This window comes from Adiantum capillus-veneris, chromosome 25 (assembly GCF_014529385.1).
Source record: "Adiantum capillus-veneris isolate H3 chromosome 25, ASM1452938v2, whole genome shotgun sequence".
Classification (NCBI taxonomy): domain Eukaryota; kingdom Viridiplantae; phylum Streptophyta; class Polypodiopsida; order Polypodiales; family Pteridaceae; genus Adiantum; species Adiantum capillus-veneris.
The window spans coordinates 75,683,954-75,828,132 of record NC_140955.1 but is presented as its reverse complement, the minus strand read 5'-3'; positions in this window follow the sequence as shown (position 1 = coordinate 75,828,132).

Here is a 144,179-nt window from a genome sequence, read left to right as displayed (position 1 = left end):
CTCTCTCTCTTTCTCTTTTCCACTCTCTGATACCAATTGAAGACTGCGTCTACATGGATGCATGCATGCATGTTGCAGATGTGGTGTGGTGTGTGCATGTGAGAAGGGGAGAGTAGACCATGTGTGGGTGGAGTAGGTCTCTAATGAGCCACTCCTTATTCTTGGTATATGTACAAAAATAAGGTGGTCATTGGGCGGGCGCCCATAGCCTGGGTGGTCGAGCAAGGCACAAATTTCTATATGGCAACAAGCAGGAGTCTCCAACTCCAACAAATAAATGTAATTCTTTGGTATAAAAAGCTCTTAAACTAGATCTGGAAGCTAAGAAAGAAAAGAGTCATAAGAAGAGATAGTCCAGTGATAGCGAGTCTACAACTGAAGAGAGTTCTAACTCAAGTTCATCTGAAAGTGAGATAGATGACAAGGTTAAAAGGAAAAAGAAATGATCTTGCAGATACTTGACTCTTGCTAAGGGAATACCTTTAGTTAAGAAAATGGAAATTTGTGCTCCAAGTGTAGGTCCAAAGGTCATAGGTCCGATGAGTGTTCACAATGTACTTATTGCAATGCCTATGGTCATGTGTGGAATAATTGTGGAATCAAAATCCATCACTTTAAGAAAGGTAAGTTCTTGTGGATGATTGTAGTTACCAATCCAAAAGAAAACAAAGTACATGGAGTCGGTAGGGCCAGTGGATCCAAAGAGAATGGAACCAATATATCTATTGGTAATGGCCAAGGCAAATACCAAGGGGGTATTGGCCAAGGTAGAGGAAGAGGAGATTTTCTAGAAAAGTAGTCTGAATTGCTACACTAGCAAAAATTATGGTCACTTTGCAACATAATGTCTAGATGCAGCAAAACCTATAGTACATGACCAAAAGGCACCAGAACCACTACCAATGAGAGTAGTGACTAGCAGTAAGGGTTTTGTCATTGAGGAGCTTCTAGATGAAAATGAGGGAAAGCAGATTGTTGAATCCAAAAAGTGCAATAGAGAGAAGTCTACAAGGATAAGGGCAAGGAGAATGTAGTGGACGAATGACCCAATAGAGGAAGCTGGCATCAAAGATTACTAAAAAACTAGCCAAGAAGCTACCAAAACAGCCAAAATGTTTTGAAGCTCACACAATTCAGAAGCTACTGCCCCTGTCTTTAGAAGTACATGTTGGAATTAGGGTTGCATAGAAACACACACAGCTTGGAGAAGATGACGGAAGCTCAAGTCACTCAATAGAGAGTGTGTTACTTAGTGTGAAATGGAAAGATAGATAGCCCTAGAGTGATGGGCGTATATACAATGCACGGGGGAAAAAACCTCCGAAAGAGGGAAAAAATGCCCCAGTGGTCCTAATGTGTTCACACACATCACTACCACATGTATATGGTAACAAATCCCCCTTGGAGTGATGCGGTGAACGAGAGCTGGCACATGAGTAAAGGGAAGTGCCATGCCCTGAGGACATGATCAGTCCAGAAAGGGGAGTAAGCCCAAAGCTTTGAGGAAAGCTTCAAGCTTCTCACGAGACAATGCCTTTGTGAAAATATCTACAAGGTCCTGTGTTGGCACATAAGACAAGCTGATCTCTCCTGGTGAGAGCCTCTCCCTGACATAGTGGTAACGCACCTCAATGTACTTTGTGTGAGCATGAAAAACTTCGTTCCTCGCAACTGCCAATGCCCTCTGACTGTCAGTGTAGATAGTGTTGGCAGTGTCTTTCCAACACCCAAATCAGCCATAAGGCGTCTGAGCCATACACACTCAACCGTAGTTGTGAAGAAAGCCCTGTACTCAGCCTCACAACTCGAAGTGGCCACAGTAGTTACATGAACTGCCAAGCATGAAACAAAAACCACTTGTGGCCACTCGCGTGTCTAAACAACCAGTCCAATCTGATTCCGAAAAAGCATGTAAGCTGGGCGGCAATGATCCCTCCTTGGGATAAAACAAGCCAAGAGGTAAAGTGCCACTAAGGTAGCGGAAAATGCTCTTGGCAACCTGCCAATGCTTAGACCCTGGGCTATGCATAAATCTGCTAACCTGTGAGACTGCAAACTGAATATTTGGCCTCCTGTTTCATACATAAATGAGGCAGCCAACAGCAGCTTGGTAAAGAGTGACATCAACAGGATCGCCAGCATCATATAGAGTCAACTTCAAACCTGTTTCCATGGGAGTGGCAATAGGTTTGCAATCCTGAAGTCCAAACTTACATAGCAATGTTCTATGTAACTTTTCTGACACAAAGCAATACCACCATCACACTGCTTAAATTGTATACCGAAGTAATGATGCAACATCCCCAAATATTTCATCTTGAAAGTAGCATTCAGATCAAACTTAAATTCAGGAATATGTTTCTCATTTGATACAGTGATCAACAAATCATCGACATAAAGAACCACAATGAGAAGTACATCATCCTCACGCTTTACATACAATGTGCTTTCTGTTGGACTGTTACGAAAGCCTCGTTTCACCAAATGAGTGTCAGCTTTCTCATACCAAGCAAGAGGAGATTGCTTCAACCCATACAAAGCCTTCTTACATCTGCACACTTTTTCCTCTTGTCCTTTTATGAGAAAACCGCGAGGCTGCGTTACATAAACTTCCTCAAATATGTCACCATTCAAGAAAGCAGTAACAATGTCTGATTGATGTACATACCAACCAAAATGAGCTGCCAATGCACATAGAAAACGCACAGTAGTCATATGACAAGTGGGAGAAAAAAACTCTTCATAATCAATGCCTTTTTGTTGTTCATAACCCTTTGCAGCAAGTTGAGCCTTATGGCGATCAATCTCACCATCCGGCTTGCATTTTAACTTGTAAACCCACTTCGTACGAATGGCCTTTTTTCTCGGAGGCAAATCAAATAAAGTCCATGTGTCATTTTCTATAAGTGCATCATATTCTGATTGCATGGTAGCCATCCAATTTTCTGAGTTCTGTGCTTCATCAAAAGACTGAGGCTCCTCAACATCATGTAAGCTAGACACAGCCAAATCATAACAATCTGATGCATATGATGCATGGCGAGAGCCTGAACGAGTACCACTAGACAAAGGTGCATCCAATTTACTGTCACGCAAAGTGTGCAACAGCCATTTTGGCATACCTCTAGCCTGCTCATTTTCAGCCCTTTCCTCATCGAGTACATCATGTGCATCTGCATCAGTAATAGGCTAATCCAAAACTTTTTCAGAAACCCCCATAGGCTGTACATTCGCCTCATTGGAACTTACATTCGTATTTCCACCACTGAAAAGAGGCAACAAAGTGTCATAAATGTCCTGTGAGCTTACATTACTGTCTCTAGTAAATGGCAGCAAGGGCTGAACAGAATCTTCCACAAACACTACATCCCGAGAAACCAGAATACGTTTTGTTTGCGGATGATACAACGTATAACCTTTGCTTTCAGCACTATAACCAACGAAAATACATTGAAAAAATGTAAAGTCCAAAGATTTTGCACCAAGGGATTATGTGCTTGTCTATACTCTTAAGCAAAAAACAAAAACAATTGAAAAAGCATGAAATGGGACCCTTTGTGATTCACTCCATATCACCAAGTGGGGCCATTATAGTTGCCACTTTGGATGCACAGGAAATGCCAAATTGGATAAGTGGATACAGACATAAAAAATATCACTTGCTGCTAACACAAGAGATGTTCAAAGGGTGCATGCATCTAAAAATAGGAAGAAGAAGCAAGAGCTCATGATTCAGGAAGCACAATAGGAAGCAAGGGAGTGAGCAGCAAAGAGGAAGCACAAAATTTATCAGATTACAAGCATGGAGGCGGATAAACAAAATGTGAATCCACACAATTTTGTAAAGCTAGGAGCTTGGATGTTAGCTATTAATGCATTGATCAACTTCGGTGTTGAATTGAATACAATTAGTTCGAATCTTTACTAGCAAATATCAAAATTGGTCTAACATCCCTTGCAAAGAATAGCTACATGATTCAATGGAACTATCGATAGTGCTACAGGTTTTGTGGATCTCACACTACACTTCAATGGATATGAGTGTCCCCATAACTTTTTTGTACCTCCACCAGATGCTTCAACTAATCAACTAATATTGGGTACACAATGGAAATGCAAATACAATGTGTTTATCCAATGGTTCGACAACCAAGTGATGTATGTTAATTCAATGATTCAATGGAACTATTCAAGTAATGTATGTTGATTTTTCTTCCAGGGAAGATACCACGCATCTTTTTAAAAAATTCACCAACAAGAACAAGAATGAATCCAACGAGGTAACCACAAACAAGATACAACAATTGATACAGGCCACTACAACTATTAGATCTATGGATAGCATTGAAGCTGTAGCTGCTAGTGATCTGTTCCCTTCAAAAAAAATGGAGAAGATGCAACCACCTTTCATCAAGAGCACCTCAAAAATTGCCTACTCATTGCAACAAAAAATCAAAGCAAATGTGGATACCTAAACCGCCAGCTACACAAGTAAATCCAAATCCAAACAAAACACTGACTTTATAGAAGATTTGGATTCCTAAAGGAACCCCATAAGTTCAAGAAAATTTTGTTGGGATTCCCAAAGTTTAACTACATTTCCAAAACATTGACAACAATCTACTTCTGTAACCATGACAAATCAACATGTCAAAAGGGCTAGTTCTCTTCCACATCCACTAATATTTCAAGACATGACCAAGTGGAAACCAAAGCCCACATTTGTGCTACAATTGCCAAAATAGAAGTGGATTCCAAGGAAACAAAGGCTGCCAACAAAAACATCCAGCCCGATGGTGTCACAACCACTAAAACATTCTTCCAAAGTCATGACCAAGGTATGGCAGCTGATACTTCAATCATACTCTCAAAACTTAAACCAACACATCCCTTTGAAAATCAGTCAATGAGCTATTGAGCTACAACAAGCACTACATGATAAGCGCTCATTGACAACTACATAGGTGAACCTCTCCATTCAATGTCCTTAACCACTTTGCTTAAGATCTGTAATGAATCAGGTCAAACCCTTTAAAACAAAGGTAAAACACATCATTTAGAACATTTTCTCTCTTCGGTGTCATGTGAAAATCCCGCATGAGCTAAGAGTTATGGTCCAAAAACAGCTTGTTGTCCACTACACTTAATCAAAATTTTGGACCCCATGCTCCTTGGAGAACCACTATATAGATTCATCGGATGACAAAACCCACTTAGTCAAATAAATCTTGATAAACCTGATGATAAATGTATTTATGTTTTTGATATCACTAATGTACATAAAATGCCAAAACCTTGGCAAACAAGGTCACTCCTGAACGAGCAGCTCTATGGACTTGTACCTGTCCAAAAACATTGTAAACGTGTGAACCTGCTACTTGAAAACTATACCTAGCTGAAGTTGTATCCGCAAATGCATACATAGCATGAAATTGCACAAAATCGTGCTAAATTTTTGTCAAGAATCCCCTACACAATCATACATGGTCTATACTGCAAGAAAGTACAAACTACGAGTAAAATCACCTAGAAACTAGCACAATATGTCATCAATCGGTAAGTGCATTGATACAAAACCAAGCACAAAGCACAGGCAACCAACTATGTGTGGTCAAAATCACCATTTAGAGTTGCGCTCATGGAAAAAACTATTTCGAAATGGTTTGTCAAAGCCGCTATGTGCCTATGTGTGCCGTCAAAGCTAGAAACTGGAAAATCAATGAAGCCAAAATGCTAGATCAAGGTCGGGATGCTGGGGAATGTCTGTCAGAGTAACTCCGCTCTAGATGCGTGTGGGAGGGAGTTTGCTATTGAAGCTATGCCGGAGGAGATCCCAATTGCTCTCTCTCACTCTCGCTATGTCAAAGCCAAGAAAACAAGGTTGATGCTGCATTTTTCCACTGGACGAAAGCGCTCGCCAAGGTCGTCACTACCGCTGCCGATTCGCCAATACCAGGAAGAACGCCAAAGTCGTCGCCGACAAAATTGGTGTCAAAATTGATCTCGAGCCGCCAGTGTGAATTCGTAGAGGAGAATGCCAAAACTCGATCCCCAAAGCTGATGCCAAGCTGTCAATGTCAGGCTCACTGGATAGAAATTGCTTGCCGAAGATGGATCCAAGCCGAGAGTCGATCCACTCTCTCTCTCTCTCTCTCTCTCTCTATATATATATATATATATATATATATATATATATATATATATATATATATATATATATATATATATATATATATATATATATATATATATATATATATATATATATATATGTCAAGGTCAAAAACTTAGGGAGAAACAGTCCACCAGGTAACCTGGGCTTGTCAAAAAACTCACATGGCGCTTGTGTGTGTATACATGTGCATGCCAAGTGCACGCACTCTCTTCTCTCCCCGCAACCAAGAGAGTTAAAACTCTCTGTCTTTCACTTCCTTTCCACCTTGATTGTCAACTTCCTCTCTCTCTTTCTCTTTTCCTCTCTCTGATACCAATTGAAGACTGCGTCTACATGGATGCATGCATGCATGTTGCAGATGTGGTGTGGTGTGTGCATGTGAGAAGGGGAGAGTAGACCATGTGTGGGTGGAGTATGTTTCTAATGAGCCACTCCTTATTCTTGGTATATGTACAAGAAAAAGGTGGTCATTGGGCGGGCTCCCATAGCCTGGGTCGTCGGGTAAGGCACAAATTTCTATACGGCAACAAGCAGGAGGCTCCAACTCCAACAAATAAATTTAATTATTTGGTATAAAAAGCTCTTGAACTAGATCTGGAAGCTAAGAAAGAAAAGAGTCATAAGAAGAGATAGTCCAGTGATAGCGAGTCTACCACTGAAGAGAGTTCCAACTCAAGTTCATTTGAAAGTGAGATAGATGACAAGGTTAAAGGGAAAAAGAAATTATCTTGCAGATAGCTGACTCTTGCTAAGGGAATACCTTTAGTTAATAAAATGGAAATTGGTGCTCCAAGTGTAGGTCCAAAGATCATAGGTCCGATGAGTGTTCACGATGTACTTATTGCAATGCTTATGGTCATGTGTGGAATAATTGTGGAATCAAAATCCATCACTTTAAGAAAGCTAAGTTCTTGTGGATGATTGTGGATGAGTACATGGAGTCGGTAGGGCTAGTGGATCCAAAGAGAATGGAACCAATATATCTATTGGTAATGGCCAAGGCAAATACCAAGGGGGTATTGGCCAAGGTAGAGGAAGAGGAGATTTTCTAGAAAAGTAGTTTGAATTGCTACACTAGCAAAAATTATGGTCACTTTGCAACATAATGTCTAGATGCAGCAAAACCTATAGTACACGACCAAAAGGCACCAGAACCAGTACCAATGAGAGTATTGACTAGCAGCAAGGGTTTTGTCATTGAGGAGCTTCTAGATGAAAATGAGGGAAAGCAGATTGTTGAATCCAAAAAGTGCAATAGAGAGAAGTCTACAAGGATAAGGGCAAGGAGAATGTAGTGGACGAATGACCCAATAGAGGAAGCTGGCATCAAAGATTACTAAAAAACTAGCCAAGAAGCTACCAAAACAACCAAAATGTTTTGAAGCTCACACAATTCAGAAGCTACTGCCCCTGTCTTTAGAAGTACATGTTCGAATTAGGGTTGCATAGAAACACACACATCTTGGAGAAGATGAAGGAAGCTCAAGTCACGCAATAGAGAGTGTGTTACTTAGTGTGAAATGGAAAGATAGATAGCCCTAGAGTGATGGGCGTATATACGATGCACGGGGGAAAAAACCTCCTAAAGAGGGAAAAAATGCCCCGGCGGTCCTAATGTGTTCACACACATCACTACCACATGTATATGGTAACAAATCCCCCTTGGAGTGATGCGGTGAACGAGAGCTAGCACATGAGTAAAGGGAAGTGCCATGCCCTGAGGACATGATCAGTCCAGAAAGGGGAGTAAGCCCAAAGCTTTGAGGAAATCTTCAAGCTTCTCACGAGACAATGCCTTTGTGAAAATATCTACAAGGTCCTGTGTTGGCACATAAGACAAGCTGATCTCTCCTGCTGAGAGCCTCTCCCTGACATAGTGGTAACGCACCTCAATGTACTTTGTGTGAGCATGAAAAACTTGGTTCCTCGCAACTGCCAATGCCCTCTAACTGTCAATGTAGATAGTGTTGGCAGTGTCTTTCCAACACCCAAATCAGCCATAAGGCGTCTGAGCCATACACACTCAACCGTAGTTGTGAAGAAAGCCCTATACTCAGCCTCACAACTGGAAGTGGCCACAGTAGTTACATGAACTGCCAAGCATGAAACAAAAACCACTTGTGGACACTCGCGTGTCAAAACAACCAGCCCAATCCGAGTCCGAAAAAGCATGTAAGTCTGGCGGCAATGATCGCCCCTTGGGATAAAACAAGCCAACATGTAAAGTGCCACTAAGGTAGAGAAAAATGCTCTTGGCAACCTGCCAATGCTTAGACCCTGGGCTATGCATAAATCTGCTGACTTGTGAGACTGCAAACTGAATATCTGGCCTCGTGTTGCATACATAAATGAGGCAGCCAACAGCAGTTTGGTAAAGAGTGACATCAACAGGATCACCAGCATCATGTACGTAGACTCAACTTCAAACCTCTTTCCATGGGAGTGGCAATAGGTTTGCAATCCTCAAGTCCAAACTTACATAGCAATGTCTCTATGTAACTTTTCTGACACAAGGCAATACCACCATCACACTGCTTAAACTGTATGCCCAAATAATGATGCAACAGCCCCAAATCTTTCATCCTGAAAGTAGCATTCAAATCAGCCTTAAATTCAGCAATATGTCTCTCATTTGGTCCAGTGATCAGCAAATCATCGACATAAAGAACCACAATGAGAAGTACATCATCCTCACGCTTTACATACAATGTGCTTTTTGTTGGACAGTTACGAAAGCCTCGTTTCACCAAATGAGTGTCAGCTTTCTCATACCAAGCAAGAGGAGATTGCTTCAACCCATACAAAGCCTTCTTACATCTGCACACTTTGTCCTCTTGTCCTTTTATGAGAAAACCGCGAGGCTGCGTTACATAAACTTCCTCAAATATGTCACCATTCAAGAAAGCAATAACAATGTCTGATTGATGTACATCCCATTCAAAATGAGCTTCCAATGCACATAGAAAATGCACAGTAGTCATACGACAAGTGGGAGAAAAAATATCTTCATAATCAATGCCTTTTTGCTGTGCATAACCCTTTGCAACAAGTCGAGCCTTATGACGATCGATCTCACCACTTCGTACCAATGGCCTTTTTTCTAGGAGGCAAATCACATAAAGTCCATGTGTCATTTTCTATAAGTGTGTCATATTCTGATTGCATGGCAGCCATCCAATTTTCTGAGTTCTGTGCTTCATCAAAAGACTAAGGCTCCTCAACATTATGTAAGCTAGACACAACCAAATCATAACAATCTGATGCATAAGATGCATGGCCAGAGCCTGAACGAGTACGACTAGACAAAGGTGCATCCAATTTACTATCACGCAAAGTGTGCACCAACCATTTTGGCATACCTCTAGCCTGCTCATTTTCAGCCCTTTCCTCATCAAGTACATCATGTGCATCTGCATCAGTAATAGGCTGATCCAAAACATTTTCAGAAACCCCCATAGGCTGTACATTTGCCTTATTGGAGCTTACATTCGTATTTCCCCCAGTGAAAAGAGGCAACAAAGTGTCATAAATGTCCTGTGACCTTACATTGCTGTCTTTAGTACATGACAGTGAGGCGGTCCGGGGCGGGCAACAAGAAGAGCGGCCTCTAAACACCCTTCGAGGCTCCCATGCTGCTCAATTGGGGCTGGGGCAAGAACAATCAAAGACAACAAAAACCCACAGCCAGAAACCAAACAACAAAAGGGGCACCACCTAGTTGTAGATGCGAACTAGGACGCACGTGAAATCTCCTTGTACTCAAATGCACAAAGAGAGGAGAATGCAAGATAGCCACATCCACCAAACACAAACATTCACCACGCTAGAGAGAGGTAAAGAGCACAAATCAACTTGAGCATCTCAGTCTTAGCCTTAAAGACTAGATGCACACAAAGCTCGATGAGAAATAGAGAGACAACACAAAACATGACCTTGTTGCCAATACAAAAATTGTCTTAGGTTCACGGGAGCCCTCTCACTGAGCACCCTCTTACAATTGACCTTTTAGGCAAACAATTCAACAAGCCCTCAAACCACCAAGCATGAAATGGCACAACAAACTTCAAGGACAATATACCTTCAACCACCTGATGATCCAACTTATCAAATCAATTTGGAGAGAAGAGTAGGCTACAAGTGTGATTGCAGAGTATAGTATCACTCCACTCCTCTAGATGGCATAACTAACTTCAAGCTTCTCCATGCACCTATGTGTAGTGATGGAATAGAGCACTCACAATGCACACACTCTACACAACTAGGCTTGAAGAGTGGTGTGTTATGTGTTGAGAATGGTGTGGTGTAGTGTGATCATGGGATGATTTACAAGGGAGAGAAGGGCTCTATTTATAGGTTTTAGAAGCCCCGATTAGGATTAGGCCTAATCAAGTTTCTTTGAAGGAATAAAAGATTATGCATATTTTTATTTTTTTTTCATGAGGGTGGGTCTCTCTTGTCCTTTGAGTCACATGGATGTGGGCTCATGGGAAGAGAATTATTGAGGATGAAAGGAGAGAGGATTGAGTGAATAATTTGGGAGTGCCTACTCTAGTAGAGGGTGCATTTTACAATAAGGTTAGTGGTTAGTAGATAGTATTTATCACTACAAAATATTTACAAAATCATTCACCAAATGGTGAGATATATGATGAAAAGTTAGAGAAGGGATGAGCTTGTAAAGAGAGGTTGAATCTTTGGAGAAGTTGACATTCACCTCTTTACAACACCGGAAGAAGAAGCGGTCAGCATGGCGAAGTAGCGCGTGTCGATGAAGCTATGTTATCTTCAAACCTTGGAAAATTCATGATAAAGCCTTCATTTGCAGAGGTTAACCTTGGATTTTTGCTGATTTTTTTGAAGTTCTTTACAAAGATGAAGAGAGTGGTAATATGGACATATATGTAGAGAGAAAGGGGGACACATAGGGTGTAGAAATGGAGGATGAAGGCTATGGAGGTGTGAGAGATGTGGCAATGGTGAAGAGGGTGAATTAGGACATGGGAGTTGCAGGTTTGAGAGTGGGAAGGAGAGGGAGGAGTGTGTGTGAAAGAGGAAAATGATAAAGTGAAAGAGGGAGTGTGGCTACATAGCATGGGAAAACTGGGGTCCACCAATAAAATCATAGCTCACAGCTCGTAGCTCAAAAAAATATGAAAAACTTTGAGGTGAAAGTTCAGCTCGTGAGATACAACTTTTGTTTGTATCACCTTTCCAAATTCAGGGAGCATGTGATCTTTAAAAATTCAGTAAAACCGACTGTTTTTTCCACTGCACAAGGTCTTTCTGAGGTCCTTCTTTGGATGATTCTTTTGAATACCTCCAAGAGTGAGCTCCCCATGGTGCATGCATGCATGCCACATACCCTTGACCTTATTTGGTAGGTCTATAATTGAAGATATTGTTGAGATCATGATATAAGTGAATAGTACAACTAAGAAAATCAAATATTGAGGGGTCTAAAAAAATATGTACATGTCAAATATAAATAATATAGGTGGAAAAAATATAAAGGGGTCACAATAAATCTCTCTCATTATAAGTCTACCATAAAAAGATGAATATTTTTGGTGGTCCAATTTATGAGAGTAATAGAGAATAGATGTAGGAAGGAAAAAATGACAATAGTGAAAAAATATACACATAAATAAAACTAGTTTTTTTGGATTTTTGTTGGGATGGAGTTACACCAAAAATAAGAGAAGCTTGCATGAAATTATTTTTATATGGAATAAAGAGTATGCAAAATAGTAAGAAAAAATATGTTAATGGTGAGTCAATGTACATAGCAAAATAACACACCATAGGTAGAAATATTTAAATAAATACCAAAATAATTATGAAAAATCCTTTTATTTAGGCCCTTTATACAATGAAATATTTACACACAAATGGGCCATATTATACTTTTATTTTTATTTTTTGGGCTCAACTAGCCCAGTGACTATCTAATTAAGGGTTTTTAAGAAGATATGGGAAAAGTCCCCTAACTCACACACACCTATATATAGTGAAATGGTAGGGATAGCCACAGTGTTTGGATGATTTTGGTAGGGTGGGTTAACTCACTATGGCAATTAGAGAGAGCCAAAAAACGGCTATCATTAGCCCCCCCCCTTAGATAATGGTACATTCATGTACCATTTATCCGACCATACAACATGTAAATTGTGTAACGTCTGTCTTTGTCTGCTCTTATCTTTGAAGAACCTTTAATGTATGATTAAAAAACCTTGTGTGATATGAAAGGTTATGAGAGCCAATAGCAGGATGTAATGAAGTGACTGAGTAAACCTCCTCCATTGAGAAAGTTTCCATAAGCACCCCCCAGGATCAAAGATCTTGAAATATCTTTCCCAAAGAGAGATGTATGGTATGGAATCACTTACTGATTTTGGTTGAAGAAAATTGTAGATTTTATTGTTGTTCATCATTTCATCTATCACTATGAATGTGATATAAAAGATTGGTTGCTCTTCCTCCTGTGTAAAGTTGATGTATCTGCTACGATCTTCAAGAGCTTGTATGAGAAAATTCCTGAACTGTAGCTCATAAAATTCATTCAACCTGGGTAGGCTCATCAAGTCAAAAATTCTATGACCTTCATGATTTAGGATAGCTTCATCCATGCTTCCAACTGCTATTGGAAGATATTGCAAATAGTTTACCACATAAGTAGATAATAGACGAAGGTTTCTATTGCTTCCAACACATTGGAAGAGAATAGATTTTGGTACTGATTGATGAAATATCCACATGTAGCAATCAACAAGTTTTTCCTCTGTGATGAATACCAGAAGCATCACAATGTGCGACCTCCATACACCAAAGAACCAAATGAAGAAGGTTTGGAAACATCCGTTCGTCACCAAGTATTCATGTCCTCTTCCACTTAAGAAGGTATGGTGCCCCGGATGAAAGGTATATGTGAAGAGAGGAGAAGTTGACTTTGAAGAGGTGAAACCCAATGTGAAGATGATTTGGGCTTCAAAAGCTTGGACTTTCTTGCTAAGAGATTGTTCCATGAATGAAGAACCACCCACTAAAACATCATTGGAGAGAATGATACCCCTCTGACAGTTTTCTTTTATTATTTTTCTTTTTTCTACTCTCCCATGTTCTTCATCTCCTTCTAAGCCCCCCCTTTGGCAAGGTTGTAACTCCTCACATTGTACCACCTCAAAGGTTGATGGATTACTGTTTGATATTGTGAAAACTTTGGCTTAACATACATGGGTCATACCAATGCTTTTCAACATCCTCAAACACTTCTTGAAGATTATCCTCACATGTATTCAACTCACACTCTTCTGCTTTGTTTTGGAGTTGGCATTCCATGTACACAATCATCACTTTATGATCAATGTGTTCCATGATCTCCCCACCTATGATTTCATCTTCTTCTTCACTCTCTTCTTTTAGACAAGATACACTCTCAGAACATTCCATAAGATCAAGGTTACCTTCAAGGTCTTCATTCTCCATAGAGTCATGTTGCACAAAAGCTTCGTCTGCTCAGACTAGAAATTGATCCTCCGCCAAAAGGTTGGATGTATCCATTATTGAATCATCAATGCCATTTGAGATATCTTGTGTCGATTTTTGCATGCTTGGGATAAATGTAGAAGAAAGAGATTCCACATTTGAATCTTGGCCACACACTTTAGCACTTGAATAATCAGTTGGCATGTAAGTAACTTCTTCAATATTTGTCGGAGTAGAAGGAGACAAGTATGGCAAAGGAGATGACTCCTTGATAGAAACACTTTCATGATGGTTGGTTCTTCCAGCATGATGGAAACCATTTTTGATGTAGAAGTACTTGTGAAACTTCCTTCGGGCAATAGTGACCGCTTCTTCAAAGGTAGAGGGTCCACTACAAGTAACCTTAGTCTTTAGGAAAGGAGACAAAACCGAAATAAATTGCTCCATTTTTACATAATCTGAAAATGTAGAACTAAACCCATATCCTCCCCATTGACGAGAAAAAATATCCTCATAAGCATAGTAGTCTTCACCATGTTGTTGAAGTCTCCCTAATGAATCCCATGCTTTCTCCGTTGTTGGAAATTTAGAGAATCTAGTCTTCAAAGCTTTGGAAATTTGGGCATACCCATCTTCAATCTGAGAAGACATACTCCAAAACCATTGCTCAGTGTTGCCTCTAAGGAATAGCAATAGAAAATCCCCTTTTTCAATGTCATCCCTTTTACCAAGGATACGACAAACCATTTTAAAATCAGCAAGAAAATCATCAACATTTTCTTCTAGATTTTCGAAGAAGATTGGGATATCATCAAAGGTATAGCGTGTCATAGTATCTCAATGCTAAAACCACACAAAGATTAGTTCCAAACAATCATTTTCTCTCATGACATCAACTAACTACACAAAGTTTTGAAAGGTCTTTCAACATGAATTCTAGATTCTTATGTGAAAATGTTTTTTTCCTCTCTTATGTTATGCTAATCCAAACCATATTGTAGATCAATTTTTGTCGCCTTGAAATTAAACTCGGTCATACAAGTTTTCATGATTCATATAATCTACTTGATTATACTAAAATTCAAGCATTCATGCAATACAACAACAATAAGCACAAAGTCATTCCTCCGTGGGGGCACCAATTTGAGGCGGTCCGGGGCGGGCAACAAGAAGAGCGGCCTCTAAACACCCTTCGAGGCTCCCATGCTGCTCAATTGGGGCTGGGGCAAGCACAATCAGAGACAACAACAACCCACAGCCAGAAACCAAACAAGAAAAGGGGCACCACCTAGTTGTAGATGCGAACTAGGACGCACGTGAAATCTCCTTGTACTCAAATGCACAAAGAGAGGGGAATGCAAGATAGCCACACCCACCAAACACAAACATTCACCACGCCAGAGAGAGGTAAAGAGCACAAATCAACTTGAGCAAATCACTCTTAGTCTTAAAGACTAGATGCACACAAAGCTCAATGAGAAATAGAGAGACAACACAAAACTTGACCTTGTTGCCAATACACAAATTGTCTTTGTTATAAAAAACCTCTTAAAGAGGCAAAAAATGCCCCGGTCGTCCTAGTGTGTTCACACACATCACTACCACATGTATATGGTAACAATTCCCCCTTGGAGTGATGCGGTGAACGAGAGCTGGCACATGAGTAAAGGGAAGTGCCATGCCCTGAGGACATGAACAGTCCAAAAAGGGGAGTAAGCCCAAAGCTTTGCGGAAAGCTTCAATATTCTCACGAGACAATGCTATTGTGAAAATATCTGCAAGGTTGTCCTGTGTTGGCACATAAGCCAAGCTGATCTCTCCTGCTGAGAGGCTCTCCCTGACATAGTGGTAATGCACCTCAATGTTCTTTGTGCGAGCATGAAAAACTGGGTTCCTCGCAACTGCCAATGCGCTCTGACTGTCAATGTACATAGTGTTGGCAGTGTCCCGTCCAACACCCAAATCAGCCATAAGGCGTCTGATCCATACAGACTCAACCATAGCGGTGAAGACTGCCCTGTACTCAGCCTCACAACTCGAAGTGGTAGGTTGCTTCTTGCTCAACCATGATATACATGAACTGCCAAGCATAAAACAAAAACCACTTGTGGACACTCGCGTGTCAAAACAACCAGCCCAATCCGAGTCCGAAAAAGCATGTAAGTCTGGCGGCAATGATCGCCCCTTGGGATAAAACAAGCCAACATGTAAAGTGCCACTAAGGTAGAGAAAAATTCTCTTGAGAGCCTGCCAATGCTTAGACCCTGGGCTATGCATAAATCTGCTGACTTGTGAGACTGCAAACTGAATATCTGGCCTCGTGTTGCATACATAAATGAGGCAGCCAACAGCAGTTTGGTAAAGAGTGACATCAACAGGATCACCAGCATCATGTACGTAGACTCAACTTCAAACCTCTTTCCATGGGAGTGGCAATAGGTTTGCAATCCTCAAGTCCAAACTTACATAGCAATGTCTCTATGTAACTTTTCTGACACAAGGCAATACCACCATCACACTGCTTAAACTGTATGCCCAAATAATGATGCAACAGCCCCAAATCTTTCATCCTGAAAGTAGCATTCAAATCAGCCTTAAATTCAGCAATATGTCTCTCATTTGGTCCAGTGATCAGCAAATCATCGACATAAAGAACCACAATGAGAAGTACATCATCCTCACGCTTTACATACAATGTGCTTTTTGTTGGACAGTTACGAAAGCCTCGTTTCACCAAATGAGTGTCAGCTTTCTCATACCAAGCAAGAGGAGATTGCTTCAACCCATACAAAGCCTTCTTACATCTGCACACTTTGTCCTCTTGTCCTTTTATGAGAAAACCGCGAGGTTGCGTTACATAAACTTCCTCAAATATGTCACCATTCAAGAAAGCAGCAACAATGTCTGATTGATGTACATCCCAACCAAAATGAGCTACCAATGCACATAGAAAACGCACAGTAGTCATACGAAAAGTGGGAGCAAAAGTCTCTTCATAATCAATGCCTTTTTGTTGTGCATAACCCTTTGCAACAAGTTGAACCTTATGGCGATCAATCTCACCATCCGGCTTGCGTTTCAACTTGTAAACCCACTTCGTATCAATGGCCTTTTTGCCAGGAGGAAAATCACATAAAGTCCATGTGCCATTTTCTATAAGTGCATCATATTCTGATTGCATGGCAGCCATCCAATTTTCGGAATTCTGTGCTTCATCAAAAGACAGAGGCTCCTCAACATCATGTAAAGTAGACACAGCCAAAGCAAAAAAATCTGATGCATAAGATGCATGGCGAGAGCCTGAACAAGTACGACTAGACAAAGGTGCATCCAATTTACTGTCACACAAAGTGTGCACCAGCCATTTTGGCATACCTCTAGCCTCCTCATTTTCAGCCCTTTCCTTATCAAGTACATCATGTACATCTGCATCAGTAATAGGCTGATCTAAAACATTTTCAGAAACCCCCATAGGCTGTACATTTGCCTCATTGGAACTTACATTCATATTTCCACCACTAAAAAGAGGCAACAAAGTGTCATAAATGTCTTGTAAGCTTACATTACTGTCTCTAGTACATGACAGCAAGGGCTGAACAGAATCTTCCAAAAACACTACATCCCGAGAAACCAGAATACGTTTTGTTTGCGGATGATACGACCTGTAACCTTTTCTTTCAGCACTATAACCAACAAAAATACATTTGAGAGCCTTATCATCCAATTTTCTGCGCTGCACTTGTGGCACCAAAGCATATGCCAAACAGCCAAAAACACGCATGTGCTCAATAGAAGGTTTTCTATCATGCCATGCTTCATATGGAGTAATAGACTGCAAAGATTTCGTAGGACACCTGTTAAGTACATAAGTGGCACACATAATGGCCTCAAGCCAAAAAGAATGCAGCAAAGCTTGACTATTGACCATACATCGTGCCATCTCCGTCAGTGACCTGTTTTTTCTCTCAGCAACACCATTTTGCTGAGGTGTATAAGGCACTGTACATTGGTGTTTTATCCCACTACTAGCCAGAAATGCATTAAATTCATGAGACATGTACTCCCCCCCTCGATCGAATGCAGGGTGCCCATAGTACATTTCAAGACATTTTCAGCCATAGCCAGAAATTGTTTGAAGCACATAAAAACTTCGGACTTCTCTTTAAGCGGAAATACCCATGCATGCCTGGAGTAACCATCAATGAAAGTCACGAAGTACGGGTAATTGCCCAAGGACGGAGTTTGCATGGGCCCACAAACATCACTATGCACAAGCTGCAACCTACATGTGGCCCGAACTGAACCATCCTTTGGAAATTTAGAACGCTGCAATTTACCCAAAATACATCCTTTACAAACATGTTTGACAGGTACTTCAAGAGGTGGCAAAGAAGCAACCATATCAGATTTTTGCAAACGCAGCAAACTAGCAAAATTCAGATGACCAAAACGTGCATGCCAAAGTTTTGCATCTGAAATAGCCCTTGAATCTGCAACAGCATTTGCAAAGTTTTTTCCACACTTGTCATACAAAGTGAGCTTATACATCCCACAACACAAAAGCCCAGATGCAACAATTTCATCACCAAAACTGAGATCATGAACTGTACATCTGTCATCCACAAATTTGACTACAAGTCCAAGTCTAGCAAGTGCGGATATAGACAAGAGATTCTTCTTGATCTCAGGTACATAAAGTGCATCAACAAGTGTGAAGGAACTTCCATTAGCAGCAGTGAGCACAATCTTTCCAACACCCTGAACTGGATAAGAGGCGTTGTTGGCACAAGTGACTGAATTCCCATGAGGGACAGACTCAAGAGAGGTAAACAATTCACGATGTGAGGTAATGTGCTTTGTAGCACCACTGTCGAAATACCACACATGTGAATCTGCAGCAACGACTGACAAGCATGCATCATGGCCAGCAGGATTGTAAGTGCACTCTGCGCTAAAAGCCCATTCTGCATCAACATCAGCAACACAGTCTCCTTTCACAGAAGACTCAACAATGGCTGCATTTGTAGTGGAACCAGCATTTGCAGTGGAACCACCCTCTTTCTTCTTAGCCTCTTTGGCCTTCAACTTAGGACACGACTTGATCAAGTGATCATTGGCTTTACAATAATGAAAACGCATCTTCTTTTTACCCTTATCACCAGAATTGCCAGACGAAGTACTGCCAGCAGAAGCATTAGGAACATAATTGTCGCCACTCGCAGCAGAACCATAAGAAGTGGCTGCATTGTTGTTACCACCCTTTCTTTGAGACACAATAAAAGCCTGTTCAGCTGCACGCTGCCTAGTCTTGTTTTTTCTGGAAAGTGACTCTTGCAACAGCAATGTGCATAATGCATCAAACTTGAAAACTTTAGGATTTCCTTGGGTCATCAGTCTCCAAGTAGTGGCAAAAGTCTGGTAGGAATCTGGTAAGGCATCAAGAACAATCTACACAAGGGAACTGTCTGAAATGACTTCACCTGCAGAAATAAGCTGCTCATTGATATCCTTGACACTAGCAAGGAAAGTGTCCATATCATCTTCCTCATACATAAACTTTGACTCCAGCTCTTTATGCAGCAGAGCAATTTTAGCCTCATTGCGGCTTGCATAAAGACCTGCTAAAATATCCCAAGCGTGTTTTGTAGATTTTGCTGAACGGATGTGAGGAACAATGGTGCACTTCATAGACAACGCAATCAATGCATGATCCTGCGCATCCTTAACATCCCAACGAGATTGTTCTGCCGTAGGCAAAATAAATCTAACAGCAGCAACCCTTGCAGCAAGACCTGCAACATCCTCAACATCGCCTACATCCTTAGAACCAGGACATACATCAATGCCCTGCACAATGTTCCAGACACCCTTTGACACAAGAACATGTTGCATCATATAAGCCCACATAGGGTAGTTGTCCCCATCCACCCTATCCTCAGCAGCAAACATCTTGAACACATCTGTCTTGTTGTTGTCAGCCATGGTAAATGCTGCACCTGATGTGAAAACTGCCTGAAAATAGGAGAAACGGAGCGGGAAAAACCTGTGCTATATAGCACAAACCGTAGAATACTATAAGGCACCTGTTATGCAGAAAACGACACTGACAAAAATTCTGCACAAAATGATGAAATAGCCTGTGCAGTATGCCTGTAGTGGAAACGGAGGCCGAAATGAGCCCAAATCAAAATTCTGACCAAACCATGCTCTTCGAGCTTTCCCAAAATATTTGTCGACCTACGAACGCTCGCCAAAGCTCACTGAAATCAGAGAAAGTGAGCAGGCGTGTGCTGGAGCAGCTGGCGACTAAGCCCGGGAGGACGTGACCTGCTATGATACCAATTGTTGGAATTAGGGTTGCAGAGAAACACACAAAGCTTGGAGAAGACGAAGGAAGCTCAAGGCACACAAATGAGAGTGCGTTACTTAGTGTGCAACGGAAAAATAGATAGCCCTAGAGTGATGGGCGTATATACAATGCTCGGGGGAAAAAACCTCCTAAAGAGGGAAAAAATGGCCCGGCGGTCCTAGTGTGTTCACACACATCACTACCACATGTATATGGTAACAATCTTAGGGTCACGAGAGCCCTCTCACCGAGCAGCCTCTTACAATTGACCTTTTAGGCAAACAATTCAACAAGCCCTCAAACCACCAAGCATGAAATGGCACAACAAACTTCAAGGACAATATACCTTCAACCACCTGATGATCCAACTTATCAAATCAATTTGGAGAGAAGAGTCGTAGTTGGAGCATACAATTTCACCCAAAACTATGAATCTTATTTATGGACAAGAGTAGGCTACAAGTGTGATTGCAGAGTATAGTATCACTCCACTCCTCTAGATGGCATAACTAACTTCAAGCTTCTCCATGCACCTATGTGTAGTGATGGAATAGAGCACTCACAATGCACACACTCTACACAATTAGGCTTGAAGAGTGGTGTGTTATGTGTTGAGAATGGTGTGGTGTAGTGTGATCATGGGATGATTTACAAGGGAGAGAAGGGCTCTATTTATAGGTTTTAGAAGCCCCGATTAGGATTAGACCTAATCAAGTTTATTTGAAGGAATAAAAGATTATGCATATTTTATTTTTTTTCATGAGGGTGGGTCTCTCTTGTCCTTTGAGTCACATGGATGTGGGCTCAAGGGAAGAGAATTATTGAGGATGAAAGGAGAGAGGATTGAGTGAATAATTTGGGAGTGCCTACTCTAGTAGAGGGTGTATTTTGCAATAAGGTTAGTGGTCAGTAGTTAGTAATTATCACTAAAAAATATTTACAAAATTATTCACCAAATGGTGAGATATATGATGAGAAAAGTTAGAGAAGGGATGAGCTTGTAAAGAGACGTTGAAGCTTTGGAGAAGTTGACATTCACCTCTTTACAACACCGGAAAAAGAAGCGGTCAGCATGGCGAACTAGCGCGTGTCGATGAAGCTATGTTATCTTCAAACCTTGGAAAATTCATGATAAATCCTTCATTTGCAGAGGTTAACCTTGGATTTTTGCTGATTTTTTTGAAGTTCTTTACAAAGCTGAAGAGAGTATGGTAATATGGACATATATGTAGAGAGAAAGGGGGACACATAGGGTGTAGAAATGGAGGATGAAGGCTATGCAGGTGTGAGAGATGTGGCAATGGTGAAGAGGGTGAATTAGGACATGGGAGTTTCAGGTTTTTGGAGTGGGAAGGTGAGGGAGGAGTGTGTGTGAAAGAGGAAAATGATAAAGTGGAAGAGGGAGTGTGGCTGCATAGCATGGGAAAACTGAGGTCCACCAATAAAATCATAGCTCACAGCTCGTAGCTCAAAAAAATATGAAAAAATTTGAGGTTAACGTCCATCTCATGAGCTACAACTTTTGTTTGTATCACCTTTCCAAATTCAGGGAGCATGTGATCTTTAAAAATTCCGCAAAACCGACTGTTTTTCCCACTACACAAGGTCCTTGTGAGGTCCTTCTTTGGATGATTCTTTTGAATACCTCCAAGAGTGAGCTCCCCATGGTGCATGCATGCATGCCACATACCCTTGACCTTATTTGGTAGGTCTATAATTGAAGATATTGTTGAGATCATGATATGTGAATAGTACAACTAAGAAAATCAAATATTGAGGGGTCTAAAAAAATATGTACATGTCAAATATAAATAATATAGGTGGAAAAAATATAAAGGGGTCACAATAAATCTCTCTCATTATAAGTCTACCATAAAAAGATGAATATTTTTTGCGGTCTAATTTATGAGAGTAATAGAGAATAGATGTAGGAAGGAAAAAATGACAATAGTGAAAAAATATACACATAAATAAAACTAGTTTTTTGGATTTTTGTTGGGATGGAGTTACACCAAAAATAAGAGAAGCTTGCTTGAAATTATTTCTATATGGAATAAAGAGTAAGCAAAATAGCAAGAAAAAATATGTTAATGGTGAGTTAATGTACATAGCATAAATAACACACCATAGGTAGAAATATTTAAATAAATACCAAAATAATTATGAAAAATCCTTTTATTTAGGCCCTATATACAATGAAATATTTACACACAAATGGTCCATAATATACTTATATTTTTTATTTTTTGGCTCAACTAGCCCAGTGACTAGCTAATTAAGGGTTTTTAAGAAGATATGGGAAAAGTCACCTAACTCACACACACCTATATACAGTGAAATGGTAGGGATAGCCATAGTGTTTGGATGATTTTGGTAGGGTGGGTTAACTCACTATGGCAATTACGGAGAGCCAAAAAACGGCTATCAACAGCAAGGGCTGAACAGAATCTTCCACAAACACTACATCCCGAGAAACCAGAATACGTTTTGTTTGCGGATGATACAACCTATAACCTTTGCTTTCAGCACTATAACCAACAAAAATAAATTTGACAGCCTTATCATCCAATTTCTGCGTTGCACTTGTGGCACCAAAGCATATGCCGAACAGCCAAAAACACGCATGTGCTCAATAGAAGGCTTTCTATCATGCCATGCTTCATATGGAGTAATAGATTGCAAAGCTTTCGTAGGACACCTGTTTAGTACATAAGTGGCACACATGATGGCCTCAAGCCAAAAAGAATGCGGTAAAGCTTGACTTTTGACCATACATCATCCATTTCCGTCAGTGACCTGTTTTTCCTCTCAGAAACACCATTTTGATAAGGTATAAGACATTGTACATTGGTGTTTTATCCCACGACTAGCCAGAAATGCATTAAATTCATGAGACATATACTCCCCCCCTCGATCGGAACGGAGGGTTCCCATAGTACATTTCGAGACATTTTCAGCCATAGCCAGAAATTGTTTGAAGCACATAAAAAATTTAGACTTCGCTTTAAGCGGAAATACCCATGCATGCATGGAGTAATCATCAATGAAAGTCACGAAGTACAGGTAATTTCCCAAGGACGGAGTTTGCATGGGCCCACAAACATCACTATGCACAAGCTGCAACCTGCATGTGGCCCGAACTGAACCATCCTTTGGAAATTTAGAATGCTGCATCTTACCCAAAATACAGCCTTCACAAACATGTTTGACAAGTGCTTCAAGAGGCGGCAAAGAAGAAACCATATCAGATTTCTGCAAACGCAGTAAACTGGAAAAATTCAGATGACCAAAACGTGCATGTCAAAGTTTTGCATCTGAAATAGCCCTTGAATTTGTAACAGCATTTATAAAATTTTGTCCACACTTCTCATACAAAGTGAGCTTATACAGCCACGGCACAAAAGCCCAGATGCAACAATTTCATCACCAAAACTGAGATCATGAACTGTACATCTGTCATCCACAAATTTGACTACAAGTCCAAGTCTAGCAAGTGCGGATACAAACAAGAGATTCTTCTTGATCCCACGTACATAAAGTGCATCAACAAGTGTGAAGGAACTGCCATTAGCAGCAGTGAGCACAATCTTTCCAACTCCCTGAACTGGATAAGAGGCGTTGTTGGCACAAGTGACTGAATTCCCATGAGGGACAGACTCAAGAGAGGTAAACAATTCAGGATGTGAGGTAATGTCACTACAAGAGGCTATTCATATTAGTGACGCTCACACAGCGACACTCAAAAAAAAATTCCCGGCGTCGCTATGAGTGTCTGCGACGCTCATAGCGACGCCGGCTGGGCTAAAAAAAATAACAGAGAGTGCCCAAAAACTCAGATCTCAGATCTGAGTTTTTCGGCGCCCTCAAGCAAGGAGCAGGTAACGCTCTCCCTCCCTCTCTCTCTCTCTCTCTCTCTCTCTCTCTCTTTCTTCTCCACACACACACACACACACACGAGGAGAGGAAGGAGAGCCAGGTATGCTCCTTCCCTCTCCTCACTCTCATGTTCCCTTCCCCTCTTTCTCTCTCCCTCTCTCTCTCTCTCTCACATACACACACACACATAGTATTTTTGAGAGAGAGAGAGAGAGAGAGAGAGAGAGAGAGAGAGAGAGAGAGAGAGAGAGAGAAAGAGTACAAACATAAACAAAAACGCACACACACATACATAAACAAAGAATGCACACACACATTGAGAGAGGAAAAGAGAGAGAGAACATGCATAAACAGAAAATGCACACATTGAGAGAGGAAAAGAGAGAGAGAACATGCATAAACAAAAAACGCACACATTGAGAGAGGAAAAGAGAGAGAAAACATGCATAAACAAAAAAATGCACACACATTGAGAGAGAAAGAGAGAGAAACTAATTTAACGTCGTAGGAAACTAATTAAAATTAAAAGACCTAAAGATCTAGCCGACGAGGAGTTGAACTCAAGACCTATTATTCAAGAGGAAAAGGGCATAACCAATCTATCATACTTGGCATGGGTGATAGAAAGGTTATACCATTTATCTCTTTTTATTGGCACACACATCCACACACGCACACACACACAAGAAGAAGAGAGTTATAACGTCATAGGAAACTATCTTAAAAGACGTTAAAGATTAGGTTAGATGTAGACTTACGTTAAATTAGATTTAGGTTTATTTAAGTTAAATTAAATTAGATTTAGGTTTATTTTTAGTTAGATTTACGTTTATTTACGCTAGATTTAGATTTACATTATATTAGATTAGATTTAGGTCTCCATAGACTGCGATGCCTGCATGAAGCGGGTGAAGAAAGCCCTCAATGGAATATAGGGTATTGCTGCCTTCACTCATGGTGGGCTCCGTCGATCCAAAAGTACTGGTGAAATGTCTTCAGAAGATAGGGAAGAAGGTGGATCTTCTGGGCGGCAAGAGTCACTACATCCCCGACAATGACCATCTAGACAACCTGTAGTCATTCAACAGCAACTTCAAAGTTAGTAACAAGAGCAAGAACGGTCCAAAGGGCCAATTGCTGTCGTCAGATGTGGATGGAGATGAGGCAGCGTCACCGCCGAAAGTTAACTCTCACATCTTTAGTGATGAGAATGACAACTCTTGCCGAGTTATGTGTTAAATCAGTTTTAAGGTTCTTATAATCCCTGTTAGTTTAGTTCTTTGTTTTTAATATAACATAATTTACGTTAGATTTAGATTTATGTTATATTAGATTAGACTTAGGTTTATTTAGGTTTACCCACATACACACACACACACACACACACACAAGAAGAATAGAGTGTTAACGTCGTAGGAAACTATCCCAAAAGACGTTAAAGATTAGGTTAGATGTAGACTTACGTTAAATTAGATTTAGGTTTATTTTTAGTTAGATTTACGTTTATTTAGATTTACGCTTATTTATGTTAAATCGAGTCCACGCAAGAATTACTTACGGTTTAGGGTTTAGAGTTAGACGAACAGTGAAAAGATGTTAAGATGCGAATCGAGTGGAGACGGGGAAGACGACCACCGATGCACTATCCGACGGGTCTGGAGAGCCTACCAACATTCATGAGCTTAAGATGGTTGCACAACCAATTGAAAAGCGCACAACAATGCGGTGACGAAGTGACTGAGGAAGAGTAGGAGTACTCTCGGGGTTGCGCGACCAAGGTAAGTTTGCAATGTACGACTAGCTAGTGACTTTATTTCTAAACGTTTGAACGGCCACTCATAATCTTTGTTCGTTGTAGTATAAGTCATACACAGCAGCATGGTGTAAAGGTCGACATTTTAGGGTGGAACGGATCGTCAAAAAGCGTTTTACTCAAGATTGTGGAATCATGGCAAAATTTGAACAGTCTAGTCGACGACGTTCCTCTGATGCAGATCCTGTGGTAGCGGAACTCACTTACTTCGGCACGCTACAAGAGATTTTGAGGATCGATTACAGAGGATTTTTTGTCGACTTGTTCAACGTGCAATGGTTCAAGATAATCATGGAGGGTCGCAACGCTACTGTGCGTAGAGGAGAGTCTGGTTTTCTTGAGGTGGATTCTACTAAGAAATGGACTGACCTAAGAGACACTTTCGTACTACCCGAGCATTGTGAACAAGTAAGTATGTAAATAGTTAACATCCCCCTTTTACAAGTTATGTGCTTGAAAGCTCTCATGTAAGTTATGTGGCTCTGGCAGGTAATATTTCATCCTACAAAGTCTACATCAAACTGGTGGTACGTCATAGAGGTAGCCCCTCGTAGTGCAAGGACGTATGAAGGCTACCATGTGCCAATCACAACGGCATCAATGGAGGAGATCAGAGAAGATGCTCAATCAGAAGCCGCTGCGGTGGTGCCAGAAGAGCATCAAGATGCTACTACTCTATATGGGGTGCATGCAGAGGATCTACAAAATGAAACAGAGGATATGTGTTTAAACGGAGAGCTCTATATAGATATAGGAAGTTATGCTGAGTTATGCGAGGATGAGAGAGAGATCTCTTAAAGCCACAAATATTGTATTTGAACAATTTTGCTCCGTGTTGTAAAAGCTCTGGCTCTCTAAGTACCTTCCATGGTGTATAACGCTCTTTTCTACTCGCGCTCACATCTTTTGATTGAAAATTCTGAGTTTTCGACTTGCCTCTTCTATCACTCAATTCATTGCGTCTTTGTATTTATATGCGTCATTAGCTCATTGTATTTAATGGTCTTTGCGTCATTGTCTACTCTATTCATTCAATATTAAGTTTAAATATTCGTGTGTTTAATGCAGGTATGGATGATGAGGAGTTTCTTTCTTCTTTGTCATCGCAGCAGAGACAGTAGTACGTGGAGCGTCATCGCTCTAGCGCATCATCGCGCGTTCCTACTCCATCCGCATCTCCCTCTCTTTCGGAGCATTCGGCGCGCTCCGAAGCTTCGGTGTCGACGAGACAATCTTCACACTCGTCTAGACACCGGCGCTCTAGTGGTGGTGGTGGCGGTTGTTGTGGGGATTCCGCCGCCGATGCCTCCACACTGCCTCGTGTTCGATGAGGCTCTTTACCATCCCCTTCTTTGCCCACCCCCACACCAGCCACAACATTGCCATCTACGCCAGGTTTTGCGCAGCTGACTGTTCCTAGTAGCTACACACCTCTACCTACTCCGCCAGGAGCCACCCCACTCGACACTCCTCGCTTCGGGGCCCAGACGCCGGTGGAGACACCTGACGTCTGTACCCCCATCGACACACCGCTAGAGACCCCTGCCGGGACACCCAGGTTCATGCGTCACCGGCGAGAGGGCTTGCCTTACTCCGTCGACTTCAGCGGCGGCATCATCATGGATGATGACGGCAAGAAGGTGATCTCGCGCATGCGTGGTCTTTGCTCTCAGCTATTTAGACACTACATACTAAACAAATGGAGTGAAGTACCAAGTGATTTAAAAGACAGAGTCATCAGCATACTTCATGATGAGTTTCCCGTTCCAACACGGGATCAGCGCTTCAATGAAGACCTGATGAAGATTCAAATGCGCGAATACTGCAAACACAAGCGTTCCGAAGTGCAAAAAGCAATCAAGCATGGGTGGAGCAGGCCAGATTGGCTGGCCAAAGAATATTGGAAGAATGCGAAGAAAGAAGCGCGCGAGAATCCCGACAAGTGGAAGCAACAAAAGGATGCAGCCAGAGCGCGAGTAGAGGCAGGGAGCTCGCACCACTTGGGGAGCGGTGGATGGGCATCATTTGAGGCCGATTTTGTAAGTGTTTTTGCATTGCTCTTTATGTTCGATAGTTTAGGGTTTATGAGTTTTTTAATTCTAACATAATGAAATCTTTGTATGTTTTGACAGTGGTCGATGACAGGCCGTGATCCCACATCGTACGAGCGCGAGTACGCAGGCAGGAAGGGCTTAAACGCCCTGATGGACATTCTCAGTTCTCGCGGCGGCATGGTTAGTATTAGGGTTTACTCTTTTCTATTTTTTGTATTTTTTTATAAATGTCGTTATATGTTTATCCTTACTGAAAGCTGTCTTATTGTCTTTTTTTGTAGAATTCGACAGATACGCCGCTTGGACGCGATGAGACGTCTGACTAGACGACGTCAGTTTAGCCGTAGCTAGATAGCATTAGTTTAGGGTTTCTCATAGCTTATGTATCATGAGACGGATTTTATACGTCTTTTTGAACCATGTATATTATTACATTTGTCACCGCAGTTCCTTTTGCCAATCAATTCTTTATGCCTATGATGTTGTACAATTGTCATTATTACATTTGCCAATCAATTCATTTTGCCTATGATGTGTACAATTGTCAATTTTACGCTTGTCAATTTTGCAAAATGCGTCTTGTGGGTGACTATTTTGGGTCTATTATCTACCCTTGCACTTTTTTTAAAAAGTGAATCAAGTACAATATGGTTGATGGGTGGCAGGGCATTTAATGCCCTGTCACCAAAAAAAAATTCTCTCGGGCGTCGCTTTAACCGTCGCTATTTATGGCTCTGTAGCGTCGCTATAAGCGTCGCTATAGACGTCTATGTAAACGGCGCAATAACCGTCGCTATGACCGTCGCTATGACCATCGCTATGACCGTCACTATGAGCGTCTCTATATAGCGACGCCTATAGCGACGCATATAGCGACGCTATTAGCGACGCCAGGGGTTATAAAAACCCAGTGTATTTCCGTCGCTAACAGCGTCACAAGAGCACACAACCTCTTGTAGTGTGTGCTTTGTAGCACCACTATCGAATTACCACACATGTGAATCTACAGCAACTGACAAGCATGCATCATGGACACCAGGATTGTAAGTGCACTCTGCGCTAAAAGCCCATTCTGCATCAACATCAGCAACACAGTCTCCTTTCACAGAAGACTCAACAATGGCAGCATTTGTAGTGGAACCACCCTCTTTCTTCTTAGCCTCTTTGGCCTTCAACTTAGGGCACGAGTTGATCAAGTGATCATTGGCTTTACAATAATGGCAACGCATCTTCTTTTTTCCCTTATCACCAAAATTTCCAGATGAATTGCTGCCAGCAGAAGCATTAGGAACAGAATTTTTGCCACTCGCAGCAGAACCATAAGAAGTGGCTGCATTGTTGTTACCACCCTTTCTTTGAGAAGCAATAAAAACCTGTTCAACTGCACGCTGTCTAGTCCTATTTTTTTTGGAAAGTGACTCTTGCAACAGCAATGTGCATACTGCATCAAACTTGATAGCTTCTAGATTTCCTTGGTTCATAAGTATCCAAGTACTAGCAAAAGTCTAGTAAGAATCTGGTAAGGCATCAAGAACAATCTGCACAAGGGAACTGTCTGAAATAACTTCACCTGCAGAAATAAGTTGCTCATTGATATTCTTGACACTAGCAAGAAAGGGGCCATAACATCTTCCTCATGCATAATCTTCAACTCCAGCTCTTTATGCAACAAAGCAATTTTAGCCTCATTGCGGCTTGCATAAAGACCTGCTAGAATATCCCAAGCCTGTTTTGTTGATTTTGTTGAACGGATGTGAGGAACAATGGTGCGCTTCACAGACAACGCAATCAATGCATGAGCCTGCGCATCCTTAACATCCCAACGAGCTTGTTCTGCCGTAGGCAAAACAACTCTAACAACTGCAAGCCTTGCAGCAAGACCTGCAACATCCTCAACATCGCCTACATCCTCAGAACCAGGACGTACATCAATGCCCTGCACAATGTTCCAGACACCCTTTGACACAAGAACATGTTGCATCATATAAGCCCACATAGGGTAGTTGTCCCCATCCAACCTGTCCTCAGCAGCAAACATCTTGAACACATCTGTGTTGTTGTTTTCAGCCATGGTAAATGCAGCACCTGATGTGAAAACTGCCTAGGAGAAACGGAGCGGGAAAACCTATGCTATATAGCACAAACTATAGAATACTATAAGGCACCTGTTATGCAAAAAACGGCACTGACAGAAATTATGCACAAAATGACAAAATAGCCTGTGCAGTATTGCCTGTAGTGGAAACGGAGGCCGAAATGAGCCCAAATCAAAATTTTGAGCAGACCAAGCTCAACAAGCTTGCCCAAAATATTTGTCGACCTGCGAACGCTCGCCAAAGCTCACTTAAATCGGAGAAAGTGAGCAGGCTTGTGTTGGAGCAGCTGGCGACTAAGCCCGGGAGGACGTGACCTGCTCTGATACCAATTGTTGAAATTAGGGCTGCAGACAAACACACATAGCTTGGAGAAGACAAAGGAAGATCAAGGCACACAATAGAGAGCGTGTTACCTAGTGTGCAATGGAAAGATAGATAGCCCTAGAGTGATGGGCGTATATACAATGCACGGGGAAAAAACCTCCTAAAGAGGGAAAAAATGCCTCGGTGGTCCTAATGTGTTCACACACATCACTACCACATGTATATGGTAAGAGTACAAGACCACCAGAATGAGAAGACAACATTTGGACTGAGAACAAATCCATGATCATTGCAGTGTGGATGGACATCTAGTACTAGCTCTACTAGGATCTCCTCTAACGACCTAGCATAATACAACTTGATCTTAGCCTCACTGTATACTCTTGATAAAAACAATCCCAAAAAGTCTCTAAGCCTAGCTAGTAGCATTTTGAGTTGTAAACCTAGTGACTTTAAGTTGTTGGTGGCCAAATTCTTCATAATTGGGTTTATGGCCACGTCACCAATGGTCACACACCATTTTGAAACTCTCTCCAGTACCTATATGCAGCTTAGATGTGGAGGTAGTAAGCATACTAACTGACTATGATAACGCATGGCTTTCTAGTCCAATACCATCTGCCGAGCCCCCACATATATCATCTGAAATCTCACCAAATCCAAGTAAATTGTCTCATCATCTAGATACTTATGATTTGGAGATAATGTTTCTTTCTTTGTGCTTTGTTAAACGTCATCAATTCAACACATGCGCCATGACTGCACCACTCCTTTACTGTCTCGAGATTATGTGCACCGTTTGTGACATGTCATTCATGTAGTGGCCCATTTTGATTGTTATTACTAACACGATTCTCTTTTTATGATTGTGGCATTCATTTCCCTTTGATGACCATTATGTGATGTTGGTGTTACTAGATTTTTTTACTAACTCTTAACTGGCCTATCTGATTTGGCATCTGTCTGAATCTGGACTAAGTGGGGCCTGTTACTACTAAAGGGCTAAGATTGTACTGGTCCTACCAAGTACTGAGTCTAAACTGGTTATGACCATTGCTCTCTCTCCATCGATCTGATATGGAATAAATCCAAGGATCCATCTTCTGATTTAGGATGGACATCTGGTACAGGTATTATTGGGATTTCCTCTAACCTAGCATCCGAACTCGTTCTAGCCATTGCTCTCTCTCCACTAGCCTGATATTGAATGTATCCAAGGGTTCATCTTTTGATTCATGATGGACATCTAGTACTTGTTCTACTGGGATTTCCTCTAACCTAGCATAGTATAACTTGATCTTAGACCCATTGTATACTCTTGGTAACAACAATCCCGACAAGTCTCTGAGCCTTATTTTACCATCAGAGAACACCCAATCCACCTCATAAGGTTCATACCAAGCTATCTTCAAATTTGGTTTCTTTGGTCCCAATTTTGACTGGCATAACATCACTAACTCACCCTTCTTAAACTCCTCGACCTTAATCTTACTATCATGCCAGTGCCTCCTCCTTTGTGAGACCACTTCTTGTTCAAACATTTCTCTTTGTCTAATCTCATCTACTTACAACAACTCATCCAACCTTTGCTTCAGATTATGGTTAAAGTCTATGCCATGTTCAAGTACCGGCCTCAAACTAGGAATGGCAAATTCCATTGGAACTACTGCCTCTATTCCATACAATATTTTGAAAGGTGTCATGCCAATAGTAACCTTGTAGGTAGTCCAATAAACCCAAAGCATCATCTGGAGTTTAGTATCCCAGTGGTGTGATTCCTTCTTGACTATCTTTGTGAGAATGGTCTTGATAGTTTATTACTAGTGTTTACTTGACCATTGTATCTGGGATAGTAGGGTGTAGAATTTTTGTGTTTAACTGAACTCAATAAATTCTAAAGTGAATACTTGATAAAATGTGCTCCTTGATCTGAGATAATATCAATTGGACACCCATATATGCATATGATGTTTTCATACAAGAATGTAGCAGTGTTGCCCGGTAAGGCCTTGGCTTCAATCCATTTGCTAACATAACATGTGGCCATGATCATGCACTTATTATTCCTTAGTGTAATCTTTTGAAATGGCCCCTTCAAATCTAGACCCCATTTCATGAATATTCCTAGTGGATGTACTAGAGTCACTGTCATGAGTCAGTTGTTGTTGGCCTTCCCATCCTCTAGAAAATATCACAGGTTGTATAGAAATCTCTAACGTCGGCCATCATAGTCTGCCACCATAATCCGTCCTAGAGAATCTTCTTATTAGTATTATTAGCTGAAAACTGTCCTCTTGCATCTCCATTGTGAGCTTCAATGATCACTTTCATTCGCACACACCTTAAAAGTACACCATCAATGCTAGCCTGTAAAGTGCTCCAACAATGATGGTAAAATTCAAACTTGTTATAATCAGTGCCTTCTTCTTATTTTGGGACTAGTCATCTGGAAAACTACCCAGCTAAAGGAAATCATAACATTTTTCCATTCTAGATCTGGTTTCTCTTTAGCTATATTCTAAAATAATTGAGCATCTACTCGCTCATCTCCTAGTGATGTTTTTAAACCACCTTCTATGCTTCTAGAAAGGAAATCTTCCCCACATTGTGTTTTCCCTAGCTTATGGAAAATCTTGAATTCAAACTCCATTAGAAACATTATCCATCCAATTAGTCTTTCTTGTATAATAACTTTGTTGATAAAAAACAATAGAGCTTGTTTATCAACATAGACATGCAATAATTTTACCAGTAGATAATGTCTAAACTTGATAGTGATGAATACCATTCCCAATGATTCTCTCTCAGTGGTAGAGTATCCTTGTTCATCTCTACTAAAACTATATTTGGCAAAGTAGACTAGGTGGTCCATCTTCCCATTAGGCTGGGCTAGTATAGCTCCCATCGCCATTCCAGAATAATTCATATGCACATGGAAAATGACATCTCAATTTGGTTGACATAGGAATGGATTCCTATTGATCGCATCCTTTAAGCATTGAAAGTTCAAGTCACATTCTTCATTCCATATATCCTTTCCAACAACTTAGCAGACGACTATATTATAGGGGTTTGGATGGCATCTTGTGATTGTGCATAGAAGCCTCTGACATTCCTTTATACCTAAAGGAAGCACATGTCACAACGGACTTCAACCATCATGGGAAAATCAAAACATAACAAAATTTGATGAGAATGGGAGTTATTTGGCCTAGTATGAAATATGATGCACACATGTGTGTTCAAAATTGCACATCATGTGCAAGAAGTACCCCTAAGGAGTACACTACATTGTTCCAAGTGAATATAGCATCACATTGGAGTCAGTATATGGTGGACTATTTGAACCAGATTCCTTTCCTACAAACATGTATAAAACAAGAATGAAGGCAATTAAAATTGAATCACGATCATACAAATTGATTGGCAACTAGTTGTATAAACGTTGCAAATATAATCGACTATGACTTTGTGCATTGAAAAGTGAGTACATACGGATCTTGTAAGAAGAACATTCATGACAAGCCAGATGTCATTTTTTATAAAATGGCTAAGGCTATAATGTTTGTCGCAATTTGTGGCCTACACTCTTTATGAATGCTGAAGAATTTGTGAAGTGGTGTGATGAGCGTCAAAGAACAAAAGTTCCAATAAAAGAGGATGAAATGCCGATGAGAACCATGATAGGAGCACGTGTGTTTTCCAAGTGAGTTCTAGATTTCATGGGGCCCATAGCACCGCCACCTTACAAAACTCATGAGGAATATATTATAGTATCCACAAACTATTTGGCCAAGTGGGTAGAAGCTAAAGCCACACAAAAAAATGATGCTCACAGGATGGCACATTCCTTGTCTGAAAATGTCTTTACATGGCACGGTTTTTCTATATAATTTGTGAGTAATTGAGTGATCCATTTTGACAACAAAGTCATTTTGATGAATTTATGGTCATACATAGAAAATCAGTTACGTATCACCCACAAGCCAATGGTCAAGCTAAGAGAACCAACAAAGTCTTATGCACAAATCCACTAAATTTGTGAACGACAGTAGATCAAATTGGGATCAAAAGTTGCACTCTGTTGTTTGGGCTTATAGAGTTCCATACAAATTGGTTTTAGGGACTAAAGCTTATTACATGGTGTTTGGACTTAATGTCATTTTACTAATAGAATTTTTTATTCCAACATTGCAGATAGCCAATAACCTCAAATGGACTGGACATGAATGGTCTGATCATCTGGGTAGCCTACTACAAAATTGGGATGAAATTAGACTAAAGGTTGTAGTCACAATGTATGCCCAAAACATACAGATGAAAGAGTTTCATGGAAAAATGTAAAGTCCAAAGATTTTGCACCAAGGGATTATGTGCTTGTCTATACTCTTAAGCAAAAAACAAAAATAATTGAAAAAGCATGAAATGGGACCCTTTGTGATTCACTCCATATCACCAAGTGGGGCCATTAAGGTTGCTACTTTGGATGGACAGGAAATGCCAAATTGGATAAGTGGATACAGACTTAAAAAATATCACTTGCTGCTAACACAAGAGATGTTCAAAGGGTGCATGCATCTAAAAATAGGAAGAAGAAGCAAGAGCTCATGATTCAGGAAGCACAATAGGAAGCAAGGGAGTGAGTAGTAAAGAGGAAGCACAAAATTTATCAGATAACAAGAATGGAGGCGGATAAAGAAAATGTGAATTCACACAATTTTGTAAAGCTAGGAGCTGGGATGTTAGCTATTAATGCATTGATCAACTTCGGTGTTGAATTGAATACAATTAGTTGGAATCTTTACTAGCAAATATTAAAATTGGTCTAACATCCCTTGCAAAGAATAGCTACATGATTCAATGGAACTATCAATAGTGCTACAGGTTTTGTGGATCTCACACTACACTTCAATGGATATGAGTGTCCCCATAACTTCTTTGTACCTCCACCACATGCTTCGACTAATCAACTAATATTGGGTACACAATGGAAATGCAAATACAATGTGTTTATCCAATGGTTTGACAACCAAGTGATGTATGTTGATTAAACCGACATATCCCTTTGACAATTAGTCAATGAGCTATTGAGCTACAACGGGCACTACATGATAAGCGCTCATTGACAACTACATAGGTGAACCTCTCCATTCAATGTCCTTAACCACTTTGCTTAAGATCTGTAATGAATCAGGTCAAACCCTTTAAAACAGAGGTAAAACACATCATTTAGAACATTTTCTCTCTTGGGTGTCATGTGAAAATCCCGCATGAGCTGAGAGTTATGGTCCAAAAACAGCTTGTTTTCCACTACACTTAATCAAAATTTTGGACCCCATGCTCCTTGGAGAACCACTATATAGATTCATCGGATGACATAACCCACTTAGTCAAATAAATCTTGATAAATCTGATGATAAATGTATTTATGTTTTTGATATCACTTAATGTACATAAAATGCCAAAACCTTGGCAAACAAGGTCACTCCTGAACGAGCAGCTCTATGGACTTGTACCTGTCCAAAAACATTGTAAACGTGTGAACCTGCTACTTGCAAACTATACCTAGCTGAAGTTGTATCCACAAATGCATACATAGCATGAAATTGCACAAAATCGTGCTATATTTTTGTCAAGAATCGCCTACACAATCATACATAGTCTACACTGCAAGAAAGTACAAACTGCGAGTAAAATCACGTGGAAACTAGCACACTATGTCATCGATCGGTAAGTGCATTGATACAAAACCAAGCACAAAACACAAGAAACCAACTATGTGTGGTCAAAATCACCATTTAGAGTTGCGCTCATGGAAAAAACTATTTCAGAATGTTTTGTCAAAGCCGATATGTGCCTATGTGTGCCGTCAAAGCTAGAAACTGGAAAATCAATGAAGCCAAAATGCTAGATCAAGGTCGGGAGGCTGGGGAATGTCTGCCAGAGTAACTCCGCTCTAGATGCGTGTGGGAGGGAGTTTGCTATTGAAGCTATGGCGGAGGAGATCCCAATTGCTCTCTCTCACTCTCGCTATGTCAAAGCCAAGAAAACAAGGTTGATGCTGCATTTTTCCACTAGACGAAAGTGCTTGCCAAGGTCGTCACTACCGCTTCCGATTCGCCAATCCCAGGAAGAACGCCAAAGTCGTTGCCGACAAAATCGGTGTCAAAATTGATGTGGAGCCGCCAATGTGAATTCGTAGAGGAGAATGCCAAAAGTAGATCCCCAAAGCAGATGCCAAGCTGTCAATGTCAGGCTCGCTGGATAGAAATTACTTGCCGAAGATGGATCCAAGCCGAGAGTCGATCCACTCTCTCTCTCTCTCTCTCTCTCTCTCTATCTCTATATATATATATATATATATATATCTATATATATATATATGTCAAGGTCAAAAACTTAGGGAGAAATAGTCCACCAGGTAACCTGGGCTTACTTGTCAAAAAACTCACATGGCGCTTGTGTGTGTATACATGTGCATGCCAAGTGCACGCACTCTCTTCTCTCCGCGCAACCAAGAGAGTTAAAACTCTTTGTCTTTCACTTCCTTTCCACCTTGATTGTCAACTTCCTCTCTCGCTTTCTCTTTTCCTCTCTCTAATACCAATTGAAGACTGCGTCTACATGGATGCATGCATGCATGTTGCAGATGTGGTGTGGTGTGTGCATGTGAGAAGGGGAGTGTAGACCATGTGTGGGTGGAGTAGGTCTCTAATGAGCCACTCGTTATTCTTGGTATATGTACAAGAATAAGGTGGTCATTGGGCGGGCGCCCATAACCAGGGTGGTCGGGCAAGGCACAGATTTCTATACGGCAACAAGTAGGAGGCTCCAACTCCAACAAATAAATTTAATTATTTGGTATAAAAAGCTCTTAAACTAGATCTGCAAGCTAAGAAAGAAAAGAGTCATAAGAAGAGATAGTCCAGTGATAGCGAGTCTACCACTGAAGAGAGTTCCAACTCAAGTTCATCTGAAAGTGAGATAGATGACAAGGTTAAAGGGAAAAAGAAATAGCTGACTCTTGCTAAGGGAATACCTTTAGTTAAGAAAATGGAAATTGGTGCTCCAAGTGTAGGTCCAAAGATCATAGGTCCGATGAGTGTTCACAATGTACTTATTGCAATGCTTATGGTCATGTGTGGAATAATTGTGGACTCAAAATCCATCACTTTAAGAAAGGTAAGTTATTGTGGATGATTGCAGTTACCAATCCAAAAGAAAACAAAGTACATGGAGTCAGTAGGGCCAGTGGATCCAAAGAGAATGGAACCAATATATGTATTGGTAATGGCCAAGGAAAATACCAAGGGGGTATGTGCCAAGGTAGAGGAAGAGGAGATTTTCTAGAAAAGTAGTCTGAATTGCTACAATAGCAAAAATTATGGTCACTTTGCAACATAATGTCTAGAGGCAGCAAAACCTAAAGTACACGACCAAAAGGCACCAGAACCAGTACCAATGATAGTAGTGACTAGCAGCAAGGGTTTTGTCATTGAGAAGCTTCTAGATGAAAATGAGGGAAAGTAGATTGTTGAATCCAAAAAGTGCAACAGAGAGAAGTCTACAAGGATAAGGGCAAGGAGAATGTAGTGGACGAATGACCCGAATAGAGGAAGCTAGCAGCAAAGATTACTAAAAATCTAGCCAAGAAGCTACCAAAACATCCAGAATGATTTGAAGCTCACACAATTCAGCAGCTACTACCCCTGTCTTTAGAAGTACATGTTGGAATTAGTGTTGCAGGAAACACACACATCTTGGAGAAGACGAAGGAAGCTCAAGTCACACAATAGAGAGTGTGTTACTTGGTGTGCAATGGAAAGATAGATAGCCCTAGAGTGATGGGCGTATATACAATGCACGGGGGAAAAAACCTCCTAAAGAGGGAAAAAATGCCCCGGCGGTCCTAATGTGTTCGCACACATCACTACCACATGTATATGGTAACGAATCCCCCCTGGAGTGATGCGGTGAACGAGAGCTGGCACATGAGTAAAGGGAAGTGCCATGCCTTGAGGACATGATCAGTCCACAAACGGGAGTAAGCCCAAAGCTTTGAGGAAAGCTTCAAGCTTCCCACGAGACACTGCCTTTGTGAAAAGATCTGCAAGGTCCTGTGTTGGCACATAAGCCAAGTTGATCTCTCCTGTTGAGAGCCTCTCCCTGACATAGTGGTAATGCACCTCAATGTTCTTTGTGTGAGCATGAAAAACTGGGTTCCTCACAACTGCCAATGTGCTCTGACTGTCAGTGTAGATAGTGTTGGCAGTGTCTGTCCAACACCCAAATCATCCATAAGGCGTCTGAGCCATACACACTCAACTGTAGTTGTGAAGACTACCCTATACTCAGCCTCACAACTCGAAGTGGCCACAGTAGGTTGTTTCTTGATCAACCATGATATAAATGAAGTGCCAAGCATGAAACAAAAACCACTTGTGGACACTCGCGTGTCAAAACAACCAGCCCAATCTGAGTCCAAAAAAGCATGTAAGCCTGGCGGCAATGATCCCCCCTTGGGATAAAACAATCCAAGATGTAAAGTGCCACTAAGGTAGCAAGACCATATTAGGTAAAGTGGGAAAATCCCAATTGCCAAGTTGGACAACTTTCAATATATCATGTACAAAATATAGAGATTTTGTCAAAAATTTGAGTTTTCTTAAGGTCTCATTCCACTTTATGCACATACAATACACAATGAAAACAACTAAAGTACCATGGTTTCAATCAATTGGATTATTAGGAGACGAGTATATTGCATCCGTTATCATTTTCTATGTCCTACTGTCCTACCTACAACTTATCTCAACATGGAGAGCTTGGTTTCTAGGTCCACCACTTGTCCAAGTTAATGTAAAAGTGACTCAAGGTTCACAACTTGGGAAAGCAAGGATCCATTGAGGAATACAATCCACTTGGCTATTTTTCCTTAATTTATTGCATGTGACATTCAAGCAAGGTCCACTTCTAATCTATAACTTCTTAATTTGAGGCATGGGGCATACATAAAATATGTAGCATATGCTCTATTGCCTCATAGGAAGGTTGGTTTCAAGGTGCACTTATCCATGCTAGCCTATCTTGGAGAAATGATGGAGCTTGCTTCTCTCCTTGTTTCAATGGAGACTAGCTTGGACAAGTGGTGGACCTTTGCTTCTCTCTATGTTTCAATAGAGTTAGCTTGGACAAGTGGTGATCTTGGAACAAAACCCCCATGTAAAACATATCATGGGTATTCCAAGTGATTAGAAAGATTACCATTTAAGATATAACCTTATAGGTTGGACAAATGGAGCTTGGCTTGGAGAAATGGTGGACCTTTGATTCTCTCCATGTTTCAATGGAGCCTATCTTGGATAAATGGTGGAGCTTGCTTCTGTCCATGTTTCGATGGAGCCTAGCTTGAACAGTTGGTGGACCTTTGCTTCTCTCTATGTTTCAATAGAGTTAGCTTAGACACGTGGTGGATCTTCAAACTAAGCCAACTACTATCAATGTTTCCTAGCTTGGACAAGTGGTGGAGTGTTTCTCTACTCCATGTTTCAATGGATCTTAGCTTGGACAAGTGTTGGACCTTAAAACAAAAACCCCATGTACAACATAGAATGGATTTTCTAGATTTCAATGGAGTCTAGATTTAACAAATGGTGGAGCTTGTCTTCATCCATGTTTCAATGAAACTAGCTTGGACAAGTGGTGGACCTTGTAACAAACCCCCCCATGTACAACATATCATTGGTTTTCTAAGTGATGGGAAGGAATACCATTCAAGATATAAACTTATAGCTTGGATAAGTAGTTGACTTTAAAACCAAATTCATCATAATACAATGAAATACAGGTTAGCCAATTCCTAAATCTTGAGACCAAACCTCCCATGCTATTAGAGATAATATATTGGATAAGTGGTGGACCTTCTATTATTTTCCCATGCCTAGTTTAGACTACCGGTACACTTTGCAGCTATAAAGGTTGGACGAGTTGTGGAGCCTTGTTTCTATCCATGTTTTAATGGATCCTAGCTTGGACAAGTGGTGGACCTTGGAAAAAAGCTTCCATGTACAACATATATGAGGTTTTCCATGTTTTAATGGAACCTATCTTGGACAAATGGTGAATCTTGCTTCTCTCCATGTTGATTTTGGAACTACCTTAGACAAGTGGTGGAGCTTTGCTTTTCTACTCTTCATAATACAATGAAGTATACGTTGGTTACATGGTGAATCTTAAGGCCAAACCTCCCATTTTACTAGAGATGATAGGTTGGACAAGTGGATCAACCTTCTATCATTTCTCCATGACTATATTGGACAATTAGTAGACCTATCATCTCTCTATGTTGTCTAGAGATAAGCTTGGACAAGTGATGGACCCTGCTTCTCTCTTCCCTTGGTTTACTAGTTTGAAGACTCAGTATATATACTTTCTTAGATCTAGCTTGAACAAGTGGTGGACCTTGTATCCACAATCTTAATTCATTACAAAAAAGTATATGAAAAAATAACATAGGAATCTTGGTTTGAAGGTCAAGCAATTAGGTTCCAAATGCACATAATAATATATTTTCCACCCATAATAAAAGAACGTTAAATATGTTATTACCAAATTGACAAAGGTAACGTCCAAGAATTCTAGCTTTGCATCTTGTCAGATCTAAATCTTCATCAAGGCGACTGTTAAGGCGGTTACGCCGCTAGCGGAAGCTAAATAGCGAGAACTCAACCAACAACAGAATTTGTCAGACGAGGACGAAGCTTGACCCGCAGGCGCATGGAAACAACTAGGTGGGTGTCAAATCACCTACTCGACCTTCTAATGACAATCACTACTAAGGAAATCAAATCTAAGTTCTAAAATACGCAAGTGACTGAAATCCGTACTACGAACGAATGCTATACGAAACAGGATCTAGAATCATTGAATCGATCTCAAACTCAAGGGGAAGTCTATGCACTAGGTAAGAACAACACCCTAAAGACTTGAACAGCAAAATCAACCTATAACCACTCCGTGCGGTAAACGCGTATGAAGACAGGCCGAAAAATACAGGTGATCAAAACTTGACCCCGACGGTACGAATGCGTAGCTCTACTCGTTGTGGTTCTATAGATATGCTGCACGCTCTATTCCGACACACGAGTTGGAAGAAAACTCACACCGAAGCTCGTAGGAACTTACCACACATAGAAGCCGATAGCGCGCACTCTTGGTATCAGTGTGTAGCTCTCGCCGTTGCTAACACAATGGCGGTGTGGCTTCTCAAATGGCGGCTCCGTAGCTCGCGTAGCAAGTAGATAAGACTCTCTCTCTCTCTCTCTCTCTCTCTCAGACACAGTCACGGCGCTCAAAAACTCACTTTGATTAAAAACTGAATCCCCTAGGTTACAAAAACTTTGGCTTATATACCTCAGCCTTGGAGGTGAGAACATCTCTAACTAATTACATCAGCAAGTGAAATTACTTCGGGATTACAAGCTGGAAACTCAATTGAGTCCTGTTACTTAATGATTGGCTCAATTCAAAATCAATGTCGGAAAGACATTTATTACAATCAATGGTTACAAAAATGATGAGTGTGAGCAAAAATGTGGGTGTGATCCTCTGCTGGCTCAACACTCCCCCCCTCCGCGTTCATGTCGTCCCTGACATGACCTTTATGCTTGGTCAATAAAGTCCTGCCGTCTTGAGCATCTGCAAATGTGATTCGTATCGCAGGTTGCCGATGGTCAAGGTTGGGCCGAATATTTTGCTTTCGTGGGTGAAAAAGCCGGTGTAGAAAGCTTCTTCCAATGTTTGCATGTGGAAGCTAGGCAAAAACATAATCCTCTGGTATAGGAGGTGCAACACTTTTGGAGAAGGCTGCAATGAAAGGTCATACATCATATCAGTCACTGTGTCGGCCGTCGATAGTAGACTCGAGGTCGTGGCTTTATCTGGCGTGAACACTTCAATGCAAGCTAAGAGAGTTCTACAAATTTTCTTGAGCATCTGACACGAAAGGTCAGGAGAGCCACTAAAGAGCTTGATGGTGCCCGTTAGGGTTTTCACGATGTAGGCTTTACCTATTCTCTCTCCTGCCTTTGGTCCTGACATCCTGGGGTAATTAAGCCAATTTGGCTTCTTTTCTGCAATCCTGCCATGCTCTTTCCAGCTTCTGACTCTTGGCACCAGGCAGAAGGTTGCATCCTCCCGAATCTCCTTTGGTGCCTCTACCAAGTAGATGATGTAGGCTGGGTATTTGTTCAGCCAACCTTTCCTCCATCCAGGCTGCGAATCTACAATCTTCTTTGATTGTTCCTCTTTTGTGATGTCTCCTTCGTAAAGAGCGACATACTGCTCCTCCTCTATTCTCTTTTTCGTTTTTATTACTTCAAACTTCATCAAAGGGAAAGGCAGGCTGGGTTGCATCCACTCTTCATGGAGCACTTTTGTGTCTAATCCCTGAAGTCTAATGGAGATTAGGAGTCTCCTCTCCCATTCCATTTTCGTCTTGGCACTCTCCTCTGTTGACTTTTCTATTTGGTCATGGAGCCTTTGTTCTTCTTCTTCAGAGATTCCTGAAGTTGAGGCCACCTCTTGAAATGGGGCTGGATCTTCAATTGTGGTTGCCTCTCCAGTTTCTGGTAGCTCTATGGCTGCTCCACCTGATCCGTCTTGTGGTGTCTCTGTCTCTCTTCTTTGTTGCTCTTGTAGATTTTGGAGCTGTTTGCGGAGGGTCTCATTCTCTGTTCTTAGTGTTTGATTTTCTAAAGTGAGCCTCTCCTCTGCTGCCAATGATCCCTCCGCAATGTGCAACCTTTGCACTTGCTCTAATCTTAGCTCTCTTTGTAAGCTTCGGACCTGGTCTTCCAGAGCTGGTACAAGAGCTCCCTCTTGTTCGGTTCCTGCTCTGCTAGCTCTAGGGGTAGTCCTGAGTCTAGTGATTGTTCTTTCTTGGAGCTCGACTCTTTCCCTTAGCTCAATGAGCTCATCTTTAGCTGCCTCCAAGTCGTCTTCCATCCGCTCCCTTGCTTCCTGTGCACTTGTTACTTCTCTTGAAGCCTCGGCTAGCTGGAGTATCAAGCCATCTCTCTCGTTTTCCGCATCGTAGAGTGATGCTTTATGACTTTCAGATTCAGTCATAGCATCCTCTAATTTCCTCTGCAACTCGGCTTCCCTTTGTTTGGCTGTCTTAATCTCCACTTCCTTTGCCTTGGATATTTATTTGATCTTGTTGAGTAGTTCATGCACCATGTGCATGTCTTTTTCATCTTCATCTGTCAACTCTAAAGCTTTTTTGGCCACCACCTCGACTGGCTTCGGCTCTTCTAGTACGTTCTGTTCGTCCAGTTTCTCTTCACTTTCTTTTGTACTCCTTATTTTTTCCTCCGTCCCTCTCCGATCATCTCGTTTTTGTAGGGTGATCCCATAAACCGCCTCAAGGGCCTCTTCTTCAGTGTACCCTATCGCTACCAGATCCTCATAATCGTTTTTCTTTTGTTGAATTGGATCTATCTCCTTTTCCTTGGTCCCGGCCTCCGGCTTTTCCATACCAGCCGTGTCCATCTCTACTGTGGTCTCTTCCACAATGAGTTCCGTCTTCTTCGGGCTTGGTACATCAGTAAAGGAGGGCTGATTGTCCTCAGTCATCTTGGCTTTCCCTTTGTTTGCTTGCCCGTCTTTCTCTTGAGGTTCAGTAGACTCATCTACTTTCTTCTTCCCCTTGTCGTCCTTTTTCAGCTCAGCTTTTCAAAGCTGTACTTCCTCTTCAGTGTATGGCTCGACAGGTTGCTGCTCCAGTATAGCCTTTGACTCCTCATAAGCTCTAATATATTGATCAACATGTGGCCTGGCTGAGCTAGTTCCGACTTTAGTGGGGTCTGGCACCCACTTTTCTTCAAAGTCCCCCTTTAGAGCTCTTTCCACTCTAAACTGCTCCACCAGTCTTTCCATTCTTTCCGCTTTCTGACTTTTGGTTTGCTTGGGAGTAACCTTCTTCTTTGCTTTCTTCATAAGCAGCTCATCCACATTCTCTTCAGCATCTAAAACTATTTCTAGTTTCCTGCGTGCTCTTGTGGACGCCCTCTTGGATACTTCAGGCTGTTCTTCCTCCTCATCGGCTTCTCTAAGCCACTCATTCTGGGAGGGAACCTTTGGCCATTGATCTCTAGCTCCAATAGCTTCATAAGCTATTCTTGTCAGAACTTCAGCTCCTCCTATATACTTTGGCTTCTCGTTGTGCATGGCAATTACTTGCTCGTGGATGTGTTGAGCGTAATTCACCTCTTTTGGCATATTGCTCTTCAATGCCCATGTGATGGTAGTTGCAATGGCATGGGGCGGTGTCGTATACTTTTGCGGTCTTTTACTGCAAATATGGAGAAATTGGTTGTACAATCGGCAAAGGGTTGCCGCTCTTTGGTCTGCCATATCTCCATAAGTTGCATTCTGTTTCTTGGACCCATAAACCTCTATAGCCTCCCTTCTTTCCCTGACAGAGCTCCCTTTGTTGTTCAGCTTCAATGCATCTGCAATGAGCTGTGGAGTGATCTGTACCTCTACTTTCTCTCCATCTATTGCTGTCAATGTGGCTTTCCCATCCTTCTGAATGGAGGTTTCCAACTCATACACTCTTCTTGTATCTACACCTGATGGTCTCGAGGTGAAGAATCTGTGCAAGTCTGCCCTTTCCAGGTACCTGCTGATGTTCTTTGACCTGCTATAATCCACCAATTCTTGTGGGATCATCGGTATATCCACCGCTTGCCCTTGAGGATCTCTGAAAGTCCCCTGGTAGATCTTTATTCCCTCTTGTTCCAGTACTGCTTCCTCCACCCAAGTTTTGGTTGGCTTGAGGGTTTCTACTGGAATGTCAAAGGGTTCCGCTTCTGCAAGAGCATCTTTGATTGTCGGTCTTTTTCTCTTCGTTGCCGATAACTTGGCGAAATCCATGGATCCTGTAACTCCAATTTCAGAAGTTAGCGTCTTTTTAGTACTGAAAGCCGAAATGAAGCTTTTAACTATTCAAATGACTTGAAAATTGAAACATGAGCTATTCAGGGCCTAAGGATGCAGGGTAGGTGAAAAAATATGCAAACTGGGCTCAAAATCATGCTGGAGACATCATACGCGTATGATGTCTTTTGTGTCAAAATGACTTCATATTGATTGTGCTTGTAGCTGATAGTGTATACATGAGTATCATATGCTTGGATTTGAGTTTGGATCCCATTTGGTCAAGTTTTGGCCAGTTTAGTCCAGATCAGGCTCTTGGCAAAATTTTGAAAGGGAATTGGATTTTATGATCCAAATTGGATAAAACTTGGTGGTTCACTTTCAAATGGCATGTAGATCACTTTTGTCTGGTGGTTGAAGCCCTGAGGTGCCAAAATCACATAGTGAGACATCATACACGTATGATGTCTTTTAGTGTATTTTTCGACCAAATTTCTCTATAAGCTTGGATTAGGCTTTAGATAGGCTTATTCAATGGATTTATGAAGTTTGGATAGATTTTGGGCTAAAAATGGCTCTAGAGACATCATACGCGTATGATGTCTTTTTCATCAATTTTTCATGGGATTGGTTCTGTGGACTCCCTATGTACTAGTAAAGGACTGTCCCTACTCAAATCTTGGACTGTCCCTACTCAAATCTTGGTTTGGACTTGAGTATGTTGGATTTGGGCTAAAATAGGCTTTGGATGAAGGATTTTTCCTTAATTGGGCTAATGGGGTGATCCACTTGACCAAATGGTTCCAAACTTCATTTATAGCATGTATTAGATATATATAATGGATATATAATAACAAATGAGCAATTTTGGCTCTGTAAGTGCAAATAGACATCATACGCGTATGATGTCTTTTGTGTCAAAATGGTGCTTTTTGGTTCCAGATAGCTTGTAGATGTGTTAATCAACAATCCTACAAAGTTTCATTGAGTTTGGAGTTATTTTGACAAAATTAGGACCAAAAATCAATTTTATGGCCTACTTTGCGTCTTTTTGGTTTTCCTTGGGTTTTCTAACTCCAATTCTCATGATACTTGGTTCATAGGATGTGATTAACATGTGGAATGAGGCTATGCACTCAAATGTTGAAATGGATGTGAAAATCATGCTGTGAGACATCATACGCATATGATGTCTTTTCTTGAAATGTTGGTCTTTTTGTGCAAAGAATGCTTTGTGCTAGTGCCCTAAGCCCTGCTAACTAGTTTTCAACTTAAAAAGTCATCAGTTTAGCTAAAAAGCCCCCTGATAGGCATTTCAGTCTCCGAAGTCGTCTTTTTGCCTTGGAGTTGAATTTCTTCAACTTTTCTTCTCAAGAGTTGCATTTCCAGCTCATTGGATATGTTGTGAAGCCACCTATTTGGTTGAACTTGACTTTGGCTCGCCATTCTCCATCTTTCTCCATTTGGTTGCCCGAAAGCGTATTTTTCACCATCGGTAAGTGAATCAGCTTTCTTTTGGGTTTTGCTTGCAAACATAAGTCATCCATGTATATTTGAAGCTGCTTGTGAAGTTTCATGTCATTTGGTCGTCAATTTTAGCCGTTATGCCAAAATGACACTTTGTGTGTCCGCAGCCGAATCGGTTGTTCCGACCTACTTTTGGTGATCCAAACCCGGAGATACTCCATGGTTGCATTGCCCTCGATGTTGTTAAGCTTCCTGAGAAGTTTTGTGTCATTTCAACAACTTTTTTCTGTTTGCCTCTTGCAGGCTCTGTTGACCTAGGGTTTTTCAAGTCGTTCTTTCTCGAGCTTTGAGTGTTAGAAACCCATCTTCTATGTTAGGGTAACCCACCTCTAAGTTTTTGCAAGGTTTGGTTAGGCGGTTGTGCCCCTACCTAGCGTTCCTCCCCATTCCCCGTTTGCTCTTGTTTCTTGGTTTTGGTCAGATTTCGCGACAAAAGTTAACGATAAGAATCAAAAGCTTATGGAAACGAGTCTACCTCTCATGTCTGGTGTCCTCTAAGCTCTAGTAGCAGTCGTAGAAGGCGGTAGAAGGTCGGATGCTCCTGTGTGCTCTTTGCTCTCTCCAAGAAGGTAATAGTGGAAATGAGCTTGAAAGTGATGTGAAAAATACTTAACTTCGGACTTCTCGGATCACTTGTTACCAAATTTGACATGTGCTCCTATCTCGTCGTGAAATGCACTTTAGGATTTAAAATTTCTCAATTTGGACTCCGTTTGACCTGTTTCTGAGAAATCTGTCCACTTTGCCAAAATTCTGTCATTTCAGGCTTTCCGCAACTTTTTCAGAATTGTACCCAATTTTTACCATGGGTTGCCCTTGTCATTAGGACCATCACCGTCTATTCTTCTCTTTTTTTCGATCTCATTTCACCTGCTTTTTTATTTTTCTTTTACTTTTATCAAGAAAATCATAAAAAATAAAGGAAAATAGCAAATTGAAGCCAAAAAATTCCAAACATACACGATAAATAGCTGGTAACCCTGTGTATATGAATATACACTTATTTGTGATTTCTGGACTTGGATTACCACCTTTTTTCACTTTTTAGCTCCAAAAACACTCTTATTTAGTGATATTTACACGTCTAGAGACCCAAATTCATCATTTGATCTCTTCTTGTTGCAAAACAAGGTATATAAGGGCATAAATATTATCAATATCCGCAATCAAACATTAAAATTGCAAAATCATGTAAGACACTGCCCTTGTAGCTGTAGCTGCTTGTAGCTCCTGTATACCTGTAGCTCCTGTATATCTTTGTTTTTGGCGCTTGTAGCTGCTTTGTAACTCCTGTATACCTGTATACCTCCCCCCCTCCTAGTCTGAGTCCTCCCGGACGACTATGAAGTGTCTGTGGGAGAAGCATTGTAGTTGTTTTGGTTATAAGTTCCCAATGCAATTGCAGAGCGATGATACAACAGTTTTTCCAATAAAGCTGCTCTTTGTTTGATTGAAGGATTGGTGGTCGGGTTTTGGGTTGGTGATACTTCGGTACTAGAATCAGTAGATGGATTCATCTTTACCTTTTTGTTCTTTTGCACAATCCAAATCTGCTTCCGCTTCGCTTGTGCTTGCCACAAACTCTTTGCGACCCAAACCTGCTTTGTCCTTTGTGGTGATTTCCTCGCCTTGAAATACCTAGGAGTTTCCGTTGATTGTACCGAAGGGAGTTCCTATTTACAAATCTTTGGGATCCAAATTTGCTTGCTATAGCTTTGTGCCGTCATGAACTTCTTTGGAATCCAGTTCTGTTTCACTGTCCTTGATTGTCTGGAATCACTCTGTTGTGTGGTATTGAAGACTCTGTTTTCCACCTTTGTGTTCTCTGGCACAACCTTTTTTGGTCTCCATAGCAACTTTGACTCCGTTTTTTCCCAAGGTTGAGCTGTTATATTATTGCTTGTCTTCCTTATCCACTGTTGAGAATTCCTCGTCGAAGAGTAATCCGGTTGTATAGAAACTTTTGGTTGCCATTGCTTCTTCTTTTTCTCTGGTTGTTGTTTACCTTTGTCTTTGGATTTGTCCTTTGGCGTTGGCTCTTCTCCTTTGGTGAACTTAACTGATTGACTTTCACCTTCGTATTTGATAAGCACTGATTTAGAACTCCAGTCAATCATTGCATTGTATTGCTTCTGCCATGGTTGTCCTAGCAATAATGGTTGTTGTGTAGCTTGGTCTTCAACCACGTAAAACATATGAGGATACACATACTGGTTAATCTGTATATGTAAAACTGTGTATCCGACAGTTTTGATTGAATTCTCCGAGTAACTCTTTAACTCTTGCTTGGCAGTTTGTAGTTTAGTGTCATTTGTCAATTGTCTATACAAACTGAGTGAAAGTAGGTTAGCTTGAGCTCCTGAATCCAATAGTGCTCTGGCTTTGATTTGGTTGGTTCCTACTTTGCATTCAATGATGGGTTCTTCTTTGTCATTATCCATTTCTGTTGTACTAACTGCGTTTATTCGTATTGCTCCTTCATTGCGCTGTTTCTGACGTAGTAGTCTTCTTTTCTCCATTCTTTCCTTCGCCTCGGCTTGCGCTTCCTCCACAATCATTTTCTTTTTCTGGACACGCAACTTTTCTTGATGTATTTTGAGAAGCATGTCTTGGGTGAGCGGCAAAAGATACTTTTTCACTCTGCATCCACTAATCCAATTGGGCATTTCTTCTCCGTCTAATGTAGCAAGCTTGACCGCTCCACTTGGTGATAGATCTTTAATCACCAGAGGTCCCATTCCTCGCTTTTTAAGCTTCTTAGCATGCTGTTTCAGAGTGTAAACGAGGACATAGTCCCCAACCTTAAACTCTTTAGTCCGCACATGCTTATCAAAAAATTCCTTTTGTCGCCTTTTTTGAGCGTAGATAGAAGCTACTGCTTTTAGGCGAAGCTCATCTAGCTTTTCCAGGTCATCTATTCTATCAGAAAGCTCGTGCCCTGTCCACTCTATATCCTTAGCCACCCTTAATGTTGAAATCAAGAATTCTATTGGTAAGATAGCATTTAGCCCAAAAACCATGTTATATGGGGTCGTTCCTATTGATGTTTTATATGCTACCCTATATGCCCATAATGTTGAATGCAACTTCTGGTCCCAGTCAGTTCTCGACTCAGATACAATCTTCGCAAGGACCGTGCATATGGTTTTGTTTGTTGCCTCAGCTTGTCCGTTTGCTTGTGGATGATACGGGGCTGATATTTTATGTATTACCATGAATTCATCTAGAAGGATCTCTATCACTTCATTTATAAAATGTGTGCCTCGATCACTCACAATTTCTATTGGCAATCCATATCGTACAAAGATGTATTCATATAGAAATTGTGCCGTGGTCCTGGCATCTGCTTTTTGAGTTGCCTTTGCTTCGACCCACTTTGTTAGATAGTCTGTAGCCACAATGATGTATTGTGCATGACTCTTATATGCAGGAGGTGAAATGGGTCCGACATAATCAATCCCCCATTTTGCAAAAGCTCTTGCCCCCATCATTGGTCTAAGCGGCATATCATCTCTTTTAAGTGGTACTTTGGTCCGCTGACAGTCATCGCACCGTTTAACGTATTCCTCAGCATCCATATGTAATGTTGGCCACCATATTCCTGCGGCTAAGACAAGTTTTGTTGTCTTATCACCTGAGAAATGGCCTCCCTCTACTCCTCCATGAGCTTGCTCTAGGATTATCACATACTCAGACTCTGATGCGCAAATCCTAAGCTGGTTGTCTTTACATCTCTTATAGAGTTGATCTCCTATTAAAGCATAATCTCTAGCTTCTGTCTCTACAGATTTCTGACGAGCTTTTGACGTTCCTTCTGGGAAAGTTCTATTTGTGAGATATTCAACAATATACTGACTCCATTTTGGAGCGATCATTATTTGATATAATGTCGAATACTCTGCTGGCGGTTTTGATGAACATACAATACATACAGTGACATATTCATGTACGCTTTCTTTCATTCCTGGCCAATAGACTTCCAATTGTAACAAATTCCTATATGTGTTCCTTCTTGAACAATGAAATGCACATTCCTGAACATGTGCTTCGTGTAGATATATATTATATTCCTCATGATTGATGCATAGTCGTAAAACATGATCATTTCCCAATTGATAAAACCTTCCTGCAACCAATTGAAGATTCTTGGATTGTTGAATAGCAATATGTTTCTGGTTGTATTCTCTTCTATCAAACTCTCCTCCATAGGTTAATAGGTTAACGACATTTTGAGACCACTTCGGTATCATTTCTATGTTGAACAAGTACGCGTCTGGCATGTCGTCATCTACTCCTATAGGGTCTTCTCCATTCGTCAATCGCGAAAGATGATCAGCTCTAAGATGTGTTTTTCCTTTCTTTACTACTACCGTGAAGTCGAATTCCAGTAAGATAATGAAACATCTCACTATTCTCCCGGTATTGCATGGTTTATTCACTAGGTAGAGCAAGGCTTGGTGATCCGTACAAAACACAAACTTGTTGGCTAGAAGATAATGCCGAAATTTTTTCACAGCATATATCATTCCTAATCCCTCTCGCTCTGTTGTGGTGTAATTCTTCTCTGCATTGTTGAGCTGTCGACTGGCGTAACAGATAGGAAAATCCATGTTTCCTTGTTCTGGCTGATCCAGAATGCATCCTATTGCATATGCCGAAGCATCTATATACACATGGAATATCTTCTCCCAATCTGGTGATTTCAAGACTGGAGCAGTAATGAGTGCCTCTTTCAATTTCTTGAACGATTCCTCACACTCCTCTGTCCATTCAAAGTTCACTATCAGCCTGTAAAGTGGTTGGCCTATTATAGCGTATATGTAAATGAATCGTCTATAATATCCGCAATGTCCCATAAAGCTCTGTACTTGTTTCGCATTGGTTGGTCTAGGCATATCCACTATAACTTTTATCTTCTCTAAATCCGTGGATATTCCGTTTTGTGAGACAATATGTCCCAGAATTCTGCCCTGTCGGACCATAAACACACATTTCTCAGGATTGAGACAAATGCGATATGTCCTACATTTCTCAAATACTTTTCTTAGGTGTTCTAGATGCTCATCTCTCAGAAGAAAATGTACACATAAGTCATCCATGTATATTTCTAGAAACAACCTTAAGTATTCTTTGAAAGCATGCGTCATCAGTCTCTGGAAGGTTGCGGGAGCATTGGTTAGACAAAAAGGCATAACCCTATAATAATAGATTCCCCACTCAGTTGCAAAAGCTGTTTTATGTTGATCTTCCAGTGCTATGGCTAGCTGGTTATATCCTGAAAAACCATCAAGAAAGGAGTAGGCTGTTTTCCCTGATACACGCTCTAGAACATGATCAGTTATCGACAGGGGATAATTGTCCCTGATTGTTGCAGCATTCACTTTCTTTAAGTTGACACACACTCAGAGTTTTCCGTTCTTCTTGGGTACTACCACAATTGGAGATACCCAATCGGTGTGTTCAATCTCGTATATGAATTCAGCTTCCATTAGCTTATCTATCTCTTCTTTGATTCGCTTAGCAAACGTATCATTATATGTGTATGGTCTCTGTCTGCTAGGCTTTGCGTCTTGTTTCAGTGGGATTGTGTGTTGGCATATCGATGGGTCAAATCCCTTTAAGTCTTTATAAGACCATGCAAACACATCCCTATACTCTCTGAGAAGACTCAAAAGTCTCTCTTCCTCGCCTGGAGACAAATCTGTGGCTATGTACACCGGTCTAGGTGTCTCACCTGGAGCTGCTAAATCAACTTTTTTTGCATCCTCCGGTCCGTCATAAGATTCTTTCTCCCTTCTCTCTCGAATAGGCTGGGTTAATACCACCTTCCTATCCTCTATTGTGAATTTCCTATAGTGAGAGGGAACATCCATGTTTTCCTTGATTTTGGCGTTTTCGTCCTCTCCACTCTCAATTTCTGTCGTCCAGACTTCTTTCAGAGTTTTCTTGAGCTCTCTGTACTTGTTTCTACGTTCTAGCTTGGACTCCGTGTGTTCTCTGTTGCGCTTGTTCCTTTCTGATTTTTCAGTTTCAGTTTTCGTTCCATTCCTTTGAACTCGATTTCTTGAGCCTCTTTTGTCTTTTCGTAAGCTCTTTTGATCATTGCCTCTCATTCTTCCAGAAATCTTGTTCTTAACACAATCTTCCGCCTTCACTAGCATTAGGAATTGATTTTTTCCTCTTATTCTAAGCATCGGATTGGTTCTAACCCCCTTTGTTTTTTTCTTTGCTCTATAGCGTTTCTCGCGTTGTTTAGTTTGGTTCGGAAAATCATAAAATCGGAATTGGAGTTTCAACCTAGTCTTCCTTATTGCTGGTTTTCCCCATTTTTTCCAGATTTCTTTTGTAGCAATGGCTACCCCAGCTCCGCTGTCTAGTATTGCCATCGTGTTCACTCCTTGGAATTCAACTGGTAAGGTTGTATTCCCCTCTTCACCTTCTCAATACTCTCCGACCTTGTTTAAGGGTACAGGCTTAGCGTTCTTTTGTGGTTTACTCAGCTCTTGTATAGCCTCAAAAGCTCAGCTAGAGTGATAGTGCATGTCACTGGTGTTGACAAGATCTCTATCAATCCTTGCGAGTCCATGACTTTTTCTGATGAGATTCTTCGTGAGGGAAGTGCTCTAATCTCGGATTTTGCTTCATACTCTCCTAAGTATGAAGGTAAGGTTTTCAGTGAGTGAGGTTTTCTCTCCATTGTTCTAACAGAGCCCCCATCTCCCCAGTAAGATTGCAGATCCAAGTCCACTTGAGATCCTGCCTCAAATTCCACTATGGGAGGATTCCTGATGTTCTTTTCCCAATTTTTCTGATTAGCTTGGCAACTTAGCTCGTTTGCAAAGTTTGCCTCTCTCACTTGTTTCCAAAATTCATTATAATCCTCATCTCTTCCGTAAGACCTCTGTATGATTGGATGAAAACTCTCTATCTCCTGATCGGTTGTGTTCAATACTATGCGGTCATCCTTGTGTGTATTTTCAGGCTTTTGTGCACTGGGAGTCTTTTCAGCTACCCATGAAACAATAGTCTCTTGCTGAATTGGGTTTTTCGTTCCACAATTCATTGTTTCTTTTGGTGGTTCTAATAAGGCTTGTGCAGTCTCGATCATTCTCTGGCACATTTCAAGTCTCTGCTTTTCCAAATCCGCGTTTGGGTATGTCATCCACCTCTGTTCTTGTGTTTGGTTGTTCTTTAACCTAGCTTCGTAAGCTCTCATCAGTGCGTCCAATGGTTCGTGTACTTTGTCGACTAGCACTGATCCCCCTGAGCTTAAGCTCGTTGTTTCTTTTATACTCTTTTGTTTCGTTCTTTCCGGGCTCATCTCTCGTTTCCCGTTTTGACTCTCAAGTTTTTCTAATCTATCTTTAGTTCTCTTTAGTTCCTCAGCTAGAATAGCGTCTTCACGTTCTTTTCTCAACTTCATGCGTGCTTTTCTAGATTTCCATGTGTTTTTCTGACTCCGCGGTCCTGGACTAACCATTTTAGTCGCTAACTTTCCATTCTCAGGTTCTCTAGTGGTTTTCTTAGCTTGAGCTCTAGTAACAACTTGCGTTGGTATCAGAGTTTCATTTTCAGACCCATTGCTGGTAGGAATAGTTTCTAGCATATTCAATGTCGTCTTTTGCACTTTGTTTGGATTCTTTGAACAATCCTCAATGAATTGAGTAACCCCACACTCAGTGCAATAAGCGTTAATTCTAATGATTTCCGTATGTGGACAAACATTCATTAGATGGTCACCTCCACACTTGTAACAGGGTCCTAGTGCTGGTCTTGGTCCCACTTGATTCGTTCTTTGTGGATAGGATGGTCTTTGTCCTGTTAACCCTCCATGAGCTATGAACATCAATGTTCTTGCATCCAAATTGTATCTCTCTTCATCAGTAGCACTTGTAACTGTTGGGGTTCCAACATTCCCAATCATGCCCCATGGTTCTGGTTGTTTGGGTTCTTCTGGTGGGTAATACACAATTGGAGACATGTGTGCACCAGATTCTTCATAATAGGCTTGAACAGGCACTAGGGCTTGTTCTTCCTGATTCTCTAATGTTGGTGCATATCTAATGCCCGCTGGTCTTGCTCCTGGTAAAGGTGGTTGTTGTCCCAATACCGGTTGCGGTCTTTCTATCCCCATAGGTCCTGGTACATTTCCCGTTGGGTATCGAGGTACTGGATGTACTTGAGGTGGTGCTAATTGAGCAGGAGGTGCATACTGACGCTCCCTTACATACCCTTTGTTGTAATAGCACTCCTCTGTTGGATGGTTTGTCCATTTTTGTTCAATAGCACACCATTTCAGTGTTTTTGGCAATGGTTTTTGGTATGGTGCCATCCTTTTTAGAGCATCTTCTATCATTTGCTCTACATTTGGCATGGTTGTTGTTTGAACATTCTTTTTAGTGGTAGTCTCGCTCGCTACGGAGGAGGAGCTACTGGATGCAAAATCTGTATCCGCTGACACCTCTCCATAAACCGTACAGTTATCCACTAAGTACAATGCCTCTCTCGTTACTTGCTCGAAACTTGTACAAGCTTTCAAGTGCAAGTCCTTCTTGAGAGTGTCGTTTCTCACTCCCTCAATAAAGAGAACAGATAGTCTGTCATCTTGTGGTCGTTCACGTACTGGACATCTCTCAATGTATTGTTTGAAGCGAAGTGAAACTTCCTTCACTTTTTCGTGTTCTCTCTGTTTAAAAGCATATATTTGTGAGACCGTATTGTGCTTAATCCCTCGTTTTGAGAATTCCTCAGCAAACTCTCTTAGCAAATGGTCAATGTCATGGAATCCCCCTATGTTCAGTGGTTGAAACCATGTCAATGCCGTACCTTCTAGAGTAAGACCAAATCCCTCGTATTGTGTATGGAAATCTGTTATCTGCTCAACTCTTAAGACTTGCTTAAAGAGTAACACATGTGCATACGGATCTCCCGAACCACCATACTTCTTTGGCATACACTTCGCTACTTGAGATGGTCTCATACGTCTATGGTCTGCTACCAATCTCATTGCTCCTGTGTCCCGGCTAAAGCTTTCTCTAGCATCATGGACTCCATGGGTTACCCTTGTCGGTTCCCCTGCCCTGAATCTACTACTAGGAGGTAAATGTGATGGTTTTGCTTCGAACCTTGGACCTGGAGTGGTATATGTGGGGATTGGAACTGCCCTACCTCGATTCGTATCCATTGACTCTCTGGAATGTAATGATCCCATTGGTCCGGGCTTCGAGTACTGAGGTTGACTGAAAGAGTCAGCAGCCTGAGTTCTTTGTCCTCCGGTCGTCATTGGGTTTTGCCCTCCATTTGTTGGTGCTGGTCTTTGTGAGCTAGAAGTAACATAATACTGATGTAGTGGTCCCCCAAAGTATGTATATCCTTCTGATTCTTTCTTGCCCATTGTTGAGTATTGCCTGCCATACTTGTCGTAAGCGGCAATTTTCACTTCCGAGCCCTCTGTGTAGGTAAAGACATAAAGTCTTTTTTGGTGTGTCAACTCTCCGGTGTAGGGTTCTTCACATCTATAATAGAGATCTTGCTCCCCATTATTATAGTTGTATAGCCCCACATAGATATTATCAGTGTTGATCCTTGTAGTTTCATTCTGTCTTCTTAACCTTGCATCAGGGAAGTTCATTATTGGTGCCTTCTCCTCAAGTTCTGCATCTACTTTGGCTTTGGTGGCCATCAATCCCCACTTGTCCACAATGTTAGGGTTTAGGACTACCAAGTACATGGTACCCTCGTCATCTAGATATCTATCTCCACTATAGCTCACAGGCACTAAGTCCTTGAACTCACTAGGTCTCTCTTCTATCTTTACACAATAGCGGTCCATTCCATCTTTGTAGATCTTGGCACCTTGCTCATTGTCGTACTGGTATTTTATGAACAATAGCTTCATTGTGGCGGAAGGGTTTGATGATCCTGCTGCCATATTTTCTCTGTTGTTCAGGTTCAAGTGTTCCACGTGTTCGGTGAAAATCTCGTAAGATCTCTCCGAAGAAGTATCAGAGACACTTCCTTCAAAGATCGGCTCTAATGGTTGCACCCAACTTTGGTTTACACTTCCCTCGGTTGATATGACACTTGCTTGTTCCCCTTGTTTTGGTTGTTTATTTTGGAGATTCCTGCCCGATCTCAAATTCATCAATTCCCCTAAAGGACTTTAACTTCTCCGTCTCGGCAATTTGTGTTCCCAAGTTTTTGTGGTCAGAATTGATCCAAACTGATTGATACTTGGTCAATTGTTTAATCTTGTCAGTTGGACAACTTTTGTTTCATCAAGTGAGAATTTTGTTGCAGTTATGATGAAAAAGACATTATACGCGTATGATGTCTTTTTTCACAGATTTAGACTATTTTGGTTAGGCTCACTCTCAGTAGCCCCCTTATGCTCTTTCCACTCACAAAATTCAGTTTGAACTCTGTTTGAGCAAGTTATGGCTAATTTAGGCTTTTCTTGGCAATTTTCTGCTTTTAACTTGTTTTTTGGGTCAATTGTGATCCAAATGGGATGAAACTTGAAATATAACCTCTAGACAGCTATTACAATGGATCTGTGTTAGCAAAGTATCAAAATATGTCCAAAATTAGGTCAAAGACATCATACGCGTATGATGTCTTTTTCATCAATTTGGGTCAAAACTTGATATTTATGCTTCCTACAGTGCTTGTAACAATTTTGTCAGGTCAGATATAAAAAATAAGCAGTGGATGTGCTAAAAGACATTATACGCGTATGATGTCTTTTGTCCCAGATTTTGACTATTCTTGGTTTTAAGCCTTCTCCAATGTTTATAATTGAGTTTCAAGTGTTTTTGTCAGGTTTGAATATAAAAACAAGATCTGAATCAAAAATTTCCTATTCTTTGCGTTTCTTGGACTCCGACTTGTCTTTTTGGGTTTCTTTGAGTGTTAATGCTCTTGTTTTAAGTTGAAATTAGGGTATAACTCCCCTTTTGAACACTCTGGTAAAGTCAAAATTTCTGTTTTGGTCTCTGTTTGGTCATTTAGACATCATACGCGTATAATGTCTAAAGTTACAGATTTCCAGTTTTTTGGCACAGAATCCTTCCTAAAGCTTTCTCTAGTGCTCAGCAACTCCCGGATACACAGAAAATTTCTCTGACTTTTGTTTATTGCAAGTTTCACTACTAACTCGACGGTTTAGTGATCTAACATGCAATCAACCATATCAAGCAAATACTCTAATGATTACTAGCTCTAGATCAGGATCAAATGAAGTCCTACCTAAGCTATTGTTGAGATGTCGAGCTCTACACCTTGAGCTGGCATCCACTACGGGTCTTGGCCGCTTACGGCATTTACTCACTGGCGCGTTAGGTGACCGACACGGAGGATCTCTGCCAGTGATTCTACAGCTGGACTACACTTATAGTGCCAGCCTAGTACGCTTCTAGCGAGTTCACACTTAGTGACCGCATGTACATATGTGCTACTTTTCAGCTTTAGCACTTAGTCATTTTGTACTCTCTTTTCTGTGAAGAAGAAGAAGAAGCTTTCCATCTCTGTGTGCTTTGTGCTTGTCTTGTGTAGCTCTCTTGCATCCTCATTCTTTACATGGTATCAGAGCCTGGTGCAGGCAAGAGAGGCTAAGAGAGCAAGAGCATCACAATCCCTTCGTTCGCAATCCACGACCAGATGCCGATAAGTACAAGTTTCTGAACAGGTTTCCAAAGTTTCGCACAAGTTTCTGAACAGGTCTCCAAAGTGCAGTATACAGAGATTTACTGTACAAGTACAGTGGTTGTATGTACGCTTGATTGTGGACACTCGTTGAGTGTAGAAAGCGTTACAAGAACCACGATAGCAGGTTCAGCAGATTTGCAGGTTTTTGCAGATTGCAGCTATTTTGTCTTAGTGCTTCAAGATGTCTGACGGTTTCAGTCAGATTGTTACTGAGAAGCTTGAGAAAAATAACTACCCTGCATGGAAGTTTAGAATAACAAATTTCCTAAAAGGAAAAGGTTATTGGGACTATGTAGAAGGAGACAATGAAAAGGAACCAGAGATTCCCGAGGCAAATGCTACAGCAGAACAAAGGAAAGCTTTGAGGGACTGGCAACAAGGCCAGAGCAAAGTGATGTATTGGCTGTCTATGAGCATCACAGATGGCATGATGGGCTATCTACAGGATGCTGAAACCCCCGCCATTGCATGGAAAAACTTAGGGAGAGTGTTCGAGGTGAACACCAAGGCCAGGAAGCTTCAACTAAAGTTGGAGCTAAATCAGGTTAAGAGGAACAACCTCTCAATCAATGATTATGCCTTGAAGATCAAGAGTATCATTAAGGCTCTTGGATCTATTAAAGTCTCAGTGGAAGACGATGACATTGTCCGTGCATGCTTGGATGGTCTAGGAGATGAGTATGTACATTTTAGGTCTTCCATGAATACAAGAGACGACATCCCCGTGTTCCAAGATTTGATTTCTATGCTTATTCTTGAGGAGAAGAACCTTGACACATCTTCTTCTCATGGCAGAAATAATTCTGAACAGGCCTTCTATTCTAACTCCAACAGAGGTAGAGGTAGAGGTCGTGGTCGAGGCCCAAGGGGTTGCAGGGGCCAATTTCTGGAAGGTCAATCAAATCAAAACAATACAGGTGGCAAGGGAAACCAGTCTCAAGGCAGGGAGAGTCAAAGAGGTCGTGGTGCAGGATCAAGCAGGCAGCAACATACTCCAGATAGTAGAGAATGTTGGACTTGTGGTGAAAGAGGTCACATGTCACGTGACTGTCCAAAGGGAAAAGCAAGTAGAAAGAGAGAATAGGGCAACTATGCATCTACTAGCAGAGATGCAGATGACTGCAAAAACGAGCGCATGTTTGTTATGCAGCATGTAATGAATACAATGACTGCAGAGAATTCCACCCAAGATGATGTTTGGTATGTGGATTCAGGTGCCTCTAATCACATGACGTCTCGTGGAGAGTGGTTTAGAGATATGCGCAAACCAGATGTGTCAGGCTATGTGCAGACAGGAGATGACACAGCTCACCCCATTGCTCATGTAGGGGACATACCTCTAAATACGAAGAGTGGAAAATCAAAGTACTTAGCAGATGTACTTCATGTCCCAAACATTACAAAGAATCTTGTTTCTGTTGGACAAATGGTTGAGCAGGGTTTGCAGGTTCGCTTCAATCCAAATGGCTGTTATGTAGAAGATTTCCAGAATGGCTGTAAGCTGATCACAGAGGGAAAATGTGTGGGCAGAATGTTTACGCTGAATGTAGACATGCCTGAGGTAAAAGCTGCATTATTTGCATAGGGCACAGGTGTTGTGGCTGATGTTGACATTTGGCACAAACGCATTGGCCATGTCAATGAGCAGAGATTGCGCAACATGCAATCAAAACAGATTGTAAAAGGTTTGCCCAAATTCAAGGTGGACGGTATGCATAAAGTGTGTGCAGCATGCCTGTTTGGAAAACAGTCAAAGGGCTCATTTCCACATGAGCGCAATGTATGTAAAAGGCCACTTGAGGTGGTACACACAGATGTTTGGGGTCCAACCGATACTGCAAGTATACATGGTTGCAGGTATTATGTCTCTTTCATTGATGACCATACAAGGAAAGTATGGGTCTACTTCATGCGTAACAAAAGTGAAGTGTTTGGTCACTTTCAAGACTTCAAAGTCATGATTGAGAAGGAGACATATATGCAAATCAAGACATTGAGGTCAGATGGAGGGGGAGAGTACTTCTCCAATGATTTTTCAGATTTTCTGCGAATGCATGGTATACACAGGCAGTTTACATGCAGATATACTCCACAGCAGAATGGGGTCGCAGAAAGGAAAAACAGGCACATTGCAGAGGTTGCACGTGCATTGATGAATGAGAAGAACATGCCTCATCATTTCTGGGCTAAAGCTGTAAATACAGCTGTGTACATTATGAACAGGACACCTACAGCTGCGGTGCATGATGTAACACCTGAGGAAAAGTTTACAGGTACAAAGCCTGATTTGGCACACTTGAAAGTGTTTGGCTGCATAGCTTACGTGCATGTACCAGATGAGTTGCGTAGGAAATTGGATCCTAAAGCAGAGAAATGTATTCTTGTGGGATATTCCCTTGAACAAAAGGGGTACAGGTGCTACAATCCTACTACACGAGAATTACGAGTGAGCAGAGATGTAGTCTTTGATGAGATGAGCAGCTGGTACAGTAATGCACATGGCACTATTGGGGCTGATGTAAAAGATGATGTGGTTGTACAAAATGTGAAGCCATAGTCACAGGTTTTGAGTGGACCACAAGAGTCCTCTTCTCGTGGCTCTATTGAGAAACCATGGAATGGTAGACTACGTACGCAGGTTACTCCACCAACAGGTACAGGGAATGTATCAAGAAAAGGAAAGGAAAAGGTTGATGAACCTCCCTTTATGGTTGATGCATCATCAGGTTTTTCACATGTAGACATGGATTCAGATGGTTCTGAACAAAGTCTTGATGAGGAATTTGGAATTCCGGCTGTCAGGACACCTGGTGTAAGGAAAGTACAAGAAGATGCTAGAGGGCAAAGGAGTGACCCAGGACCGCGCAGATCTAATAGAGTCAGAAATCCAGTTCAGAAATTGACTTATGATGGGTATCTAGCGCATCACCAAGCCTACATGGCTAAGGTGATACAGGATGTGGAGCCCACATGTTTTGAAGATGCAGTTGGAAATGTGCATTGGGATGATGCAATGAATGAAGAGATGGCTGCATTGGAAGCAAATGACACATGGGAGTTGGTGCCATTGCCAAGTGGCAAGAAAGCTATTGGCTGTAAATGGGTGTATAAAACCAAGCATAAGGCTGATGGTAACATTGAGCGTCACAAGGCAAGGCTGGTCGCAAAGGGTTATGCACAGACGTATGGCATAGACTATGAGGAGACCTTTGCTCCAGTGGCAAAGATGACGACAGTGAGAGTTGTCATAGCAGTGGCTGCATCTAGAGGATGGATTATGCATCAAATGGATGTAAAGAATGCCTTCTTGAATGGTGAGTTGCAAGAGGAAGTGTATATGGATTAGCCACCTGGTTATGTCGATCCAGGCTACCCAGATTATGTATGCAGACTTCTCAAAGCTTTGTATGGTTTGAAGCAGGGCTCTAGAGCATGGTATGACAGGATAGCCAAGTATCTTGTCAGTATTGGTTTTAGGAGAGCTCATGCTGATCATTCACTCTATGTACGTGAGAGTGATGTGGGGATTGTGGTCATTACCATATATGTAGATGACCTTATTATTGTTGGTGACAATGCTATGGAGATTGGCCATGTGAAGGGTCTTCTCAAACAGGAGTTTGAAATGAAAGATTTAGGCGAGTTGCGCTACTTTCTTGGCGTTGAAGTGATCAGGACTCCAGAGGGTGTATGGCTATCACAGAGACAGTATGCTTTGGACATGTTGTCAAAGTATGGTATGGCTGATTGTAAGCCAATTTCTATTCCCTTGGATGTGAATGCAAAGCTGAGTGCAGAGAAGGGTGATGTTGTTGAGGATGTCAACATGTACAGGAAGATTGTGGGTAGTCTAATCTACTTGACTATCACGAGGCCAGACTTGAGCTACACAGTAGGCTTGGAGAGTCAGTTCATGCAACTTCCGAGGAAGCCACATTTGGATGGAGTACGACGCACACTTAGGTATGTGCAAGGTACTCTTGACTACGCATTGTTCTATGCAGCAGATGCACCATTAGCATTGTATGGGTATACAGATGCAGATTGGGCAGGTAGCATTGTTGATAGGAGATCTACGAGTGGCTTCATGTTATCTTTTGGGAGTGCTGCTGTTACTTGGAGCAGCAAAAAGCAGCCTACGGTTGCTTTATCGAGCACAGAGGCCGAGTACAGAGGTGCAGCAGTTGCGGCGTGCGAGGTAGCTTGGCTACGCACATTACTTAAGGACTTGGGAGTGCAAATGGACCAGCAGATTTTCATCCATTGTGACAACCTCAGCAGCATGCAGTTGGCTAGGAACCCAGTGTTCCATGCCAGGACCAAACACATAGAGGTCCATTACCACTACGTTCGAGAGCGAGTGTTGGCGGGCGACATCGACTTGGTCTACGTCAGCACAGAGGAGCAGATAGCGGATATCTTTACCAAGGCCTTCGGAGCTAAGAAGCTTCCACGTTTCCGGACTATGCTTGGACTCTGCGACATGTAGAGCTTGAGGGGGAGTGTTGAGATGTCGAGCTCTACACCTTGAGCTAGCATCCACTACGGGTCTTGGCCGCTTACGGCATTTACTCACTGGCGCGTTAGGTGACCGACACGGAGGATCTCTGCCAGTGATTCTACAGCTGGACTACACTTATAGTGCCAGCCTAGTACGCTTCTAGCGAGTTCACACTTAGTGACCGCATGTACATATGTGCTACTTTTCAGCTTTAGCACTTAGTCATTTTGTACTCTCTTTTCTGTGAAGAAGAAGAAGAAGCTTTCCATCTCTGTGTGCTTTGTGCTTGTCTTGTGTAGCTCTCTTGCATCCTCATTCTTTACAGCTATTCCTAATCATAAAATGGGTTTGGTAATTGTGATTTTAAAGATATCCACTGTCACTCACGGACTAGCAAATTCTTCTTCTATCCACAACTACTCAACACCGACAAAACAACAAACAACTCTAAGCTAGACTAAAAATACTGTCAACACGGAAGACCCAGGAATACCCCACTTCCTAGTATCTCTCGAGATCTTCGGAGTCCACCACTCCTAGATCTTTTCTAACTAAAGTATACAAAGTAGTTTATACGACTCACCTCGTAGGATTAGTCTAAGGTCACCTACTTAGGGCTCTCGTCCCCGGCAGCGGCGCCAAATGTTAAGGCGGTTACGCCGCTAGCGGAAGCTAAATAGCGAGAACTCAACCAACAACAGAATTTGTCAGATGAGGACGAAGCTTGACCCGCAGGCGCATGGAAACAACTAGGTGGGTGTCAAATCACCTACTCGACCTTCTAATGACAATCACTACTAAGGAAATCAAATCTAAGTTCTAAAATACGCAAGTGACTGAAATCCGTACTACGAACGAATGCTATACGAAACAGGATCTAGAATCATTGAATCGATCTCAAACTCAAGGGGAAGTCTATGCACTAGGTAAGAACAATACCCTAAAGACTTGAACTGCAAAATCAACCTATAACCACTCCGTGCGGTAAACGCGTATGAAAACAGGCCGAAAAATACAGGTGATCAAAACCTGACCCCGATGGTACGAATGCGTAGCTCTACTCATTGTGGTTCTATAGATATGCTGCACGATCTATTCCGACATACGAGTTGGAAGAAAACTCACACCGAAGCTCGTAGGAACTTACCACACATAGAAGCCGATAGGGCGCACTCTTGGTATCAGTGCGTAGCTCTCGCAGTTGCTAACACAATGGCGGTTTCGCTTCTCAAATGGCGGCTCCGTAGCTCGCGTAGCAAGTAGATAAGACTCTCTCTCTCTCTCTCTCTCTCTCTCTCTCTCTCTCTCTCTCTCTCTCTCTCTCTCTCTCTCTCTCTCTCTCTCTGACACAGTCATGGCGCTCAAAAACTCACTTTGATTAAAAACTGAATCCCCTAGGTTACAAAAACTTTGGCTTATATACCTCAGCCTTGGAGGTGAGAACATCTCTAACTAATTACATCAGCAAGTGAAATTACTTCGGGATTACAAGCTGGAAACTCAATTGAGTCCTGTTACTTAATGAATGGCTCAATTAAAAATCAATGTCGGAAAGACATTTATTACAATCAATGGTTACAAAAATGATGAGTGCGAGCAAAAATGTGGGTGTGATCCTCTGCTGGCTCAACAGCGACATGCATGTATACATCAGCTTTCAAGCCATTCAAGAATACATGCACTTAGATTCCATAGTTTTGTTTTCAAAGTCTTTTAGGTTCTAAAACTCTTTCACGTAAAGTATGTAATGACAAAATTCTTGAAGCAAACATTTGTGCCCAAGAAAAAGATCCCTCTCACATATTTAAAGTCCATGAATTCTCTGATCCATACTTACAAGTTTTATTTTGACATCAAACATCAATTCTCTCATAGTTACAAATAAATGCAACCTCGATATGAATTGACAAAAAATGAATTTCTTTTACTATATGACCCAACATAGGCCCCAATCAAATAAAAAATGAGTCTCCAAAAATTTGGGTGCACTCTAGCAATACATCAGAGTCCCCTTACAATAGGATGCACTCCAATAGTACATTGAAGTCCCCTTAGAGTAGGGTGCACTCCATTCAAGTGTTCATAAAATTGACACACCTTTGTTTTTTTTATAAAAAAGACTATATCAAATTATACATATGTTGAAAGATACACACTAGAATAAAAAAAGCATCTTATGGCCATATTTATTCAATTCTTTCGTGTTGACAAGTACACACCAAGGACATAATTTGTCTCAGAATCACTATACTGATTTACAATTGTGTTGTATGTATAGACTCTCTTATCTCTTGCATACAACCATCCTACCAACCATGGAATTATGGTTCTCTGCAAGAAGTTTTGAAGTTTCTCGGAAGTTTGCCTCCACATCTTTGGAAATATAAGATATGTCCCTGGCATGTTCCACATCACCCTATATGGAGTGTCATCAAAAATTAAGGTATTGTTTGCATCCAAATTCTCAAATATCTTCCAAATATCACTCAAATTTTTGTGATAAACCCTTGTAAATCCTAACATAATATTTGGATTTTGGCAATTTTTGTTACTCATAAAAACCTTGAACTTGGTATACTGCTCAGGAAAACATTTTTGTGTGATGCGTTGCACCCTTGTTAAGTTATAGCAACTCCATATCCATAGCTCAAAGTATTCAGCACAAAAATCCAAAAAACTTTGTGCGTCTGGTCACACCACATGATAAACTTCATCTTTATCCTCCACAAGTCGCATGTGTTGAGCCCAAGATGGCATAGAATCTCCATGTTTCATTTCAATTGTATTGAGAAGTAACCCCTCTAGATCCAAGATAAGTACTCTTTTGATGTCCTTGAAAGAAAGTGGTAGGTGATAAGGAGGTGATTCATTCCTTGGACAAGGTCTTGGAGGAGGTTGGATGGGTAATTCAATAGTTTTCTTCAATTTATGCCAGCATATAGCCAATCCATTTTTCTGTAATGGTTCTAAAATTAAAGAACAAGAACACTTAATGCAAACACAACAATAGACATGAGTTTTACATTGTCTACCCTAAGGTTTTATTAGATACCAAAATCCATCTATGATCTACTCATTAATAGAAAGAAAGTCAAATTAAAATCCTGACTCTTTTTTATGCTACACTCTCTCTTAGTCTCAATACCATGGAGGTCAACTAGACTTAAGTCAACTAATAACTACTACTTGTTGTTAAAGGTATGCTTGAAGTGCATAAGGCTTTACCAATGCTCTAGTGTAGAATGGGTATTTAGGTCTCAAGGTCTACCACTTATCCAATCAAAGATCCATTTAGATATGGAAACCCAATTTTTCTTGATATTATGATATAGAGTGGACAAGTGGTGAATCCTGAGACCAAACCACTCATGCTACTAGGGATAATAGGTTGGACAAGTGGTGGACCTTGAATGTAAACCCCCCATGTACAAAGTATCAGGGGTTTTGGGTATTTCAATCGACTCTAGCATCTTCGAGACACGGTGGAGCTTACTTCTCTCCATGTTTCAATGGAGTCTATCTTGGATAAATGGTGGAGCATCATTCTCTCCATGTTTCAATGGAGCCTAGCTTGGACAAGTGGTGGACGTTTGTTTCTCTCTATGTTTGAACAGATTTAGCTTGGACAAGTGGTGGACCTTGGAACAAAATCCCCATGTAAAACATATCATGGACATTACAAGTGGTGAGAAAAAATACCATTCAATATATAACCTTATAGGTTGGACAAGTGGTGGACCTTAACACCCAATTACTATTAATATAATGACATAGAGTGGACAAGTGGTGAATCTTGCGACCAAACCTTCTAGGAAAAGTAGGTTGGACAAGTGGTGGACCTTGAATGCAAACCCCCCATGTACAAAATATCACTCATGCTACTAGGAATAATTTGGTATTAAGGTCCATGTTTCAATGGAGCCTAGCTTGGAAAAGTGGTGGACCTTTGTTTCTCTCTATGTTTCAATAGAATTAGCTTGGACAAGTGGTGAACCTTGGAACAAAACCCCCATGTAAAGCATGTCATGGGCATTACAAGTGGTGAGAAAAAATACCATTCAAGGTATAACCTTATAGGCTGGACAAGTGGTGGACCTTAGCACCCAATTCCTCTTATTATAATGACATAGAGTGGAAAAGTGGTGAATTGTGAGACCAAACCTACTAAGAATAATAGGGTGGACAAATGGTTGACCTTGAATGTAAATCACCCATGTACAAAATATCATGGGTTTTGCATATTTCAATGGAGCCTAGCATATAGGAGACATGGTGGAACTTACTTATGTCCATGTTATAATGGAGCCTATCTAGGAGAAATGGTGGAGGTTCCTTCTCTCCATGTTTCAATGAAGCCTAGCTTGGACAAGTCGTGGACCTTTGTTTCTCTCTATGTTTAAATATGGTTATCTTGGACAAGTGGTGGATCTTGGAATGAAACTCCCATGTAAAACATATCATGGGCATTTCAAGTGGCGAGAAAGGATACCATTTAAGATATAACCTTATAGGTTGGACAAGTGGTGGACCTTAACACAATATAATGACATAGAGTGTACAAGTGGTGAATCTTTAAACCAAACCACTCATGCTACTAGGGATAATAGGTTAAACAAGTGGTGGGCCTTGAAATAAAACCCCCTAGAGTGTTTCAACGGAGCCTAGCTTGGAAACATGGTAAAGCTTGCTTCTCTCCATGTTTCAATGCAGCTTATCTTGGATAAATGGCGGAGCATCATTCTCTCCATGTTTCAATGGAGCCTAGCTTGGAAAAGTGGTGGACCTTTATTTCTCTCTATGTTTGAATACAGTTATCTTGGAAAAGTGGTGGACCTTGGAACAAAACCCCCATGTAAAACATATCATGGGCATTACAAGTGGTGAGAAAAAATACCATTTAATATATAACCTTATAGGTTGGACAAGTGGTGGACCTTAACACCCAATTATTCTTAATATAATGACATAGAGTGGATAAGTGGTGAACTTGGGACCAAACCTACTAGGGAAATAGGTTCGACAAGTGGTGGACCTTGAATTTAAACCCCCCATGTACAAAATATCACTCATGCTACTAGGAATAATTCGGTATTAAGGTCCATGTTTCAATGCAGCCTAGCTTGGAAAAGTGGTGGACCTTTGTTTCTCTCTATGTTTCAATAGATTTAGCTTGGACAAGTGGTGGACCTTGGAACAAAACCCCCATGTAAATCATGTCATGGGCATTACAAGTGGTGAGAAAAAATACCATTCAAGCTATAACATTATAGGTTGGACAAGTAGTGGACCTTAACACCCAATTCCTCTTAATATAATGACATAGAGTGGACAAGTGGTGAATCATGAGACCAAACCTACTAGGGATAATAGGTTGGACAAGTGGTGAACCTTGAATGTAAACCCCCCATGTACAAAATATTATGGGTATTGGGTATTTCAATGGAGCCTAGCAACTTGGAGACATGGTGGAGCTTATTTCTCTCCATGTTTCAATGGAGCCTATCTAGGAGAAACAGTGGAGGTTCCTTCTCTCCATGTTTCAATGAGCTTAGCTTGGACAATTGGTGGACCTTTCTTTCTCTATATGTTTTAATAGAGTTAGCTTGGACAAGTGGTGGACCTTGGAATGAAACCCCCATGTAAAACATATCATGGGCATTTCAAGATGTGAGAAAGGACACCATTTAAAATATAACCTTATAGGTTGGACAAGTGGTGGACCTTAACACATAGTTCTTCTTAATATAATGACATAGAGTGTACAAGTGGTGAATCTTGAGACCAAACCACTCGTGCTACTAGGGATAATAGGTTGGACAAGTGGTGGACCTTGAATGTAAACCCCTCATGTACAAAATTATGGGTTTAGGGTATTTCAATGGAGCTTAGCTTGGAGACATGGTGGGGATTGCTTCTCTCAATTGTTCAATGGAACCTATCTTGGAGAAATGGTGGATCATCCTTCTCTCCATGTTTCAATGGAGCCTACCTTGGACAAGTGGTGGACCTTTGCTTCTCTCTATGTTTGAATAGAGTTAGCTTGGACAAGTGGTGGGTCTTGGAACAAAACCCCTTTGTAAAACATAGCATGGACATTACAAGTGATAAGGAAAAATATCATTCAAGATATAACCTTACAGGTTGGAAAAGTGGTGATGGACCTTGACAAGTGGTGAAGGATACCATTTAAGATATACCCTTATAGGTTGGACAAGTGGTGGACCTTAACACCCAGTTATTCTTAATATAATGACATAGAGTGGATAAGTGGTGAATCTTAAGACCAAACCACTCATGCTACTAGGTATAATACGTTAGAGAAGTGGTAGACCTTGAATGGAAACACCCCATGTACAAAATATCATGGTTTTAGGGTGTTTCAATGGAGCCTAGAATCTTGGAGACATGGTAGATCTTGATTGTTTCCATGTTTGAATGGCACCTATCTTGGAAAAATGATGGAGGTTACTTCTCTCCATGCTTCAATGGAGCCTAGCTTTGACAAGTGGTGAACCTTTGCTTCTCTCTATGTTTGAATAGAGCTAGCTTGGACAAGTGGTGGACCTTTGCTTCTCTCTATGTTTGAATAGAGTTAGCTTGGACAAGTGGTGGACCTTGGAATGAAACCCCCATGTAAAACATATCATGGGCATTTCAAGTGGTGAGAAAGGATACCATTTAAGATATAACCTTATAGGTTGGACAAGTGATGGACCTTAATACATAGTTCTTCCCAATATAATGACATAGAGTGTACAAGTGGTGTATCTTGAGACCAAACTACTCGTGCTACTAGGGATAATAGGTTAGACAAGTGGTGGGCCTTGAAATAAAACCCCCCATGTACAAAATAAAATGGGTTTAGGGCATTTAAATGGATCCTAGCTTGGAGACATGGTGGAGCTTTCTTCTCTCCATGTTTCAATGAAGCCTATCTTGGAGAAATGGTGGAGCATCCTTCTCTCCATGTTTCAATATAGCTTAGCTTGGACAAGTGGTGGATCTTTGGTTCTCTCTATGTTTCAATAGAGTTAGCTTGGACAAGTGGTGGACATTGAAACAAAACTCCCATGTAAAACATATCATGGGTAGTTCAAGTTGTGAGAAAAAAAACCATTTAAAATATAACCTTATAGGTTGGATAAGTGGTGGACCTTAACACCCAATCCTTTTTAATACAATGACATAGAGTGGACAAGTGGTGAATCTTGAGACCAAAGCTATCAAGCTACTAGGGATACTAGGTTGGACAAGTGGTGGATCTTGAATGTACATCCCCTATGTACAAAATATCATGGGTTTAGGGTGTTTCAATGGAGTCTAGCATATTGGAGACATGGTGGAGCTTGCTTCGCTCCATGTTTCAAGTGGTGGACCTTCAATTATTTTCCCATACCTAGTTTAGACAACCCATACACTTTGCAACTATAAAGGTTGGACGAGTGGTGGAGCTTTGTTTATTTCCATGTTTTAATGGATCCTAGCTTGGACAAGTGGTGGACCCTGAAAAAAAGTCCCCCCTGTACAACATAGCTGAGTTTTTTCATGTTTTAATGGAAGAGATATTTGACAAATGGTGGATCTTGCTTATCTCCATGTGGATTTTAGAACTAGCTTGGACAAGTGGTGGAGCTTTGCTTTTCTACTCTTCATAATACAATGATGTATAGTTTGGTTACATGGTGAATCTTAAGGCCAAACCTCCCATCTTACTAGAGATGATAGGTTGGACAAGTGTTCAACCTTCTATCATTTCTCCATGCCTATAATTAGACAATTAGTAGAACTAGCGTCTTTCTATGTTGTCTAGAGCTGAGCTTGGACAAGTAGTGGACCTTGCTACTCTCTTCCCTTGGTTTATTAGTTTGAAGACTCATTATATATACTTGCTTAGATCTATATAATTACTCATTAGTTAGGTTACAAGTAGGTATGTAATTTGTTAGCCCCAAGGGACTTTGAATATTGAATAGTAAGAAAGTCAAGTGCTGGTTTGAAGATCTTTTGCTTATCTAAACTAGACTCTAACTCAATAATAAGTCTCTTAAGTTCCACGAATTGTCCTATCTAGGATCCAAAAGATTCTTAATTGGTTTGTGCTAGATTCTAACTTCCTTGATGGGGTAGAATCCTAGAAAAATGAGGCACTATAAGTTTTACCTTAGCTCAAATGGATTTTCACTTAAACTAGACTGCAATTTGGCACTCTAGTATCTTTGTCTTGATGGAGTTTAACACTAGATACATAGTAGTGATATTTAAGCTTCATGTCTCTTCACTTGATCGAGATATGAGACCATACTTTCAAGGTCACCACTTGTCTTACCTAAAGACCAATGTGAGACATGGGAGCAAGAAATCCATCCGATATTGTTTTAAGGACTATTACATAGACAATCAATAACTTAAGTAAAGCAAAAAGACTTGGATCTTTCACAATTAATAACTTAAGTAAAGCCAAAAAGACTTGGATCTTTGACAGTTTTTTTCAAAATAAAAAGCACAATCTCATGCTAACAAAACTATAAATCACAATTGAAAGTTTTGAACGAGAAAAAGATCAGCAATCTTATAAGAAGGATACTTTTCATTTCATTTGATGATTACAAACTAAAAGAAAGTCTCTCAAGATATTGATAAGCAAAAAATGTAGGTGACTGCTTCATTATCAAACATATCAAAATCTCTATTGATTGAGCTCCATCTAGTAGTATCCTTTGTAAGATCCTGCAGGAAGGAATAAAAAGAAAGATTTTTTAGATACCATGCACATGAGTGTTCAAGTATGTGTATCAAGAATATATGACATGTCACTAGTACCTTAGGGTTGCTTTCTATCCATCCTTAGAAGATTGTTCTCAGCTTTCACCTTATTTATATAAGCCTTTGCTATGGTTGCCTTCAAAACTCTTTTTGTGTTACAACCCAATTGCCTAGCTAAAGTGGTCAATTGTGACGCCTTCATGCTTTCAATGGGTGTACGCTCCTTTGCTAAGATCTCTTGTATTTGGGCTCTTCTCATTTCATTGCGGTGGCTTGTGTCACTTGCATTTTCAATGATAGTTTCATCCCTGTCACCTTTTGCAGGTGGTATTCTTCTTGTAAAGAACACCTTAGCTGACCAAACATCATTTTTTTGCTTCCAATACTCCATGATTTGTTTGTATTCACTATCATTTGTCACTATAGGTTGTCCATAATGATTAGAAGCAATTAAATCACGCACATCCCTTCTCTCATCAAGCTGAATCAAGTATGGCAGTAGCTCCTCCAAGAGCATATTGTCAACCATCTTCTCAGGATCAAATTGTGGTGGAAAAATGCAATTTTTTGCTGGTGAAATACATCCCTTGTAAGGAGAGTCATCAATAAGCACTGTTCTTTGTGGATCACATTCAAACCCCATGGCAATTTTGGCTCGAGGCTTGAACATTGCCTCAACGTTTGGATTGTCGGGTCTAAACAATTTTTGAGTTTGAGCGGTGTAGCAAACATCTTGCGACCAAATTGCAAAGAAAGGCAATGTATCCTCAGATAAGTTGTTTAGTGCTGCAAGGATTTGATACACATTATTCCTAGTAGCTGTCGACCAAATTGCAACATTAAACCTCTGTAAAATAGTCTTCAAGAATTGGATGCAACCTGGCCTGAGTATAATATATCTTTTTGAATCCATTTGCACTGAGTTGTGGTGTGAGGATGGTTGAGGGGAACGTTTCAACAATAGACCATTTAAATCCAATATAATTGTAAGCATGGATTTCTCAACATCTACGCTACATGACGTAGTACCAATTGGCAATAGCTCGTGAGTGGACTTTTCAGTCTCTTTTGATGTATGTTGCATTTTTGAAGCATCGATTTCTTGGTTCTCATTATTGGAAGCTTGCTCAAGTTGCACAACGCTAGACTCTAGTATAGAAATATCATCCATCTTGGGCACTTTAGAAACCATAGAATCTATGGATTCTATAGTCGTTGACTGAACCATAGGAGCATTATCCATCCCAGTTTGTGAATCTAAGAAAACACACACACAAATGGTATCTCAAAACCACTAGAATTTTATTCACCATATTTATATGTAGAACTCCTAGTAAGAAATTTATTTAAGGTGAAGTCGTTGTTAGAATCCTTGCAACCATTTTCAGCATTCGTACACCAAACACCACTTGTCTAAAATACAATCTACTAACTCAACATTTTCCATCCTACACTTTATTAAAGATGAGTACTTAAAGTGAAAACTAAAAGCCACCCTTGTTTAGGAAACATGGATACAAGGTCCACCAAATGTCCAACCTAGACTACAAGCAAACAATTAGAGATTTGGATTCAAAGGCCACCACTTATTCAAGTAAGATAACTCCACTTGTTTAAGACAGTAATGTTTGAAGCCCCACCACTTGTCCAACCTAGACATTGATTAAATTTTGGTAAGATTTATCACAAATCTAGAGTAGAATCAAGATTCTATGGCCAAGGTAGTCAAATAAGTTAGACAACACACAAAGCATAAGAGCACTTTAGATTCTCGTTAAGCATAAACTAAACAATAATCAAATGTTATATTCACTTGAGATTTCATCCATGAAAAATGAAAATGATGCATGTACTTGAGATTTCCATCCATGTACAATACTTTACAATGTCAAGTAAAGTTATAGTCAGCAAACAACTCTTCTCCTGCTTCAACTTGACAAATAGTCTCAATGCATACATGGCCATATTATTCTGACTTGATGTGTGAAGAGGTGCATTTATGCCAAGGTGGAAAATTTGGATCAAATGTATAGCGTACGTTGGGACAGACATTTGTACTGTGAGAACTATTTATATAGCCCGACATGTTTCCTTCTTCTACACAACCAATAATGTATGATTGATCTTCCTCTTCTTCTATGTTTGGATCCTCTAGAAGAGAATATTTATAAGCTCTTGGAAAAATTTTGCATATCTTTTTCCAGTCTTGAAATCTATACTTATGACCTCCATAGTTTAGAATAGTCAAACCACTTTCCAGGGTAGTATGCACAAATAGCCCATAACCAGCTCCTTCAATACATGAAAGTCGCACTTCAAAATCCACACCGTTAATATGGAAAATTACATCTTTGGGAATAGGAAAAGTTGGTGTCCCAAAAGGATCTTCATGCCAATCATAGTGTGAAATACATCTAGTTTTTATATCACTTAACTCCTTTGTGTCTGCAAAAAGAAGAAAATATTATGCATAAAATAATGACAATATCAAAGAAAGATATCATTATTTTATAGTCCAATAGGTCTATTGTATGGAAGACTTAGAGTGCCTCTTACATGGTGCCTCCAATGTTTCCAAAAAATAAAATCATTGGAAAAAAAAGGCCACTGTGTCTCCAATCTATTGCCCATTTGAAGCAAAGAGAGAACCAATGTCCACCACTTGTCCAAGCTAGACATGGAGCATTGACACAAGATCCAACACTTATCCAAGAACCCTATAGTATATGTGGTAACATGGGATGCATTGATGCAACAAAAGTAGTCTAGCCTCCTCATCCATCTCTTTTTTCTTGTAGCCTAGAGGGATTAGTTTCAAGGTCTATCACTAGTCAAAAACTACACATAGAACATTGATACAAGGTTCCACCACATGTGAAACCTATCATCTCTAGTAGCATGGATGGTTTGATATCAAGGTTCACTGCGTGTCCTACCTATACTCTATTGTAGCATAGAGATTCTGGTTTGGTGGTACTACACTTGTCCAAACTTGGCTTGTTGTTGATATCTGGAGGTAATCAAGGGTCCTCCACTTGTCCAAGTTAGGCATATAAAACAATTGCAAGGTCCACCATGTGTACAACATATGATTGATTATAGCATGCATGGTCTTATTTCATGGGCAACCATCTTCTCTCCAACATGTGTCCAACCTCGGCTCCATTGAAGCATGGAGAGAAGCAAGGTCCACCACTTATCAAAGCTATTATTTTCTCCCAGTGCTTTCAAAACCCATAATACGTTGTACATGGGGGGGGGGGGGGATTCTTGTTTCAAGGTCCACCACTTGGCTAAGATTGGATCCATTGAAACATAAAGAGAAGCAAGCTCTACCATTTTTCCAAGCTAGGTGCCATTGAAACATGAAAACTGATCCATAATATGTTGTATACGGGGGGTTTTTTCACGGTCTACCACTTGTCTAAGCTATGGTCCATTGGAACATGGAGAGAATCAAAGCTCCACCACTTTTCTAAGCTAGGATCCATTGAAACATGGAGAGAAGCAAGCTCCATTGTTTTTCTAAGCTAGGCTCCATTGGAACATGGAGAAAACAAGCTCCACCACTTGCCTATTATTGCATAGAGATTCTGGTTTGAAGGTCCACCACTTGTCCAACCTTGCCTTCATGTATGGAGATAATAAAGAGTGCAATGCTTCTCTAAGCTAGGGACATAAAAGAGTTTCAAGGTCCACTACATACATGATCTATGATGGGTTGTAGCATGGGAGGTTTCATTTTAAGGTTGACCACTTCTCCAGCTCCGCTTGTCCAACCTCAGATCCATTGAAGAATGGAGAATAAAGGTGTACCAACTCTCCAAAATAGGCAAGAAAATCTCTATAAAACCCATGAATTGTTAATATATGCTATGCTGTGGAGTTTTGTTTCAAGGTCCACTCCTTATCCAAGCTACAATCCATTGAAGCATGGAAATAAGTAAGATATATCTATAGTCCAAGATAGGATCCATTGAAACATAGAGAGAATCAAGGTCCACCACTTGTCCAAGCTATGCATGGGTAATTGATATAAGGACCACTACGTTTTCACCTATACTATGCTCTATCATGGATGGTTTCATATACCACCAATTTTCCAACCTATTTAGTAGGTTGTATTATGGGGGTTTGGTTTCAAGGTATTTCACTTGTCTAAGGTGGGTTCCATTGAACCATGGAGAGGAACAATGTCTACCACTTGTCCGAAATATGCTCCTTTAAAACATAAAAGCAAGGTCCACCACTTGTCCAAGCTAATGTTTCTCTCCATTGAAGCATGGAGAGAAACAAGGTCTACCACCTGTCCAAAATATGCTCCATTGAAACATAAAAGCAAGGTCCACCACTTGTCAAAGCTAATATAACAAATGGGTGTTGGTTACAAGGTGTACCACACTTGTCTAAACTAGTCTCCATGCAAGGTCCACCACATGTCCAAGCTATATGATCTTGGTTTGAAGGTCTACCACACCTCTTGAAATTAGGATCCATGTAAGGTCCACCTTTTGTCAAGCTATGCCTTTAGTGAGTACTAAAACTAAGTAAATTGCAGTACTTAAATACCTTTCCAAGCTCATTAAGATTTTGGTCTCTAAGACCACCACCACATGTCTAATCTATGCTCTAATTCATTACTTATGCTAGTTCTCAAAGTCCAAACATAAGCCCCCTTCTAGCAAGGTTAGTTTAAATTTAGGCTCCAACACCTGTCTAAGCTAGGTTCAATTTATGAAGCATCACCATTTAACCATGCTATGATCTAATGTATCATATCAAGGGGGTATTGATAAAAGGTCCAAAACTTATTAGTTCAAGCTCTTAAGTAATTAAGTCTTTGTGAGTATTAAATGTTATAGTTTTAGTCTAAAGATCCACCATTCAAAAACTCAAGTAATTTATTATTTACATTCAAACCTTGAATTCTTGAGATAAAAAATACAAACTCAATCAATACTATATAAAGCAAAATCTAACATTAAGAGTATCAAATCAGTAACAAGAAACACTAACATGCACAAGAAACTCAAAACATACGTGTCTCCATTTCCAAAAAGTCCTCCATTGACATAGGATATTGTTGTTGTTCTTCTTCTTCTCTTTGTGGAGAGCACTCCTCTGTAACAGGCACAATGTCATCTGATTGCGAAGTGGATTGTTTAAGTCCAGCCCATTTTTCTATATCTTCATGAGACTTAGCAAAGTCTAGCAGCATGGTCTAGTCCACATTTTTTGCCTCCTCCACACTATCAATTAAGCATATAACTTCTTTTTTCTGTTGTATTCCTTCTTGTGCAACCAAGGAGCCATCACCAAAAACATCAACAAGCTTGCGGTCTTCAAAACAATATGTACGAATGTAGTGCTTGACCAAAGCTCTTTTTTTGGCCTCCAAATATTGCAAATCTGACATATAGTTATCTGCTACTTGAAGAAGAGAACAATCAATTGGCATGGGATGTTCTTCTGATCTTCTTCTCAGGTCTTCAAATGCATTTCCTTGTCCCAAGAAGGCAATAACTGTTAGGAATTGAATTGCTCCTTTGCAAGGAGCTGATGGAAAGTGATGCAATGCACCACAACAATGGTAGCTCAGATTATCTCCCATGGCGTGAAAGGCACATTGCAATTTTGTGAAGTTAGTGAAATCCACAAATGCAAGAAAGACAAATCCAGGATCTGTTGACCCTCCAGCAATAGCTAAGATCCCATCCAAAGCATTGTTAAATGTCTCCTCACTCCACTTCAAATTGCCTCCAACGTTTTTTGTCATACCAAAAACACATAAGCCAATAGGCACTTTATTATTGAAGTGGCGCATCAAGTAGAGATTGCCTTCCATTTGTAGGCTCACCACATAGATTGACCATGGAAAATCTCTAGGCTCAATTTTCTCTTTTTGAAGGTGAATTGCCCATTGCATGTATTTTATTGCTCCATCTGGAAAAGCCATTTTCTTTGTTCCACGCGTCAAACTAGATTTGATCCATTCCTCGCATAGCATTAAAATTGTTTTATAAACAACATCATTGATGTTATACATTTTGACCACCTCCTCCCAGTCTTTACATGGTGAAGACTCATTCAAATTGTTGAAGCCTTCAAGAAGTGCATCTTGAATCAATTTGTCTTGCTTCAACTGCTTGATTCGATCATACATGTCAGTTGCATCACCATCCTTTGCACTCTTTGACAGTAAAATCTTCTCATCTCTAATCTCTTCTTGAATAGTCTTTACCTCTGATTCCTCAAGGCCACAAAGGTATCTAAATACAGTTGTTGGGGGTTTCTTATTCTCCTCTTCTAGATTTTCAATGATTTCTATCCAGCAATCATAAACTAAATCAGAGTACGTGACCATGTGTGCCTGTTTAGCAATCCAACTTGCTGCTGCACTCATTCTTGCCAATCGAAGAAAAGCCTAAAAAGAAATAGAGAAATAATTAAACTATTGAGCAAGATTTGTTAATTAAACACTATCAAAAAGACAAAGAAAATAACTTACATCCCATCCGGCACGAGATGCATGTCCCTCTGCAATTCCACTTGCTGCCTTTGGTGGTCGTCCTGAGAAGATCCATTGACTCCGTAAATGTCTCAATATTTGGCTGTAAGGTTGCTTGACATACAATGCCTGAGCCTCCTCATTTGCAATGGCAGATATAGCAGTTGCAACAAATGGAGGAGCATTCACAACAATGCGAGCCTTTCTAAATTTATACACGCTAATCAGTCTTTCAAATATCTCTTTGTTCTTTTGTTCATTGTGAAGCAAAACTTTTGCAGCATAGATTGAATGCTGCCCATCAAGAATCCAATAATGATAATCTTTAATTTTTTGCTCCTCTAACTCTTCTACTGCCAAAGGAGTCCCCTTCTTTGATTTTGCATTTCGAACAGGCATCAAATATGCACATGCTGCAGGCTTGGTCGTACTCCGTGAAAATCCAAATAACACACTTTTAGCGTGTTTTTTATCCATAATACGTGCATTATAGTGATCAGGACCAAGCCAACAATTTTGAATAGGGATATCAAATTCCCTATATTGGAAAGGAAAATAATTTATGTACTTATTCATTCCACCTGTATCTTTTTCTTGTCCTTTCATGGCCTCAGCTTCTAAAACATTTGGATCCACAATTCTCATCTTTGACATTGAACCCTCTGTTGATGAGGATGCCAAAGATGCCTTGTCTACATCCAAAATGGAACTAGTTCGCTTAGCTGCTACTTTTTGCACTTTTGCTTGCTTCTTTGTGGATGGAGGTCGTGAAGCTTTCACCTTTTTTCGTTGTAGTGTGGCAATGATGGAGCTTTGAAGTTGATCTGCTGTGATGTTTGGATTTGATTCTGCAAACTTCCATCCTCGAGAAAACATTGTCTCTTCTTTGTTTCTAGACATGCGCTCCAATGCATATGCTCCTGGAGATAGTTGAAATTCTAGATTCATTGGAACTAGAATGTCAATGCATTCCACCTCCGGATGACTATCAACTACAGAGACAGATGCTTCCACAACTTGTCCAACATCTTCAAACAAGCTGTCATTCTCCTTTTTGGCAATAAATAGATGCACCTTATGAAATTGTGCACCCTCTATACCATGTATGTCCAAATACCATTTCCTAACATCATTGCAAGTATAGTCAACTGAGACAGCAACCCTTGCAACCTGTTTTTTTGGAGCCATCTTTCCTGAAACAAAAAAAACCAAATGTTATTTTAGCATATACTTTTTTGTAATGAATTAAGTTTGTGTGAATACAAGGTCCACCACTTGTTCAAGTTAGATCTAAGCAAGTATACATAGTAATCTTTTAAGCTAGTAAACTAAGGGAAGGGAGAAGTAAGTTCCACCACTTGTCCAAGCTCAGCTCTAGACAACATGGAGAGATTCGAGGTCTACTAATTGTCTAATATAGGCTAACTATATTGAAACATAGAGAGAAGAAAAGGTCCACCACTTGTCCAATCTAGGGTCCATTGAAACATGGAGAGAAGGATGCTCCACCATTTGTCCAAAATAGGCTCCATTGAAACATGAAGAGAAGCAATATGCACCATGTCTTACGAGATGCTAGGCTCCATTGAAATACCTTAAACCCACGATATTTGTATATGTGGGGTTTAAATTCAAGGTCCACCACTTGTCCAACCTATTCTCCCTAGTAGCATGAGTGGTTTGGTCTCAAGATTCACCACTTTTCCACTCTATGTCATTATATTAAGAAGATCTGGGTGTTAAGGTCCACCACTTGTCCAACCTATAAGGCTATATCTAAAATGGTATTATTTACCACCACTTGGAATGCACATGATAGGTTTTACATAGGGGTCTGGTTCCAAGGTCCACCACTTGTCCAAGCTAACTCTATTGAAACATAGAGAGAATCAAAGGTCCACCACTTGTCCAAGCTAGGCTCCATTGAAACATGGAGAGAAGGATGCTCCACCATTTGTCCAAGCCAGGTTTGATTGAAACATGAAGAGAAGCAAGCTGCACCATGTCTCCAAAATGCTAGGCTCCATTGAAATATCTTAAACCCATGATATTTCGTACATGGGGGGTTTACATTCAAGGTCCACCACTTGTCCAACCTATTATCACTAGTAGCATGAGTGGTTTGGTCTCAAGATTCACCACTTTTCCACTCTATGTCATTATATTAAGAAGATCTGGGTGTTACGGTCCACCACTTGTCCAACCTATAAGGCTATATCTTAAAGGGTATTCTTTCTGACCACTTGGAATGACCATGATAGGTTTTACATGGGGGTTTGGTTCCAAGGTCCACCACTTGTCCAAGATAACTCTATTGAAACATAGAGAGAAGCAAAGGTCCACCACTTGTCCAAGCTAGGGTCCATTGAAACATGGAGAGAAGGATGCTCCACCATTTGTCCAAGATAGGCTCCATTGAAACATGAAGAGAAGCAAGCTGCACCATGTCTCCAAGATGCTAAGATCCATTGAAATACCTTACACCACGATATTTTGTACATGGGGAGTTTACATTCAAGGTCCACCACTTGTCCAACCTATTATCTCTAGTAGCATGAGTGGTTTGGTCTCAAGATTCACCACTTTTCCACTCTATGTCATTACGTTAAGAAGATCTCTGTGTTAAGGTCGACCACTTGTCCAACCTATAAGGGTATATCTTAAAGGGTATTCTTTCACCACTTGAAATGTCCATGATATGTTTTACATGGGGGTTTGGCTCCAAGGTCCACCACTTGTCCAAGCTAACTCTATTGAAACATAGAGAGAGAAACAAAGGTCCACCACTTGTCCAAGCTAGGCTCCATTGAAACATGGAGAGAAGAATGCTCTACCATTTGTCGAAGCTAACTCTATTGAAACATGGGGGTTTACATTCAAGGTCCACCACTTGTCCAACCTATTAACGCTAGTAGCATGAGTGGTTTGGTCTCAAGATTCACCACTTTTTCACTCTATGTCATTATATTAAGAATATTTGGGTGTTAAGGTCCACCACTTGTCCACCTATAAGGCTATATCTTAAGGGTTATTCTTTCTCACCACTTGGAGTGACCAGCATAGGTTTTACATGGGGGTTTTTGGTTCAAGGTCCACCACTTGTCCAAGCTAACTCTATTGAAACATAGAGAGAATCAAAGGTCCACCACTTGTGCTAAGGGTCCATTGAAACATGAGAGAAGGATGCTCCACCATTTGTCCAAGATAGGCTCCATTGAAACTGGACGAGAAGCAAGCTGCACCATGTCTCCAAGATGCTAGGCTCCATAGAAATACATTAAACCATGAAACATTATATTTATATGAGAGAGGGGGTTTACATTCAAGGTCCACCACTTGTCCAAGCTATTATTCTAGTAGCCTGAGTGGTTTGGTCTCAAGATTCACCCACTTTTCCACTCTATGCATTATTTAAGAATATCTGGGTGCTAAGGTCCACACTTGTCCAACCTATAAGGCTAATCTTAAACTTTATTCTTTCTCACCACTTGGAGTTACCATGATAGGTTTTACATGGGAGTTTGGTTACAAGGCCCACCACTTGTCCAAGCTAACTCTATTGAAACATAGAGAGAGCAAAGTCCACCACTTGTCCAAGCTAGGCTCCATTGAAACATGGAGAGAAGGATGCTCCCAGCATTTGTCCAAGATAGGCTCCATTGAAACATGAAGAGAAGCAAGCTGCACCATGTCTCCAAGATGCTAGGCTCCATTGAAATACCTTAAACCCATGATATTTCGTACATGGGGGTATACATTCAAGGTCCACCACTTGTCCAACTATTATCCTTAGTAGCATGATTGGTTTGGTCTCAAGATTCCCACTTTTCCCACTCTATGTCATTATATTAAGAAGATCTAGTTTAAGGTCAACCACTTGTCCAACCTATAAGGCTAGATCTTAAAGGGTATTATTTTTACCACTTGGAATGACCATGATATGTTTACATGGGGGTTTGGTTCCAAGGTCCACCACTTGTCCAAGATAACTCTATGGAAACATAGAGAGAAGCAAAGGTCCACCACTTGTCCAAGCTAGGCTCCATTGAGACATTTAGAGAAGGATATCCCCCATTGGTGGAAGATAGGCTCCATTGAAACATGAAGAAAGCAAGCTGCACCATGTCTCCAAGATCCTAGCTTCATCAAAATACCTTAAACCCAGGATATTTTTTACATGGGGGTTTACATTCAAGGGTCACCACTTGTCCCAAGCTATTATCGCTAGTAGCATGAGTGGTTTTGTCTCAAGATTCACCACTTTTCCACTCTATTTCATTAAATTAAGAATATGTGGTGTTAAGGTCCACCACTTGTCCAACCTATAAGTTTATATCTTAAAGGTTATTCTTTCTTACCACTTGGAGAGACCATGATAGTGTTATAATGGGGGTTTGGTTCCAAGGTCCACCACTTGTCCAAGCTAACTCTATGAAACATAGAGAGGAGCAAGGTCCACCACTTGTCCAAGCTAGGCTCCATTGAAACATGGAGAGAAGGATGCTCCACCATTTGTCCAAGAAGCTCCATTGAAACATGAAGAGAAGCAAGCTGCACCATGTCTCCAAGATGCTAGGCTCCACTAAAAACATTAAACCCTTGATATGTCGTAGATGATGGGGTTTACATTCAGGTCCAAAACTTGTCCAAGCTATTATTGGTAGTAGCCTGAGTGGTTTGGTCTCAAGATTCACCACCTTTCCACTCCTATATCATTATATTAAGAATATTGGGTGTTAAGGTCCACCACTTGTCCAACTATAAGGCTCATCTTAAAGGTTATTCTTTAGTACCACTTGGAGTGACCATGATAGGTTTTACATGGGGTTTGTTCCAAGGTCCACCACTTGTCCAAGCTAACTCTATTGAAACATAGAGAGAAGCAAAGGTCCACCACTTGTCCCAGCTAGGCTACCATTGAAACATGGAGAGAAGGATGCTCCACCATTTGTCCAAGAAACTCCATTGAAACAATCAAGGTTTATGTTCAAGGTCCACCACTTTTTTTCCAAGCTATTACCGCTAGTACATGTGGGGATTTTTTGTCACAAGATTCACCACTTTTTTTTCACTCTAGTCATTATATTAAGAATATTGGGTGTTAAGGTCCACCACTTGTCCAACCTATAAGGCATATCTTAAAGGTTATTCTTCTCTCAGACTTGGAGTGACCATGATAGGTTTTACATTGGGGGTTTGGTTCCAAGGTCCACCACTTGTCCAAGCTAACTCTATTGAAACATAGAGAGAAGCAAAGGTCCACCACTTGTCCAAGCTAGGGTCCATTGAAACATGGAGAGAAGGATGCTCCACCATTTGTCCAAGATAGGCTCCATTGAAACATGAAGAGAAGCAAGGTGCACCATGTCTCCAAGATGCTAGGCTCCACTAAATACCTTAAACCACTATTTGTAGATGGGGGGTTTACATTCAAGGTCCACCACTTGTCCAACCTATAAGTCTATATCTTAAAGGTTATTCTTTCTTACCACTTGGAGTGACCATGATAGGTTTTATATGGGGTTTGTTCCAAGCTCCACCACTTGTCCAAGCTAACTCTATTGAAACAGAGAGAGAAGCAAAGGTCCACCACTTGTCAAGCTAGGCTCCATTGAAACATGGAGAGAAGGATGCTCCACCATTTGTCCAAGATAGGCTCCATTGAAACATGACGAGAAGCAAGCTGCACCATGTCTCAAGATGCTAGGCTCCATCGAAAAACATTAAACCCATGATATGTCGTAGATGAGGGGTTTACATTCAAGGGCCGATACTTGTCCAAGCTATTATCGCTAGTAGCATGAGTGGCTTTGTCTCAAGATTCACCACTTTTCCACTCTCTGTCATTATATTAAGAATATGTGGGTGTTAATGTCAACCACCAAGGCCCACCACTTGTCCAAGCTAAATCTATTGAAACATAGAGAGAAGCAAAGGTCCACCACTTGTCCAAGCTAGGCTCCATTGAAACATGGAGAGAAGGATGCTCCACCATTTGTCAAAGATAGGCTTCATTGAAACATGAAGAGAAGCAAGCTGCACCATGTCTCCAAGATGCTAGGCTCCATTCAAATACCTTAAACCCATAATATTTGGTACATGGCGGTATACATTCAAGGTCCACCACTTGTCCAACCTATTATCCTTAGTAGCATGAGTGGTTTGGTCTCAAGATTCACCACTTTTCCACTCTATGTTGTTATATTAAGAAGATCTAGGTTTTAAGGTCAACCACTTGTCCAACCTATAAGGCTAGATCTTAAAGGGTATTATTTATCACCACTTGGAATGACCATGATATGTTTTATATGGAGGTTTGGTTCCAAGGTCCACCACTTGTCCAAGCTAACTCTATGGAAACATAGAGAGAAGCAAAGGTCCACCACTTGTCCAAGCTATGCTCCATTGAGACATTTAGAGAAGGATGATCCCCCATTGGTGGAAGAAAGGCTCCATCGAAACATGAAGAGAAGCAAGCTGCACCATGTCTCCAAGATGCTAGGCTTCATCGAAATACCTTAAACCCAGGATATTTTGTACATGGGGGGTTTACATTCAAGGGCCACGACTTGTCCAAGCTATTATCGCTAGTAGCATGAGTGGTTTTGTCTCAAGATTCACCACTTTTCCACTCTATGTCATTATATTAATAATATGTGGGTGTTAAGGTCTACCACTTGTCCAACCTATAAGATTACATCTTAATGGTTATTCTTACTTACCACTTGGAGTGACCATGATAGGTTTTATATGGGGGTTTGGTTCCAAGCTCCACCACTCATCCAAGCTAACTCTATTGAAACAGAGAGAGGATCAAAGATCCACCACTTGTCCAAGCTAGGCTCCATTGAAACATGACGAGAAGAAAGCTCCACCATGTCTCCAAGATGCTAGGCTCCAACGAAAAACATTAAACCCATGATATGTCGTAGATGAGGGGTTTACATTCAAGGTCCAAAACTTGTCCAAGCTATTATTGGTAGTAGCTTGAGTGGTTTGGTCTCAAGATTCACGACTTTTCCACTCTACGTCATTATATTGAGAATATGTGGGTGTTAAGGTCCACCACTTGTCCAACCTATAAGGATATATCATTGAGGTTATTCTTTCTCACCACTTGGAGTGAACATGGTAGGGTTTACATGGGGGTTTGGTACCAAGGTCCACCACTTGCCCAAGCTAACTCTATTGAAACATAGAGAGAAACAAAGGTTCACTACTTGTCCAAGCTAGGCTCCATTGAAAGATGGAGAGAACGATGCTCCACCATTTGTCGAAGCTAAGTCTATTGAAACATGGGGAGAAGGATGCTCCACCATTTGTCCAAGATAGGCTCCATTGAAACATGAAGAGAAGGAAGGTGCACCATGTCTCCAAGATGCTATGCTCCATGTAAATACCTTAAACCTACCATATTTCATAGATGGGGGGTTTACATTCAAGGTCCACCACTTGTCCAACCTATAAGTCTATATCTTAAAGGTTATTCTTTCTTACCACTTGGAGTGACCATGATAGGTTTTATATGGGGGTTTGGTTCCAAAGTCCACCACTTTTCCAAGCTATTACCGCTAGTATCATGAGTGGTTTTGTCTCAAGATTAACCACTTTTCACTCTATGTCATTATGTTAAGAACATTTGGGTGTTAATGTCCACCACTTGTCCAACCTATAAGACTATATCTTAAAGGTTATTCTTTCTCACTACTTGGAGTGACCATGATAGGTTTTACATAGGGGTTTGGTTCCAAGGTCCACCACGTGTCCAAGCTAACTCTATTGAAACATAAAGAGAAGCAAACGTCCACCACTTGTCCAAGCTAGGGTCCATTGAAACATGGAGAGAAGGATGCTCCACCATTTGTCCAAGATAGCCTCCATTGAAACATGAAGAGAAGCAAGGTGCACCATGTCTCCAAGATGCTAGGCTCAATCTAAATATCTTAAACCCACCATATTTCATAGATGGGGGGTTTACATTCAAGGTCCACCACTTGTCCAACCTATAAGTCTATATCTTAAAGGTTATTCTTTCTTACCACTTGGAGTGACCATGATAGGTTTTATATGGGGGTTTGGTTCCAAGCTGCACCACTTGTCCAAGCTAACTCTATTGAAACAGAGAGAGAAGCAAAGGTCCACCACTTGTCCAAGCTAGGCTCCATTGAAACATGGAGAGAAGGATGCTCCACCATTTGTCCAAGATAGGCTCCATTGAAACGTGACGAGAAGCAAGCTGCACCATGTCTCCAAGATGCTAGGCTCCATCGAAAAACATTAAACCCATGATATGTCATAGATGAGGGGCTTACATTCAAGGTCCAACACTTGTCCAAGCTATTATTGGTAGTAGCCTGAGTGGTTTGGTCTCAAGATTCACCACTTTTCCACTCTATGTCATTATATTAAGAATATGTGGGTGTTAAGGTGCACCACTTGTACAACCTATAAGGCTAGATCTTAAAGGTTATTCTTTCTTACCACTTGGAGTGACCATGATAGGTTTAACATGGGGGTTTGGTTTCAAGTTCCACCACTTGTCCAAGCTAACTCTATTGAATTATAGAGAGAAGAAAAGGTTCACCACTTGTCTAAGCTAGGCTCCATTGAAACATGGAGAGAAGGATGCTCCATCATTTCTCGAAGCTAAGTCTATTGAAACATGGGGGGTTTACGATCAAGGTCCACCACTTGTCCAAGCTATTACCGCTAGTAGCATGAGTGGTTTTGTCTCAAGATTCAAAACTTTATCACTCTATGTCATTATATTAAGGATATCTGGGTGTTAAGGTCCACCACTTGTCCAACCTATAAGGCTATATCTTAAAGGTTATTCTTTCTCACGAGTTGGAGTGACCATGATAGGTTTTACATTGGGGTTTGGTTCCAAGTTCCACCACTTGTCCAAGCTAACTCTATTGAAACATAGAGAGAAGCAAAGGTCCACCACTTGTGAAAGCTAGGGTCCATTGAAACATGGACAGAAGGATGCTCCACCATTTGTCCAAGATAGGCTCCATTGAAACATGAAGAGAAGCAAGCTGCACCATGTCTCCAAGCTGCTAGGCTCCATCTAAATACCTTAAACCCACGATATTTCGTAGATGGGGGGTTTACATTCAAGGTCCACCACTTGTCCAACCTATTATGGCTAGTAGCATGAGTAGTTTGCTCTCAAAATTCACCACTTTTCCACTCTATGCCATTATATTAAGAATATCTGGGTGTTAAGTTCCACCACTTGTCCAACCTATAAGGATATATCATTGAGGTTATTCTTTCTCACCACTTGGAGTGAACATGATAGGTTTTACATGGGGGTTTGGTACCAAGGTCCACCACTTGCCCAAGCTAACTCTATTGAAACATAGAGAGAAACAAAGGTTCACTACTTGTCCAAGCTAAGCTCCATTGAAAGATGGAGAGAACGATGCTCCACCATTTGTCGAAGCTAAGTCTATTGAAACATGGGGGGTTTACGTTCAAGTTCCACCACTTGTCCAAGCTGTTATCGCTAGTAGCATGAGTGGTTTTGTCTCAAAATTCACCACTTTTTCACTCTATGTCATTATATTAAGAATATTTGGGTATTAAGGTCCACCACTTGTCCAACCTATAAGGCTATAGTTTAAAGGTTATTCTTTCTCACCACTTGGAGTGAGCATGATAGGTTTTACATGGGGGTTTGAGTTCCAAGGTCCACCACTTGTCCAAGCAAACTCTATTGAATCATAGAGAGAAGGAAAGGTCCACCACTTGTCCAAGCTAGGGTCCATTGAAACATGGAGATAAGGATGCTCCACCATTTGTCCAAGATAGGCTCCATCGAAAAATGAAAAGAAGCAAGCTGCACCATGTCTCCAAGATGCTAGGCTTCATTGAAATACCTTAAACCCAGGATATTTTGTACATGGGGGGTTTACATTCAAGGGCCAATACTTGTCCAAGCTATTATCGCTAGTAGCATGAGTGGCTTTGTCTCAAGATTCACCACTTTTCCACTCTATGTCATTATATTAAGAATATGTGGGTGTTAAGGTCCACCACTTGTCCAACCTATAAGTCTATATCTTAAAGGTTATTCTTTCTTACCACTTGGAGTAACCATGATAGGTTTTACATGGGGGTTTGGTTCCAAGCTCCACCACTTGTCCGAGCTAACTCTATTGAAACAGAGAGAGAAGTAAAGGTCCACCACTTGTCCAAGCTAGGCTCCATTGAGACATGGAGAGAAGGATGCTCCACCATTTGTCCAAGATAGGCTGCATTGAAACATGACAAGAAGCAAGCTTCACCATGTCTCCAAGATGCTAGGCTCCATCGAAAAACATTAAACTCACGATATGTCGTAGACGAGGGGTTTACATTCAAGGTCCAACACTTGTCCAAGCTATTATTGGTAGTAGCCTGAGTGGTTTGGTCTCAAGATTAACCACTTTTCCACTCTATGTCATTATATTAAGAATATGTGGGTGTTAGGGTCCACCACTTGTCCAACCTATAAAGCTACATCTTAAAGGTTATTCTTTCTTACCACTTGGAGTGACCATGATAGGTTTTACATGGGGGTTTGGTTCCAAGGTCCACCACTTGTCCAAGCTAACTCTATTGAAACATAGAGAGAAACAAAGGTCCACCACTTGTCCAAGCTAGGCTCCATTGAAACATGGAGAGAAGGATGGTCCACCATTTGTCCAAGATAGGCTCCATTGAAACATGACGAGAAGCAAGCTGCACCATGTCTCCAAGATGCTAGGCTCCATCGACATACATTGAAACATGACGAGAAGCAAGCTGCACCATGTCTCCAAGATGCTAGGCTCCATCGACATACATTAAACCCACGATATTTCGTAGATGAGGGGTTTACATTCAAGGTCCACCACTTGTCCAAGCTATTATTGCTAGTAGCCTAAGTGGTTTGGTCTCAAGATTCACCACTTTTATTAAGAATATGTGGCTGCTAAGGTCCACCACTTGTCCAACCTATAAGGCTACATCTTAAAGGTTATTCTTTCTCACGACTTGGAGTGACCATGATAGGTTTTACATGGGGGTTTGGTTCCAAGGTCCACCACTTGTCCAAGCTAACTCTACTGAAACATAGAGGGAAACAAAGGTCGACCACTTTTCCAAGCTAGGGTCCATTGAAACATGGAGAGAAGGATGGTCCACCATTTGTCCAAGATAGGCTCCATTGAAACATGACGAGAAGCAAGCTGCACCATGTCTCCAAGATGGTACGCTTTATCGAAATACATTAAACCCATGATATTTTGTAGATGAGGGGTTTACATTCAAGGTCCACCACTTGTCTAAGCTATTATTGCTAGTAGCCTGAGTGGTTTGGTCTCAAGATTCACCACTTTTCCACTCTATGCCATTATATTAAGAATATCTGGGTGTTAAGGTCCACCACTTGTCCAACCTATAAGGATATATCATTAAGGTTATTCTTTCTCACCACTTGGAGTGACCATGATAGGTTTTACATGGGGGTTTGGTTCCAAAGTCCACCACTTGTCCAAGCTAACTCTATTGAAACATAGAGAGAAACAAACGTCCACCACTTGTCCAAGCTAGGCTCCATTGAAACATGGAGAGAACGATGCTCCACCATTTGTCGAAGCTAAGTCTATTGAAACATGGGGGGTTTACGTTCAAGGTCCACCAGTTGTCCAAGCTATTATCGCTAGTAGCATGAGTGGTTTTGTCTCAAGATTCACCACTTTTTCACTCTATGTCATTATATTAAGAATATTTGGGTGTTAAGGTCCACCACTTGTCCAACCTATAAGGCTATATCTTAAAGGTTATTCTTTCTCACCACTTGGAGTGACCATGATAGGTTTTACATGGGGGTTTGGTTCCAAGGTCCACCACTTGAATCATAGAGAAAAGCAAAGGTCCACCACTTGTCCAAGCTAGGCTCCATTGAAACATGGAGAGAAGGATGCTCCACCATTTGTCCAAGATAGGCTCCATTGAAACATGAAGAGAAGCAAGGTGCACCATGTCTCCAAGATGCTAGGCTCCATGAAAATACCTTAAACCCACGATATTTCGTAGATGGGGGGATTACTTTCAAGGTCCACCACTTGTCCAAGCTATTATTGCTAGTAGCATGGTTTGGTCTCAAGATTCACCAGCTTTCCACTCTATGTAATTACATTAAGAATATCTTGGTGTTAAGGTCCACCACTTGTCCAACCTATAAGGCTATATCTTAAATGATATTTTTTCTCACCACTTGGAATGTGCATGATATGTTTTACATGGGGTTTTGCTCCAAGGTCCACCACTTGTCCAAGCTAGATCTATTACATATATATTATACATACAATATTCAACTAGATTCCCTACCTATCATGTCTAGTAGCATGGATGCTGTAGCTTTAAGGTCCGCCACTTGTCCAACCTATACTCTCTTATGTAAGGGAGATCTCACTATAAATTCAAAACCTTCCGGCCTAAATTTAAAATTCAAAATCTGATTGCCTAAATTTAAAATATCCCTCCCAAATTTTAAATATCCCGCCTAAATTTTAAAATATCCCGCCCAAATTTTAAAATTCAAACTTTTTTATAAAAATTTTAATTTGACTACTTAAATTTAAAATATTCCACACGAAATTGATTTTAAATTCAAGTTTACCACAAAAAGATATCATTATACCACCTAAATTCAAATATGCAAACCTCAAATCATTATATTGTTCATAAATTCAAACAAATTCAAATTAACAAGCCTAAACTGATATTAGTTTGCATAGATATGAATTTATCACACCTAAATTATGTCACCATGTTAGAGAGAGTGGTTAGAGAATTTGAACAAGGTCCACCACTTGTCCAACCTAGATACCAAGAAGGATTGAGTGTACAAGGTATTGTTTGGAGGTCCTTATAGTCCACCGGTCTCAAGGTCCACCACTTGTGGTAAGGGTCACCAAAAAGTGTATATATTCATCCAAAGAAATACACGTATTTTTGGTCTACCTCTCCTAGTTTCAATCATTTGTGTCCATTAGGTGTATCACTAAACAACACTACTATTTTTGAGAAACAGAAGTTACAATCATATCTACAAATGGATTAGAGGAAAATCAGCTCAGCATACATCCAGAACTCGCTACAAGAATCGACTTTAACAGATCACGCAAGTAAGTCTTCCATTCAAGTTTACTAGTATTACAATGTGTTAGTTATTTGTGATATTTATGTATGTATATATACTATGTGTGCATATCGTAATTAAGTGTAATTGTGTATCTGCATTATGTATGAGTATTACAATGAAATAACACAAATATACATACATACACATAGATAACACAGACGCACACATACATGAGCATGTATTTTCAAGAGAGAGATAGCAAGATATAGAGATAGATAGATAAAGAGAGAGAGAGAGACATACCTGTTTTCTAGAGAGATGAGAGAGAGAAAGATAACAGATTTCACTGTGTTTATGTATGTGGAAGAGAGGAAGACGATGTATCGGAATATGTGCACGTATTTTCAAGAGAGAGACAACAAGATAACATATTTCACTGTGGTTATGTATGTGGAAGTGAGGAAGACGATCTGTGGGAATATGTGCATGTATTTTCAAGAGAGAGACAACAAGATAATAGATTTCACTGTGGTTATGTATGTGGAAGAGAGGAAGATGATGTGTATGTGTGCGGGGATATTTTTAAACTGCGTATCTCTGTCTTTTGACGAGAGAGTGTGTGTGCAAGAAGAGTTACAGAGAACCATCTTCTCTATATGGAGAAAGACAAAGAGTGAGAGAGAGAGAAATACCTGTTTTTTCTCTATTCGTGAGGTGTGAAGAAGCTATGCCCGATCTTGCCCTTCTGAAAAGCGTTGCGTACGCTGCTGTTTCTTTATCTTGTGCGCGAACTTTCAATCCTGTGCACTCCACCTGTTTGTTGTGTACGATGCCGAGCTTGCTCCTCTACGTGCGCGTATACTCCAACTATGTGCGATCCGTGTGCGCTTTCTGTGTGTTTGCTGCTCGCCTGCTTTCTCTGTGTGCGTTGCTCGTGCGCTCTCTGTGCCTAATCTTGATAGGGTTTATTAGAATGCCACGTATGCTACAAGTCCATGTTTTATCATAGGATTAAAAAAAACAAAAGCAATATAAAACATTAACCAATTCACACAGCCAAAATGAAAGAAATCATGTGAAAATATGCCACCCCTTGACCCCGCCCGGGGCGCTGCCCCGGACCCTGCCCGAAACAATATCCCAAAATCAGCCTCCCAAGCCCCGCCATCGAGAGCGCTATATTCCACATCCCCATCAAGAGTTCTACCCCCAAACCTCACGTGGAAGCGCTGCCTTGTCACCCCATTGTGGCATTGCCCTAAGACCCCGCATCTGGAGTGCTAAATGGGAACATTCTTCATTAGTGAAATTTTGAACATAAATTATATTTAGCATATACTTAAATATAATACAAATATTAACATATTAACTATACTACTAATTTACTATAGCAGTTCTAGATTATGTCCCATACTATATTTAAGGTGCCAAAGGTTTGGCCTTATGGTCCTAGATTTAGCCAAGTGGTCAACACATATAGGACCAAGTGCACACTGTGCCACAAAACTTGGCCACCACTTCACTTGCCAAAGTTTAGGCCACATGGTCAATCCTAAGTTTCCAATGTTCTTATTATGTCACCTTTTGCCTCGTGGAAAACCTAGGCTTGTTTTCACATACTCAGGCACTTCAAGCCATAATAAATTTTCATTACTCTTCGGCAACCCTTTTGTTCAAGTCTTTGAAAAAACGTTGCTTAAGGCCACCCTAAACCATTTTCATTTAGGGGTGTCTAAAACTAGCTTTTTGGCAATTCGAGAAGAAAATGGTCAAAGTTTTATACTTAGTTTTAACCACTTGACCAATTCAAATATTGGAAAGCAAGGTCTTGTAATACTTTTCTTTGGACATCACACATTAAAACTAGGTCCCTCACTTGTCCAAGCTATGCTCTAATACAATAAAGGGCTTTTGGTTTCAAGATGCACCACTTTCCCAACCTTGATTCCATTAAAGAAGCTAGCTCTACTTAGACATTTAATAGCAAGGTCCTGTAGCAGTTCACATTGAACATTTTCCATGGCAGCTAGGTCCACCACTTATCTAAGCTATGCTCTAATACAGTAAGGGGGTTTTGGTTTCAAGATCCACCACTTGTCCAAACTTGATTTGGGAAGCAAGGTCCTATAATAGTTTGCTTTGGACATTCACCATTACAACTAAGTCCACGACTTCTCCAAGCTATGTTCTAATACACTAAGGAAGTTTTGGTTTGAAGGAGAACCACTTGTACGACTTTGTTTTTGGAAGTAAGGTCTTTACATAGTTCACCTTGGACCTTGGACATTGGATACTACAACTAAGCCCACCACTTGTCCAAGCTATCCTCTATATATAGCCAAAGGGTTTGGGTTTCAAGATTCACCACTTTTCCAACCTTTCTTCCATTAAAGAAAGGAGGGGTATTATAACTAGGTCCACCAATTGTCCAAGATATGCTCTGATATAGAAAGGGGATTTTGGTTTCAATAATCCACCACGTGTTCAACCTTGCAAGACTCAAGGGATACTTGGACATTGGAAAGCATAGTCCTATAGTAGTTGATAGGTGGCAGTGGGTATAACAACTAGGTCCAACCTATGCTCTGATATAGCAAAGAGGCTTTGGTTTCAAGGTCCACCACTTGTCCAACCTTGCTTCCATTAAATAAATGAGGGGCTACGTAAACATTGGCAAGCAAGGTAGAAAGGTCCTAAGATATTTCACCTTGGATATTGGGAATTATAACTAGGTCCACTACTTGTCCAAGCTATGCTCTGATATAGAAAGGGGATTTTCGTTTCAAGGTCCACCACGTGTTCAACCTTGCAAGACTCAAGGGATACTTGGACATTGGAAAGCATAGTCCTATAGTAGTTGATAGGTGGCAGTGGGTATTACAACTAGGTCCAACCTATGCTCTCATATAGCAAAGCGGCTTTAGTTTCAAGGTCCACCACTTGTCCAACCTTGCTTCCATTAAAGAAATGAGGGGCTACGTAAACATTGGCAAGCAAGGTAGCAAGGTCCTAAGGTGTTTCACCTTGGATATTGGGCATTATAACTAGGTCCACCACTTGTCCAAGCTATGGTCTGATATAGAAAGGGGATTTTCGTTTCAAGGTCCACCACGTGTTCAACCTTGAAAGACTCAAGGGATACTTGGACATTGGAAAGCATAGTCCTATAGTAGTTGATAGGTGGCAGTGGGTATTACAACTAGGTCCAACCTATGCTCTCATATAGCAAAGAGGCTTTGGTTTCAAGGTCCACCACTTGTCCAACCTTACTTCCAGTAAATAAATGAGGGGCTACATAAACATTGGCAAGCAAGGTAGCAAGGTCCTAAGGTATTTCACCTTGGATATTGGGCATTATAACTAGGTCCACCACTTGTCCAAGCTATGCTCTGATATAGAAAGGGGATTTTTGTTTCAAGGTCCACCACGTGTTCAACCTTGAAAGCCTCAAGGGATACTTGGACATTGGAAAGCATAGTCCTATAGTAGTTGATAGGTGGCAGTGGGTATTACAACTAGGTCCACCACTTGTCCAACCTATGCTCTAATATAGCAAGGATGCTTTGGTTTCAAGATCCACCATAATTTCCAACCTTGCTTCCATTAATATAGCAAGGAGGATTTGGTCTCAAGGTTCACCACTTGTCCAACCTATGCAAACCTTTTCCATGTTGTAGCATGATTTTTTGTTTGAAGAGTATTTTTCTATAACTATGGATTTAACAATGTAATCTTTTTCACTTACAGGATGGACTTTGAATCTGGGGAGAAAGTACATATGATACTTGACAATGAAATTGTTGGTATTGGCTGTGTGTGTAGAATAGATCCAGATTCCACTTGTGGTGGTACAAAGATAGGGCAAGGAAATGTCTCCATACTAGTGGAGGAATGCTTGAAGGATGTGGTCCTACCTTTTCCTACAATGGATACTTCATCTCTCCAAGGCTCATTATGGAGTGCTGTTCGATGGTCAAAGCTTCTTTTGCAATCTTTTGTATTAAATGGGAACTTAATTGATCCACCGGAAAGCTACAATGGTGATGAAGAACATGATCATTCTGATCCTCTAGTTACAGATGCAATACCTATGACAAGCCCAGAATTTGAAGCAATGATTCGAGAGTCTTGGAGAAATCAGAGGGTCCTTTTAAAAGATGACACAATGATGCAAACCATGAATGAAGGGACCATCTTATATGTATTTCCACATGATTATGTCAACTTTCAGGAACTTGGTCCTGATTGTGTGGGTGTGGGTATTGAAAGAGAAAATGCAAGCATTGATGATGTGGTTGAAGTGGGTAGCATCACTTTGCTAAAGTGGCCCATCAAGCAGACAACAATGTTGAATGGGAGCCCATTACAACGATTTGTTCCTATTGATGGCATGCATGCTACATATGAGGATGTATCCAACGATGACAATGTTGGAAAAAAACTTGATGGGAGTAATGTTGTCCAGTTGTCAAGGAAGAGACGATACACTTTCATGAATAGGACTCAAAAATCAAAAGCAGCACTAGCTTCGACTTTTTACCTTTCAAACAAATCAATTCAAAGGGTATCATGCATTGATTGTTGTGCACAAAAATGTTGCCAGTTTGCAGATCGTGATATGGTGACAAGGTTACGACAACAGTTTTGGGGAGAGTCTCAAAAATCACGCACTAATTATGTTTATGATGTTCTTTCTATATGTTATAAGAAAGATGAGAAGTCACGATACCAATTCAGGCTAAATGGCTCTATTGTTTGTTGTAGAGCATGGTATGAGCTACATGGAATACCAAAGACATCATTTTATCGATACAAGGAGAACTTTGAAAATGGTGTGCGCCAATATGTACATGGGAACACATGTACATTGAGAAGGGGACTTCAACATACTAGTTTAGCAAGAGCACTACTAAATGAGTTTGTGGAAAACAACTCTGAGAAGATGCCACATAGAAGTAGAACACTGCTAGATGGCTCAAGAGAGACTCAATTGGTGATTCCATCAACATACAAACAAGTGGATATTTTATGTGAAATCAACACGACACTTGACCAAATGGGCTATGAGAAGAAGCTATCCCAATCTTCTTTTTGTAGAATTTGGAACAAAGAGTACCCACATGTCACTTTAACAAAGACGAGTGAGTTCTCTAAGTGCAATATTTGTAGCTCAATCAAGGCAAGGTTAGAAGCTAAACCTTCTCTTGAAGAGAGAGCTCTTCTCTTGAGGGAGAGAGAAGTTCACATGGCACAACAAAAGAGTTGCAGAAGCCTATATTATGCATGGCGCACGTATTCAGAAACTCAACCACAAAAATATGTATGCATAATCCATGATAAGATGGATCAAAAGAAGACTGCCATTCCTAGATTACGCATTGTTCCCAAGGGTGTGGATTCAGGATATAATCTGCAGGTGGAATTGATTGGCATGATCACTCATGAACATGGAGAAGGTCATTACGGACACTTTGTCTTGAATGGTTTGTGGCCAGCTGATCCAAATCTTACAATTGGCTCAATTGCTAATTGTTTACATAACCTAGAGAGGATAGATAAGCATCCTCTTGGTGATCTAGTAACAAATGGACTTCCAAGGAGCAATATTTCACTACTACATGGTTTGAACTCAAGGGATGCTTTGGACTACCATAACTTGAGTGATGGAAAAGAGCCCATTGTGCAGTCGTCAGAAATTGCAGAAGAGGAATTGGGGTCAACATTTCGCAGATTGCCAGAGAACTTGTTGCTACAATTGGATAATTGTGCAGGGGAAAACAAAAATCGATACTTATTTGCCTATTTTTCAATGCTTGTTGCAAGGGGTGTTTTCAAAACCATCCAGCTGGGATTTTTAATGGTTGGGCATACACATGAGGACATAGACGCCATGTTTAGTAGGTTTTCAGAGAAGCTGAGAGTTACACAAACCTATACTTTGCCACATTTGATGGATACATTACGAAACAACTCATCTTCATCCCCAGCTCCATTTTTTCTCACAAAGATCCCCGATTTCAAGCAATATTGTGATGGCTATCTTTGTGATAGACAAGACATACTTGTTGGACATTCCAAACCGCTTTAGTTCAGGTTCTTTATGCAGGATGAGACACCAATGATGCAATATAAGGCACATGTAGGTGTATCAAGTTGGAGTGGAATTATTCGCCTTTGGAAAACAGACACAAAAGGCAAGCCAATGTTACCACATGGAGATCTACCTCTAGTACAAATGGCGGAGTATGTCAAGGCCCACGAAGAAGTCATTTTGGGGCTAAAGAACTATATAAAATTTTGGAAAAATTTAGGGAATGGTTCAAGTATTCCGCGATATTATAGACCCGTGATAGATTATTGGAGTAAGGTAATTGAAGAGATTGGAAAAGCAATCATATCAGAGGGAGTCTTGTATGAAATGTTTTGGCCAAAAACTCAAGAATATTCTCACCTACAAAGCACTACAATGAATTTGCAACAAGGAGCAGAAAGATTCCTAGGCCTTGAAGAGTTGAACGATCATTTTTGTGGGCCTCAACGAGATAGGCCAAGGGAAGAGTTTGACCCTATGTCTGATGTGCACCAAGGTAACTTTCTTATGCTTGTTCCGAGTGACACATAAATCTATCCAGTGTGGCTTGCAATGGCTTTATCTGACATTGATAATGAGCCTACATCACCAAACTACAGAAAAATCTTGATTCAATATTGGGCACCTTGCGCGAGAAAAAGTGGGATGACAGATACTCAAGCTTACAGCAATTGTTGGAAGGGTTATTGGGTTGTCAACTATGAGGACCCACAAGTGTGGGAAACTATAGATGCAATTGTTTGGTCCTGGAGACCCAACAAAGAAGGACCATTTTCTAGAATAAAGATTCCAGAAAGGCATGCTCTAAAAGCCAAAGAAGGCCTCTCTCGTGCACATCAACCACACTTGGATCAAAGTTCAGATATGGTATCAAATGTGGAGTAGAATTATGTGGAGCTTCTGTTGTGACTATACTAGTCAGTTTGTAAACAAAATCTTTTTTGTATCTTCCTTTGTTTTATGTAATTTATAGTTATTATTCAAATCCATGTGTTGTACATCCTCTTGACTTTTGGTGTTTATCAACACCACAATCCTATGAGATTTTCACTTTATTTACTAACCACACACCTCAATTTTTCCCACTTTAAGTGGAAAATTCCCAAATTACATGAATTTAGTCGATTTGGAGATTCCCATAATGTGAGATTTTTACCAATATATGGTCTTTAGCGGAAAATCCTCTTGACAGCCTACCAATGCTTAGACCCTAGGCTATGCATAAATCTGCTGACCTGTGAGACTGCAAACTGAATATCTGGCCTCGTGTTGCATACATAAATGAGGTAGCCAACAGCAGTTTGGTAAAGAGTGACATCAGCAAGATCGCCAGCATCATATAGAGTCAACTTCAAACCTATTTCCATGGGAGTGGCAATAGGTTTGCAATCCTGAAGTCCAAACTTACATAGCAATGTTTCTATGTAACTTTTCTGACACAAAGCAATACCACCATCACACTGCTTAAATTGTATACCCAAGTAATGATGCAACATCCCCAAATCTTTCATCTTGAAAGAAGCATTCAAATCAGCCTTAAATTCAGCAATATGTCTCTCATTTGGTCCAGTGATCAGCAAATCATTGACATAAAGAACCACAATGAGAAGTACATCATCGTCACACTTTACATACAATGTGCTTCCTGTTGGATTGTTACGAAAGCCTCGTTTCACCAAATGAGTGTCAACTTTCTCTTACCAAGCAAGAGGAGATTGCTTCAACCCATACAAAGCCTTCTTACATCTGCACACTTTGTCCTCTTGTCCTTTTATGACAAAACCGCGAGGCTGCGTTACATAAACTTCCTCAAATATGTCACCATTCAAGAAAGCAGTAACAATATCTGATTGATGTACATCCCAACCAAAATGAGCTGCCAATGCACATAGAAAACGCACAGTAGTCATACGAGAAGTGGGAGAAAAAGTCTCTTCATAATCAATGCCTTTTTGTTGTGCATAACCCTTTGCAACAAGTTGAGCCTTATGGCGATCAATCTCACCATCCGGCTTGCATTTTAACTTGTAAACCCACTTCGTACCAATGGACTTTTTGCTAGGAGGAAAATCACATAAACTTCATGTGTCATTTTCTATAAGTGCATCATATTCTGATTGCATGGCAGCCATCCAATTTTTTGAGTTTTGTGCTTCATCAAAAGACTGAGGCTCCTCAACATCATGTAAGCTAGACACAACCAAATCATAACAATCTGATGCATAAGATGCATGGCGAGAGCTTGAACGAGTACGACTAGACAAAGGTGCATCCAATTTACTGTCATGCAAAGTGTGCACCAGCCATTTTGGGATACCTCTAGCCAACTCATTTTCAGCCCTTTCCTCATCAAGTACATCATGTGCATCTGCATCAGTAACAGGCTGATCCAAAACATTTTCAGAAACCCCCATAGGATGTATATTTGCCTCATTTGAATTTACATTCGTATTTCCACCACTGAAAAGAGGCAACAAAGTGTCATAAATGTCCTGTGAGCTTACATTACTGTCTCCAGTACATGAGAGCAAGGGCTGAACAGAATCTTCCACAAACACTACATCCCGAGAAACCAGAATACGTTTTGTTTGTGGATGATACAACCTATAACCTTTGCTTTCAGCACTATAACCAACAAAAATACATTTGACAGCCTTATCATCCAATTTTTTGCGCTGCACTTGTGGCACCAAAGCATATGCCAAACAACCAAAAACACGCATGTGCTCAATAGAAGGCTTTCTATCATTCCATGCTTCATATGGAGTAATGGATTGCAAAGCTTTCGTAGGAGACCTGTTTAGTACATAAGTGGCACACACGATGGCCTCAAGCCAAAAAGAATGCGGTAAAGCTGGACTTTTGACCATACATCGTGCCATTTCCGTCAGTGACCTGTTTTTCCTCTCAGAAACACCATTTTGATGAGGTGTATAAGACATTGTACATTGGTGTTTTATCCCACGACTAGCCAGAAATGCATTAAATTCATGAGACATATACTCCCCCCCTCGATCGGAACGGAGGGTTCCCATAGTACATTTTGAGACATTTTCAGCCATAGCCAGAAATTGTTTGAAGCACATAAAAACTTCGGACTTCGCTTTAAGCGGAAATACTCATGCATGCCTGGAGTAATAATCAATGAAAGTCACGAAGTACAGGTAATTTCCCAAGGACGGAGTTTGCATGGGCCCACAAACATCACTATGCACAAGCTGCAACCTGCATGTGGCCCGAACTGAACCATCCTTTGGAAATTTAGAATGCTGCATCTTACCCAAAATACAGCCTTCACAAACATGTTTGACAGGTGCTTCAAGAGGCAGCAAAGAAGCAACCATATCAGATTTCTGCAAACGCAGCAAACTGGCAAAATTCAGATGACCAAAACGTGCATGTCAAAGTTTTGCATCTGAAATAGCCCTTGAATTTGCAACAGCATTTAAAAAATTTTGTCCACACTTGTCATACAAAGTGAGCTTATACAGCCCATTGCACAAAAGCCCAAATGCAACAATTTCATCACCAAAACTAAGATCATGAACTGTACATCTGTCATCCACAAATTTGACTACAAGTCCAAGTCTAGCAAGTGCGGATACAGACAAGAGATTCTTGTTGATCCCACGTACATAAAGTGCATCAACAAGTGTGAAGGAACTACCATTAGCAGCAGTGAGCACAATCTTTCCAACTCCCTGAACTGGATAAGAGGCGTTGTTGGCACAAGTGACTGAATTCCCATGAGGGACAGACTCAAGAGAGGTAAACAATTCATGATGTGAGGTAATGTGCTTTGTAGCACCACTATCGAAATACCACACATGTGAATCTATAGCAACTGACAAGCATGCATCATGGACACCAGGATTGTAAGTGCACTCTGGGCTAAAAGCCCATTCTGCATCAACATCAGCAACATGGTCTCCTTTCACAGAAGACTCAACAATGGCAGCATTTGTAGTGGAACCACCCTCTTTCTTCTTAGCCTCTGTGGCCTTCAACTTAGGGCACCACTTGATCAAGTGATCATTGGATTTACAATAATGGCAACGGATCTTCTTTTTGCCCTTATCACCAATATTTCCAGATGAATTGCTGCTAGCAGAAGCATTAGGAATAGAATTTTTGCCACTCGCAGCAGAACCATAAGAAGTGGCTGCATTGTTGTTACCACCCTTTCTTTGAGAAGCAATAAAAACCTGTTCAACTACACGCTGTCTAGTCCTATTTTTTCTGGAAAGTGACTCTTGCAATAGCAATGTGCATAATGCATCAAACTTGATAGCTTCTGGATTTCCTTGGTTCATAAGTCTCCAAGTACTAGCAAAAGTCTGGTAAGAATGTGGTAAGGCATCAAGAACAGTTTGCACAAGGGAACTGTCTGAAATAACTTCACCTGCAGAACTAAGTTGCTCATTGATATCCTTGACACTAGCAAGGAAAGTGTCCATATCATCTTCCTCATGCATAATCTTGGACTCCAGCTCTTTACGCAGCAAAGCAATTTTGCCTCATTGCGGCTTGCATAAAGACCTGCTAGAATATCCCAAGCCTGTTTTGCAGATTTTGCTGAACGGATGTGAGGAACGAAATCAATGCATGAGCCTGCGCATCCACCTATGCTATATAGCACAAACCGTAGAAGACTATAAGGCATCTGTTCTGCAGAAAACGGCATTGACAGAAATTCTGCACAAAATGACGAAATAGCCTGTGCAGTACTTCTTGTAGTGGAAACGGAGGCCGAAATGAGCCCAAATCAAAATTCTGAGCAGACCAAGCTCAACGACCTTGCCCTAAATATTTGTCGACCTGTGAACGCTCGCCAAAGCTCACTAAAATCGGAGAAAGTGAGCAGGCGTGTGCTGGAGCAGCTAGCGACTAAGCCCGGGAGGACGTGACCTGCTCTGATACCAATTGTTGGAATTAGGGTTGCAGAGAAACACACACATCTTGGAGAAGACAAAGGAAGCTCAAGGCACACAATAGAGTGTGTGTTACTTAGTGTTCAATGGAAAGATAGATAGCCCTAGAGTGATGGGCGTATATACAATGCACGGGGAAAAAACCTCCTAAAGAGGGACAAAATGCCCATGCGGTCCTAATGTGTTCACACACATCACTACCACATGTATATGGTAACAGTACAGGACCACCAGAATGAGAATACAACATCTGGACTGAGAACAAATCCATGATCATTCCAGTGTAAATTTTAGCCAATGAGTTACAACAAGTCAAAGAAGAATTGATTAAAGCTGGAACAATTGAACTCATGGAGTGTTAGTCAGAAGGTTCATCATAGGTTCAACTAGTTGCTAGACAAGGGAAGCCAATAGAATGGAACTGTCAAGTAGCCAGGAGGAAAAATCTTCATGTCCAGACAGTAGCTCTAGTAATGAGCAAGATGAGATATATGTCAAGGTCTATGAGAGGATACAAAAGTTGACATTTAACCTTGATTACATCAGGTGGACATTACCAGTAACTGCAAAGTTCATTAGGTAGAAGAGAAAAGTTGAGGCTGAAGCTAGAGTAGTGGACTTGGTAGCCATTTGGGATAATGAGGTCTGAGTGATTTAGATCGATTACAAGCTCAAAAAGAAATGGGAACCATTGTCTAGAGTAATCTTGGATGGGGATGCTACAATTAACATCCTTGGAGAGTATCTGAGGAAAAAATTGGGAATAACTAAAATGAAACGAGCACCATTCGTGAGAATGGATGATCATAGGGTAGTCCACAATGCTGGGTTGATAGAAAATATGCAAAGGAGAAATTTAAAACCAGCTTTCCAGTATTGAATTTGCAGGCAGCATATGGGATGCTTCTGGGTAGAGCTTGGCTCAAAATTGATGGTGTCATCCATGATTACCCAAACCAGACATTACATATTCAAGGGGCCAATAGAAGAATTTGAATCAAGGCTGACAACACCAGAAGTTGGAAGAAATCTTTGAGGCCCGAGGAATTATGTTAAAAATATGGCACAAACATAATTGAAAAGATGCTTGCCTTCATGAACATTTTTTTGCTAACACTGATAGATTTGAGTGTTGTGCTCATGGATAAGGAACATGCTGAAACACAAAGGAAACAATATCCAAATCAGTTCACTGGGTTGAACTCTAGAGAAAGACCAGTTCAGATAGATGGAAGACCGCCCATCACCAGACAAGTTTAATTTTAGACCAAAGGGGGAAATTAGTTCACCAAATATTGATGAAGGAAACCCAACAGCTAAAGAACCAAAAATTTAGAATAGTCTTCTCGAATTAGGCAATTATTTCAATGATTATGTTGTTGGTATCCAAACTAAGAAGGAAGCTGAATCGATGGCCAAACAAAAGGGAGAAAAGCCTTATTCATTGCTTCTAGATGATCAAGAAGTAGAAGAGTAGAATCTTGGCTCAGCGGGAAATCCCAAAATGATCAAAATCAACAAGCATCAAAAGCCAAAGATTAAAGAGAAGGCAAATGCCCTATTCCAAAAATACAAGGATGTATTCGTATGGGAACATATTGATCTAAAAGGTGTAGATCCAAAAGTGTTTCAGCATTGAATTCCATTGAAAGTGGTTGATTTGTAGTATGAATAGTCCTCAGAGTTCACTTTGGTGAGATTGACACTCTCATTAAGTCTCTGTGCTCCATCTCGAGTCGCTTCCTTGCATATTGACATTTTGTAACAAAAAGCTATGATGTAGACGTCCATCACGGTGACTTGCTAACACCCACATGAGAGAATGTTAGTCGGAGACACAATATACATATACTGGGTTGTTATCCCTTCATTGAGCAACATGGCAAGTGAGAGAGAGCTCTCAAGGGCTCTAGCGATGGTAGTAGTGCATGTGCGCTGTGTTGGTGATTCTCTTGGTAGTGCGGGATGGGGTTTGGGATATGGTTGGTGATGCTTGGGGCGGCCATGGTCCGGTTTTGGCTAGAATTGGCACCAACAAGTGGTTGATGATGTGGCATAATAATGTAGGGGAAGTTTAGGCCTACGGCGCCCTAAGGGGCCATAACAATTCAAGACAGGGGGGGGGGTTATCCCACCCGTATCATTTGTGCTAGTGCCCTATGGAAGAGGGAGCTCACACATACGTGCCTTGGACCCCAATATTTCCAAAAATAGCAACAAGTGGTTGGTTACATGCAAAGTTAAGTAAAATATAGAAATGGGTAGAAAAAGAGGAGTTGCACATGACCATATAGGGTCAAATTTTTTGCATTTGGAGAGAGTATTTTTGGAGAAATGTGAGCTCCAAGGAGGGGAGATTTTGGAACCTCTGCAATGAGGCTAGGAGGAGGGAAGTTCCTTTAGAGGAGGCACCAACGAGGGCTGCTAGGATCAATTTTTTGCACTCATCGAAGTTGTGCCAATGGATCTAGATTGTTTATGTTTTTTTTGGATAGAGGAATCCATCATTGCCACATATTGTGTCAATTCCCCCTTTCCCCTTTCGCTGTTTTGTTCTTATGCATGTGTTTTTGGGTGTGTGTTGGCAAGTGTGCCCCCCTAAGTGTGTGTTGTGCAAAGAGAGAAAGTGACAGGTGTTGTGTGTGTAGAAGGATGTAGATTGAACTATGTGGAATGAGTGTGCTCATTTGTGGTGTTGCAGTGAGTGCAAGAGTCTATGGAGTGTGCAAGCGAGACCCTTCTCGTGTGAATGATTGTGTGTGAGTGACTTCTAGTGGACAGGGGTGTTGTGGAAACCTTGGGATATAGAGAAGCATTTTGTGTGTGTTCTAGGTGTGTTCCCCTTTCCCCCACTCCAACGTGTCATTCATGTAGTGGTTCATTTTGATCGTAATTATCGACAAGATTCTCTTTATGATTGTGGCATTTATTTCCCCCTGATGATTGTTATGTGATGTTGGAATTACTAGCTTTTCTAATTGACTTGTTTGATTTGGCATCTGTTTGAATCTTGACTAAGTGTGGTCCGTTACTACTAAAGGGCTGATATTGTACTAGTCATATTGAGTACTAAGTCTGACCTAGTTTTGGCCATTTCTCTCTCTCCCCTACTCTGATATGGAATAAATCCAAGGGTCCATCTTTTGATTTAGGATGGACATCTAGTACTAGCTCTACTAGGATCTCCTCTAACGACCTAGCATAATACAACTTGATCTTAGCCTCACTGTATACTCTTGATAAAAAAAATCCCAAAAATTCTCTAAGCCTAGTAGCATTTTGAGTTGTAAACCTAGTGACTTTAAGTTGTTGGTGGCCAAATTCTTCATAATTGGGTTTATGGCCACGTCACCAATGGTCACACACCATTTTGAAACTCTCTCCAGTACCTATATGCATCTTAGATGTGGAGGTAGTAAGCATACTAACTGACTATGATAACGCATGGCTTTCTAGTCCAATACCATCCGCCGAGCCCCCACATATATCATCTGAAATCTCACCAAATCCAAGTAAATTGTCTCATCATCTAGATACTTATGATTTGGAGATAATTTTTCTTTCTTTGTGCTTTGTTAAACGTCATCAATTCAACACATGCCCCATGACTGCACCACTCCTTTACTGTCTCGAGATTATGTGCACCGCTTGTGACATGTCATTCATGTAGTGGCCCATTTTGATTGTTATTACTAACACGATTCTCTTTTTATGATTGTGGCATTCATTTCTCTTTGATGACCATTATGTGATGTTGGTGTTACTAGATTTTTTTACTAACTCTTAACTGGCCTATCTGATTTGGCATCTGTCTGAATCTGGACTAAGTGGGGCCTGTTACTGCTAAAGGGCTAAGATTGTACTGGTCCTACCAAGTACTGAGTCTAAACTGGTTATGACCATTGTTCTCTCTCCACCGATATGATATGGAATAAATCCAAGGATCCATCTTTTGATTTAGGATGGACATCTGGTACAGGTATTATTGGGATTTCCTCTAACCTAGCATCCGGACTAGTTATAGCCATTGCTCCATTAGGAAATTTCAGAGGTCATTTGGAGGGCCATATGAAGAGAGAGAAAAATAGAGCGCGTCCAATGAGCATGAAGGCTACGTTACGTAGGAAAGTACGTGGAAAGACTCAAAAAATAGGAAAATAGCATAAAACTTTCACGAAACTAGGATTGTAGCATAGTAATTTCCTTCCTTTTACCGAGCTTTTAGGTTCTTGCATGTGGTCCCACTTCTGATATTCTCTTATGGTCATTAACGTACTGGAGGGTGACCATTAAGCCCACACAAGATATTGGAATTCTAAAACACTTTCCCTCCATTAGAATGCTTTCAAAGTGAATCTCCCTCCACTAAAGCTTTTCTCTGAGAGCTATGGCGTCCACGTCTTCTCGCCCAAGAGCTTCCAGGTGTTTACTGTCTCTCACACCAACAACCAACAACTACACTTTGCCTAGAAGGCCAAGTAGTAGCATATCCTCAATTACAATACCAGCTTCAATAAGTGCAGAGAACCAATGGGTTGGACAAAGGATAAACAAAGGTTCATGGGTCCTCATGCAACCAAGAAGACCCAAGAGGTCTAGTGGTATCAATGTTTACCGCTCAGCATGGAAGGCCAGAGTGTTGGATTTCAAAGTTGAAATCGGCAAAAGATCTGTAAAGGAAGTTCTTGTTCAGCATGTGTTTACCCATCCTGAGGTGATAGCAAACGGTGGAAATGTATCAGATATACATCAACCACGTTGCAATTGTAAGTACTCTTGACATGTGAACTTACTGATACTCTCATTATAAATTTTCTTATATATTTTGCAATGTTTCTCCCGCTTGTTATGAGTAATGTCTCCATTCTTCACAGCTCAATTACATTAGATTTTTCATTTGTACTTATTGATACTCTTAGTTTAACTCTTCTTATATATATTGCAGATGTTTATCCCTCTTCTTATGAGCAATGGGAGCCTGTGGAGTGCATAATAGGCCTCTTCCATGTTGTTCATGCCCACATTGGTTCTCTACAGTACTCAGAGAGGAGCAGCAAAAGACTGGTTGATGAGGGAATCTTTTTTTATGACCACTTTTACCAACTCAGCTCAGGGAATAAGAATGGCATGTTGGTGAAAGTGCCTCTACCAACCGATTGGAACACTGTGGACTGGCCAGTTCCCGAGGAAACAATGGTGGAGGCAATGCGAAGTAAGCTCTACAAGGATATACAAAGGTCTCTACGTAGCTCTATTCCTACCAAACTGGTTAGAATTGCAAACTTTTGTCCTATTGCACTCTTCATAGAGCTGTTTCATAGCTACAACATCCGAGTTACAAAAACTATGTTCATGTGCAAGTCATTTCAGCAGTCATCCTGTGACAAACTTCTTGACAAAGGATGGTATGCAAAGGAAGAGATTGGTTTACGGTGCGAGGTCGCGCTTGATACTCTAGTTGTCAAGTACATGATTTCAAGCCAATCACTGTTACTCTCATTTTGGTATATGCGATCACAAATTCTAAACGGTAAGTACATTCCTATGGACCAGGTTTCTGCAGGTTTGGAAGATAATCCTAGTGTGGATGTGGAAGTGATTGATAAAGAGCATGGCCTACTATTGGTGGTTAGAATAAGGGAGCTATGCAGTCTTCAGCATTTGCGAAATGACATCATTGAAGAGTCAATGGACAAGGACCTATCAGATTTTTCCTTTTTCCTAGCTGGCCGTAAGGTGATGCGGCGAAGGGAAAAAGATATTTTGTGCAAAGAGTTGGATGGTCGGGTTGAAGTAGTGTCAATGTAACAGATATTCTTGTGAACCCAAGTGTATACAAATGACTTTCAAGACATGAAGTTTATTGATCTCATTTTTCAATTGTGCCCTGTGAAAAAGTGTGCTTGAAATACATTTCTTTACCACGTCAAATCTCTCTCTCTCTCTCTCTCTCTCTCTCTCTCTCTCTCTCTATATATATATATATATATATATATATATATATATATATATATATATATATATGTTAGACAAAACAAAGACATGATAGAAGAATCATCTTAATTCATTAGAAAGTACAAACTCGTCCGTGAACAATGGACTGAGATACAATTTCTGTAAGTATGGAATCAGAATGTCTTCAAGGTAAAAATCGAAGGAATGCCCCTCGAAAGAAGGTGGTGAGACAGTTGTTCCCGGCGGATTTAGTTCTCCCTTTTCAGGAGTATCATCAATTAGTAGTGTATTAGTTGCATCAAAGGGTACACCGATTTGGCTAAACGGTTTGTACAAAAGAGGTAAGTGTGGTTTTTTAGGGTGGTAGTGGCCCTCAACGATAACGCATTTTCTTTGATCATACAAAAAGGCAAAATCTGACGTGTGAGCGTGGCATACACTGCAAACTATTGCAACTAGTGGCGACAAGTTTTGCCTTTGCATTGAAGACCATATGGCAACTCTGAAGCGCGGAAAAAGAAACTGAATAAATTCCTTGGTTCCTGGACGAACCACGACTCGACAAGTTCCCATCCGAAACGTTTGCAAATCCTCAAAGGGTCCTCTGTCACCAAGAGGCACCCGCATCAGCAGCAATCCATTGACGTCCAAGATAATCAACCTCTGTAAAAGTTGACAAGTACATATAAGTAGTTAGAAGCTGAACATATTTTGCCATACATGAATAGACATTACCGGAACAACCGTATCTACAGGTAGCAAGGGTCCATACTGGGTCTCTGTAGTGTTCATGTCGTTGTTGCTCTCCTCCGCTTTATCTTCATAGTCATCATTCACATCTTCATCAGGGGTCTCCCCCATGGCTCTTTCTGCCTCATTCAAGGTTTCCTCCAAGGTCTTTTCGCTTCCCTCGGTTGATCGGCTTGCCTCATACATCCTTGCCTGATCCATATCATTTTGCTCATCCCTAGGCCTTCTTTCCTCATCCATATCCTTTTGCTCATCTATAGGCCTGCTTTCCTCATCTTGGGTTTCAGCCATAGGCTCTTTTGGCTCCTCCACTGGCTGACTTGTCTCTTTGATTGTCTCCTCCGGTTGTACCTTAGCACCTTCCATATGCTCATTTGACCTTTCCTCATCCTCGGCTCTTTCATCTTCTGCTGATATGACCCCCTCAGCCCGTTGTGATTCCACTGTATCGGATGTAGGGGTTTGTCGTGGTGGCACGTCATGTTTTGTAAGATCAATAGTGCGCTCATCCAAGCCGCTATCTTCAAGCTCTCTAGGGCTAGACATAGTAAGCAGGTGTTGTATTAAACTTACCCGGTATCTTTGCAAATAATCATATATGTAGTTTTTTTAAGCACTCTGCAAAATTGAAAGACCACATGGTGAGAATTCTTTTATAGACTAAACCAAAACTAATTGAATGCATTGCCAAATGGGTACCTTAGTCATGAAAGGTTTTAATACAAAGTAGCTTTGCAGGACATATTCTGCATGGAGAAGACATCTCCAGCCGCAAGAATTTCCATCGGTTTGATTTGGGACAGGTACTTCTTTGATTGGGGCCTTGTATAGTTCATACCTTCCACATAGCTTGCCATAGGCAAGCAACAACCTCTTTATACAACTGCACAAAGCAATGTCAAGATGTTAGCATGAGGCTTCAAATTTACATGGATATCTATAAGAAACACTTTCTGATACAAAACACTTACAACCTAATTTCAGGGTGGGTTCCTTTTATTGAATTGAACACCCACACTGCTGGTTGGTCAACATCAAGGCATATGAGACTCCAGTGATGGTTGTTCTCATATGGAAAGATGATCACAGTAACTTTCAGCATAGCACAGTGGAGAAACCAACTCTCAAAGGTCCCAGATGGACTGTTCTTTTGTCTAATAATCACTGACATTTGTGGATCAAGAAGAAACACCTCTGTGTGAGTGTGCAGTGGGAGTTGACTTTTGATCAGGCTGCAGAGACTCTACCTGAGTTAGCAAACCTATTATCTGAGTTTTCAAAGCTACCAAGATAGTAACACTTACTTAAGACAAGCATAGATAATTGTGTCTGAAATCTGAGCATCTGGATTCTGCAATAAATTAATGTCCACTTTTTCCAGAGCTAGCTTTCTGGCTCCATCTACAAATGGTATCTCTGCAAGCAAACCATCCTTCATTGAAAGTAGAGTTTCTTGATTGCTTGCCTCTATGGACAGGGTCACATTGCACTCTGTTTGCCTCTGGGATTCCACTGCTACTTTTGCTTTCTCCTTAAGCTCTGCTTCCCTTATGTCCTCTGTTTGGCGAGCAATAGTCTCTGCCCTTGCCCTTGTATTCACATCATGTGTGACATCTACAACTGTGAGTTGTGGCACTAGCTTCGGGGGGTATAACAAAATTTCCCTCATTTTCTTATCCTTGCAGACATTGGGGACCAGTAGTTTGTCATACCTCCACCTTATTCTTTTCAGTGTCTCACTATCTTTGTCCATTATAGTAACCCTGTGGGCATGGGCTGCAACAATGGTCATGTCACTGAAGTACTCCAGTAGGAAGTCCTCTGCTGCTTCCTGTAGAGCCATTAATGCCACCACCTTCCACCTTTTGGTGCCCCAGGTAGCTTCATCACATATGGACCTCACCATCCTCTGGAAGGGCAGCTTTAGTATGCATAAATCTACACATTTCTGTGCCTTTCTGATTTCTCTGAAAAGTCCCATGCAGGTTTGCAGCTTATTCATCCTTGGCCCTTTCACAATTCTATTTGGTTTTCCAGGTCTTTTCTTTGGGGTTGCAGATTTGCTACTTGCTTTAGATGCTAATCCTGGTCCCTTGCCTGCCTTCCTTGCAGTGGCTTTTGTTCTAGCCATCTCATTGTACACCAAAAGAAGAGTCTCAATCCCCTTCTCTCTTTCTATGACTCTCTCTCTCTCTCTCTCTCTCTCTCTCTCTCTCTCTCTCTCTCTCTCTCTCTCTCTCTCCTTTCTATAGCTTAGCATATTTAAATAGAGAGAGAGAGAGTGCGCATTACTAAAGGCGCGCGCGGAGCACGTTTTTACCTCAACAAACACCTCCGCGCGCCGTTAGTATAGGGTAAAATAATACACACATACTCTCTCTCTCTCTCTCTCTCTCTCTCTCTCTCTCTCTCTCTCTCTCTCTCTCTCTCTCTGGTCAATGCACAGTACTAACGGCACGCATAGAGACATGCACTACGGGTATGCCTCTCTACGCGCGCCTTTGGTATAGAGAGAGAGAGAGAGAGTATGTGTGTGTGTGTGTGTCTGTTTGTGTGTGTGTGTAAGTTATATATGTGTGTCTGTGTGTGTGTGTGTGTGTGTGTGTAAGTTATATGTGTGTGTGTGTGTGTGTTTGTATTTTAAAGATGTGTGTCTGTGTGTTTGTGAGTGTGTGTGTGTGTTTGTATTTTAAAGATGTGTGTGTGTGTGAGAGACTGTTTGTGTGGGTTGTTTGCTAAGACTGTGCTTGTACTGTGACAGAAACAGAGATAGAGAGATAGAGGCAAAGGCAGAGGGAGAGGCAGACCTTCGTTATGTCGATGGGTCGGCCTGCTGTCGGAGACGCAGACGACGGCTCTTGCACTCTCTCTCTCTCTCTCTCTCTCTCTCTCTCTCTCTCTCTCTCTCTCTCACTCCCTTTCACGAGGTGTGGTTTTTCTCTCTCTTGACCTATTTATATGACGTACAAAAGTATACGGTCTCAATAATGACCACACGTGTGACAACATGCAAATATACTCTAATTTATAGTGACACGTGGGGCACCGCCGTGTGTATCCGTTATAAGTGTGATTTTGAGAGAGAGAAAGAGAGAGAACAATAGAGAGAGAGAGAGAGAGAGAGAGAGAGTCTTAGAGAGACAGAGAGAGAGAAAGAGAGAACAGATTGTGAGAGAGATAGAGAGAGGGAGAGAGGGAGAGACACAGATTGAGAGAGAGATAGAGAGAGGGACTCCTTACTCTCAGAGAGAGAGAGAGGGAGGGAGAGAGACAGAGTCAGTTTGACACACAAAAAAGCAATGGAGGAGACACCTCCCTTGGAGTTCCTGCAAACCCCACCAACAAAAGGTGATCTCTCACTCTTTCTCTCTGTATTTCCAACAGTTGGTACAAATTGTGTGTGTGTGTGTGTGTGTGTCTAAACAAAGAAAAACCCAGACTGTTGTTCAACACACACACCTCAATACCCATACTTCCATAGATAGAGACACAGACACACATACACACAGACACACACACAGATATATACACATTGTCTCTTTCCCTCCCCTCTCTGTACACGTTACTAACGGCGCGCATAGCCAACCAAATTTTGGCTCCAGCTCTCTCCGCGCGCCTATAGTATGGTTATGACTTTCCTCAATTGTACTTAAGGCGCGCGGAGAGAGTTGCAAAAAGCACTTTTCCGTCCTTGCGCGCCTTTAGTCAAATAGAAAAATACAAAGAGAGAGAGAGAGAGAGAGAGAGAGAGAGAGAGAGAGAGAGAGAGAGAGAGAGAGAGAGTCTGTGTGTATTTTTTTAGTGTTCTTTGGAGAGAGAGAGAGAGAGAGAGAGAGAGAGAGAGAGAGAGAGAGAGAGAGAGAGAGAGAGAGAGAGAGTCTGTGTGTATTTTTTTAGTGTTCTTTGAGAGAGAGAGAGAGAGAGAGAGAGAGAGAGAGAGAGAGAGAGAGAGAGAGAGAGAGAGAGACTATGTGTGTTTTTGTTTGTGCTTTGGTGAGAGACAGAGATATATATATATATATTTATTTATATCTATCAGGAGAGAGAGAGAGAGAGAGAGAGAGAGAGAGAGAGAGAGAGAGAGAGAGAGAGAGAGATCATGATGGTTTGGTTTTGGTAGAGTTGTCATGTTTCCTGATGGTTTTGACTTGTCATGTTTCCTGATGAATAGGATTAAGGTCTAGTAGGCAGAAGAGGCTGAAACCTGATCCAGAGCTTGTGCCAGGATTTCAACCCTTGCAGGCTCAGTTGCTTAATGTATCTGCCAAAAGAACTGTTGACTTTTGTCAGGACATATCTGAAGAAAAGTCAATTGGTGAAGATCAATCAGAGAGGTCACCAGGGCAAGAGGATCCCTCACCCTACAAGGTTGTGGTGCCCTCTACAGTACTTCTGAAGAGAAATACAAGAAAGAGGAATATAGACTTCTCAGATGATACAGATGTGCTAGAAGGAAGTCCCTGTGCAACTAAATGTAAAGACAAAGAGGATGTGTCTTCTCTGGAAGACCCAGCTGCAACTGATGAGAGGCTGTTTGATTTTGCAGCATCTTGTGGTGCTGGGGACAAGTTTGATCTAGTTCATTCTATGTTTAATCCAAAGTTTGACATTGAAGACCTGTTAGCTCAACACAGTAATTTCTTGTAGTCCTACAGAGATAAGTTTGAAGTGATGGTGCAGGTAGGAAGGGTTGTTCTGCCTACTATGACTCTTGTGCATTTAAATGACTGTGGTGGAAAGGGACAGGGACTGAAGAAGTATAGGGAATTACCACCCTCTTGCCGACATTCAGCCTGCCCTTTGCATCAAAAAGAATGCAAACTCATTCACGAAGCCTTTGGCTTTATGATTTACCTGAACAGCCTGTTTGGATTCCTCATGCAGAATCCTGATGAGGTGTTAGAGGAGCAGGATGCAACACCAGATGAGGAATGCGAGGAGACAACTCATATGCAAGAAGTCGAGGAGGTTGAAGACACAGTCGACCTTGAGGTTGAGGCAATTGAAGTACAAAGAAGTAAGATGCTCTCTGTGAAAACCACAGAAATCAAACTTCCATTGGATGTCAGTAACTTCACTGAGAAGCATGCTCAGATGATGTTGCCTACTGTGCCTGACTTCAGGATTGGAGACAGGACCTATATCTTCTTACATGATGTGCAAAGTGTGTTTTATTTAAGGGAGGATTTCTCCCTGGCTATTATTTCCATAGTCCAAGAGGAGAGGAGTGGATTTGTTTCAGAGGATAGTAGTGATGATGAGGCAATGGAAACATCCAGCAAACCAATGGAATGCCTTCGAAGATGCTTTGAGAAAGATGAAAAATACAAGGAGACACTACCTGATGAAGCCACCTTCCAAGCAATAAGACAAAGCCTAAGACCATCGAAAAGTAACAAAGAAGTGGAGGATTGGTTTAACCATTCAGGTCAGGGGTCAACTACATCTGTAGACCTGTGGCAAGAAAACCTCTTTCTGCAAGATGAGAGCTTCATGGTAACTCTCTCTCTCTCTCTCTCTCTCTCTCTCTCTCTCTCTCTCTCTCTCTCTCTCTCTCTCTCTCTCTCTCTCTCTGTCTTTGTGTCATTTCTGACATTGTATGTGCAGTCTTGGATTGTTGACAAGGATGACTTCCTTCAGCGCCGGACAAGAGAGTATCGAGGAAGGGATGCGGCCCTAGCACAGTACCTTTCAAAGCTTTGCGAGTCGCCGATAGTAGTTTTTCACAATTCCATGTCACAAGAGGGTTCAATAGCAACTTACACATTCAAGACACTATCACGCTTCTTGGGTGGACCGGTGCTGCCCAAAAGTGCAAATAAAGTCATTCTTGTGGACAAAGTGTTTGCTAGAGATTGTTTTGGTTACTGCCCAGGCTATACAGGTGGTCGGGCAGCGTATTACTACACCTACACAGCAATGGCACTAGCTCTTGGTAGACAAAACCCAGATGAACTTTTAGAGTATGGCAAACATCTCATGATTCGTTACAAGGGTGACGTGCCAAAAAACAAAATTGAACCTGCAAAATCTTGATACACTTCAAGTAGCAATTGTATAAGATCATGTATTACATAAATTTTGTACAATGTCATCCACTCAGAGTATCTTTCTCCACTTGTGATTCACATACACCATTGTCTCTCTCCACCTTCGTTGACTTTCACGAGCTCCGGAGTTGTTGTATGCCATTGATCTTTTAGCTTTTTGTTGTTGTAAATGTCTGATGGCTTGTGCTGTTGCTGAATTTGCCAAGACTTCTTTTGCCTGCATTCGATGAATGATTCTACGATATAACCATTCAAATAGTTCTCTCAAACTGTTAGCCTTGATTCGAGAGCCACCATGTCGTGTGTGCCTGAAATAAGCATTTCTCGCCATGTAATGAGAAGACTTTTCCATCCCTTGGGTATTCCATATTGCCGGGTTCCCATACTTCTATATAAAATATGGCAAATGATTGAAGATGATGTGCTGGATATGAAAACAGATTAGTTAGAATGTTTTACAGTCACATATTTGCACATAAGAGAGAAAGAAATACATTATAATACCATGTAGTGAGTAATCTGGGTGTCTGTCCATGCTGTCTTGAATGATTTTTTCAGAAGGTTGAGATTTTCCTTGAACTTGTTCATATCACCTTGTGACCAGTCATCTTTGTCGCGCATCAAAAATAGGATGTCTATTGATCGCCAAACCTTAGCCTTCGCGTTACGAGTAGTTGGTTCGTGGTCTTTGATTGCAATATGTAGCTTTTTCCAGCTCTAATACTCTACCTTGCTAACATAAGATGTGTTATATATTTTTGTTAAGTATGGAGCCTGATTTACCCTTGTAATTTTCTGTGGTAAAAGCGCACATTTGTAAGGCCCCCATTATGAGGAGAAGCCATCGTGTGTGAAGGAAAATCACTCACCGGAAACCAAAATTTTCACGGACAAGAATCAGGGGCAACTTTAAAGGCCTCGGGGGCGGAGGCCCCCGAGACTTTTTTTCGCCGGAATATTCCTTTTTGCCGGAATATTATGGCCGGACGGCGGTCGGAAAGTGGTCGGAAAACAACCGGTCGGTTGGCCGGTGGCCGGTAGTCAATGGCCAATGGCCGGTGGTCGGAAGTCAATGGCCGGTGGCCGGTGGTCGGAAGTCAATGGCCGGTGGCCGGTGGCCGAATTCAATGGCCGGTGGCCGAATTCAAAAGCGGACTTGTCTTCTCAAAGGCGGCCACACATGGGCGGATTGGAGGGTCCGATTTGGACTTATTCGCACAAGGGCGGCTACACATGGCTGTCTCTCATAAGAGAGGGCAGCCCTTTTGGCCTATAAAAGGAGGCCATTTCTACACACATTTCATAGTGTGAAGTTGATGCAACAAGGTGAGTGTGGTGAGAGTGAAGCAAGGCGGGAGCTCCATTAAGGGTATAATCCCTTTGTAAACTACTTCTTGTTTTGAAGTACTAAAGCCATTGAGTGGCTGCTTTCCCGTGGACGTAGCCCACATTGGGTGAACCACGTATATCGTGTGTACTCTCTCTCTCTCTACTCTATAATCTCGTGTATATAAATCTGTCTCTCTCCATTAAGTAATCTACTCAATTATCTATTTAGCTACGTCTTATTTCCTAACAATTTTTCCATGTTTTGTTAGCTTTGGATCTCTTGTACCTTGGGGCTTAGATAAAAACCTCCGTGCCTTCACCCCACCGATGGATGGTTTGCTTGGGACATCCTTCTCAGCAGTTGATCTCTTTTCATCCCGCTGGATTTTCACATTGCCACCATGAAGCCCCATATCCGACAGTACCATTTCTAAGCACTGCAGGGCTACTTGTCGTTCTGCGGAGTTCTTAATCTTCCAAGCAAACCCGATGTATAAGTAGACCAATTTCTCCACAATTCTACAAAGGGCATGCATTGTACAAATGTGGACATTCATAAGTGGTATTTTCAAAACCGGTTGAAAAGCAGGATTCTCAATGTGACGTGTTGGAGCTTTTCTCCACCACTTTGGGTCCATGACCTTTGCAGGCTCCATGCAGAACAAACACGGTGACTTTGCCATTGCACCCATTCCACAATTATACATGCACTTTAATGTTTTAAGGTCACCTGCAAGATGCCACTGAACTTGAAAGTCTCCCCTTCCATCTAAACGTAGTACCTCTCCCTGGTTAGTCTGTCGATCAATCACCTCCGGAATATTAGTTCGATGGAACACCCAATATAGAATCTCATGATCTTCTTTCTTTACCTGCAACACAAAATAAATGAGACTTAAGTAGATTTGAACATTTGAGCTTACTTGAGAATATCGCTTACCTCAAACGCACCAAGCCACCATATGTTAGATTCTAATTGAACACTAAAATATAAAGGATCATCACTGGGACACTTTGAGAGGGCTCTATTCATTAAAGTAATAGTAATACGCTCTAGCTTTTTCTCTTTAACAAGCTCACACTCATCCAGTTTTAACACAAAATGTAATAGCCCACGTGACTCTTCAAATGTGATGTTGTAAAACTCCACATCTCTTCTGTAGTATCCGCAGGTCCATAAAAATATTGTTGAACTCATCATATGCCATGTTCGCTCCATGGCCACTGTAAGTTGCTTTAATATGAAAGGGCTGTCCAAGATAGTCTCCTTGTGCCTCGTTAAGCTGAAGCCTCTCTTTCCAAACACTTGAGGCTGATGGTAGAAGTTTGGATTTTATACCCTTCCTAACAAAGATGGATGAGACAGACTTTTGGATAGCCGAATATCCTCTTTTGCTTACACCAAGTGAATCAAGTGTGCCTTGTATCTCTTTTGCAGGCATTGAGTTCTCTGAAATAAAGCGGTCCACTACATTACGTTGTACAACCTTAAACTTCTTGTCATGTACTATATCTGCTGCCAGGCTTCTACTTATAAGTGGCTTCAATCTCTTTCCTATATTGGCTTTGGGGTCAATGTTTTCCTTGTCAGGATAGATTGAATCTCTACATGAAGACAATGCATAAGTAAATAACAGAAAATTTGCTTCACTAACACTATTTAGGCACATGAAAACAATGCATAACAAGAAAAAACAAAAAGATTACTTAACTAAGACAATGTAGCCAACCAAGAAGCATCACCTTAATGCTCGGATTCTTTTCTTGAGACCTCCTGATGCAACCTGCAATGTTTCAAGATTGCGCAATTTCTTCTTTCGCATACGACCACCCAAGATGGTGTCCTTCATTTGACAACTTCGCACCTTTCCTTTCAGTTCTTGTACCTCTGTTTTATGTTGCAAAATGGTAACCTGATCTGTAGAATGTAAATGTGAAAGGTGAACAATCTCACATTATTGAGCTTGGAGAATGCTCTAGCTTGTAAGTTTCAGCTTCTCTTGTAAGTGATTTACAATAACCCAGAAGGCCCTTTTCTCCATCACCAGCAAAGGTCAATAAGCTTGTAGGATTGACAAACGGTGGAGACGCATTAGTTATTGGATTCTTAGGGTAGAGAGAGCCTCTCGTCTAGATATCTATGTGTTTAGCTCCTTGAGCTCTGAGCGTGTCTATGGAAGCGGGAGGTATATGTGTGTTTGTTTTACTGCGCTTAATCAATGGTTGGTACTCATTGTCCAAATCAATGTGAAGGTGATATTTGGCTCGTTTCTGGGTAACATTTGTGCCATTTGAGGAGTGCGCCATTAGCCAAATGTGTAGGTTTAATGGAAAGTGAATAGTGGCTGCGGATTCGTCCCTCCATGTTAGCCTCATTCCCTCCATATTGACGAGGTTCATTCAATGCAACTGAAAAGAGGATTATCCCTCAATCACTACGAACGAATGTTCAGAAGAGTAAGGAATCTACTTAAAGTACACTTTTTGAAGTTTTACTATGAAAGACCCAGCTCTTTTATTTGCCATTTTTTCTAGAGAGAGAGTGCAAAAAATACATTTTCTTAGAAGGCCCTCCAAATGACCTCCGAAATTTCCTAATGTCTCTCCACTAGCCTGATGTTGAATGTATCCAAGGGTTCATCTTTTGATTCATGATGGACATCTAGTACTTGTTCTATTGGGATTTCCTCTAACCTAGCATAGTATAACTTGATCTTAGACCCATTGTATACTCTTGGTAACAACAATCCCGACAAGTCTCCTCCTCCTTTGTGAGACCGCTTCTTGTTCAAACATTTCTCTTTTTCTAATCTCATCTACTTACAACAACTCATCCAACCTTTGCTTCAGATTATGGTTAAAGTCTATGCCATGTTCAAGTACCGGCCTCAAACTAGGAATGGCAAATTCCATTGGAACTACTGCCTCTATTCCATACAATATTTTGAAAGGTGTCATGCCAATAGTAACCTTGTAGGTAGTCCAATAAGCCCAAAGCACCATCTGGAGTTTAGTATCCCAGTGGTGTGATTCCTTCTTGACTATCTTTGTGAGAATGGTCTTGATAGTTTATTACTAGTGTTTACTTGACCATTGTATCTGGGATAGTAGGGTGTAGAATTTTTGTGTTTAACTGAACTCAATAAATTCTAAAGTGAATACTTGATAAAATGTGCTCCTTGATCTGAGATAATATCAATTGGACACCCATATATGCATATGATGTTTTCATACAAGAATGTAGCAGTGTTGTCCGGTAAGGCCTTGGCTTCAATCCATTTGCTAACATAACATGTGGCCATGATCATGCACTTATTATTCCTTAGAGTAATCTTTTGAAATGGCCCCATCAAATCTAGACCCTATTTCATGAATATTCCTAGTGGATGTACTAGAGTCACTGTCATGAGTCAGTTGTTGTTGGCCTTCCCATCCTCTAGAAAATATCACAGGTTGTATAGAAATCTCTAACGTCGGCCATCATAGTCTGCCACCATAATCCGTCCTAGAGAATCTTCTTATTAGTAGTGTTAGCTGAAAACTGTCCTCTTGCATCTCCATTGTGAGCTTCAATGATCACTTTCATTCGCACACACCTTAAAAGTACACCATCAATGCTAGCCTGTAAAGTGCTCCAACAATGATGGTAAAATTCAAACTTGTTATAATCAGTGCCTTCTTCTTATTTTGGGACCAGTCATCTGGAAAACTACCCAGCTAAAGGAAATCATAACATTTTTCCATTCTAGATCTGGTTTCTCTTTAGCTATATTCTAAAATAATTGAGCATCTACTCGCTCATCTCCTAGTGATGTTTTTAAACCACCTTCTATGCTTCTAGAAAGGAAATCTTCCCCACATTGTGTTTTCCCTAGCTTATGGAAAATCTTGAATTCAAACTCCATTAGAAACATTATCCATCCAATTAGTCTTTCTTGTATAATAACTTTGTTGATAAAAAACAATAGAGCTTGTTTATCAACATAGACATGAAATAATTTTACCACTAGATAGTGTCTAAACTTGATAGTGATGAATACCATTCCCAATGATTCTCTCTCAGTGGTAGAGTATCCTTGTTCATCTCTACTAAACCTATAGTTGGCAAAGTAGACTAGGTGGTCCATCTTCCCATTAGGCTGGCCCAGTATAGCTCCCATCGCCATTCTAGAATAATTGATATGCACATGGAAAATGACATCTCAATTTGGTTGGCATAGGAATGGATTCCTATTGATCGCATCCTTTAAAGCACTGAAAGTTCAAGTCACATTCTTTATTCCATATAAACTTGTTTTCTTTCTTAGTCAGCTCATATAGAGGTAATGCCTTGGCTACAAACATGTGAACAACCCTCTTGTAAAAGTTGATATATCCCATAAAGGAACTCAGTTCAGATACCTTTGTTGGTTCTCTAGTCTGTTGTACACACTTGACTTTGTCATTTGCAATTTCAATTCCATTTTTGGACACTATATGACCGAGAACCTGTCCCTTCTATACCAAAAATATTGAGTTCAAGGGATTCAAATAGATCCCCTTCTCTTTACACCTCTCAAAGAACATTTTCAAAAATAATAAGTGTATTTCTTCAGTGGAGAAATAGTAAAATCATCCACAAATATAGCCAGAAAATAATGCAAGAACTCGCTGAAAATCTCCATCATACATTGCTAAAAAGTTGTTGGAGCATTAGACAATCCAAATGGATTTACCAGATACATGAATGCTCCCTATTCAATGGTGAATGTAGGATTAGCCCAATCCTCAAGTGCAATCTTGAGTTGATTATAGCCACTATACCCATCCATAAAGCTGTATATCTTGTGGCTTGCAATCTCATCTAGCATCATATATGTAAAAGGTAATGGAAAAGGATCCTTTATTGTCTGGTAATTCAACTTCCTGTAGTCCACATATAATCTCAATTTTCGATTCTTTTTGGGAACTATCACTATTGGGAATAACCAATCACTACTTGCTACTTCTCAAAAGATTGTCAATCTTCTCCTTGACTTTCTTGGCATGGTTGGGGTTTATTATATAGTAATCTGGCTAGTCTAGGGGATCGAAACATATTTCTATTGGCCTACCATGAAAGCAAACATACAAGAGTATGTTTCTAAATGTGTGGTATGCCAAAAGACAAAGTTTGATAGAGGGAAGCAACCTGGATTGCTTCAACCTTTTCCAACCTAATTCACCATGGGAGAGCATATCCATGGATTTTATCTTTGGATTGCCTAAGTCTATCCATGGGAATACGCGAATATGGATGATAGTAGACAGGTTCCGTAAACAAGCTCGTTTTATACCTGTCAAAAAGAAAATCAAAGCCCATCAAATGACAACCCTCTTCATTTCACAAATCTTCAAGTACCATGGATTGCCAATGTCCATAGTGTTGGATAGAGATCCTAGAATGACCAGTAATTTTTGGAAGGGTCTCTTTGAGAATTTAGGAACAAGGCTAAATTTCTCTTCAACCTATCACCCGCAAACGGATGGCCAAAGTGAAATATCTAATCTAACAATTTTCGATCTACCAAAAGCCTATGTAACGTAAGTGGATCAAAGATCCCAGTGGGAGAAGTACTTACCCTTAGTGGAGTATGCCTACAATAACACTGTACATACTTCCACAAAAAAAGCACCTTTCGAGGTAATTGAGGGAAGATCAAAAAGTCCCTTGCTACTTAAGGTACCCAGGAAGATCTTCGTTGCAGATGAGTATAGCAGAGACCTACAAGAATCTTTCCAAAAGACTAAGGATGCTATCTCTATCTCATAGCAAAGGCAAAAGGTTGCTGCTAATAAGCACAGAAGAGCCCAAGCCTTTAAAGAACATGATTGGGTCTTATTGAAATTTCCCAAGGCTCGATTAAGGCACATGATGGGCAATAAGCCTACGGGACACCAAAAGTACTATGCTAAGTCAGCAAAAAGGTACTATGGTCCCTTTCAGATTCTTAGGCCAATCAATGAGATGGCCTATCAACTCAAGTTTCCCAACCATTGGCTCATACACAATGCTTTCCATGTGAGCCTACTAAACCCTTACAAAGGAGAGCCACCTCAACAACCAACAATTGAAGACCCACCGGAGATCGAGGACCAAGAAGAGGTGTTGGAGCCCGAGTCCATTCTCTGACATGAAGACAAGGTACTAAGATGGGGTAAGACTATCTGATGATATATTATTAAATTTAAGAATTATCCTTTTGAAGATGCTAGATGGATGCAAGGCATACAATTAAAGGATAGCCTAAACCTTGTCAATGCTTACAATGCTTCCCTAAGTAAGCAAATGTACAAATGTTAAAATGAACAAAGTTTTTGTCTTATAAGACTCTTTTTCTTTATTGTGCACAAAAATGAAGTAGTATGCATGCTTAGATCAAGTTTGCGGAGCTCCCAAACACGGGGATTTTATATTTGTGAGATTTTGTTTTTGCGCTTTTGGAATTGAGGCATTATTTTCAAGATTTTTAATGTTCATATTACACTAACAATATCTTCAAATATTAGTGTGGTATGAGAAAAACCTACATTAGATTATGCAATCCTTCGATCACCAAACAATTAAATGTACCATGCATGCATGTCTTTGTATGTGGGAATGTATGCTCATACATACCTCTTATTATCTTGAAATTTAAATTTAAACATGGCATCTCTTCTAATTAGTTTTGTTTGAACATCATATTGTGAGGAATACTAAACAACATCCCTACCATAGTCTTAAATTAACCTAGCAAATCAACTCAAGAAACCTCAAAACCAAACTATTTTTGGAAATGAGTCCCTCATACAAAGGGTATTATGTCGAATGGTTTTATGGAATGTATGCTTATTACTAGTGGATAGTGTGAAGTATCAACCAAGTGTGTTAAATCCAATAAATTCCTCGTGGAATATTGCATGAGGGTGGCCATTTGTATTATCTGACAAAAGTGCCCTTGGTACAAAGACAGCATGGTCTAGGTAGCAAAAAGAAATTACGAAGACTAGCCAAATCCTCTTCTATGACATTTATCCCCTTTGAAATAGACCAATGACTAGGTAGCAAGATGGTTTCTTTTTAGTGGCTCTTTGCATGCAACAACATGAGCCACAACCAATGTGCAACTATTGTTCTCGTAGAATCTTCTGCTCAAAAACATGGAGCATTCAACAGAACAACGTTGCAAGGCATTGTTAAAGTTTTTCTCACTCTACCATTTTCCCTTTACTAAAAATAAGGTCAAAAGAAAATTCTAACTTCACATAAGGCTAGGGAAAACTTCACAGCATGCGACACAACATGTTGCAATGTTACATCACTCTAGCTCTATTGCAAGCTCATAGGCCAATTATCCAAGCTCAACATTTCTCCATTTTCGACAAGCATCTATAAGAGTCAGCTGAACAAATTGAAGGATATTCAAATGATGTCATCATCTTGATACTCTCATAGCTTTGTCAAAATTCCTTGCCCACCCAAAAAGGTCAACCATGCAAGTGTAGTGCTTTTTGTATGATATAATGCCAAAGTTTTCCCTCATGCTATCAAAAACCATATGGCTCTCATCCAATAAACCTTAGTAACTACATGCATTGAGCACTCTAAGGAAAGTGATCGTTCGCAAATGGAGAGGTGCCCTAGTCCCTTAGCATAATTGTAGTTGGAAAGGTGCCCTATTGTTGCATCCAACAAAAACAATTCAAGGCTTCCTCAACATTCCCTCACTGAGCATATCCTCTTATAAAAGAGCTCGTAGAGACTTTGCCTATTGAGAAACCCTCACTTCGTATCTAGTGAAAATGACCCACTCCTTCCTTTACATAGCTATGTTAGGTGTATCTTGCACTCAATGCATTTCAAGGGGCAATATTTTGCATAGGAATCTCATCAAGGATACTTTTTCTTTCATAAGGGCACCACATTTGACATGATTAGCCTTTGACTAGCAATCTCGCCATGAATTCTTCACCCCATGACATCTGGTTAAAATAGCTTCCTTTCCTAAGCCATGTTGATCATATCCTACAACTCTTTGGTATGTGGTCTCTTGCAACCAATGTACTGGTTGCAAGAGACAACACCAACCACACTTGGGCATACATACCAAACAAAGACTTGCCAAGAATGACATCTTTCTCTAACAGCCCCTAAAGCAATCTCATCATGAATTCTCTCATCCATGTCAACTTCTTATGTAAGACCACATGCCTTTAAGAAGCAAGCGTAGGTGATTATATACTTCCCTTTGCATCCAATGAACAATAGAACTAAGCAGGGAGTAGCCATGTTTGGCATATCTTCCAATCAACATGTTCCAAGAGACAGCGTTTCACACAAAAATCTCATCAAAAACTTTTTCTTCTTTCATAAGAGCACTATGTTTACTATACATATCAACCAAATCACTGCCAAGCACAACATATTTCTTCAACCGCCACTAACTAGAAATCTCATTGTGAATTCTCTCACCCATGTAAAGGTGTGCAAGATCATAGGTCTCCATGGTACAGGTACACATGATTTCTTTTTTTAGAAAGACATCTCTACATGCATATCCACATAAGAATTTCCAAACTCAATGTGTTTCTTCAACAACTGCTAGCATTGGTGATTGCATCTAGATAAAGACCTTCATTTGCATCTGGTTTATATAGCCTAGAACTTCCTTGCCATAGCCATGTTGTGCATATTCGGCCATCAACATGCTCCAAGAAATGAGATTTTGGAAAGAAAGCTCATCCAAGAACTTTACATGCTTTTGTAAGGGAACTACATTTGATACACATATCAACCAAAGATTAACCAAGAATGACATCTTTCTTCAATAGACCCTGGTGAGCAATCTCGTTTTTAAGTCTTTGACCCATATGAAAGTATTTCATAAGGTCATAGCTCCTCAAGGTGCAAGCATAGGTGAAAACATTTGGACCAAAGCATAGGTGCACACATATTGACCAAAGCATCGTTGAGCCAAAGTCTTGTATAAGGCCACAAGCCTTTAAGGTAAAATGCCTCCTCACATCCGGTGAAAATATCACAAGGCTTCCTTGCCACAACCACGTAGGGTATACCCTACAATTAATGCATTTCAAGTGAAGACATTCCAAGTAGTAATCGGCTTTCACAAGGGCACCACATTTGATATAGACACTCAACAATGGAAACCCACTATTGTTGAGCTCTTTCGTCATCCACGTGCGTGGACAATTAGGCTACTTTGAGCATATGTTCCAAGCCTTTCCCTGGTGGTGTGCACTCACTCCCTTTGCATTTGGAGAAAGGCCTTCCCTTTGCATCTAGTTGAAACATCCTTGAGCTTCCTTGCCAGCATGTTGGGCATATCCTACAATCAATGAGATGAAGACTTGGAGAGGATGCCCATCAAGAACTATTCATGCTTCTAGTAGGGCATTACATTTGGCATACATATCAACCAAAGAATTGCTGAGTAAATATCTTGCATAAGGAAGACTTCAAGGTGGAAGCCCTCGGTTCACATCCGGTGAAAACAGCACAGGGCTTCCCTTCCATAGCCATGTTGGGTTTACCCTTCAATCAACGCATTCCAAGTGATGACATTCCAGGCATTTCATGAGGGTACTACATTTGACTCAACAATGTACTCCCAGAAAATGCATCTTTCTGAAGTAACGAACTCGCTGGTCATCCGCGTGCACGCGGATGATCAGGCTACTTTTGAACTTGCATTCCAAATGCACCTTTCTGAAGTACGAGAATGTTGGTCATCCGGGTGCACGCGGATGATTAGGCTGCTTTTGAACACGCATTCCAAGTTGTTCAAAGCTATGTTTGGCATATCCTATGATCAACACATTCCAAGTGCTGACGTTTTGGGCAGGAAGCTTACATTTGATATAGGCCCTCAACAATGCACTCCCTACATATGCATCTTTGATGAGAAACCCACTACTGTGGAGCTCGCTGGTCATCCGCGCACACGCAGATGATTAGGCCATGTTTTGCGAGTATTTTTCTCTCCTGAGTGCACTCCCTTAGCATTTGGAAAAAGGCCTTCCCATTGCATCTAGTTGAGACAGCCTTGAGCTTCGTTGCTAGAGACATTTTAGGCATATTCTACAATCAACGAGATGAGAGGATGCAGTTCAATAATTGTCCATGCTTTGCAATATAGGGCACCACAAAGGGAATCAATGCCACAGTGATGTTTGGTGTACCTTGCAATCTAAGTGATGACATTTCGGGCAGGAAGCCGCCTGTGTGCTCCGTATAAATATGAATCTTTTTGCCACCGTGTGGAGCTCACTGGTCGTCCGCGCACGCGCGGACGAGCAGGCTGCTCTTGCGCATGTGACAATTTTGACCGCCTTAATTTGGAGAGCTAAATAGTATGAGAGTAAAATCAGTTATTTGTAGTTAAATAGGGTCTCCCCCTAATTTGGAGGCGCACACAAGCATGCGCATGCAGCTACCATTGGGGCGCTTCTTTGCGAGCACTCGGAGTGACTGGCCATAGCCTTGCAGCATCCTACATGAACACAGAAGGGGAAGGCAGATCTCAATTTAATGAGCACTCGGTGAGCCTATAAGACTTCCAGTACTGTGACAACGGGCCTGCAACCCAAACGGCAATGGTCCGCTTGTTTAAATTGTCAGCAATGGTTCACGGCAGTGGAGCTCATTGGTCGCGCGGACGAGCAGGCTGCTCCTGCGCATGTGCCGATTTTGATAAAATCATAAGGGCCACCCCCTTAAAATCATAAAGGCGACCCCCTTAATTTGGAGGGTTAAGTCGTAAGAGACTTAAATTGGTAATTTGGAGGCACATACTGCAGGCATGCGCACACACAAAGTTGGCCATTGTCCCGATCAACACACAGAGGTTAAGGTCGACCCTTAATTGGGAAAGGAGGTTCTAGGGACGAGGACAGCAAATTGATGTCTTCCTTGCTAATATGATGACCCAGGAGCGATGAGGCTTTCCTCCCTCTCTCTCTCTCTCTCTCTCTCTCTCTCTCTCTCTCTCTCTCTCTTCTCACCCCCTGCCATTACCTCTACAGAGGCCTGGCGCCAGTACGCATCATCTTTGTACACAGTTCTTGGACAACCGCCCCTTCCTGACCCCCCTGATCCATGACCACATACATATGCTTTTTTCATCGGTGAGACGGTGAAGAAGGCCGTGTCGATACGATGAGGAGTGGGAGAGCATATGATCATGATGGCTTAGTGAATGAGCATTTCATACATGCATGGGATCTGCTCTCACAGCTTCTAGCAGTTATGTTCAATCGTGCCATGTGTGATACTTGGAGCTTATCTACTATTCTACCTATCTTCAAGTCAAGAGACCTTATAGATCTTGGGAATTATCACAGTATCATGATTGGACACACATTGGCACGGTTGTACAGATCCATTCTTGAGCAACATCTGAGTAGATGGGCAGAAAGGGAGGGTATATGTGGAGCCAGCAAGACAGGGTTCCACTCTTGACCACATCCTGACACTCAGAGCCATTATTGAGGAGGGCAGATTGCATGGGAGATGGATGTATTGTAGCTTTGTGGACTTCCACAAAGATTTACCCAGAGCTAGATTGATGAGTACCACATAGCTAATTTGGGTGCATGTATGCACATCATAGGGGTTGTCTACATTAGTTCACTCCACTATCGGAGTGAAGCAGGACTACCTGCTCTCTCCTACTCTATTTGGTATGTATGTGGATGAGGTTTCTGACTATATTGAGAGAGATGGTGATAGAGGTGCACAATTGGTATGGACATGGATTCCACTATTGTTATATGCTGATGATATTGTGTTGATCTCCAACCCTCCAGAGGGGATGCAATGGCACTTGGATGCTTTGCATAGGTTTGCCCATGAAAGTGGTTTGTTCGTTAACCTTGGTAAAACCAAGGTTATGGTGCTTAATACTACCCCATAGTGAATCAGGAGGTCAGCATCCGCATTCACATACGTCCAAGAGAAAGTGGAGTATACAGATGCTTACACTTCCCTTGGGGTGGTCTTTAGTGGACCAGCATTTTCATTGAGGAGAGCAGTAGAGACTAGACTGACCAACATTGGGTAGATTGGAAAGAATGTGTTCACAGGTTCAATCTCAAGAGACTCGAATGAAGCTCTGGCTCTTTGACACTTTGGTGTCTTCCGCATTGCTCTATGGAGCTGAGATATGGGGACCTTCATTGGACCATCACAGGAGGTCGGGTCACATTGATGGATGGGGGAGCATGGAGAAGCCTCTGGTCTCTATGATCTCACAACTTATTAGAGCCAAGGACCCAATACCATGTGACATTATCCGAGCAGAGCCAACTGCCCCCCCACTACTGGAACCAGAGGTGTTTACCAGGTTAGTCTCCTTTATACACCGCCTGCCTAGCACTTGAGTCCTCCTAAGAGTTAGCCATGCAAGGAGACACAACATGCTGGTATGGGGAGATGACATCATGGTTTCAAACACATAGGTTTAGCATGGACATATTGCTCCCCTTCTAGTACTCATTGGATGCACCCTCTCTGACTATTACACAATACGAGATCAACAAGCTCATCTGCCAAAACCTGAATCACCTAGGCACCGGGAGGACATGGATACATTTGACACATGATTTGGGCACGAAGATGGCTTTCTATAGAGAGAATCTTCTCCAGCTTATGGAGGACGGATTTGTGACAAAACCTAGATACATGGACACCCACTTGCCTCATGGGATTCGATGTGTTATTGGCCTGATATGCACATCTTCACACCAACTTTGGATTGAGACTAGGAGATACAACGGAGTACTAGCAGAGGCTAGGGCATGCCCCTTGTGTCACATGGAGCCTGAGACAGAGTTTCACTACACATGGTACTGCCAAGTCTACTATGAGATACGAGGCCTCTTCCACTGCCTGTTCAGAGAGGGATTTGGAGTACTCTCTAGAGTCATGGGGTGTAAGGACCAGAGATGCCTGGGATTGTTTTTGCTCAAGCTGCATAGAGAGAGAGAGAGAGAGAGAGAGAGAGAGAGAGAGAGAGAGAGAGAGAGAGAGAGAGAGAGAGAGAGAGTATAATGAGAGGAGAGGCTAGCCATTCTTAGACAAAAATCTTAGACTCCTTAAGAGCAGACACTAGACATCCGGAGGAGCTACTACCACAGCAAATCCCACAGTCTCCTCCCACCAGAGGCACACTGATTGATCGAGCGACCGAGCTAGGGAGATCCAAACGTCCACGATTGCAGAGGACTATAGAACATCAATGGAGGCTGCATCAGAGGATTTGGATCACTTTGTCTCGATATGCATGACACCAGTCAGACTACTCACCATGGAAGAGATTGATGAGATCTTCCAGCAAGACCGATGTTGGATCTTCTGTAATTTAGCTCTTTATGAGGATACACCCAGACTGTGTTGTCTTAGCCCCCCATTTTCCTCACCCCCTACCCCCAACTCATATCCTACACAAGCCCAACTAGTTGCTTAGCTCACATCTAGCAGCTTAGGATTCTATAGTATTTTTATTTTATTCCTCAAACTTTGTATCAAATCCACCACATTGTAACTTTCTCGTCTCATAGGTCACTTTGGCCTTTTGAAGATGTGAATATAACATTTCATCTCTCTCTCTCTCTCTCTCTCTCTCTCTCTCTCTCTCTCTCTCTCTCTCTCTCTCTCTCTCTCTCTCTCTCTCTCTCAAGAACACACGCACACTCATTGCGTCAGATGTTGACTGCATTCGCACATTCTACTTGGGTCAATTAGGGTGTTTTGTTGATCGTCTTGAAGGGGGAGTGTTGGGGTTTAAGTTTCTTGCGATTGTGTGTGTAGATGGATAAAAAGTTATCTAGAAGAGAAAAATATTAATATTATGCCTTTAGTCATGTGTTTATGAAGATAAATTAGTGTATGACCTTATTTTGTTTTAAAAACCAAGGCTATAGTACTATCAATCCTCTCTTGATTTTTTCAGGTTCTTGTTCTCTAGTTGTGTATATGGCATTTTTCAAGGCATACGGCATTCACCTATGACAAGAAGATGGGGGAGGCAATTGAGTTTGTTTTGTTTCTAGTCAATCACAATTGTTATCTAGACGTCTCAGCCGACCTAATTAAGAATGATGGACTCCTTATAAGAGGCAATGCAAAATGCCCCATGTCGTTCTTTAAGTGAGATGGATAGCTTTTCCATGTCTACCGCATATGGATGTGAAGTGTTAAACTTAGAGAGATGCTATTATTGTACTTGAGCATTTTGTGGCATGTACAATGAATAGATGGTTGCTTGTTACATTCACAGAGAGTCACAATTGAAATATTGAATGGATGTGCAAAGTATGATGTATTGGGATAGGCAAGGATAGAGGAGGGTCGACACTGCATGTGTATATAGATTGAAAACGTCATACATACATAGAAGACATATTTAGGAATTTTGGGAATTATTCAAGTCCCATTTTTTATAATGCTACTGATAAAGTTAGTTATTTTGTGTAGTTTGAGGTATCCTCTTTCTGCAGGAACTCTCAATTCAAATCCTTTTTTCCTAGATAGTACCCTTATTTTGTCATACTTTAGCTATTTCAAGAAGCCCATCAAGTGAATAATATTCTCTAGATGATGTGATGAACTCTGCTCTAGTCATAATATAACAAGGACTTTAGGGCACTTGGAGGTCAATTAGAAGAAGTTTGATGATTGTTATTTAGTTAAATTTGGGACACTTGGTGGTCTATTGGAAGGAGTTTGATGGTTGTTGCCTATGCAAATAACTCCTCTATAAGAAAAAAATTTGGGCACAAATTTTAGAAGTTGTTAAAACTAGCAATGGCCTTTTAGGAAGAGAAAACATATATTTGGTTATAGTTAGAGGTGAAAAAATGAATTAACACATAGAAACCAAGCTATTAGCATACATATTTTAGATATGACAAACAATTACTAAAGTAATGAGCCTCTACCATGGCATGTACAAAATGGTATGCAAGCTCAAACTTTAGTGCATGCCGCTACCGTGGCACGTATAAAAAGGTATGCAGGCTCAAACTTTAGTTCATGTCGCTACCGTGGCATGTATAAAAAGGTATGCAAGTTTGAATTACTTAAGTCGAGCCTCTACCATGGCACATACAAAAAGGTTTGCAGGCTCGAACTTAAGTTCAAGCCTCTACCATGGTACATACAAAAAGGTATGCAGGTTCGAACTTAAGTTGGAGCCTCTACCATGGCACATACAAAAGGGTGTGCAAGCTCAAACTTTAGTTTGAGCTTCTACCATGGCATGTATAGAAAGGTATGTAGGCTCGAACTTAAGTTCAAGCCTCTAGCATGGCCACCCTTGGAGATAGCATACATCAATACCAATAGTATGTGGCTTCCAACTTGCTTAACTTGGAGCCAAAATCAATGTCCGATGCTTTGGGAGCATCCGTGGAAGGTAGGAAAGTGATGAATTGTATGTAGAGAATCACCTCCATTGCAGAGTAAACTGGGCCTCTTGGGAACTACAGCCCTACCTGAAGCAATCAACATGCTCTCATAATAGACAAACCCCCTAGGGCCTGCAATCCCGGCCACAGAGAAGAGATCCACATCACGTGGCAAAGCTAGTTGGAGAACAGATACGCACCATGCAGTCCTATCCACGCAGAGAAACCTAGTGCTGCAAAGCCCCTAGTATTGACAGATTACGTGCCCAATTTGGCCTACATCATAGCTTGCTATTAGTATTCCCACACTTTTTTTGATCTACAAATTCAAATTTGGGATACATAGCAAGCGGGTTGCCTTGTCTTTTAATCCATGTGGCTACCCCCCCCACGCCGCCGCTCCGCAAGTGGCGATGAGCAGCACCCGCAAGAATGTCCATGGTGGAGACATAGACAAGGGCTCTATGAAGCTTATTTCGCATCTGTGGCCCTTTCCTTCAATGAAAATTCCGCTTGCGTGCTCTCCTGTTCTGCTCAATCTCAGCCCTTCTCCCTCTTTAAATTGCCACGTCGACCTGCCGCTTATTATTTTGCGCATTCAGACCTCCTCCGAAGTTGCATCGTACGTTATATGGTGCACGTATAATATGCCTTAAACGGACGTATTATACGACACCTATCTTTATTCGGTCGTATTATACGGTGCCAGCTCAGCCAAAACATCGTATCATATAATTTCTCAGCAATTCGATTGAAATATTACTTCGATCAAAATATTAATTAGATCAAAATAAATTTGTTTATATACGCTGAAACGGACTGTTTTTCTCATTCCATGGATCTCTCTTCTCTCATCTCACCTATAGGTGAGCCTTAGAACACGAAGAAAAATATAAAAACTCTAGTTTAAATATAGCCATATTTTTTCTAATGAAAATTTAGAGCTTGGATATATTTATTTTTTTAGGCTTTGGAGTTTTGAGTTACCTGCTCTGTGTGAAGTCTATCTTACACTAGAGGTAAATTAAGTAAAATAGTTAATGATTACTTGCCTTGTGTAGAGGAAACTCACACTTGGAGGTGATTCGAGGTAGTTAAAGTTAGCAGTTATTTGCTTTCTATTGAACTATGTTCACACTTAGAAGTAACTTTTAGTTAAATCATTAAAGTTAAAAGTTACTTGTTGTGTGTTGAACTATGTTCACACTTGGAAGTAGCTTACGTTAGATTTATCTAATGATTGATTGTCATGTGTAAAGTAATTCTCACACTATAAACAATTTAGGTAGAATAAATAATAATCTCTCTCTAGAGGTATTCTCACACCTAGAAGAGATTTACATAGTAGTGAATTTTGATTGCTTGCCATGTGTAGAGTTACACTCACACTTGGAGGTAACTTAGATAAGTCTTTTAAAGATATCTTGCTTTGTGTATAGTTTACTCACGCTTGGAAGTTATTGAGATAGATTAAGCGATTTATTTATCATGATTCAGATGTAAAGTGAAAGCTCACACTCGAGAAAAAATTATTTTTGGTATTTATAATTTAAAGAAGTTGAAAACGTTAACGAATAGAGTAATGTAAATGGTATTAGAGCTCGATTTTAGATGTGTCTTTAGTAACTAGTTTTGTTTGAGTTTGCAGATCTGAAGAAGATGGTGAAAGGATACAAGTGGAACTATGTAGATGAATTGGTCAGTGGGAAGAATACATCAAAGCTGAGGTGTAATACCTGCGGCCATAATTTTAGTGGAAATGCTCATAGGATAAAAGAACATGTTTTCAAAATTCTTGGAAACGTGCTAGCTTGCAAATACCCCCCAAGAGGTATTGCTGAAAAATTTCCCGAGTGGGCGCTCAAGGCAAAGAGAATTCTTGAGGGCAAAAAAAAGGGAGGTCCCAAAATAATGGCTCCATCTATGGATAGCGATATCGAGATGACACTCGAGAATTATCAAAACCCTCACTCGACCCCTACTACAGGTCAAGGAACAGGTCAAGGAGGGTGTCATTCATCCTTTGCTGGGAATTGTAGCTCTAATCCTACCGGAAGCTCTACTGCTAACATAAGCCGAAGTGAAGCATGGACTGGAGGAGAATTTGCACCAAGTGATCCTACTTTGCAACATGCATTTGGGAAACAATGGCTGCTTGAACTCCATCTTAAGTGGACTCAAGCATTTGTTGCATGTGGAATTCCTTTTAATGTCATTCGAAATCCTATCTTCAAAGATGCTTTAATGAGCACGGCGAAGAAGGGTTTTGTGGTTCCTGATTATAATAAGATGGGTACAGAATATTTAGCTAAAGTAAAAACAACATCAAATAATATTTTACAGCACACAACTCTTGATTTTGTGCCGGCGTATGGATGCACAATTGCTCTAGATGGTTGGACAAATTGCCATAAGAAACCATTGATTAATGTGATGTTGATTTGTCCAAGAGGTGCCATCTTTCTTGAAGCTATCGATACATCCCTGAAAGAAAAAACTAGTGGATATCTTGCTGGTGTTCATGAGCGTTCGATTAGAAGAGCAAGGGGACCTAAATATGTGACATCCATTGTCACAGATAATGCATCTAACTACAAAGCAGTTGGAAAAGCAATTGAAGCAAAGTATCCAGAGATTACATGGGTTCCATGTGCTGCTCACACTTTGAATTTGCTCTTAAAGGACTTTGGAAAAGTTCCTTCTATTAAACAAACTCTTTTAGATACAAACCACTTGGTGAAGTTTATAAGAGAGCATTCATTTTCTTACGCTTTGTTTAGAACAAAGTCCCCAACAAAAACTTTACAGATTTTTTGTGTGACCCTCTTTGCAACAGCATATTACGTTCTCTCCACACTGCAGCAGGTAAAAGCAGCAGCAACAGATAAAAGTAGCCCTTGTTGAAACAGTGGCAGATAGAAGATGGGACATTTGGCTTGATAAATATCCCAAGTATGAATCTGCTGCTTCCAAATGCTATCAGCTTGTAAACTCTCCTGTTTTTTGGAGAAATGTGGACAAAATAGTTACTATCACAAAACCTTTCACTCATCTGATACGATTAGTGGACAAAGAAGCCTCTATCTTTGGACGGGTTTACTGGTACATGCATGAAGCCACTCGCAAGTTAAAAGATACTACATCTTATGTAGAAAAAGAGAAAGCCATGATGATGAAATTTGTCAAAAGACGATGGGAGCAGTTGCATACTCCTTTACATGGAGCAGGTTTTGTCTTGGATCCCAAGTTCCAGATGCACGAGCAATCTTCAAACAGAGAAGTGATCAGTGATTTCAAGAAAGTGTGTGCTCAACTATTAGGCAATGTGGATGGACAGGTGGCATACACATAGAAGACGGCATATACTAGTAGAGAGGGAACGTTTGGGGATCCTTGGCATATGGATCATTATCAAGACAATGAGCGCACCAATTTGGTGGAAAGAGTACGGTGGAGAAAAAGTGAAACTTCAACATGTGGCTGTGAGAGTATTGTCTTTTGCCACCTCAAGTGGTAGCTGTGAAATAAACTGGTCTTCATTCGCTTTCATGCATACTAAAAAATGAAATTGATTAAGTCATAAATGAGCTGCGGACATGGTGTATGTCTTTTGTAACATCCGACTTATGCATAAGCCTGCGAAGTTAGCCACACGTGCCACAGAAGAAAGCTTTGGGCGCTTCCAAACACACGAAGTAGTTGCAAATGAGCTCAACTCTGATGATGAAATGGAATGGAATTTGGAAGATATTGATCCGGAATGTTCAGATGTCGAAGAAATTGATGACATGGTGCCTGTGATTGAGGGGACGGATGAGCTGTAAAGTTTGTACTATATTCTCAATTAATTTTGCAGTGTGAAAATTATGTGGAGTTTAGCTTTACAATCCATACCTCTCTCTCTCTCTCTGTCTCTCTCTCTCTCTCATTGTTAAAAAGAGGATAGTAGAGAGAACATAATTTACACAATTGCAACAACATCTGTCAGGTCCATTTGTTCCAACAAATAGAGATTTACATACCAAAAAGAGGTTTTAATTACTAATCTTGAGATATAAGATACAAAAAGAGCTATGTATTGTTTGGGAGATTTAATTTAAATCATGGTCTTGTTCTCCAAAGAGATCAGATATACGAAATTCTGAAGTGCCAACTGAATCACTTGGGCCGGCATTGTCCATCTCTTCTTCATTAATAGGCCCATACCTTGCCTCGTATCATGCCAACTTTCTTTCTAGCTCTGCTATACGAGAGTGCAACATGGCTGGGGTCTCTCCTTGACTTGCCAAATCCATGCCCTGGGTTGCAACGTGCTCAATAACTACGGTTTCTTCGGGCAAATATGTGTAACCTCTCTTGCGAGGAGGGTCTTCTTGATTAGCTTCCCGTGCATGAATCTTCTCGGCTGGGTGCCCTTTCCCAACATCTCTTGTAGTGGGATGATCGTTCCAATCAAATTTGAGCCGCAATACATAGTAGCAATAACATTGTTGCACAAAGGATTATTATTTGGTGGCGATCTGTACACTTGGATAAATCTTGCAAGGATATTTCGTGCGAGGACAGTGTGTTGCAGATCTGAAACCTTTAAGGGAGCAGAAGCCTTAGCATTTCCACTGACTCGAAATAATGTGTTGCGTACGAAGAGATTCGGGCATAACTGTCTTCATTGCCTGTAATTCAGTGGCTCCCCTTGAAGTTCTAATTCGTTTTGTTGGGTTGCAGCCAAAGCACTGAGATCTCCTTGAGCCACCCAAATCTCTTCCTCTTTGTAAATTTGTTGAGCCAATGCATGATTAAGCAAAGGATCATTAGTATGTTGTGCGTTCTGGACGGGAGCAATATCTTCCATAACTGAAATGCAAAATAACAAACTTTAGCGAGACAAGTCTTAGCACTTGAACAAGAGAGATGGTTTAGAGAATTGAGTGATTTAACTTGAAATACTTTAAAACTTCAACTTGAAGAACATTAAAAACATTGCGCACGTGACACCACACATTGCACACATGACACCATTAATGCCAAAAAAGTTGATTACTGGTTTAATCATCAATAGGTCTCAAGCCAGATCCGGTTACAATATGATAGCCAACATTATGGCTTCCATTCAAACAAAGTCTTAAATCCCATATCTTACGTCTATCTAACGGTTTGGGAGATTTTCCACTAGCAAGATGTTTGTTTACATTGCGCAAAAATTTACGCTTGAGAACCTCAATGGGCTCTGGAATACATGCAACCAAGCGCCTAAGAATATAAGAGAGACTACATATATCCGATGCCTTGGTGAATGGAGGAGGATTGGTGCTGATATTTTCAGGGGCAGTCCATGAATAATCTCGCTCAAATTGATCAATATCTAGAGGATGATGATCTCCTGTCTGATTGGGAACGGTTTTAGAGGCTGTATGTTGGAGCCAAGGAAATGGTGGAGCATTGGAAATCAGTGGCTTTTCATGATCAAGAAACTTGCCATTTACTTGCGCATCCCAGCACAGTCCAGCTGCTGCTGGAAAGGGTTCTTGAATGGATCATCACTGCTGAAGAGAGAGTGACCAAACCACACTTGCAAAGACAGTCTACTTCATATTGTCGCTCTCTTGCCCTGGAATTAGAACTTCTGCTGGGAAACAAACCAACTTACAAATGTATGAAGGATGTTAGGGAGCAGTACAGGCTATGCTGGAACAAGAAATTGTTCAACAACAAAGGAATCACTGGCATGATCATCGAATTAAGGTTTGGGAATTTCAAAAAGGAGATTTGGTGCTTCTCTATCAGTCTCAACTGGGTCCAAAGAAGTCAAACCTGAAGATTGCTTGGGCAGGACCATTTGAGGTAGATTGGGTCTTTTCCAATGGTACAGTCAGACAGAAAGATTTATCTGGATTATTGTTGCCAGGAGTATATAATGGTGCAAAAATCAAGCTTTACTATTCAAAAGCTAGGGAGACTGAGCAAGAACAAGGTACTAAGGAACTGGGAACTGCAGAGCAAGAGATACAAGAATCGGATATTTTTGGGCTTTTTCATGTGCAACCAGTCCCACTTTCAGAACCAGTACTAGTAGAACCAAACTAGACTGATCTTAGAATCAGTACCAGTATGATCAAGCTAAACTGGAAACCAATCCTGTATCAGTGGGAGCACACTTTTCAATTTTTAAGCGCCCAACGGTCAGATGGCATGCCAGTAGTAATCATTTCAAGGATGGGTAGCAGTCTTGTCCAATGCATGTCTGCCATGATAGCAACAACGCACACAAGTATAGGAGCAGTGAGTGGTGGAGATTTTATGGCGCGTACATGTATAACAGTCAGGAGAGTAGGCATTTTTCCTCACAAATCCCCTGCACGACGCTTTCCTCCTGTTATTCATTCGCCATCGCTGAGCTCCGAGGTTTCTTCGCTATAGCTGCAGACCTCATCCTCTGAAGAGACAGTTGACTATCAGCTAGATTTACCAACGACACCAGGGTACGGCTTTGACGCATCAAGTAAGTCTTCTTCTCCTTCGCCTGTTTCATCGTCCTCACAGTGTATGGGTAAAAGGAAATGCTCAGACAAGATGCAGCAGTCTCTTGAGGAAACCCAAGCCATAGTTGTTGCTGCAAAGGCAAGCCTTCCCATCATTCCGTATAGTAAGATTCAGCGATATTTCTTCACCGACCAAGCAATGGCTTTGCTGCAACTATGGGATCTTCGAGTTGTTCTGCAACCACCAGAATTTCTTTTGACGCAGACATCATAAAGCAGGTTCTTGATTCTTTCGACGCTGAAGATGGCAGTGCCATGGTGAATGGTAAAAAGGTGTCGGCTACATCAGAGGCCATAGCTTTTGTTTCCAGATGCCCAAAGAGCCCAAACCATTGGTGGCAACTCCACAGCAGATAAGTATAGCCCTGAAGGAGGATGAAGCAGCTACGCATAAGCACAAGGCAAGTGGTCAAGGTGTTCCACTAGCAGGACTGGAAGCTTCTACTGCTTACAGGTTTGTGGCTGAAGCAGTAAGCCTTAAGAACAATCCAATGTATGTATCTGAGAAACTCTTTGCTATGCTGTTGGCCAAGACATTGGATCCAAAGGTTTCTATTAACCTTTGTCAAATCCTGTCACACAATGTGCTCCAGCAAACTGCCAAATTAAAATCCCAGAATGTTTTTAAAGCTTGGTATGTTTGGCAATTTTTGTATTGGGCCACTGCTGCAGATGCTCATGAGAAAGTAAAAAAGGCTTGGAGTGAGAAGCCGGTTTTCGAGCACAAGAACATTGATCTGTCCTCAGACGACAAAGCAACGGACAGTCAGACTACTTCAACTGACCTGAAAAGGAAAGCCACTGAAGAACAGGCTGGCAGTTCAAAGAAGCCAAAGACTACACTGACGAAGAGCAGTGCGTTTCTGAGGCAGATAGAGAGCCAGGTCAAGACTGTGAATACTGAAAAAGCTATAGTGAGCCAAACTGAGAAGCAACCTCTTCAGAATACTGTGCGTAACCAGTCAGTAGGACATAGGCAATCGCTACTGGTTCTTGCAAAGATCAGGCCAAGGCAGCAACTTCTGAGAAGGTAGTAGAGTCGGCGGAGGACAAAGGCAAAGGCCAAGTGGACAAAGGCAAAGGCCCAGTTTCTTCAACTCTGTCGGGTGGTGTCTCTATTCCAAATACTGAACAAATTTTGCACCTGGTAAAACAGGACAGGTTATAGCAAATGCAAACCCATCCACTGAAAGGGCATCTTCTTCTATGAAAAGCTGATTATGTAGCTTTACCTTACATGGCTCCAGTGACAATATATGAGCCTACTGGTTCTCATCCAGCTATAGTAAAGGACAAATGTTCAGTCCTCATATAGTCTTCTTGGAATACTATTGTCTGCTGTATGGGACAATTGTTGGAGGCTGCTGGGTCAGAAGATGAAGTGAAAAAGGCTAAAGCTGACTTGAAGGAAGTTGAAGACCAGATTCAGAAGCTCTAGAAAGCACGAGATGAGCAGAATATACAACATAGGGTACTTGAAGCTCATTCAGAGAGGGTTATTGAAGTATTGAACAAGAAGCTAGCTAAGGCAGAGTCTGAGATAATGATGATCAAGAATCAAAGGAATGAAGCATTGAGAGTTGCAGAACGGGCTGAAACAATGCTGAAAATGAAGAGAGTTGAATTCAACTCCTTGTTCAATCGCCATACAGCTCTGAAGTCTTCCCTCACTAATAGATACATTTATAACAGCCTGGCTGAAATTTTAAATCCAGTAGGCAATGTTGTTTTTTATTTAGACAATTTGAAGTCTTTGATGGAAAGTATGCAGAGTGATTTGAAGGACAAAGTGACTGAGTATAATAATGCTCTGATGAATCAAGCAATATTGGATTATATTGAGCAGAATAATTCCCTAGATGAAGCAGAAGAAGACAAGGAAGATGAAGACAAGGACGACGAAGCTGATAAGGAGGAGGATGACCAAGAAGAAGGGCATACAAATGATCATGATGATGCCCCACTACCATCTCCACCTCCAGGTGTCAGAAGAAGATGCCCTTTCAGTGGATGGGTCAGCATTTGCTGCAACCTATCCTGTTTTACCAGGTGCAAAATTTGTTCAGTATTTGCAATAGAGACACCACCCGGCAAAGTTGAAGAAGCTAGGCCTTTGCCTTTGTCCACTTGGCCTTTGCCTTTGTCCTCCGCCGACTCCTCTGCTACCTTCTCAGAAGCTACTTCCTTGGCCTGATCTTTGCCAGAACCAGTAGCGACTCCGCTATGTCCTACTGACTGGTTAGGCACAGTATTTTGAGCAAGTTGCTTCTCATTTTGGCTCACTATAGCTTTTTCAGTATTCCTAGTCTTGACCTGGCTCTCTATCTGTCTCAGAAACGCACTGCTCTTCGTTAGTGTAGTCTTTGGCTTCTTCGAACTGCCAGCCTGTTCTTCAGTGGATTTCCTTTTCAGGTTAGTTGAAGTAGTCTGACTATCCGTTGCTTCGTCCTCTGAGGACAGATCAATGTTCTTCGGCTCGAAAACCGGCTTCTCACTCCAAGCCTTTTTTACCTGCTCATGAGCATCTATAGCAGTGGCCCAATACAAAAATTGCCAAACATACCAAGCTTTAAAAATATTCTGGGATTTTAACTTGGCAGTTTGCTGGAGCACATTGTGTGACAGGATTTGACAAAGGTTAATAGAAACCTTTGGATCCAATGTCTTGGCCAACAGCATAGCAAAGAGTTTCTCAAATACATATGTTGGATTGTTCTTAAGGCTTACTGCTTCAGCCACAAATCTATAAGCAGTGGAAGCTTCCGGTCCTACTACTAGAACACCTTGACCACTTGCCTTGCACTTACGCTTAACCGCTTCATCCTCCTTCAGGGCTATACTTATCTGCTATGGAGTTGCCACAGATGGTTTGGGCTCATTGGGCATCTGGAATGCAAAAGCTATGGCCTCTGATGTAACCGACACCTTTTTACCATTCACCATGGCACTGCCATCTTCAGTGTCAAAAGAATCAAGAACCTGCTTTATGATGTCTACATCAAAAGCAATTCTGGTGGCTCGCAGAACAACTCGGAGATCCCATAGTTGTAGCAAAGCCATTGCTTGGTTCGTGAAGAAATATCGCTGAATCTTACTGTACGGAATGATGGGAAGGCTTGCCTTTGCAGCAGCAACTATGGCTTGGGTTTCCTCAAGAGACTCCTACATCTTGTCTGAGCGTTTCCTTCTACCCATACACTGTGAGGACGATGAAACAGGAGAAGGAGAAGAAGACTTACTTGATGTGCCAAAGCCGTACCCTGGTGTTGATGGTAAAGCTAGCTGACAGTCAACTGTCTCTTAAGAGGATGAGGTATGTGGCTGTAGCGAAGAAACCTCAGAGCTCGGTGATGGCGAATGTATAACGGAAGGAAAGCGTCGTGCAGGGGATTTGTGAGAAGAAATGCCGACTCTCTTGACTGTTATACGTGTTCGCGCCAAAAAATCTCCACCACTCGCCGCTCCTAGACTTGTGTGCATCGCTATTGTCGTTGCGAAATGCATTGGACAAGACTTCTACCCATCCTTGAAATGATTACTACTGGCGTGCCATCTGACCGTTGGGTGCTTAAAAATTGAAAAGTGTGTTTACACTGATACTGGACTGGTTTCCAGTCTGGCTTGATTATACTAATACTAATTCTAAGATCAGTATGGTCTGGTTCTACTGGTACTAGTTCTGAAATCGGGACTGGTTGCACATGAAAAAGCCCAAAAATATCCGATTTTGGTATCTCTTGCTCTGCAGTTCTCAGTTCCTTAGTACCTTGTTCTTTCTCAGTCTCCCTAGCTTCTGTATAGTAAATCTTGATCTTTGCACCATTATATACTCCTGGCAACAATAATCTAGATAAATCTTTTAGTCTGACTGTACCATTGGAAAAGACCCAATCTACCTCAAATGGTCCTGCCCAGGCAATGTTCAGGTTTGGCTTCTTCGGACCCAGTCGAGACTGATAGAGAAGCACCAAATCTCCTTTCTGAAATCCCTGAACCTTAATTCGGTGATCATGCCAGTGCTTCCTTCATTGTTGAACAATTTCTTGTTCCAACATAGCCCGTTTCTTGAGTTCATCTAGCTGCATCAATTCATCTAGGCTCTTTCTCAGATTGTGGTTGAAGTCTAAGCCATACTTCACAACCATTCTCAGACTTGGGATAACAAACTCCATAGGAACCCCAGCTTCAGTTCCATACACCATTCTAAATGGTGTCATCCTAGTAGTGACCTTATAAGTTGTCCTATACGCCCATAGAGCAATCTGGAGTTTCAAATCCCACTGGTCTGGTTTCTTTTGCACCACCTTAGTGAGAATAGTCTTGATTGTCTTGTTGCTACTTTCAGCCTGTCCATTGCATCTAGGATAGTAAGGATTAGATTTCCGATGCTTGACTAAAAGCATATCCAATAGAATTTCCATGGTGTCATTGATAAAATGTGTTCCTTGATCTAACACAATTTCTACTGGACATCCATATCGGCAGACAATATTCTCAAATAGAAACCTTGCAGTTGACTTGGTTGTGTTGTCAAGAAGAGCCTTAGCTTCAACCCACTTAGTTACATAATAAGTAGCCATTACTATGTACTTGTTCTTCCTGGAGGTAACCTTCTTAAAAGGTCCCATAAAATCTAATCCCCATTTCATGAACACGCCCAGTGGTTGTACTGGCGTCAAAGGAGTCATATCTGCAGCTGTTGGTCAACCCATTCTTTGGCATATGTCACAAGTTTTACAAAAACTTCTGACATCAGCAATTAGTGTTTGCCACCACAGACCAGCTTGCAGAATCTTTTTGTGTAGGTTACTTTGTTGGAAAAGTGTCCACCAGATTCACCATTATGTGCTTTTGAAATCACTTGCATTCTTCCTTCCATAGGCACACAACGTTGAAGTATACCATCAACACCCAGTCGATAGACTAATCCTCCAATGATAGTAAATTTCAAGCTTTTTATGATCAAAGCTTTCTTCTGGTTCTGCTTCCAGTCCTCTGGAAGAGCACCTTGGAAAAGAAATTGATAAACATCATACCATTCAGGATCAACTGATTCTCCTGCCGCTAGCTGAAATAAGTCAGTGTCCACTGGTTCATCTCTCAAGGGTGATTCTGAATAACCTTCCGTACTTCTTGAGAGAAAATCAGCTCCACAATGATTCTTGCCAGGCTTATGGAAAATTTTGAATTCAAATTCCATTTGGAACATCATCCATCTTATCAGCCTGCCTTGAATAATGACTTTATTAATCAAAAACAGAAGAGCTTGATGGTCCACATAAAAATGGAACAACTTTCCCAACAGGTAATGCCTGAACTTTGTAGCACTAAAAACCATTCCAAGGGCTTCTCGCTCAATAATTGTATAGCCTTGTTCAGCCTGACTAAATCTGCTCGACTGGTAAACCGGATAATCAGTCCTTCCGTCTGGCTGAGCTAATATTGCCCCCATTGCCAATCCCGAAGCATCTACATGTACGTGGAAAATAATATCCCAGTTTAGCTGTCTAAGGACTGGTTTACTGATAATGGCCTTTTTCAGATTTTGGAAACTCTCCTCACATTCAGCAGTCCAGTTGAACTTACTGGTCTTCTTTGTAAGATCATATAATGGGACTGCTTGAGAAGCAAACTTATGTACAAACCTTCTATAGAAGTTAACATAACCCAAGAAAGAGCTCAACTCTGAAGCATTTCTTGGTGCTTTAGCTTGCTGAACACACTGAATTTTGTCGTTGGCCATCTCTATTCCATTTCGGGAAACCACATGTCCCAGTAGTTGTCCCTTCCAGACTACTGGAAACCACATGTTCCAGTAGCTGTCCCTTCTTTTCAAACAAATCCGCTTCTCCTGACAGCGTTTGAAAACCATTT